A 144,179-nucleotide genomic window follows, 5' to 3' on the forward strand; every position below is an offset into this window, starting at 1 on the left:
GCCCTGAATTCAGCTTGTTGAGGCCGATGTTCACGGTATCCCAGTTGTTGCTCTTGGGGAAGCTCATCCCACCACGCTAGGAATGAACGCTGGGCTTGAATCATCAGGTCTTCGCCGAGAGTGGTACTCCTCGTTGTCGTCTGGCCTCCATCCACTCACGCACCAATCTGTCAACCTCTGGCCAGAGTGCTGAAAGGGAGTGATTTGCTTAACCATATTTCAACGAACCCTAACCCTTGACTCTCCTTGTATGACAAATGAATGAAGCCTTTGCTCACTGCTGCCGCATCTACTTTTTCACCGAAGCCAAGAAGCTAACGGATAAATCATCGAAAAACAGTGATTCTGAGGAACATGCAAAATGGAATGTGGTGACAACTTTGGCAACCCGAACATACCGGGCGGGGAATGAATGGGTTAAAGTAGCACTCACCAATGCCTCTTTGTCTCTGTCGATGCCTCAGTGACTGCCTACTGGTGACTTGATGATGTCTCACGGAGTTATCCTGTTCCAGCAGCCATAGACGCAGAGTAGTCGGGGGAATGCTATGGTCCCTTGCAAACTGAGCCGATGAAATTCCACAAGGGTGCCTTATGTTTTCACTGATGAAGTCATCCAATAGACGGATTTTTTCTTCCAGAGAGTATGATCGGTAAGGGCGAGGAGGTCAGATATCTACATCATCATCTACTCCATTATCTATAGGCAATACGAAACTGTCGAGAATGACGAGGAAGGTGTTCCAATCAATACGACACTGTCCAAAATGATGAGAAAGGTGTTCCAATCATCAGGAATCGTGAAGAGTGATCGTATTATTTTTGATGAATAATGAAGCAATATACGTATGCGGAGTCATATTGGGTCTTCGGACCAGGACTAGCCAGGACTAGTGTAATTTATACGCTATCTCCGGAACTATAGCACCAGATAACTCCACCCCGAACCGGTCAATTAATATTCACCATGACTTACAATTATGGCCTGCTTATTTCTGGTTGGTTGATGCATGAAATAAGACGTAAGTAGGCTGTCGCAATCAACACGGACCAGCCCAGGCCTAGACCTAAACCTCTACTATTTGACCAGGTACGACTGATAGGCCTTGCTCCATTACAGGCTTTTGCTAGGGTCATATATTCACCATTAAAGCTGAACTGCATGCACAAAACCAGAGCACCACATGCGGCAATAGTAAGAAATTCAAGCGACCGAAAGACCCTTCTTAATACGGCCTGAAACATGATATACCTCAATTGCTTCGATGCACTTGATTTCACAAACCAGCAAGCCACAGGACGATGCCGACAGTCTCGGAGAATTATGGAAGAGAAACAAATCAAAATCTTCTCCAGGGATTCGAACCCGGGAACTCGGGCTCAGAATACGAACGCTCTAACCGTCTGAACTGCTGCCAGCAAATATATCATATGTGAATGGTGATTATGCTTTATTTTTGATAGATGAACCAGAAATTCAGGACTCCGATTCAGACGATGAAATCATCAAACGTGTCAAACGTGTCAGAATTCACACAATCTCGCTGAAGACTGTATCCGCTCTGTAGTCGTGTTCTGTACTTCTAAAGAAATGGATGCTCATTCTTTCGAGGAGATTCAAAAGGTTACAAAAACCGATAAACTGCTGCAAAAACTGGTGAAAATTCTGAATGATGGAAAATGGCCAGGTACCGTTCCTGAGGATTTGAAACCCTACTACAAACTTAGAGAGGAACTACCTCTATAGGAATCATGGGTGGAATTCACCAAGGCATTTTATCTGTCGTTTAAGGGTTGTCCGCGTACAAATTTGCCTAAACGCACCATCATCGCAGGCTTGAAGTTAGACAGCAATTCACAACATGTGATCATCTCGCGTGCGGACAACGGGCGTTTTTCCGAACAAAAGAAAACTTAAACGGCCGTGAGGGTATGTTTATCTCCGCGTCTAAGGCATTGGTTGTTGGAATACCTCGGCCATTCGAAGAAAGTTACTGTCAGGAATGGACGGTATTCTCGATTTCTTTGAGCTGGCGCAGGAGGAGGTGGTTAAAGAACAACAGGTGGCCCCTCCTCGTGCGGAGAGAGTTTACGAGCAACGGGTAGACCCTCTAACCAAATATGATGACAGAAAATTCGTAAAGAGGTACAGGATTTCAAAGGCCAGTTTTCGATGGCTTGTTGGTGTTGTCATTATTTGGTTATAAATTTCCCAGCGGACTGGTTGCCTTTGACGGTATTCTCATCTTCGACTCTTGGTTTAGTGTTTGTACTTGAAGATACAACTGCTGATTTCCCGGTGCTCTTGTTACATTCAAATCTTCGTTTCGCGGCTTTGTTAGTGTAGATACAGCTGCAGGTTTCCTAAAATGTGAGATTAGACAGAATAAATGGCTAGTTCAACTGTAATAAAAGTAAAACGTACGTTCCAAATTTCTAATGCGTATTTTGTAACGCTTGTTCTGCAGAGTCGGATTCGGAGAGCAGCAAGTTGTGGTTCCATCAAAACTCGAACAAAATTAGGTTGTAGGCCTACGTGTCGTCATCTAGAAAGCCACAACCTCTCCTATCTGACACTCCAGGTGGCATTGCAGTATCAGACCCGGTGCTCATGGCTCTGTGCGCATTTATTACATAACATCCATCATCATGCGCTAACAACTGTTTCATTTGCGGTATGGTCTTTAAAGATAACAACCTACCGATTTCATCTACTTGGAGAAGAAGGGAATGGAGATGGAAAGCCCCACTCGACATCAGCGAACGACTGTGCATCGCCTTCGAAATCAGATGTATTTTCCAACAAGGAAGTTTCTTCTAATGCGGCGTCGTCATCCCAATCATTATGAAACTGCTTCAGGTCATCAATAATAACGTTCAGAATTGCCAATATCTCGTCGGAAAGATTGCCCGCGACAGCTTTACCTCCTCCTGTTTCATTTATGTCTATTTTGACCTTACGGGCGGCATTCTTGGCTTTCGTCTTCATACGTCTCCATAGTTAGAGAGCCAGCTCAGTTTCAATTACACTATTGAGAACGAAAGGTTTGATGTTCTTATTACATTGAGAGTGTTTGGTGATGGTATAAAAACGATTTCTTGCATGTCACATTCCTGGTCTGAAGGTTGTGTAAACCCTTTAATACCCCCCAAAAAGCATGTTCAATTACACTTTGGAGAACAAAACCTGAAATGTCTTTTTAAACATCTACTTTGACCACTGAATGATAAAATGTCACACAAGAAAAAAAAATCACGGGCGATGGGTACCCAAGAAGGCCCTCAATAAGGGCACAAAAGGGTATCAATTACACTTTTGAGAACAAGTCTGCAACTCACACAAATTATTCCCACTTTATCACTGATTACAAAAATGTAACACAAGAAAATAAATGTACTGGCAGTTTTAGACAAGAAGGGTCCTTAAGGGACAAAAAGGGTCACAATTACAGTTTTAAGAACACATCTGAAATTTACACCAATGAATCCCATGATAACACTGATGATAAATATGTAACCCAAGAAAAGATAAACATTGGCATTTTTTATCAAGAAGGACTGCGGTAAGGGTAAAAAAAGGGTATCAATTACACTTGGAGGAACAACGCTGAAATTCAGAATAATGAATTACACGTGTCCCCTGACAGTGCATTCTCCGCAAACAATAGTGGTATATCTACGATTGGTATTAGTGGCTTATAACGTACATATCCCACGATCCAAATCAGGCTGCCCCACCTTTCAGCTAGGGGTGGAACTAAACAGACATTGCGCTACAGTGGGATAATGATGAACTATAGCAACGAAGTATCTTTTAAGTTATGCGTGACGTCAGAGTGACGTCATTTTGTAAACAAAGGTATCCATCTATTCGCAAAACCAGCCCGTATGAATGTTTTAGATTTGCATTAGGTTTGTAGTAATCATATAGTTTCATGACTCTTCAATTATTCTGATTAATCTTCACGCAAGTTTTCGACAATTTTAAAGTTGTCAATATTTGCGGCAACCCATTTTACTGGGGAACTATATCAGCTCATCCTCGTTTCTCGTGCTACTTTTTTAGCCACTGCCTCTGCCGCTACTAAAACAGCAGCACAGGCACGTGAAACTTAGAGACCCCCCCCCCCCCCCCCCGTTCGGTTGCCCCCTTGACTGACAAACGAACCCAGACTACACCGACAGCAAATCTAAAAACGATATCATTTTACATTTGGGGGGGGGGGGGTGGAGGTAGTTAGTCGAGGTGGCCTGAGCTGAATTGAAGGGGTAGGGGGCCGGGGCAATTGAGCTATTATATAATTTCTCGCGCCTGTGCGCAGTAGTTTCGAGATCTCGCGGGATACAGAACGTGCGACATTCGATTTATCGGATGGTGTTGTAGTATTTCAGTTTTGCTCAATTCCATTGCTATTTACGGTTTGAAGTACCGGTAGGCTATGAAACGTAGACCATGTCATAGTTAGGACCGCATCAAATATCATGACCATGGAATTTGGTGGTAAGTATAGCCAGGTGGTCGCCAAAGGTGTTGTTTTTTTGTCACCTAATTGTCCTAAATCGATCTGAGAAAAAAGCATGGCCGTCGCCGAGCCCCGGCCCAGGCCCAGCAGGGCACGTGCCTAGCTAGGCCTACCACCTGTATTGATAAATGAGATGCATCCCCATGCTGTTGCCGTAAATGTATGTAAATGCTCGATGCGTGGACATCTTCATCATTATTTGTCATCATTCACATATCACATTGATGTAATGGTAGGCCTAGTCCCCCCCCCCCCCCCCCCCCCCCACCATGCCCACCCCCTAGGCCTAGCCTACCCTGTGTGTCACATTCATTGACTTAGACCGGCGTGCCTGCCCTTCTGCCAAAAGAGGTAATTCATGAATTGTGGCCTCAAATATGGTGGCGTTTCAATATTTCCCAGGCCGATTACCTGTCATCGCATTAATTATTTCAATGTGATGTCTTGTCACAAGTCACCTCATGCATGCACAGTGATTGACCAATTCGAAAATAACATAGAACATGTATCACGTGAACGTTCAGGGGTGTAGCCTGATATCGCAGTGGGGGGGGGGGGGGTTCTTCACCTATTTCTTGAGCAACGAAGGCGCTAAGCCCGTGAACATGAGACCGAAATCTGGCAGGTCAGCACTCCCAGTTACGAAGGACTGTATAAGGTCACTCAGGCCTCTCAATTACATGATTCCTACACCGTACAGGATGTCCCCAAATTAGGTGGGTTTTTTTCTTCTTTTTTTTAAATATGACCCCCCTGAAGCGTTTTTTGACCCCTAACATAACCAAATCTCATCCAAATGGCCTCACTTTAAAGTTTTCCCCTAAAATTATGATTTTTCAGGTGTATGTGGTGATATCAGTCACTAACTTTGATTTATGACATCGCTGTTCAGGCAAATTGGCATGATGAAATGTCTCCAAATTAAGCCAAAAAGCAAAAAAAACATGTCCCCCAAAATAGGCTACAAAAATACAGGGTGTAGAGGTCTCCACGTAATTAAAAGGCCTGTCACTCTATCGTACAATGGCCCATTTGGATAGAATCATGGGTGTTACAAAACTCAGTAGAAAAGTATTTTTGACTGTCCTCAGCGGATCCTTTTCTCAAGCTGGGGTTGGTTCGAACCCCCCTGATCCCCCCCCCCCCCGGCTACATCCCTGACGTTAGACATTCCTAAAAATAGCACTGCGATAGACCGTATCTGCATAGTAGTAAGCTTAAACTCGTTGCGCAGGAATTCCCTACCTTTATTGGCACAGATACTCGACTCAATGGCGGATCGGTGCGTAGAACATCGAGAGTATTCAAATGGGCTATCGTTGATTAGGCTCTGCTCATCCCGAGGCCAACCTTGTGTCTTCCTGTTTTGCCACCACATGTAGGTTCATTGGCAAGGATGTGGCCAATCAGGCGCCTCCCCTTTAACTATTGGCATTGTCTGAAGTTGTCTTAAGGCCTTCTAAAGCTTCGTGTTCGTTAAAATCATAAATCGAGTGTAGCCTGCATGGAGGCTGTATTTTGTCTAGGCTAAGTCATAGTTTTGACTATTATTAGTATTTGTCACTTTATGTGTTTGTTTTTCAGCATCATCCAATGGTAATGATGACAATCCTTCTGGTGAGAATGCAGGGCATTATGCACGAATCAAAGAGTTGGCTGCCTCCTATCGCAGGGAAAAGAGGAAAACCTATCCTAAAAAGAACTTAAAGCCATATGTGAAGGCTCCATCCAGGGACATCAATGGTGCTATAGATGGTCCATCAGTTCCCAGAAGAGAAAGAAGAGGGAAGAAAACCTCAACGACAGGTAGATTGTTTTTGGTTGACAAATGCCTTCACCTCGTCTGAGCCAGCAATATTCAATTAGGCTTTATACATGGAAAAATATTGCTGCTAGACTAGGCTTACATTAGTCAATAGTGCAATTAACTGATAATTTCATGTTCTGGACAAATGGTTTATGCCTACAAATCCAACCCTATCACTGCTATACCTCTTTAAAATTTCTCACCAATCTTTAAAATCAAACCAGAAAAATTAGTCTTTTCCACCCTTTTTATGTAAGAAATTCCATGGAAGAAATTGCATCTTTTCTGGCGTAATCTGCATTTGGCCTTAATTTCAAAATTGCTTGTTTTTCCAGAGAAACTAAAGGACTTTCCTGAGGAATTGAAACCAAGTAATCATGAAGTAGAAATCGATGCACCTTTCGATTTCAAGTGTTCCAGCAAGGTTTGTGATTTGTCTTTTTAAGGTCTTTTTATTCATCAGCTAGTTGGCTCTATTCCAAGACACAAATCAAGTTGTGTATTTTATAAGGAGTAAGTTTCCGATTTGACCTACCATACTTTTTACGGCTGCAGAGGTCAAACGACGTGAACCGATTCATCTAAATTTTGAATTTTGTGTTGATCACAAGTAAGGTTATAGTTTGCAAATGATTTATTCTTTTTTAAAGGTTAATTGGGCAACACTGTCTGCTGATTAAGGCAAATAATGGTATTTTCGAATCAACACTTAGGAACTTTTTTTTTCTTTCCCGGTAGTATTTATCAATGCACTTTTAATTTACAGTGAGAGCTGAACTTATGGAGCTTCTGAATGGGATTCGGGCTTCCAATAGTACTGAAGTGCCAGGCACTGAATCTGAATGGAAGAAAAGGCATTTTGTTGCGCATGCTGACTGGAAGCAAAGACAAGAGGAGAGTTGGGAGGAGGTGTGGGAGCCAGTATTGAGGTCAATACTTAGGAAAATGGGAAAACATAGTTCATCATGTGCAGTTTGTGTCTCATGTGCGTCGTCAGCTGTTATCAGGTATGATATATTTATAGGAGATAAATTTGTTTTCAAAGTGTACATGTAACAGGCACTAAAAATAACTGAAGGAACACAGCTCTTTAATCAAAACACAATTTGTTCTCTAGAATGTGATTCAGAGTCTGGAGCTGAAGATAGAAGCTGCAAGAACACCACGGTTTTCCCTTGTGCCATGGTCAACCCAGTTTGTTGACCAGGTTTTCCAGCCTTCTGCCCTATCTTCGGGAGTTTTTCAATTAATTATATACACACTTTCATTCTTTTCAGATTCTTATAAAGTTCATTGGTTTAAATAACATGACATGATTTGAAAGATAGCAATTAACACGACAGTATTAAAGGGGCTTTCTTCATATTAGCAGTTTGTGCAGTTACGATGCATGTCGAGTTCACTGCTATATCGATCAGTTTAAAAGTTTATCATTTTCATTTCAGATGCTTCAAAGAGTCGAAAGCGTCTTGAAAAGGAGAGAAAGCAACTTCAGCATTGTGTTAGTCTGCTGTCATGTTTCTGTGGACGAAGTCACGCAAGAGGACTATTTGTTGCCTTGGCATAATCCTGCAGGTTGGCATTCACTTCATATTCATTTACCCACAAACTTCACTTAGTACATGTAACACAAAGTCCAGGACACAAATAACTCCAAGTGGTAATGTCCTGCAGTCATTTTCGATTGTTCAGAGAAATTGATCCAGCTGTTGTTTATCAAGCAATTTGAGGTTTAAAGCCTGGGTCGGCATTTTGCTCTAGGCTTACTGGTACATTGGTCTTCAAGTGATGTAAAGTACATTCTACCTTGTACATTTAACACAATTTGGTTGCAATGTAGCATTGGTTGCAAGTAAAATGTTAAGTTGCGCCTCAATCTTATAGTCACATTTCTGACATATCCAGCATGTGTTTTTACCAGCGTTTCGTATGTACATGTAGGAGGGATGGAGCAAGAAACTTTTAGCCTGTAGTCCTAATATTTGTTTCTTCAATTCAGGGAACAAGGGAGAAACATTTGCTTTGAAGAAGAAAATAGTTGATATACATGAACACATGACCAGGTACATCGAGGAATTGCCTGTGCTCATTCAAGAGATGGTATCAACTGTTCTTTTCTTCAAGAAAAAAATCAACACCTTGGAAGACAGAATCAACACCGTGAACAATGAGGCCATCAAAAACCAAGGTAGTGGCCATGCAATTATTTTTACCCAACATTTGTGGAGGTTGATGCATACATGCATGCCGTTCTTCTGTCTATCCCAAAGACCAATGTCATGTCAGTCGGTGGTAGAGCATTTTCAATTGGAGCCCCTCAGCTGTGGAACAAACTTCCTTCAACTGTTAGGAACTGCAGCTCTCTGTTATCTTTCAAGGGACAACTCAAACATTTGCTTTTTAAAGAGGCCTATCAAGCGCTTTGAGCGGCCAGTTAATGGTTGGATACTGCGCTATATAAGACTCGTATTATATTATATATATGTACTTGTCTTGCTGTGGCATTAACCTGGGCTGTGGATGCAGATCTGGATCTGATTGCAACTTCGTTCTTTCCCAGCTCAGGTTCAGTTTACTAATACAAATGTACTACGCCCTGCTTTTAATTAATTCAAACCGAATGCCTTTCATTAATCTAACTGGACAGACATAAACTATTGGTTTGCAGATGTATGTGCATTACCTTTGTTGATGACTTCAGAATTTTAATGTCCAGCTCTCCTTCTATTTAAGAAAACCATGGATTGGTGATGTTGCTGCTGGAATCAAAGGAATTCTACACAGACCTTCTCCTAGAAGCAACAGATGTATTTGAATGTATAGACACTGACATAGAGATCGTGGTGTATTTTGAGGAAGGGGAGGTGCAACCTGGTGGTGAAGAATTAAATTCGGAGGAGGATGCGTCCAGCTCTGAGGAGGAGGATTGTGATGACATTGGCATTGAGTACGTGTAATTAACCCTTTGAAGCCGGATTTATTTCAGAAATCCCGATCTTTTTCGACTTGATTTGGTCTAATGTTGTCTAAAAGGGTATAGTGTCCCCAAATGTCACTCGAAGCTAACAAAGTATGCCACGAGATGCTAACGTTTTCGGAACTCTGTGGCATCTCTTAAGGCCCTTGCAGAGGTTCTCAAGAAGCATGTTTGTGAATAAGGTGACTTTTTCTAGTGAAAGTTCGAACTTCCAATGCAGTTTATTGGGAAACTACGCCACAAATCAGGTGTTGTGACGACCCTAAAATGACGTCATATGGCAAAAAGTGTCAACTGAGGCAAAACTGTTCAGTGAGAGTTTTTTTTGCTCGTCTGGCGCTCAGGAATCTGCCAACTGTTCGACGATACAGCGATGTTCCGGCCCTGGGGACAAACTTAGCCATGAGGGGGGTACCTGCTGCTGGTTAATTTTTTTATCTGACCGCAGGGGGCTAGGCTGATGTCCTGCAACTCCCAAAACGACTTAGAATTATTGCCGGACCACTAGGGACCTTGGAAAATGCCTTTTGTTTAATCTGATATATTGTGAATCCACCAATTATGTATAAGCAGATTTGTATTACTGGCTGAATGTGAATTTCAGCAGCAATAAAATGATTCTTGCATCAAATTACATGCACTTGTTTTCATTGTTGCTCACCTTGGGTGAACACAGCTGATACTATCAGGCTGCCTACATGTATAAAGAAACATCAATTTTTGCCGGAAATGAGCAGACAGGTGTCAAAGATGTGTATGGTCAAGTAGCATCTGCCTCATCTTGACTGAGAAAGGTTGTGTATTCAAGTTGCCCTTGTCCTTGTGCCATCCCTGAAGGCCACGCTTTGAAGTGACTGACCATTGTATTGTCCTGCATGTACATGTATACATGTATCGGGCTGTTGGATTACTGAGAAAAATCAAACTACTCTGAATGACATCTTCAAAGACCGTACTTCAGTATGCGGTAGGTGTATTCTGGTTGGATGTGACATTGTCTCAAGTAAATCATCATTCTGAATTACATACCATATGCAGCTGCAGTATTTTGGTTAGAAGTGACATTATATCGTACATGTAGGTAAACCCAACTCTTCTGAATGACATCATCAGAGTCATTATTTCCGTACGATCAGGCGTATTCAGGTTGGATGTGACATTGTGTCGAAAGTAAACCGACCATTCTGGATGACGTCTCAGAGACGGTATTTCCATACGATCAGGCGTATTCAAGTTGGATGTGACATTGTGTCGAAAGTAAACCGACCATTCTGGATGACGTCTTCAGAGACGGTATTTCCATACGGTCAGGCGTATTCAGGTTGGATGTGACATTGTGTCGAAAGTAAACCGACCATTCTGGATAATGTCTTCAGAGACGGTATTTCCATACGGTTCGGCGTATTCATGATCAGGTGGGATGTGACATTTTTTAAAGCATTTTCCATGACATCTTGTGTATATTCTGGGTGGGTGTGACAAATCCTTAAGTAACCCAAACATTCTGAATGACGTCTTCAAAGGCAGTATTTCCGTATGTGGCAGGTGTATTCTTGTTGGACGTGACGTTGTCTAAAGTCAAGTGTTACCTTGCTGTTAGGACACTCCAATATCGTCTGCAATTGAAAGGCGTCCTGGTTGCATTCCACCCAAACCAATTCAGCACCGGTGTCCTTATTAGAGAGGTATCCACAGAGGGAGGCTCCAAGTCCAATGTACATGTAAAGTACGCTGTAATTTGCAATCCTAGCACATGTAGCCAGACTTCTCTATTGATGCCAGTTCAAGAGGAACTCAGTATCAAGTGCCGGTCTGGATATTGTCTCAAGGTATGAATTCAGGGACCATCTCACAGGTACGTTTTTTGAAGCAAAAATGACTCAAGTCACTTAGTCTTGGGTGTGACCACACTCAAAAAGACTAAATGACTTACCCGTAGTCTTTTAGGCTTCAAAATACTTTTGAGATGGTCCCTTATAATACATGTAGTCAAGTCGCTGTGAGGTAGCAAAGATAAAGGCAAGACTATATGTATCTAATAATATGAAAAACGCCACGTTTATTGAATGATACATGTATACAACAGCCACAGATTGTCTGAAAAAACAATAATTCCACAGTACATGTACATGTAACTTACATTTACTTTTAATGAGACCTTTGAAAGATATGATAAGTTTACATTGTTACTATATTTGTGCCAATTCAATATTATCCATTATGTAATCTTTCATCAAAAGTGATCATGTGAGTTTATGTCAGAATGAATAATGCGTGGAGGTGAAGAAGGAATACCGAAATACGTGAATTCCACTGAACAAAAAAACACAGGCGGGAGGATTTGCACAAATTCACATCAATTTTTTCAACAATCGAAAGACATGAGGTGCATCACTTCTTGTGCGTTCCGGAACCTAAAATAGAGGAAATTAAAAGAACCACTATTATGCAGATATTAGTATCACACGACATCATATCATTTTCTTCAAGGGTACACTACCAAAATATATGGAATTAAGGCGAAGAAAACAAGCAAATCTCAATTACACTGCATTCATGCTGCAACCTCATACTAGTTTGAGATGCCTTTGAACCAAAGACTTCCACTGCTTTGAAGTGTTCCCAACAATGTTTTCACCAGCGAAGTGTTTTTATTGAATAGAAACCGTTCTGTAATTGCAATACAAAAGCCTTTTGAATGGACAGGTGAGTTTTATGACATCTTTTAATGTATCATCTGAAGGAATTTCAATAAATTGATTGTCAATCCTTCCTTTTGACTCCACAATTCTGATAAACGATAATTATGTGATAAGCTACAGTTGTTCGAATTGGGCACTACCTCTAAGAAACTGCTGCATCAGCCTGACTCACAACCACTACAACATCAACTGCATAGAGCACACAGCCATAATCCTTTCAATCATGATTTACCTAATTTTTCTTTGTAAGAAGAGATGAGAGGAGAAGTTACATCTTCCGCTTTCACCCATGAGTTGTGGGACGCATCATATCCTTGCCACTTTATGTAATACGTGTTGTTTTTGGGGTCGTAGTTGTCTATTCTCTCAGCTGCGCAATAGTCTCCTGCAAAATAAGTCAATTACATTTCATTCTGATGGCCATGCGACCAAATTGTCCCCCCCCCCCCCCGATTGGATATGAGGATACAGGGGTCAGTTCCTCATTAAACCTTTCAACAACTGAACATTTGGCTAAATGTTTCTTTGTAATCTCATTGCATCATGCACTCCGAGGAGTCCATTATTTCAATGGAAATATCACATAACTGTTTGTTTTTGCTCCGCAAATTAAATTTCTAAATCAGCTTATGGTTGCAAATTTCTATCAAAAATCCTATCCTCCTGATGATGTGATGCAATGATGCCATGAAGACAAGTGCTACATTTTCTATATATCTTATGACCACTGTTATTTCCAACACGGCAACTTGAATCTAATAAAAATTTCTTACCCTTCGCCTTGCTTGCTTTTCCCTTGCTGGCTTTTCTTTTCTGAAAAAAGTGGTACGTGTTTCCATTGATAGTGCTTCTTACATGTACATGTACAATAAGAAAACCGCACGAGTGTCTGATCCGAGTATCCAGATTGCACGAGATGATTTTCTACGGCTTGAAAAGCTCTCGCCCTGCGTAGAAAATCATCGAGTGCAATCTGGATACTCGGATCAGACACTCGTGCAGTTTTCTATTTATCATATACGTCTGCCAGATCACTGCACTTAGGGTATATGATAAAAGTGCTTAACGACAGACAAAGTCAAAGCCAACAATGCTGGACAAGATGAAATCGTAAGGATATAAGCTCACCCATGTGAGCCAAGAATAGAAAATGCCCACAACATTACCATGACAAAAAAGGGAACTATTGACTTTTACACTAGAATTAGAAATTACAATTAGATAATTAGACAACCAAACCATTGGGTACATGCGTACTCGTTATCAAATTGGATATTGGTGGTGCAATAATAACACACACTCAGGTTTGATAAGAAAGTATTTGAAAATACACTATTATTTCTGGAGGCCAAGGCAAAAATTAGAGAGTACAGTCGCGCTCGAAAGTTTACATACAATTCAAAGGATGATATAACCCTGTCTCTTTCTCTGCAACTACAGAACGAATAGTATATAGTTTACAGGAAGTCTATCATCACATCTCGTCATCAACTAAAAAACATACTTCTGTTTCATTAATTTCATTGTTTTATGAGCTCTATTTGAGAACAATGCATATTTCAGAGTGTCATAAGTTTACATACACCTACCTTATCTACTAGTTGTTTGGCCTTGAGGTGGGCAATGCAATTGCAATGGCTTTTCTCTTGTCTCCACTACCTGTTGACCATCATGATTATGTCATAGCTCAGGTGGCGCCACTGTAGCAGTATAAAAGGGACTGGGTTTCTGCTCACGTCATTTGCCAGCTTCGCGCCATCATGGGGAAGTCAAAGGAGTACTCTCAAGATCTGATAGAGTCGCCTGTCCACTTGAACCAGTCTGGTACTTCACTAAGAGCCATTTTCAAGCAGCTTGATATGCCACGGGCGTCAGTTCAGACAATAAAGCAGAAGTACAGGGACCCAGGGACAACAGCAACCTTACCAAGGTCAGGAAGAAAGCGCAAGCTGACAGCCAAAGATGAGCCCACATTGGTTAGAAAGGTGCACATTAACCCTGAGACGACCAAGAAACACCTCTGCCAGGAATTAGAAGCTACAGAGACAAATGTGTCACTGTCCACTGTCCAGAAGGTCTTGCATCGTAGTGGACTACGAGGCTGCAGGGCAAGAAAGAAGCCAGCAGTACGTTTGGCAAAACGGGGGGGGGGGGGGGGGTAATCCAAAGAACACCGTACCGACTGTGAAGCACGGAGGTGGCAGCATTATGCTATGGGGATGTTTTGCTGTGGAACCTTGACAAACATGCCACAGGTTTTCCCATAAAGTCATGATGACAGATTGGACATGACAAGTTAAGTCTGAACAATCTCAAGGTCTAAAAAGAATTCGGTGATGGAAACTTGGTCACACACATACCTTAGCTTTGACTGACTTCCTATTGTTCACAGGTTGAGAAGTTGCCTCAGGCCTACTTGCTGGTGCAGCCTGTAAAAGAGAAGGCAAACACATCTGGGTCAGACGGTCTAGCAAAGAGGTCACATGCCACAATCTGAAGATTATTCATTATTGTCAGTCACTTTTAGTGGCAGTGTATCTGCTCCTCAATCTTTTGGGTATTATTTGTACCTCTGCATACAACCATTGGCAATGAAATCGGAAAAAAGATTTCAAAGATGGCTGCTATGCAGCAAGAATTTTCGCAAAGATGAAGAAGTTAAAATTTAGAATGGCAATTCCCAATGATGCTAACATTGCACGATAATATATCGCCAGGTCTGCTTTGTATCCCCATTTTACTATTTCTGCCATGCAGACATGGCGCTAATTTAATTACCCTTTAAAAAGTGGCAGTACTGTACTGTCATCATAATCATTGTGGGTCCACTTTTAATAACCATTCCTGGTCCTCAGTGGTTCAGTTACAATAACAGCGTGCGTGAGGAAGTCACTCATAATTCAGTAACTAAATCAATGTACCGGTAGGCCTGGCCTGGTGGGCTGCTAAGCTTCTGTAAATGCAGTGCTAGATACCACGGCTATCTACATTTGTACCATACCATCATCTTCTCACGATGTGGCAGTACAATAGACAGTTTCGAGAAAGACCCTGACCAAACTCCTCGCATGCGTGGAGAGTGTCCAGAACAATACGAGAAGGATTAAAACTTTATTCTCTCCATTGTTTGGTTGCAGAGAGAGGGAAACGGGAAAGAGTCACAGTTGCATCCTTTTTTTTCACAATCCAAATGCCAATTTTGTTTGTACATGTACCAAGTTTGAAGGGAACCTTTTCAGAGTAAGCCTATGACTGTAATGTATTTGCTGTAGTAAAAGTCCAGATTTCCAAGATTACGTAACAACTTGGACAAAACTATAGCCTCGCTATACGATACTCGCATTTCATGATTTTTGCATCGACATTATTCAATTGTGATTGTCGTCACACTGTGGGCTTATAATTAATAAACCGTGAGATGCACTTAATGATTACCTACCCATATCGCGATATCACAAGTTTGCATCTCACAGTTTATGTGATTTATAATAAATAGCCCACACTGTCACTGCGTCTGCATAATACCAATACTAGTAATAGGCCTACCCATCTCCTATAGGTGAAACAAGCAAACAAATCAAGATTCCGCTTATTATTAAATGTCAAGGGTCCATAAATAACTTTATACCCCTGTCAGTCTGCACAGCAGCTGCCTGCTGTTCATGCATTTCATTTCAGTAACATTCGATGCATCATGTGCATAGGCCTATGTTATTGACATTGTATGCAGGCTGTACCGAAAGGGGCTGGCTGGTTTGGTTGGCCAAACGCCGCCAATGTCGATTATGTAAAGAAAACTTCACAATAATATTGATACCTGCTAAATCTTCATTAACCATGCTATTACCTGTATCATTATTGTTACTGGTAGAATCCATTTCGTCCCGATGGTAAGCGATATATTACGACAAATGAATTGAGGTCCGACTCTTAAGAAATTCTGCTAACCGGGCATTTCGCAATCTTGAGACCAGAGGCGCTGATTTCGTCACTTTCGCAATCCTCCGTTGGCGTCGTGATTACGTTCGGTTGACTCATCACCCAGCGGAATAGGAAAAAGTAGGCCTATCATCCTGAGCTTGGGGGCATTTCCAATCAAACCTGAGGCGGAGAGAGTAAAAAAATCAATGTGCAGCCAAAGGCGTGGTGGTGGTTGGGGTCCGTGGGCGGGCACGTTTATGGGTGGGGATCAGGGGAGGGTACTCTTCCACTATTTTCCTTGTGCTTGCAAGCTGACTCGGGCTGATATCTTCAGAGGACTACAATAACGATTACACTGGACCGGTGTAGAAGTTTAAAATGTCCTAGGATAGAATGTCCGGGAAACAAAGGATTCTATTATGCGCTTCAATCTCTGAGCTATTGGGTGATATGAATAAAGACTAGCAAATGCTTTTATCTAAAACTCCATGTACATTTACACTAGGCCTTCCTGTACAAAACGGGAGTAAAAGCATTTGCTAGTCTTTATTCATATCACCCATTGCATTGTCAGTCATGGTCTCGATAGACCAGATAATAGGACCATAAAAATATTATTATTATAGCAGAATACAATAGGGCCGGACACTTTTTCCAGGGGACATTTTCTACTTTTACACCGGCAGTTCGTACTGGTCGGGGCGAACGGTCGGAGCGCATAACGGGGACGTCAAAGGCAGATGTTCGGTAATTCAAAGCATTGCCTGCACTAAAAAGGGTAGGGCCTAAATGCGGGGTCTATGGTAGGGTGCAATCGGAGGGGGGGGGCGGGCGGGCGGGCGGGCGGGCGCCCGGGGAGCGGGGACGAGCGGGCATTGACCATATATTAAAACAAAAGATCAACAACCTAACCTCCTTCACTATAACGGACTCCTGATTGGCTGTTCATTAATCGTAGAATGCCCACGATATAAAGGCCAGGTGTCAATCGTACATATACCACGTTTGTTTGGAGGAGACTACGTTGCCCCTGATCATAAAAATCTAGCACAAGAAAAGGAATTTCCTGGCATATCTGAACAAGAAGGGTTCTTAATGGTCAACAAGGGTCTCGCTTACACCTTCCAAAATAACCAAGGATTAATGTTCTTGATAAGGTGAGTATCATAATGAGGGCCATTTACGGGGTGGTAAAAGTCAACTGGGAATCAAGAAGTGCCTTCTCCCTGCTAGAAGGGTCTGAATGATACCAGATATTAGCTGGTTACTTTACTTTTTACATATGCAAAAAGACCAAGTGAAGATAATTGGGTGTGTATAACAAATTTTAATGACTTTTATTACATGTAAGCTTTTCTGAAATGATGAAGAGGTTACTACAATACAAGGCAGATAAGGGATGTAAAAACAGTACTACCATCAGATTCATGATTGTCTACAGATGAAAAGTATCAGAAAGAATAAACTGGTTTAAAAAGCTTTTAAAAGCAATACACAACGGTGTTTTATCATGAACAATTATTCAAGCAAATAGACCAATCTACATGTAAATGAACCTACAAAATACATTTGAATATTTTCATGAAAACGAATAATGAACACTCAAACTTTACCATACATTGTTTTCACAAACACTAGTTTGAACTCAACTAAAAATAGCTACTAAGTAGTACAGATATTAAAAAGAACATGCTGCTACCATGCCCCTCCCCCTCCCCCTCCCCCCCTCCCCCACGTCAAAGTCTTATATTTCTTGATTCACTTACAAATAAAATGATATCCTTCTTATCCATTTTGTCATTCATGGTACTCATTTATAAGTTTATATCTTGCTCGATATCATAATGATATTTATATGATCGTTATCGTATCTATGTGATGAGGGTTGAAACTCGGTTAATTGTTACTAACTTTAGTAATCTAGTCCGAGTCGACGTCATCAGTTTGCTGGACAACCTCACTGTCTGAGTCATCGTCATCATCCACGTCAAAGTCATAGTGCTCAGGCAGCATGTCTCCCTCCTCATCACTGTTGTCCGCCTCCGTCTCATCTGGTAAAGCACTATCGGGCATCTGCTGGCATGTGAACCACACGATCTTGTAGGAGCTCTCATCATCGGGGGCCACTCCCCCATCCTTGATTGGGTTCGTCTGGCACCAAGTTGTCACAGGCTGCATGCCAGATCATAGCAACATAGTTGCTCCTGTAGATTTTCTGCCTGACAACATTCTCGCACGGTGGAATGCAACTTGCATCTAACCCCTTCAGTCCGGCAAACAGATTCTTTCCTTTCTTTGGTCCAAAGGCCTTCTCAAATATCTTGTGTCTATGCTGGTTTAGAGATATTTTCTTGTTTCTTGCTCCATACATCATGGCAGTGTATTCCTCAATGACCTTGCATGTGGCATCGTTGACTGGCCCTGTGGCTAACGCTGGGAATGCTTCCAAGAATCTATCATCTTTTTCAGCAATGGCAAGTGGACGCTTTTTTCCCTTCCTGATGAAAGCCGCAGTGTAATCGCAGCCTGTGAACGAGTGGAATCCTGGTAGAGCCTTGCAAACCTTGGAGCCAACTTGCGTTGCAATTGAGGTGATGTTCACAAAGCGCCTCGTCCCACGACCCGATGAACCAACATCCATCCACACATCCATGGCCATCTTGTGGCATTGATGGAGAAGAATGACAAGAATGCGCGGAAGAGGCACATCTGTTGGAGATTGACCTCTTAGTTTAATCTTAGGCCTAATGCTGTGTCGCCATCTGTGATTGTAGTTTGTAACCAAACCCCCTTTTTGTCTTTCCCGCCACTAAACTTGTTGGAGCTCTCCTATTGTTTTTACATTTTAAAGGTGCTAATAAAAGAGTTAGATTTGTAAAATAGAAACACGAGGGTTTCTTTCCGTTATTTAGCCGGCAAGTTTCGCCAATTTCGGGCTGGTTCCGTGGTCCCCGAAATTGTGGTGCCGTAAACCCGGGAGAGTAAGAACTTAAGAAGGTTTTGAACACTTGTTTGGCGAAAATGCCGGAGAACGAGGCCGGAGTTCCTGAAGGACGTGATGCGGTCCGAAAATCACGCTCAGCGGCGAAAGGCTGGGTGACGCGTGCATCCAATGCACTGAAGCGTGCATGTAAGGATGCACGTCAACCGTTTGGGAAGGATGCCGTAAGTAAAGTGGCAATAGAAAGCTGTATCAATGACTTCGATCGATATTTGGTGTCATTTGAGAAGGCCCAATCGGAAGTTGAAATGACAATCGAAGATGAGCTTGCACAAGAGCAAGACATTGATCAGGCCTTTGCTTTCATATCTGAGGCAAAGCAGTCTAGGCACGAGGCACAGATTATGTTGGAAGAGATTGTGACCCGTATGTCAAAGGGTCCAAAATCGAAAGACAGTAATGACGATTTCGATGACGGGGCAAGTTGTGCCTCGAACAGCTCCATGGCGTCGATGGGAAGGGTACGCCTTCCCAAGTTGGAACTGCCAACCTTTTCAGGGGTGATAACGGAATGGCAGTCATTCTGGGACCAATTCACCGCACTTGTCGATGAAAACGAGAGTATACCGGAGATAAGCAAGTTCTCGTACCTCTCTTCGCTGCTCGAAGGTGAGGCTAAGTGTGTGATAAAGGGTCTCCCAGTGACGGAGGAGAACTATCACATCGCAAGCAAGTTGCTAACGGATCGGTATGGAAGACGTGAAAGGATTATTTTCACACATGTTCAGGCCTTGTTAAATGCGTCTATGCCTGGACACGGACAGGGTGGAAAGATGGTTGGAAATCGAGTTTCAGCACTTTGGCGGTTGCAGGACGAACTATTGCTACACATTCGCAGCCTCCAAGCCCTCGGTATAGAGGGATCGGAATATGGTTTCCTACTGACCCCCCTGATTCTGTCACGCTTGCCTAATGACATACGTATGGAGTGGGCACGGGAGAGTGACGGAAGGGAAGCGGATTTGGAGTTCCTACTAGACTTCATGAAGAGGGAGATAAATCGACGAGAGAGATCGGAAACCTTTAAGGTTTTGACCAAGACTGACAATGTTGGTACCCAGGGACATGGGATTGATGCAACAGCTGACATGGCTGAGGACAAGCAACGTGTGGCGACTGCATCCGCCTTGCAGTCACATAGTGTAGCCTCACATTCTGGTGGTAATTCATGTGGTGTATGTGGGAAAACCCACCAGACTGAGAAATGCTGGGGATTGTTAAACCTCCCAGTTTCAGAGAGACATTCGAAGGTGCAGTCATGTAAGTTGTGTTTCAGGTGCTTGGGTAAGTCACACTTTGCCAAGGGTTGTATTGCACAATGTTCAAAGTGTAAGGGTCGACACCATGCCATTTTGTGCAATGGTGGTAGTGGTAAAGTGAACAAGGCTAGGCAAAGTGGTTCACCCTCTGTTAGCAAAACCCAGAGTGGTGATAGTAAGGGGACAGGTAAATCTAGTAGTAGTGATACTGGGGTCAAGACACCTGAGAAGTCTAAGGGTCAGGATACTGGTACGATGAAAGCTAATATGCATTCTATTTCAGCAGGTAGCAGTGTTAATTCAGGTAGTAGGGTGAACACTGTGCTACAGACAGCCAAGGTAAAGATAGTGGGCAGGCAGGGCTGCACTGAGGCAACATTGATGTTTGACAGTGGGTCAGACAGGTCATACATCACCTCATCAATGGTAAAGAGAGTGAAACCGGAGTGGGTTGGCACAGAACCCATTTCTTATGCAGCCTGTGGGTGCAACACTCCTAGTGTGGAACGCCAGTGTAATATATACAATGTGCATTTGAGTGGCAGCCACACAGGTTCAGGTGAGAACATTTCTCTAAATGTCGCCGAGGTACCAGTCATTTGTAACCCATTGGTGAGGCCCTTGGTCCCGTGCGAACTGCTGAACATTCTCGGCTCTGACATCCAGTTGGCTGACTCAGTCTCAGAGAACAGAGAGATTACAGTGGATATCCTCGTCGGTTTAGATCTTTATTGGAAACTCATGAAGCCACAGAGGTTCAGACAGGTTGGTGGGCTGGTTGCTCAGGAGTCGTGTTTTGGATGGGTCTTATCAGGTTCGTGGTCAGATTCAGGTGGTGGAGTTCAGTCTGTTCAATCAGGTGCTTGTTCAGTCTCCCCTCAGTTGATGTGCTTGGGGAATGTCGGTGACTCTGATCTGCGTAGATTCTGGGACTTGGAGTCCGTTGGGATCTCTCTCACTGAACAGGAAACTTTGAACCCCAAAATTGATCCTGTTTTGAAGCATTTTTCAGAGAACGTCCAGAAGAATGGGAGCCGATACCAGGTGGCGCTGCCTTGGAAATCGGAAACAGCCAAGGGCAGACTGCTGAACAACGAGGCAATGGCTTGGAAAAGGTTGAAGCAGCTGAACCGGCGATTTGATGGAGACCCTGAGCTGAAGCAAAGGTATGACCAAGTATTCCGTGAGTATGAATCTAGTGGTTTCATAGTGGAGGTGCTGGCTCATGAGATGGAAAATCCCAACCCCACATTCTATCTGCCTCATCGGCCAGTCGTCCGTGAAGACAGCCTGACTACCAAGGTTAGGCCGGTGTTTGATGCCTCGGCATCAGGTTATAATGGGGTGTCCTTGAACGACTGTTTGGAGACTGGACCCTCATTGCTTGCTAGTCTGGTAGATATCCTGATTCGCTTCCGGCGATGGCCTGTAGCGATCACAGCAGATGTGACGAAAGCTTTCCTACAGATAGGAGTCCGACCCGAAGATCAAGATGCACATCGTTTCCTATGGGATGATGGTGGTAGGGTACGAGTCATGAAGTTTGTCAGGGTCCCCTTTGGGAACAAAGCAAGCCCATTCCTCCTGAATGCGACGATAAGACATCACTTGGATAGTTATCCCCCCTCTGAAGTTGTACAGGAGTTGAAGGATAATATTTATATGGATGATTTCCTTTCAGGTTGCGATGAGGCTACCAGAGGGTGTGAGGTATTCGATGAGGCACAAGAGGTGATGGGTGAAGCAGAGTTGACCTTTGCTAAGTGCACGTCCAACAACAAGGTGTTGGTGGACAAGTTTCGGAGCGACTTTGGTTCAAAGCATGTGGACAGTGAGTCTGTAAAGGTACTGGGTATGAGTTGGCTTTCCCGTGAGGATTGCTTTGTGTTTGAGGGCATTCCCCTTCCTCCCTCCGCAGAACTCAGTTGTACAAAGCGTGTTGTGTTGAGTTTCACTGCTCGACTCTTCGACCCCCTGGGGCTTCTTAGCCCTTTCATCATGATGGCAAAGATTCTTTTCCAAGAAATCTGGCGCCTTGGGTTGGGTTGGGATGAAGAGTTGCCCCCTGAGTTGAAGCTGCGTTTCATCTCATGGTTGGATGGCATTAGTGTCATCAAACAGTGGAAAATTCCCAGATGTTACACATCAGGTGGGCCTTGGAAGGGCATTGTGGGTCTGGAGCTGCATGCATTTGGAGATTCTTCGACCCTTGGATATGGAGCTTGTGTGTACCTTAGGATTCCCAAGTCTGATGGTACTTATGAAGTATCGCTGGTGTTTGCCAGGGCCAGGGTTGCCCCTGTCAAGCCTGTGTCCTTGCCCCGATTGGAACTCATAGCCAGCCTGTTGTGTGCTCGAATTCTTGTGTTCACTCGCTCAGCCCTGAAGTTGCCAGAAGATACGACGTATCACTGTTATTCAGATTCTCAGGTTGCTCTAGCTTGGATCAAGGGAGACCCCTGTCGATGGAAAAGTTTTGTAGCGAACAGGGTTGGTGAGATTCAACAGCTCACCTCGCCCTCTCACTGGTCACATTGTCCAGGTCCTGAAAACCCATCAGACCTGGTTACGCGAGGGTTATCAGCCAAGAAATTGATCACTTCTGAGTCGTGGTTGCATGGTCCTGTGTGGTTGGCGTCGTCTTCAGACTCGGTTGACTTGATTGAGGAAGATTCGGAATTGGAGAATTGTGATGAATCGGTCTCAAGTCTTCTAGTGCCTGTTGGTGGTGAAGTTGTGAAACAGGAACCGGCAATCTCTCAGTTGTTTGACTTGAACAACTTGAAGTCCTATCCAAGGACAATTCGGCTTGTGGCTTTAGTGATGAGGTTCTGTCACAACCTACGGTCTGCTGCTTGTGATAGAAGGTTAGGACAGCTGTCTCAGGATGAGAGGTCGAAGGCCCAGGTTCAGTTGTTCAGGTTGATGCAGGATGCTTCTTATCACCGTGAGATAGAAGCTCTGAGAAAGGGTAAACCCCTCCCAAGGGATTCTGCTCACAAGGAGTTGGACCCCTTCTTGGATAAGACTGGATTGTTGAGAATGAAGGGACGTCTCCAGTTTTCTGAGCTCAGTTATGATAGTAAACACCCAATCATTCTGCCCAAGGGACGAGTGTCCTACTTGCTGGTCAGATTTCAGCATTTCCTCATGAAACATGCTGGAGTCACCACTCTACTGACTGCCTTGAGGTCCAACTACTGGATAGTAGGCCTGAGACAGTTGGCCAAACATGTCTGTAAGGAATGTGTTCCATGCAGAATAGTTGAGGCGAGGGCATGTAATCAAGTCATGGCCCCCTCCCCGGATTTCGAGTAAAGGATGCTCCTTGCTTCGCGGTCACTGGCCTTGACCATGGTGGCCCATTGTTTTGTATAGATTTTCCCAAGAAGAAATTCTATATCCTGTTGTTCACTTGCGCGGTGGTCCGGGCTGTCCACCTTGAGCTCACAGACTCATTGAACCTACCTGATTGTATCCTGGCGATTCGGAGGTTTGCTGCTCGGAGGGGTCTCCCCTCTGAGTTCCATTCTGATAATGCAGCCACGTTCACTGGGGCAGATACTTTGTTGCAGCAGTATTTTGGTCCCCATAGTCCAAAGTGGAATTTCATCGCCCCAAGGTCCCCATGGTGGGGAGGGTTCTGGGAGCGGCTTGTGGGTTCAGTGAAGCGGTCTCTGAGGAAATCGCTGGGTAAGAAATCACTGACTCGATCAGAGCTTGAGACTACGTTGCATGAGGTAGAGGCAAATGTCAACTCGCGACCTTTGACCTTCGTTGGTGACAGTTTGGATTCCCCAAACCCCTTGACACCTTCACACTTCCTCATTGGTAGGCCCGCTGGATTTCAAGTTGAGATTGCGAAGGATTCTCTCAATAATCCTGAGGTTGTGCTCGCGAAGGATTTGGGTGCTCGAGAAGCAGTCCGTCAAGCTAGGCTGGATGATTTCTGGAAGGTGTGGAGCGATGACTATTTGAGAAACCTTCCCCCTGTGTCTAAGAAATTTCAGGCTTCTTGCAATGTGAAGGTTGGATCAGTAGTGTTGATCAGAGAGGATCATGTCCCTCGGATGTCTTGGCCCCTAGCTGTGGTCACTGAGACCTTTCCTGGTAGGGATGGCATTGTGAGAAGTGTTCGCCTGAAGACTGCCACTGGGTTTCTCACTAGATCTGTTCAGAGATTACATGACCTTGAAATCAGTGCACCCCTGCCTAACCAAGATTCTGATGCTTCTGAAACCAATAATGTTGATTTGAATGAATCCTTCAGTCAGGACCTTGTCGCTGACTTGAGAGGAAATCTTGATACTGATGTTGACACTGAGGCAGTCTCTGTCGTTGAGACAAGCACAGAGACCCCCTCTAGGCCTAGTTGTGAATCTGATGATAGCGTTGCTGTAGCGAAGACTACTAGAACTGGCCGGGTCGTTAGACCACGGGATAGATTGGATCTGTGAAGATATGGTATAGTGTAACTATCTGTCTTGAGGTGCGTTGAGTTTCTAAAGGTGACTTTCTGTAAATTCCGTACTCTTGCTGTTGAACTTGAATTTGTCTGCATTGGTTATCTGTCTGATACACTTTCTTCTACCAGTAATTGTAGGATTTTAGTAGGATGTGCTGAATTTGCCACAATATTGGGTATAGGTACAATCAGAGACAAGCCTATCGGCGTCTGATTCACAATGTGGTTTGTGAGGAGTGTCATAGTCGTCAACAGTGTAGCTTACGTATTTCGAAGACCAGTGGAATTGGCGGCGTCAAATTATTAGTGAAATTTATAATTTACAAATTACAAATTACAAATCGTTTATTGAAACCGTGTAAAAAGTTACATTTTACATAAGATGAAAGTACAATGACCATAAGCATGATGAACTAAATAACTGGTGTGACATTGTTGTGGATTTGGTGGTGTGCAGCTGGAGGAGTGGACAATGTCACAACCAGGGTTCCTACATTATGTACAGTGGAACCTCCGTTAGTAGACACCTCTCTATTAAAGACAACCTTTCCAATAAGGACACTGGTTTTGGTCCCAAATTGGTTGTTTCCATTCAATTTTGACTTCTCTAATCAGTCTTTGGGTGTTCCGAATGCTTGACACATTTCGAACATGTTTTGGTTGGAAACAACCCTACAGTCTTGCACTTATGGCTGAATGAATGACAGTGCATTTTCGTGTAAGCTCGGTGACGAAATGCTGCGACACTATTCGTCACCAACATGCTTGATGGGTGGTGCCATCTGCACAAAGGACGATGAATTAAATAACTGATGTGACATTGTCGCTGCATTTGCAGGTGTCCACATCGAGGAGTAGATGATGTCACTACATGTACCAGGGTTTGTACTTTCATATACAGTGGACCTACTTTTTGTGGACACCTTTCTATTGAGGACAACCTCTTTAATAAGGACAGTAGTTTTTGGTTCCAAATTGGTTGTTTCCATTCAACTCGACTTCTCAGTTTAGGACACCTCTCTGCTAAAACAGCACTTTTCAGTCCCTGGGGCATTTCTGGAAATTTCATGCTATAGAGCAATTGGTTCAGCTAAGTGACAAGAACAGTACTATAAGACGGTTTTAAAAAGTTGAAAATTATTTATTTAAATGACATATGAATGGTTCAGCAGTAATTGGCAGTGTGCATTATGTAATGAAATATGATTTACATAATATAACATTTTTGTGACAAATAGTACAGATGATGGATAAATCGATACAGTGGATAGCTGTTAGAATATGCAATACATGCAATAGCATTTGTTTTTATTGAGATTTTGCGAGAACCAAGTGGTATTTTGACAAGATAATAGAAAGCCAATAACACTACAAGAACATGACTTCAATACATTGACATTGTAGTACTTGGTATACTAAAAATATTCAAAGATGGGTATCTTGAGTTAAAGTACAAGATGTATGAATGAAGGAGGCACTCTGGTAAGAAATGGTGTCGCTAATGAAAGATTAGAATTAAGACATATCTCTGTATTTCATGTGGTGTACTGACAAATGGTGCAGTTTGTTAGCAATTTTGTACATAGTTGGTGTGTCATGTTTATTCATACATCTTGCTATATAAAAGCGAGTGAGAGAGGCATTGTGACATTAGAGTGTTGTATATCTATAGAATATGTGACCCGTCACAGCAAAACCAGGTACATGTCGCACAGAAGATGAGCCTAAATGACACCAGGAGATAATGGAAGAAATTGATGTGCTCATATTTTACAAAAGGCAGACAATAGATAAATGAACAAACAGTCCGTCTCAACCTGCCAAGCTCAGAGCGACATGCGCCTGGTTTTGCTGTGACGGGTCACATATACAAAGTTTACATAAAACAAGATTTGTATGTTTATTTAGGAGGAGTACAAAAGTTGTATATAAAATGCCGACTTCATAATGATTTATAGGACACAAAATTTGACATGACAGCATTTTATAAAATATGAATAATCTATAATGAGAATAGTTTTGTAGCACCAATGATTTGAAAATACTGAATTTATTTATTGCATGAAAAGAACACAAAAAACAGGACGATTACATGATTGTCACATGCTTGTCACATGCGTGAAATATATTGTCATGGATGGGCATTGGGAACAAAAAGAATTGCTGTTATCAGCTGCATTGGTAGCGATTGCTTTAGCTGATTTTCAGAAACTGACAGGAATGAGAATGTTGATATAGTGTTGAAAAAATATTTTTATAACATACATTGCATTCAAATAACACTAAGAAGTAGACGAGTACTAATTTCGCACACTTGAAAATATATGGACATTGACTGTCACTGGTAGTGGTAGTAGAGTAATTACATGCCATCAGCAGCACTAATTCAGACAGTTTTCGCTGTGCTTCAGTAACTGACTGGAATGACTAAGTTTGATTGTGCTGAAATGATACATAATAACGTACATTGCATAAACAAAATGATTACAAGATTTGTACTGTCTTGAAATATATGGACAGGGACAGTCACTGGAAGTTTGACATGCCATCAGTTGCACTGCTCCCGACAGTTTTCACTGTGCTTCAGTAACTGACTGGAATGACTAAGTTTGATTGTTCTGTATTTGCCTCCATTTGGATTTTGTGAACAAAAGTTACTAACCTTGTGTAATTGAAGTGTCGAATTCGCCTTGGTCGAAATGATAATACAGTAAATAAATCTATTGAATGTTGCTGAAAAGAAAACATTTACTACGTTAGAAGCCATGTACATGATAACACCACCACCACCATTATCAATATCATCACAAGTCAACTGGGGAATATGTGTGATATTTGTTCAAAACTTGCGTATATGGTATTTGCAGGTCTATTGTATTGTAACATATTTTTCACTTTCAAAATTAACTTTTTTACTAGAAATTATGAATCAATACTAACCGTAAGAAGCGTATGAAATTACAGAAGGCCTTCGTCGAAAAATGTAATGTACTTGTACTCATTCGTGTCATTAAACCTGAAAGCAGCACAGCATAACAGTGAAATTACCGTGACATCAATGGATGTCAAACTAACGTAGTGACGTAAATTTGAATTCGAAGTGCACAATTTCACAATTAAGGTTTTGAACACATTGAGAACTGAAAAACTTCATACAAATGCTTTCACACCAATGATATGATTGTGGCGCTCCTGATGAGGTATCGCCCTCTGCTAAGCAGCTTTGGTCGTAACTAGGGTAAATGTTTTTTTCAAGTGATATGAGCGATGCAATACCTTAGTTACCACCAGCGCCACGTAGCAGTCAATGAAGTTGTGCTGGTACCCCATTAACGTCATGCTTCAAATTTGAAGAAATTAATATTACCTTCATTAAGTACGTAATTTACACCAGGCCTTTGTCGAAAATGTAGATCTCGAAGTCTAACTGTATTAATGAAAGAAAACATCAATGTGACAATATGGTCTACTATTTATGAGGGGGAGAACGGGTATTTTCGGGACACTGGGATGGGCCGAAAATAACTGTCGGGATTCGGGATAGACACCCTTATTTTAGCGGGATTCGAGACAAGCCGTGTTTTGCGTCACGATTCAGCTAAAATTGCATATTGGGAAACGGGATAAGCCTTTTTCCTAACGGGACGTCGAGACAGTTACCCCCCCCCCTTCCCCGTTCCCACCCTCATGACATGTAGCATTGATTGATTGTATTGTAGGCCTATTGTTACTCACAATCTATTTTTTTGTAATTGATACTGGTAGTATCAATGTGAAATATGCCACACGTTGGGAGCATGCAAGGCCTAGTACAATACACCATCATCACAATCAAATATTTCAATAATACACTGTCAACGAGAGTGAATGTTCAACCATCAATCACGTGCATTGTAGTGTAGCCTACATCCCCCATGACGGCTTGCGCCCCGCTGACACGACGAGCACATGGCTGAGCCAATCCATCGCCTATACACTACTTTACAAAAATCGACACCTACTGAAACTTTCACTAATTATTCTCGGAAATGTACTTTATCGTTACATCAATAAATGCACATTCGAATTTCAAAACTACCACTTATTTTTGCCGTGAAACTGACCTGAGTTATCGAAACACCGTCACTACGAAAAGAGGAAGAAGCAGGTCCGCATTTATCGAAATATTGCTAAATATAATTGTCAAAATGTCGACCAAATTACCAATTAAATCACAATAAACTTATCAAATGTTCACTCATGCCTTTGGGTGAAAAAATACTGATTTTTCAATCATTCTCAATTTTACAAATCACCAATCACAAAAAGAAATAATGATGCAATTACCCAAAATAGATGAGATTTGACCACTGGTATAATTCCGCCATCTTGGATATCGGCATCGTCACCACCACTTCAAATTCTAAAGTCTTATTCAGGCCTAATGTGTCACCTGCTGTGGTAAAATGGCTTGTTTTATCAATAAATAACAAAATATGATCTTTGTAAATAAAATCGGAGATCTTCTGGTGTGTTTTTATGTGAATTTATTACGAACTATCAATGCAGCGCAGGGCAGCCATCGTGTTCTCATGCGTAGTGGCGATGCGATAGCCATCCGCGGCACTGCTTTTCAAGATGGTGGCAATTGCCCAGTGCTAGAGGCGTTGTAAGGAAAATTGAGAACAGGCCCCTAATGAATGAACTCTCAACGATATCGATATATTTTCGTAATTCCAGCACAACTGTTCAACAATGAACGTCCACCGACAATCCCACTTAACGAATATTAATATCAATTCATATCATGTATCTTAAAACGCTTTTATTTCATTTTAAAAAGAGTTATCGAGTGAACGATGACCTCCTACCGTACCCTCGAAATAAACAGCCAAAATGACCACAAAAACACCTTTTTAGAAAAAAACAGCGATTTTTACGAAATAAATGTCATCAGAGACGAAACTAGACACTAATTTAGCTAGGTATGCACAGTAATAGTACCTGAAGTGATCGATTTCAAGGAGAAAATACACTGAAAACAACTTTTCAGGAACAGAAATAAGATCACATTGTGAATAACAGTTTCTATTGGTGAATGTGAAGAATATTTGTGTATTCCATGATAACTGCATGATTATTAGTATGTTTCGCCTGTATGTGTTACATGTACAACACAGAATCAGTGATATTGAGGTGTAATTTTGTATTGTGTACAGTGTTTTACTCAGAAGCGCCATTTGAGCAAGATTTCTTCTGATTGTGATTTGAAATGTTTGATACTGTAAGGTAAACCGTGTACCAGTTGTGCACCCAATTTGGATGTTCCTAGATTTGTATTTGCTGAGGAAATTAGAATGTGACATACATGTAGAGACGTGTTTGATAAGGGACACTGTGTGTAACATTTGTAAGTACCCGGATATTTGTGAGTGTATCTGCTTCTAGGTAATTTGTCTGACTGGGAGAAGTTGTATGCTCATTGGGAGTAGAAGAGTGTGTTAGCTGCTAAGGTCTCTTTACCCCTACATTGTGTTCAAGGGCAGCTGGTAAGATTTGTGCTAAATTAAGGTTGCCATGTTTGAGTATTGTCAATATTTGCTAAGTGGACAGACATGACCTGTTGGAGTTTACAGTAATTTGTATGCAGAGATGAATGTTTAGGTAAACTAGGGTTAATTTCTGAATTGGATGTGTGTCTAAGTTGACTACTAATTAGCAACAGTAAGCCTGTGACTATTGGGTTGTAGTATGTTTCATACTTGTGTAATTTGAGTTGTAGGATTTGTTGACTGTTGGTTGTAATCATACCACTTTTACATGTATGTATGGTAAAGTTAAAATCTTTAGTGTTTATGATTTCTTGTTTTAAGCACCGCTGGTATTTTGGATTTCTCTCAGATAGCTATGTATAATAGAGAAGCAACTTTGTTCCTTACTGTGAAGCTGGTTAAAACTAGACCCCTTTGAACCTTTTCTTTCAGTCTAATAATAGTAGCTCTGGGTGTAGACTTTAATGTAGGCATGATTTATTGATTAGTCTTGAGCTGTTGGTTTTTGGTGCCTTAGTGCGTTTGTCTAATTCTGACGTTGGTTATTTGTTGCTCTTGAGTAATGCTTACATTGAACTCTCACTTGGAAAGTATGATTTTCATGTATAGTATAATATTTTCCCTCTAGGTTAAATTGGAGTGATATTGGATCCCTCCAAGGTGGGGAGAATGTTGGAGATTGACCTCTTAGTTTAATCTTAGGCCTAATGCTGTGTCGCCATCTGTGATTGTAGTTTGTAACCAAACCCCCTTTTTGTCTTTCCCGCCACTAAACTTGTTGGAGCTCTCCTATTGTTTTTACATTTTAAAGGTGCTAATAAAAGAGTTAGATTTGTAAAATAGAAACACGAGGGTTTCTTTCCGTTATTTAGCCGGCAAGTTTCGCCAATTTCGGGCTGGTTCCGTGGTCCCCGAAAACATCTGTAAATGGAATGCTCCGAACATTACGTAGACGTCATCAAATCGTGGCTGTTCAGTGACTTGGATCTTTGTAGCCCTTTTAGCAACATCAAGATCGTAGGAAACAACGCCGTATGGTTGTTCGCACTCCTGAGCACACTTTTGGGTAAGGGACAGCGTTTCCACTACAACATCATCATTCGTCGGTGAGCGATCGATAGTTGGCATGTACAGAACAACCTGCTTTGGGAGATGGTCGACGTAATACCGAGCATTGAAACCTATCCACATTGGGACGTTCTCTATTTCAAATGCATGGGCTGCCATCCATAAGAAGTCAAGCTTTCTTGACTCCTTGGACACATCTAGAAGTTCCCTGAAATCTTTCTTTTCATAGGCAAAGTTGTCCATTCGTGGTTTTTTCCTGTATGGAGGTAGGGCAGTACTTGGAACATCTAATCTGCGGCGCTTCCTTTCTCTACCAATCACCGGCATCTTTTCTACCACTGTTGCTGTTGGTTCATCTACTAGTCTGGGCGTTGGGATGCTCTGATACATGATACCCATGGTATCGTGTAAGGTGTCTGTGCCTGAAAGTGTCTGGGTCAGTTCGTCATAATTGTCGAAGGCTAACCCACAGGGGATACCGGACACCGACCCTGCAGGACAAGTCAAACCGCGGTCTAAAGTGGCATATGCAAGTTCTGTCTCGAGTTCCTCAGCTTTGGTGTAATTCAAGCAATGACCTAATCTATTCAACATTGTCACTGTCTTCCTACTCCCAGTTAGTGACTTCAATGACATTGCTGTTAAGATTTGCTTTCGCGGTTTTAGGGCGCCATGTTTTACTATGAAGAGTGAATCCTGGCTCATGGAATCTGAACGACGCTTGACCGAATCAGAATATGAACCTCGCGCAGGACCTCCCAGCAATGCACTAAAGAACATCTTAACCAAATCAGGAGGAGTTCCCTCTCCTTTTTTCAGTGATTCTATACTGAGTGGGTCAGAAAGGGGCTCGCTCTTTACAGTTTTAAGGGCCTGCCTAAGAAGCAGAGCAGCTTTTGTAACCTGTCCCTCTGGAGATGACTTAAAGTCATACACTGCTCTGATGGATGAATACTCTATGGTAGTACTGTGTACTATCACACCTTGCTGCTTACAGTCTGGAGAATGGAGGGTGATCATGTCTGGGAACTGTTTAGTCAACAGATCTCCTAGATACTGGGATTTGCTGATTGAAGGAACCACCTCTAGTTCAGTACATAGGTCAGTGTATTGCTCATAAATTGAGACAAGACGCTCAGGTCTCTGGTTGCCAATCACATTCTCTTTTACGTAGGAGTAGATACTTTCTAGGGGAATCTTGACATCAACAGGTTCCTCGGCGATAGGGGGAAGAAAACCTTGCATGCGATCAGCTTTGCGAATATGCAGGGAACGACAAGTGTGATGGTACTGGGCTTCCTTCGCTATCAAGTCACCACCGCTGATTTTTACAATTACATGAGTAAGCTTGAGCTGGTTAGCAACCTGAATTATCTTTTGCTCTGCCTGCCTGGTTTCAATTTTTCCGAGAAGCTCTCTCGTTCCATCTGGCCGCCTTCTAGATTTTTTCTCACAAAATAAACATGTATCAGGAAAAATACCAACATTTGATGCACCTTTGATTGAATTGTCATCAACCGAAGCTGTTGTTACAGAGCGCAACACCTTTGTTTTTCGGCCTCAAGTCTCATCAGATCTAGGATGAAACTGAGAGGCAACCGCTGTAAAGTTCTTGTAGCACTTGCTGTGGTACCCATCGGTATTGGCTGGACACTCTGGCAACGCATCAATTACTACCTTAAATTTTGAGGAGTGATAGTTTCTCATGTTCTTCCTTGCCTCCGCAGCACGCTGAACCACGGTCCACTTCTCTGCTTGCCACTTCTGTAACTTCGTAGCTTCGTTGGGTAGAATGTGTATCAGACAATTTGAAGGCACTGACTCAGCAGCAGGTGCGGCTGCTGTAAGGAAAAAAACAACATGCTTGTCAAACTAATTAAATGATGAAACTGGGATGAAAATAAAACGAGCCACAGCTACATTTAGCTTTATTGGTCATATCCAACGGGAAAACCACAGAAACAAATATCCTACAAACCTTGGTCAGACGTAACTGTTGTCATTCTGTTTGTCAAGTTTGAAGGCACTGACTCAGCAGCAGGTGCGGCTGCTGTAAGGAGAAAACAACATACTTGTCAAACTACATGATGAAACTGGGATGAAAATAAAACGACTTGGAAACAAATACATTTAGCTTTATTCGTCATATCCAACGGAAAAGCCACAGAAACAAATATCCTACAAACCTTGGTCAGGCGTAACTGTTGTCATTCTGTTTGTCAAGTGAAGGGGATTTTTTGCATTTCCTGCAAGAAAGAACATATTATTAACGTAGGACAACCCTTCTAATAGCGAGAAATGAAAAATATTCATGAGTGCGACACGGAGCCGGCATCTATGATAATCTTAGTCAATTATCCCTTTTTGATATTATGAAACACTAAAATGGTGTTTGTTCATTGGAATGAATCTTCCATGTTGTCGATGCATGCAGGCAAAAGAATTCGATTTAACTAATCCTTACCTTGTATTTATCTCAGCTTTCAATCAGTGTTGCGAAAAATACATCGTTACGTAACTTTCCATCAGATTCCGATTTACCTCATGCCAAGGAAATTAAATATTGACTTGAACACCATCCCAGTAGCATTTCACCACTGCATTGATGTGGACACGTCCCTTGTGATACGGCCTGACACGTCTGATCTTATGATCAGAAGTAGGACTAAGAGATAGGACAGTAGGACAGTAGGCCTATTACTATTATAGGCATCTGTAGGTCCTGTTGCTATTCCATTAAAGCAGGTTGGTGACTCACAAAATAACTAAAAATGTTTACAGAAAATGAAAATGAAAACTTATCATTTTATCATGAATGGTACTAGGCATTAAAAGAAGCGAGCTTCGTGTTTTACAGTGACCCCTTTGACCATAAAGAACCCTTCTTGTTCAGATATGCCAGGAAATTCCTTTTCTTGTGCTAGATTTTTATGATCAGGGGACACGTGTGATTCATTATTCTGAATTTCAGCGTTGTTCCTCCAAGTGTAATTGATACCCTTTTTTTACCCTTACCGCGGTCCTTCTTGATAAAAAATGCCAATGTTTATCTTTTCTTGGGTTACATATTTATCATCAGTGTTATCATGGGATTCATTGGTGTAAATTTCAGATGTGTTCTTAAAACTGTAATTGTGACCCTTTTTGTCCCTTAAGGACCCTTCTTGTCTAAAACTGCCAGTACATTTATTTTCTTGTGTTACATTTTTGTAATCAGTGATAAAGTGGGATTAATTTGTGTGAGTTGCAGACTTGTTCTCAAAAGTGTAATTGATACCCTTTTGGGCCCTTATTGAGGGCCTTCTTGGGTACCCATCGCCCGTGATTTTTTTTTCTTGTGTGACATTTTATCATTCATTGGTCAAAGTAGATGTTTAAAAAGACATTTCAGGCTTTGTTCTCCAAAGTGTAATTGAACATGCTTCTTGGGGGGTATTAAAGGGTTTACACAACCTTCAGACCAGGAATGTGACATGCAAGAAATCGTTTTTATACCATCACCAAACACTCTCAATGTAATAAGAACATCAAAACTTTCGTTCTCAATAGTGTAATTGAAACTGAGCTGGCTCTCGGTCTAATAGCTCCTTCAAATTTGTTGCAGTCGATCTTGGTCTTCCTGGGAATAAAGCTACCATCTCACGCGCAACAGCATCCCATGCCTTCTTCTTTTTCATTAGTTGTGGCATCTATCTGATCGTTTATCTTCAAGCACATTTTTACTTCTGTTTACACTTTCAATCAGCCCAATACGCTGATCCAGCGTAAAATTATCCGCACGTTTTTTGAACATGTCTGCTCAGTGTCCTGACAGAAAATCAAATGGATGGGGGTTTGAAACTTCAATTTATACAACCCCTTTTGTTCCACATGTTACATGTCCAGGTTACATGATCTCGTGATGAATGGAAATGTGACCACACCGCGTGATCACTTCCAAAGACGGAAAGTTAGACATGGACAGATAATCGTCTGATCAGGCCTTGTTGTGAATAGCGATAATCACGGGAATTTATCAACACGCGTACAAACCTGTTTTAATCATCGTACATATTTTAATCGCGTCTAACCTAATCGGGTGATAATCAGCCTTTATGAATATGGCCCATGGTCTCTCTGGCAGTCTATTGTGCGGAAACACTGAAATATGAGGAACAAAAAACATATTACACCTTGGTCAATAGTTACAATACAAGAACATGTAGTAGGTCACTAGCACACCATTGTAAGCCAGAATCGACTACTTGAACATGTACGTCCTCTCAAGTTGAACTACTTTCTATTGATCGATGGTCATGTGCTATGCAGTTCTAGAGCATTCCTCTCCGATCAGGTGATCTGGTCGAAAGTCTTCAGATACAGCGGACTCGGATACTTACAAAAATGATGGGCCTACTCTCCAAAAAAAATTTTCTTCAACTTCCAATGTTCTTGGCTTTTGCTTTTGGTCAAGTCTACTACCAGCCAGAGCAGATTCATCTTTCTTATGGAGGTTAGTATATTTCGCAGAAATTTTGCTGGGGAGGTTTCAAAAGAATTCAAAAAGTGCAGTGGAAACATCAGCGTGTGTCACCACTACTGAGGTTCCGGGTTCAATTCCCCGTCGCTCCCAGTACGCTCATGTGATGGATGCGACTCGATCTCTTCGATAGCGTAGGTTTCTTCTCGGGTCTCCCGTTGCCTCTTACTTACACTACAATCACCGAGTATATTTTACAGAGCTAACAATGTCCCGGTTGACGCTCTCAAATCAACAAAATTCTACTGAACAACTCGGCTTTTTTTCTTTCCGCTTTTTGAGCTGAAGTTCACTTCCGCGAGTTCACTGCCTCTGCAGGTCGACTCAGGAAATATATCAAGTGATGTTTTCACGCCCCGATTGGTAAGCCGATTTAAAGTTCCAGGTTAATCTGCGAGATTAAATTGACATGCATGCATAAACACCCTGTTTTCTAACTTGGCCCAAGTTAGAAAACACAAACAACCGACCAACAAACAACCAACTGCACTTGAAACAAGATAGGCCCCACTTGGCTCATCTTGGAAATCTTAAGTCAGTCGTATCCTCCACTCGACTACGTAACTGACCCTGGAATAAACTGATGGTTATTCCCGAGACGAGGCGGACAAATAATCTACTCCGCCAAACGAAACGACTCTTACATCTTTCCTAGCAACTCAGTCACTATTGAAATCGATCGGCGCATCGGTGATCTAAAACGCGCTCTGGTGGCTGAAATTTCTAATGCTGATTTTCACGTTATCACACGATTCAATACACGATCTTGTAAGGATCAATCACCCCACCCCGCGGTCGGAGAAAAACGTCGATACATACCACAAAAGAACAATATGATTGTCAATTAAAGTAAGGAATGAATGGAATAATACTTACTGAGTAACTAGAATACAATTTAATTGTATTCATTTAAATCGCGGTTTTGAGACATGGGTAGTATGCATTTATCATCGAACGACGGAGGTGTGGTGATATAAAAGAGTAGACGGTGTAGAAGTTTAAAATGTCCTAGGATAGAATGCCCGGGAAACAAAGGATTCTATTATGCGCTTCAATCTCTAAGCTATTGACGATCAGGGTCGCTATAGAACCATATTGCAGAATACAATAGGGCCGGACACTTTTTCCAGGGGGGCATTTGTTACTGTTACACCGGAAATCCCGCTGGAAGCTTGTGCGTTTATTCAGGGCATAAGCTCAGTCGTCAGTGCCTGGTGTTGGTCTGATTTTCAGGATGCACTTGACTGCACGATCAACAAGTTCGTTGACGAGACATTTTGCAGATAGGCGCTCTCGTTTAAAATAAAAAGCATAATATCCCTCGAGCGGGTTCGAATTCGTGACCTACGGCACTTTGACATCACCGTCTTACACACTATGCATTAACGCTATTATTTTGAGAGTAAAATATTTCTCAATTTTTCCTTTCACATAAAAGCTTGACAGATTGGCGTGTTTTTGGGCCATCCATAACATTTTCAGTTTCAAAGCCGCCTTTTAAAATTTCCCTATTACATGTTAAATATTGACAAATGAATTTAATAAGATATATGATCGGTAGATTAACATGGCACAGCTGTATTTTTTAAGTTTTAGATGCCCTATATACCTCTTACACCTACCCCTACCCTAACCTTTTCCTTACAAAAATTCCTCCCCCCTCTCCTCAGCTCAATCCCTAAAATCGCCTAAACTGTTGTTTGTTACGGTACGGTATATTATAGGTATAGTCACTTTGTTTTAAAATACTTTTGTTTGATAATTTTACCGCCACCTTGTTGAAACCGATTTCACTCTCGGTTTTAGATGCGCCCACAAAGATGGTGTTGACCTGGGTTACCATGGACAACACAACGACCTCGGAGGTTCAGTATGGTATTAAAACCCTTGGTAGTGTGGCTAAAGGAACAATAGACCTTTTTACTGATGGAGGTGCTGCCGCTAGGAAGTTCTACATGCATAGGGTCATTGTAACTGGGCTCACTCCTGGAACAGCATATCGTAAGTTATTGGCATTTATAGCAGAGAGCGCCCAACAGCTCATTAACATACGATCCTACGACAGAATTAATGCTGATCATAACATAGCTATACCACTTGCAATAAATACGAATTTATAATACCTTTTGCCAAGGATACGTTTTTGTATCGGTTTTCTATGCACCAGTGGCCTTAAAATGAGCAATTGTGCTGAATGTAGACATCAGACTGGCCTTCCTGTCTGTATGCTGACCAAGTTTATTGAGGATTTCAGGAAGATGGACCAAACACTTATTCCATTTTCCTGTCTCTGGTTATAAACATGATAACATGATAAAACATCATTTGAACCGGTGCCAGTTAGAGTATATCATTTTGAAATGAGAAACTGTCCATATTTTTGAGTCCGTTTAGTTTAACCTTAACACGTAAGCTTAATCAGTGTGACGGATGCTTTACATGGAGTTATTGAGCGTCTTCCGCTGATACAGTGTAAAGCTGTTAAGTATAAATCGCCTTGGACTTCTTCTAGGTTACCGTGTTGGAAGCACAAACTATGGGTGGAGTTCTCTGTATACGTTTACAGCCATGCCCGGCCAAGGAGCAGCATGGAGTCCGCGGTTTGCTGTTTATGGCGATATGGGCAACAAGAATGCTCAATCTTTGACCAGGTTGCAGACTGAGGCTGAGAATGGAAATTTTGATTTTATTCTTCATGTTGGTAAGTGATATTCAAAAGTTATGTGTGTAAATCAGTCTCTTTTCAAACATTGTTCTCAAACCACATGCTCAATCATAAAGAGGAGTGTGATAAGCGTGGCTAGAATGAAAGCGGAGTGTCAACAGATAGCCTACAGCTAGAGAGGTGTCAAAGTCAATAATGTAAACAGAGAACGGATTTCATGGCTTCATTCAGTAATTCTGCTTATCATTTTCAGGTGACTTTGCCTACAATATGGACACGGTAAGCGGGTTTTCATGTGTTGCATCAAAGGATCACTAGAATCTCAAGAATCTTTAAATATCGGTATAATACAGGCGTCGACTTTATCAAAATTTGTTAAGAATAAAGGCAAAAGATGCCATGTGATCAAAATTGATTCAGATCGCAAATAGGCATTCACATCATTCTGTTGAGAGCTATTATGGCACTGTTCTAAGAAAAAAATAGCAATTGGAGGATAATCGTGACCGCTGCGTGAACCAATGGGTACTAATTATACGGGACTTGTCACTTCTGCCATGGTTCGACCGCAGCGCCACTTATTGCCAACATATCGCGTGCTCGGGACCATCGAACAACCGGGCCAGAATAGCACTGAACCTGATCCTTATCCCTGGTTTCGTCCTATGGACGAGAAACCAGGATACTAAGAAAACCGGCTGAGTGACCGGTCCGAGTCGCCGTATCAGCACGAGATGATTTTCTACGGCATGAAGGTCGAGACCACAGGTCCAGAGCTTTCATGACACTTCAATCAATAATCAGAGGAAAACGTCCCAATTCGCTGACTGCTAGGTTACAGGACTTACAAACTTACAGAAATATAAGTGCGTTCTATCTGAAGGCTCCGCATCAAGCCTATTACCAAATATAACACTGAACATACTTATACTTGACCTTTTTGAAAATATTTTCCGCCTCCCCCCCCCCAAATTTCTGCACCTTACAAACAGATAGGTTTAATAAGTTGATCCAATGATTTTAGAAAAAGTCTTGGGCTGATCGTTAGAATTACCTTTACATGCTTTCAATTTGAATAGGGCCTTTTTCGCTCGGTCTGCAAGATTAGATTTTGACTGAGTGAAGATGCAAGAAGAATAAAATTCGACTCCAAGATATTGTTATTTCTGAACATTGTAAATCAACTGTTCTCCAAAAGAAAAACATGCTTATATTTATGACCATTCCCACTAAACTTAATGGCTTTGGTTTTCTTTATATTAACTTGTAGATGCCACTTTCTACAGCATAAATTGATACAATCAAGAGAGTTTTGTAATCAAGAAGGGGAAAGAGGGAGTAGAACAAGATCATCTGCATACATGCGACATCGTTCGTCTTGTGAATCCAAAAAAGGAGTATCCCCATCTATCGGTATAACATCCGGGATATCATTAGTGAAAAGATTGAAAAGTTTGGAACTTAATATATCACCCTGTTTTACACCTGTAGTAACTGGTATGGGGTCCGTGATGCTATTTCCAACTTTTATGTAGGCTTGACCATGTTTATACATATTTTGGATTACATCAAAAAATTTACATCTTATATTGTACTTTAATGGTTTGAATAGCAGGCCTGTGTGCCAATCACTGTCAAAAGGCTTCTTAAACTCTACAAAACAGGCATATAGTGATGTCTTACTTTTCTTAACATATTTATCAACTAAGGTGCGAATAATGAACATATCATCAGAAGTTCTGGCACGCTTCTAAAAACCGATTTGGTACGGGTTTATGATATTGTTGTCATTTACGTATTTTTCCAACCTTGAATTTAAAATTGAAGTAAACACCTTCAAGAGACAGCTGTTAACACTAATGCCTATGTAGTTATCTGCACCAGACGAACCACCACTTTTGTATTCACAATATGACCCTCACTCCAGGAAGCAGAAAAATCACGACTTCGGAGGATACAGTTGAAAAATTATACGAGACTTGCCTGTGTAAGTTGAAGTGTGATTGTAATTCTATCGAACTATCAATCACGAATAGGGATCACATGAGATGCATGCAGCATATCAGTAGTCAGTCTTTAACGCTACGGAGGCCTCAGGAATCGAAAGGGATCACGAGGAGGGATATAAAGCAAATAAAAACATGATACATCACCAAGAGAGGGCATGTGATTCCTAATCGTGATTGATAGTTCGATAGAATTACAATCACACTTCAACTTACGCAGGTACGTCTTATGTAATTTTCCAATTCCATCTCCTATCAATCACTTCACTGGGTCACATGAGACTTCAACGCCCTGAGGCCGAAGAAATCACAACAAAGCCAAATATTCTCTATAACGAATATAATTCCCCAAATAGTCATGATAAAAATTCTACATGACGTGAACAATCTACACAAATGTGACCAGTCACAGCAAAACCAGGTGCATATCGCACAGAAGATGAGCCTGAATGACACCAGGAGATAGTGGAAGAAATGGATGTGCTCATATTTCACAAAAGGCAGACAACAGAGAAATGAACAAACAGTCCGTCTCAATCTGCCAAGCTCCGAGCGACATGCGCCTGGTTTTGCTCTGACGGGTCACAAATATGAGGCCATATTTGTCCATAATTTCAGTCTTAATGTTCACAGGCCGCAATTGCTTTCTGGCAAAAAAAAGTTCAAAAGCGTCTTCCCAATGTTGTTCTGGTTTCCAACCTTTTTCATATAAAGTCTGGCAAACGTCTCTTCGTTTGACCATCCGATGCGCTGCAATCTATATATTGATACTCAAAGGATGCAGAATAAAGTCCCATTTAGAGACCTCACAATGCTTCGAAATTCGGCGAAAACTTGCAGGACACCATATCCTGATGCAACGTAAGGTTTGTTTCTCGAAAAGTCCTTTGTCGCGGTCTGGTTGAGCATTTTAAGTTTAAAATATCGATATTCTCCGTAACCGCTACCTCTGATTTATTCGTACTTAGCAACATATTGTCCAATGAAGTTGTCGGCTCAACGTGTCGTCACATGCATGCGCCGCGGTAAATGTAATCGGTGGCGCCAATTGGTCAATATGCCTCGACAGTCGGATGGCTACTACCACCTGAAAACAGCGCCATATTCAGCCTATTCCAGGACCCACATCTCGCACCTCCCCTTATGAATTAAAACAAATGGGCAGAGACATGTATTCATCCACTAGCGGAAGTGTGGCACTTGGCACATAGTCCTTACTGAACTGTGAAGCTGTGGTAAATACATGACTGTGATGGGTGAAAGTGGATTTATTCTTCAATCGTTGGTGGATTCCTAATCTACTGAGCCAGGCCATAACAGGGATATACTTTTTGATAATTAATTTAAAGAAATATTGTGTCACTGGCCAGTTTTGAACTTGTATTCTAATAGGCCCATATCAGTCCACGAGTGACGATTCGATGGCAATGCTGTACACAAATCAATTTTTCTCAGCCAATCGATATAATTGGAATGTTTTAAATTTTTACTATTATTTTGATAAAAGCCTCTTCATAACACATATAAAATTTGGTGGGAATCAAAGCACCCTTGGTGTACTTTTTTCACCAACCTATGTTCATTAAAATGTACACAGAATGTACACACTGGCTAATACAGATCTCTGGCCAAATGTAATTTTTTTTGTTCACCCTAAAAAATTATTTTGAAGCAATGACGTCGGCGGATCATGATTCCACATAGTCTGGGGTCCGGACCTAACTCTCGCTGTACTAAAGTGTCCTCTCCGCCTGTATCGAGGGCAGAGGACCAGACAAGATTCCACGTAGGTCACCGACAAGTCGCGGGAATTGTTTCGCCCCAGACCAAGAACTCGCAATTCGCCTTGGCCCCATGCTTTCCGGGCGAGGCTAGATCAAGAGTGAGTCAAGGAGGTTTCATGGCGACATATGCTAAATTTAGAAAAGCACATGGCCAAGTGTCAGATGGTCACGTGAATGTCATGACCGGCGTACATAAGCTGTGCATCGTGTACACAGTGCCTGGGTGTGTGGTGTAAGCGGAAATAATTATAGTCCCTCGAATCATTATTCACAAATGCCTGTGTGTGGTTGTACTGGTAGTATTTTACAGAGTTTGAAGTTGAGTTTAGTGGTGATGTTCGTGTTAGTGGTGCAGTAGACGATCCCATCAAAAAAATATTTCTAAGGCACCAAGAATCACTTAGGCCTCTCGGCCTCTATAAATATTATTGTCAGTTTGCCATATTTGACCCAATCAATAATGTACCGTGAAGACCTGAAAGGGCCTCAATTTCTGAGAAATGAATATTTACCGTTGGAAATCTCCATTTTACAACACGGCACAGGTTAACACGTAAAAACCCACCTTTTTTAGACTCGGCCGTAGGTAGAAGACTCCTCTCATAAACCGACATATTAGCTTATGTTCACCACGGATCTGCCATCCAGCAATATCATTGATGATAAGGCCAACCTGGTGGTATTTCGGGCGCTTTATCCGGCACTTGCTTTGGACAATCCAGTGAGAAATTGCAGCAGGTCACCAGCGAGGTGACGGCTTCGGTAGGAAGAGTCCATAACTCCGACACATTACAGTTATTGAGATGAACAGTATACTGTTTAATGGTTCCTGGTCTTCGATCAACTAGCAGTCATGATTTCGATTGTTTCTGTATCCAGGTCATATTCCTTTAGTGATTGATGAATGTACTTGGAATGTTCGTTACACTTCACATCATCCTGCCTGATACCCGACAAGCCAGCAGGTCCAGCTTCTGATGTAGGGGGTATTTCTTCCTTGGATGATGATACCAGTAGCCTACTCCAAACGCATCTTCTGCAGACACCTCGCCAGAAGGCTGAAAGGGGGACTGGTGTAAAAACTTAGATTTGACCAGTCAAGGCACAATGGTATCAATGGCCTGAGCCCAAGGATCTGTTTCCCAGGCTATACATATCTCTGTGTTTGAGCATTCAACCTAGTTGCAAAGAGGTCGATTTCGACATTGAACTCAAACAAACTGACTAAGGTATCAAATACATTAGGATTCAGCATCCATTCATGATTTTCTCTGAAATGCCGACTTCTAAAGTTTTACCCCAGCAACGTTACCATGTCGATTTAACGGAATCGACGGAATCACCGGAAACTGGTCTGTAACCGATACAACATGGTTCCCATCATGTATCTGTATCGGTGGGGGGGGGGGGGGGGGGGTTATACTGCGGGGATTCCCGTTTGGGGAAATACCCGATTGGTTCAAGGTCTTTACACGAGATAGCAGGACGAATTCGCTGGTGTTGATCATATTGATACAAAAACCTTTTAAAGGTGGGCGGCCAGGAATTTCTTCAAATTTCCTCTCCCCACGAACTCGTGTTCTGGGTTAAGTTTATGGATAGGCCTAGGTTAGTATCGCTCAAAACCCCTTCATTACCTGCTCCCTATAGCGAAATGTACATTACCTCCCTATATATTTTCCCGCCTCTGACTTTTGCCACATATTTTATTATCTCTTGATCATACAAACCTTCTCTACTTACATGAAAATCGTGAAAAATCGATGACCAACACACCGATCTGTTCTGATTGGTCATCCTAAACAGCGTCCACCAGCGTACATCAGCGCCCACTAGCGTCCACCAGGTTTAAAGTCAGGTATATAAAGTCATCAAAATAAAATTTAGTAGTCATAAACGTAATAAGTACACCATAAAACACAATCCCTGAAAATTTCATGACATTCAGGTGTAAGATAAGGGAGATGTTGTCTAAAATCATAGGGCTCCTGTTGTATTGGGAAGCCCTATCATTTCCTCCATGTCAAATCCAACACGGCCGCCGACTGTGTGGTGGATGCGGGTACATTTTAGACAACAACTTGCTAATCTAGCACACAAATCTCATGAAATAATCAGGACATTTGGAAAATGTCCTGATTATTTCGTTTATGGCCATTAGATTTTATTGTGATGACTTGATATGCTTTTAAACCTGATGGACGCTGGTGGACGCTGGTGAACGCTGTTTAGTATGACCCGTTCTGACAGGAGAATGGGGATTCCCAGAATCAACCTCGTATGCAGGTAATATAGACTGATCTCGCGTCCTACCTGTATATCCAACAGTTCAAAATTATAGTTAGGACGGGGAACGAGCCCACGAAAGACTTCGCAGACCTTTTTACAAGCCTCTCCAGGTGGATCAATTTAATTCTCGATAACTATAGCGACTTATAACATTCTAATAGCCTAAGAATGTTGTATTTATTGTTAGTAATAACATTCTTTAATTGTCAAGCGATTTATGGAGTTTTAGTATTGTTTCCGTAGAGTTTCCGTTGATTCCGTTGAATCCGTCGATTCCGTTAAATAGACATGGCCGAGCAACGTGCTGGCCTGATAACCAGATTTGTCTTTCCATGGCCAATTCCCATGTGTCATGGGCTATCCTATTACACTGAAGTGACTTTGAGCCACCCAACTCGCGAATATAACAGATGGCAGTGGTGTTATTAATCATGAGTCTGACATGTATATTACTTTCATTGTGACACAATGACCTCATGCCAAAGAACGCACCTAGCAACTCCAGGCAGTTGATGTGAAGTTTGCACTCATCCGGTGTCCATTTCCCACCACCAGATAAATTATGCTGTTTGTCAGTATAACCATAACGATAAGCTAACCCAGATGCATCGGAGAATAGGGTGATGTCAGGCTGGCCATGAGAAATAGGATTTTTGGCATCTTGGATGTTTTTAGTCCACCATTGCAATTCTGTCCTGGAACATACAGTCAGTTAAGTTTTTCGGCTATGGTCACCGTAGTGTGATTTCAAAGCCTGGCATTTCGTGTCTTCTAGCTGCCCATATAGAACAGTGGCCCATACATGACCCCTGGGAAGCTAGACACCACTGTTCCAATTACTTCAGCCAGCATCCTAATTGTGATTGATTGCTTTTGCAACAGATCTTGACACATGTTTACCAATTTGTCTTTCTAGTGACCAGGAAGCGAAATAGTCGTACTGATTGAGTCAGAAATAACACCTTTAAACTTCTTGACCTGTTCTGGTGGCAAGTCTGATTTCAGTGGGTGTGGTATCATGCCATTGTCTGACAAGGTTGTTCCCGCTATCATGGCACTTCCAAAGCATTCCACCTTTGCATCATGTAGACTCACTTGGCTAAGTGATCTATTAAATCTGTGCAGGCTATTTTTTGCAGATTCGATTTCTCGGCGATGGCGTAATCAATATTCGTGCAAGGGATATCGATGCGTTTGTGGTGATGTCTAGTTGTGTCTTGTTGAATCAGAAATGAACTTCATTGTCCACAAATATGTGTTATTTTTGGAAATGGAACCCAGAGGCAGGGTGAAGCTGTGTACAATGCTGATGTATATGCCTTATACAAAGAGATAATAAAATAGCAACCTGTGGCGAGCATGCAATTTCGTGGTGCAGATTCTCTGAATGTGGTAAGTTATGCATTGGATGTATACGCGCAGAAAAGTGTCTTATAAAGATTGATCGGGTATCAACAGGAAGCATGGCTATAAATAGCATGTGCATTTATAATGTATTTGACCTGACGGAGACTATTAAATTTGGTAGTTGATAAAGCTTGGAATCAGTGAAACCATGTAACCAGTGATAAACCTTGGAATAGTCAGTACTAAACCGTGGAATCACTGTGCAAGTACCGCGTGAAATCGGGCGTGTTCCTTCCACGATTTATTCATTTATACCCTCCCAACTGCCAATCTCGTCCCAGCTGACTTTATTGATAGCAATTTGCCAGTAGTTCCAGAATCAACCTTTTTGTGGAGGATGACGTCATCATTGAATGCATTGGAAATGTGTTGTTTGTCATTAAATAATAAACTTATATTCATGACGGGCCGCCATTTGCAAATGTCTAATTATTGCTCTTTGATGAAAGCAAAAGTAAGCTTTTGTGATTGCTTTGTATTCCATATACTAAAATAAAACGTTTTTATTAGAAGAACCATTTGCATATATAATGCTCTGATAAAGCTCAGTAGATATGACAAACATGCACACGGGAATCACTAAAAAATGTGTCCGCTTAGAACTGGTTACATCACGGAAATATCTCTACATCCCTCGATGTGTACATGAATATGTACGAAATCGCTCACAGCGAAGGAATTTATTCACAATTTTCATCTCCAAACCTGGCCAAAACCTTCGGTAATAAACCTTCATCTACGTTTTTACGGATAAGTACCAGCCGGTACTGCATGATGTAGTCAATCTTCTCTGTATCACCCTGTATGATCACACCGCTCCGTAGTTCAAAAAGGCCCCGTGTGGTGGCGTAGTAAGCGGAGCGCTGATTAGTCCATATTATGGGTGTGTGGTGGGCGTGTCGTGACGTGCATGCCTATATTTGGGAGATCAGTAATGTACACTGGAGGCGAGGTATGACTGGATTGTTCTAAAATATAGATTATTGAATCGGCTATGCGACCGATTTCTAAACTACCGTCAAATTCCGATCTGATCATGTAAAAATAAGCTCCAAATATTGATTCGTAACCACCTTAGGTTCAAATGGCATTATTTCATGTTTTTATGCATTTTAAGGACTGATTCCAAGGTTTATCACTGGTTTCAAGGTTTCACTGGTTCCAAGCTTTATCACCTACCATTAAATTTTCACCTCTACGTCCATTATACTAGTGATGCTTCGGTTACCGCGCTCTAGGGTGACGCACTCTCAGTCTGTGAAATATCTTTTTGCCCTGGTAGGAAAGTGAAGTCCTATGCTGTTTCATGACATTTGAAAATTCCATAGGTGTGATATATCGCCTGGGATACATCATGCAATCAAATTAAAATTTATTTGTGAGTAGCGGATCCAGAAATCTTTAAAATGGGTGGGGATCAGTGAAGGTGCCATCTTTGAAACCAGTTTGGTACGAGGGCCCTGACCAAGAAATAATTCTGATTCATAAGTGTAAAACATGTGGTTTTCGGGCCATCTCTTGGACTAGCTATACTTGGACTTGCACTTTAAATTATTGCTCGGGGGGGGGGGGGGCTAGTACTTATTGCGCAACCCTCAAAATGATCCACCATTGCTAGTTATTGAGCATGACTAATCGACAATGTTAGATCTAGATCTCCCAAAACCACACAAAAAATATTGGCCTTGATCATTCCCAGCCACAGAAAGCAGGCGACTAAATACTAGTGTTGTCAATGTCACCATCTGGAGCAACATTTAACTATCCACTCAAGTGAGTCAATGTCGCCAAATGGCTTGTTTCCTAAATAAGTCGTCAATATAGATGACAGAGGGAATGCCAATTTGCCTGAGATGTGCCATGATAGGCTTCAAAAGTTTGGTCCATACAAGTGGGCATGCATGGACCCGAACCATTTGGGAAACAAGTATACTTGTATGTATAACTTCCCATGTCATTCGAATTTAAGATATTTCTTAAAGGCACTGTGAATGGGTACAGAATAGTATACTATCGTTTATGTCAATGGTACTCATAATGACAACATGGCGTGATCAGGTCTTTGACTGTCTTCAGTCCTTCCATTTTGAAGTGGTGATATTCTAAACGCTCGTGAAGGCACGATAAGTCAGGGATCATTCTTAAGATAGAATCACGTTTCTTGAGACGAATTCACCTTCTTCTTGCAATTTTCTGAGGGTATCTTCTTTTTAAAAGCTTTGTCATTTCTGCTTCAACTGTTTTCTCCTCAGCAGCTGAGAAATTGGTGTATTGGTGATGGTCTTTTTGCCTGTACTGGCGGGTCCTCAGTAAAGGCAAGTTTGTGTGTACCCGTATTGCACAATTTGCACGAGAAATGGATCAGTTGTCATTTTCTTCCAGTTAGCCAGATAGTTCCTGATCCTACCTGCCTCAAAATGTTTTATGTCATGATTTGATTTAGATACCATATCGTTGACAAAAAGGTTGAAACTTTATTCTGTATCTTAACTGGATTGCAATTGGTGTATGTCTACTCACCTCAGTACATGTGAGGCCTTCTGTTCTTTGGTTTTCTTTTTGTAGAAAGGTTTCTTGCTTCCTTTGCAGTGGTAACCTCCCTTTCCGCGGGAGCGGTCCTGGTGTTGACGAAAATTTCCCTGAAGGAAATTTCTGGGCCCTCGCTTCCAGTTTTTTTTAATTCTCCTCTTGTTACCTCGACGACATGCTATCTAAATCAAATCATGACATAGAACATTTTGAGGCAGCGTGTCTGGCATCCTTTATGGCCTTACTGATATCGTCACCAAAAAGCTTATATGTGACGGGCGTGGTGTCATTCTGACACAAGCTCCAGTACTTGGGCTTTAGTCTAGGCCTACGAGCCTCCTTTCTGCGAGCAGGTATTTCCTGGCTTACATGTCCCAAAAGAGCCAGTGCATCAGTTGCCTTGCGGAGAGCATCTTTTTGGTCTTATCCTTTGCAAAGGAGTCTGTGATCTCTGCCACAGCAGTAGCGGCTTTCAGTACTGCTTTTTGTATATAGAACAAGCGAATGTCTCTGGTCTTAGCACCAGCATTCACCTTCGATCTTATCTCCTCATTGAGGACAGGCGTGGTTAATGCCTCGCAATTTTTTGGAACAGGGTATCTCTTTTCTTTGTCTATCAGAACCTGCGATTATCAACAACCTTTGATAATATTTCGGAGATTTCGGGCCCTGTAGGCTCCTGTTCCATCATTTCTGTCATGATTTCATCTAGGAATTGCGATTCAACATCGGAATCTACCTCCATTGCGGAGTTATTGCCATCTTTGGCGCTGACAGATCCATCAGGGCTTCGACATCATTGTCTTCATCTGACAACTCATGACCGGCGGCCACCTTCGTCTTTTTCTCCTGTGGAGAAACTGATGAGGAATACGTGGGAGATGACATTTTCTGGTCAGCAATCATCTTCCAGGCATCCCCATCTCTTGTAGCGCCTTTGCTACCGATGAAAAGGAGAATTCGAGCCTGGTTAGTCTGTCCTGATCAACATTACCGGCCCCTGTGGGACCAGTGTCTGTATTCACCGCTGTGGGGTTCTAATGTGCCACCCCTGTGGGGCGTTGAGGGTTAGGCCGAGGGCCCGAACCAGAGGTCGAGATTTATAATCATTTTCATAATCCAAAAGAAGGTCTTCTTCATATTTAGTATCCATTATCGGCAAACAAAAATATCCAAGCAAAAACAAAGAAAGAATGAGGTCCCAGCCACAAGAAGCGGGAGCATCGACCGAACTGCTTGACAGCTATAAGAGCACGCTGATGCTTCACGCATCTTATGTGACCCAGTGAAGTGATTGATAGGAGATAGAATTGAATAACCTACAGCAAACCTGAACTAAGGCCGGTAAAGAGGCCTTAATCATTTCATTACTTATTCTATCAAGACCAACATCTTTGCCAGTTTTCAAGCTAATAAAAGCAGAATGAATTTCTGTTTTTTTATGCAAAAATCGAGATATGTAAAGAAAGGTTCGAATTTCATTCTGGAAAGTTCCTCAATAATTTCAGGAGGGGCGGGTGGGGGTGATTTTGAAATTAGGCTCTTGTAGTGATCAACCCATTTTTGAACAGGGACGTTACAATCTGGTTCCGACGGAGGATCAAAAGATCGAAGCTTTTCTACCATTTTCTACCATTTTCCAATAAAGCTGACCACACAAAATCCTCGATGCGAGGAATGAATTTATGACATCAGAAAATGTTGCAAAAGAGAAAGGTATTTCAACAATTTCAACTGAACAAGTAAATTTCTCGTGCAATCTGGATATCATTACTGCATGGGCGGACTGCACTCTCAGCCATGCAATATTTCTTTCGTGCATCTTTCGCACATCTTTCTCAAAATACATGCACTCTGCAATGATATCAGGTGAGGCGAGTATACGGTGTAGTCTTATAAATGAAGGTATTTTGTACGCTGTCCTTGATTTTGGTAAAGATTACATGAATATTTCGAGGTATTTTTCTGTTTTTCCGATGTCTTGCACATAGGCCCCAAATATCAGTTAATGTAATACTGAGCTATTACCAGAACCACGTCATTTCCTAGAGTAATTAATGTCGAATGTGTGCATTCAACCTGTCATATTGATTTAAGAACTTTATACAATTATAAGGGGCTACTAAAATCTATCAAAAATGTAAGACCATGCCTTACGCAGTAGAAGTCTTTGGGCCCATTCCCAGAAGTGTATGTAGACCGGCCAACGGACAATCTACCGGACGGCTGCCCTGTTACCCCCTATTCTACATAAGTAGTTTCCATCAACAAATTGCACCAAAAATATATCAAAATGTGACTGAATTATCACGTTTTTCCGATGTTGGCTCCGGTTTGACCCGAGTTAGCTCTCCATGGGTCGATTCTTTCCATGTGGAACGATGCACTATAGGTGCTTCCTAGAGTCATGAATCGGCTTGTGGTATTCGACTCGATGACTCGACGACGCGATGGCTCGATGACGCGATCGTTGCCATGGATTTTGCTAAAATACGGAATCCCATGATCCTGGTCTCCGGGCTACCGCTGCAACAGCAGAGGTTTTAGCTCGGCCTTCCCATACCCAGCTACGGTATGTGGAAGGATGTGCCCCCCCCCCCCCCCAGCCATGGCCACTGAAGATTGGTCCCCGCGATTGATTTTGATATTCAAAGGACTCGCGGTAGTTTCATAGCATGCAAAATGACCGGAGATTTAATTGAACAAGCTTCTAGTGGCCAATGTCAGATGTCATGTGGTAGTCTGTCAACAATCGGAATTTCGCATATGTGCAGTTTTTTAGACTCAGTCACTCAGTCCCTCTTCCGTCCCTTGACATCTGCCCCCCCCCCCCCCCAATACATCAGCCCCTATACATGCTTTCCGAAATTGGTGGCTTGCATTGGAACTAACTTTCCCCCCTTGTCCGTCATTAAAGGCATTCAAGTGTGTTGGTCAACCATGACTATCTCCTTTGTCCCTCCACCACAGGCCTAGTTTCCCCTTATGACACCACTATTTCGGACACTCAGCGCCCCATTTCTGGAAAGGTGTATAGCATGATAGGACATTTACTGCCGTGCTGAACGGATATCCAGAGCCAACCTTGTCTCCAGGAACTCGCGTGTCATTTTAACATTGGAATTTCTGCTCGTAAAGAACCTGGGTAGGAGGTTGATCTGAACCAGCTATATTTAGGTGTATTTAGCTGTATTCACGGTGCGATTTATTTTTTCACACCAGGTGCGGCCATTTTGTTTTCCATATATGGCATAATTTATGCAGCATCGTCATTGCATGTAGAACTCAATGGGGATTTCCAAAACCAAAAACGTCAATTCATTCGTATCAATAAGTGAATAAATTATGACGCATTTGCCATATATGGAAAACAAAATGGCCGCACCTGGTGTGAAAAAATAAATCGCATTGACGGTAAGATACCAGTGGCTTGCATAGCAACATGGCGCATGGTTTTATTAAAAATGCGAACTTGTAGGAAACGAAAAATGGTCGGATTAGATACGGTGAAAACAGCTGGAAAGGGGTTGGTAATGATCGGTTCTTTTTTATTTTCCTCCACTTATGATTCTATGTATAAATTACAGTCCAAGCAGTGATATTCTTTAAAAAGATTCCAACTTGATCGCGTCATCGAGTCATCGCGTCGTCGAGTCATCAAGTCGAACACATGCCTCATGAATCTACCCTGTGACGTCTTCAATGGTGCAGATACCGCTTTTTTCGACGTCACGCTGATTGCGCTTGATTACCAATACCATGCTACTGCGACGATAATGGGACTGACGATGCGTCTAAAATAACGGGGTGACGTGAACTCCGATCTCGGCGAGAAGAAAGGTTTTTCGCGCCATTTCTTGTGCATAATAAAAATAACAAATAACGCGTTTTTCTACTATTCAAGAGCCGAAACAAAATTGGAAAAGCATCAAACACGTTCCGAAAAATAGTTTACTGGTGAACCAGAAGAAGAACAAACATACTGCAGTAAAAAATCCGCCCATTCCTTTACATGTATTTAACCTCAGGCCGAAATTAACGTTTTTTGTCAACGAAAGAAAACCAACAGGAGGTCAAAGAGCTACTACCGTAACGAATGACGTTAACAACACAATGTACTGTACTGGACTCTTTTTTCGATTGTTGAAATTCTACTTGACGTGCTTTTATTGTCGGGATTGTTACAAGCAGTATATAAGGATTTAGACAACCCTCGTCCGCAGTGAAAGGCCTGGTGCTCAGTTTGTCATGGTGGCAGCACGTTGAACTTTTAGATCAAGATGATCATCGCGGGTTCTATTCCCGTTTAATCTGAAATATGTATCTTATTTTTTTCTTTTTATTACTTAAACTACATCAAATGTATGTTGTTTACCAAAAGACTAGGTTATACGTTAGAAATCAGGTGCTGACCGACGGTTATCATACATCACTCCAGTTTTCGACGTTTCGGGACTCGTCACGGCGCAAAATTATAAAATTCATACAGATAAATAAATGATTCGCGCCAAAAATTCATTCTGTTGGATCATGTAAGTGTCCATTATAAGCGGTCAGAAAATCTGTGACCTAGTTCCTTTCGTCAACGATAAGTCGTTTTAAATAGAATCACATAATTGTTTTAATTGATGAATGGTTATATCTTATGTTTATGCGTTACTGTATAGTTTGTGGGGTGTATCTGATGAAAGTAAATGTGGTTTTGAGAGGGGAAATCCGTTGTTCTTCTAGTAAAGCTATTCATGGCTTGTCGGGGAATCCCCAAATTCCAGGACGGTATGATGAACGAAAAATGCGTGTCAGATTCAAATATGTTTTCAAATTCAAAGCAGTTTATTGAGCCAGGTTTAGAAAATACAATAAACTGGTGCGGGATAGAGAGAAGAAGCAGAGGAAAGTAAAACAGGCAGGGATCTGTCTTAGGAAATGTACCCTGACCAACAGCATGCGGAGGTGATGTGACTACAAATGATAATAAAACAGCGTTAGAGTCTACAGAGAAATCATATAACAGCAAATAGAATTATGTGTATTTTTTGGTAACGAATTCAGCTAAATAATTGCAACGAATGATTGTATAGTTTCTGGGTTGTTTTGGAAGATTGCTAAGGCCATTTTAAGGGGGAAGTGCGTCATTTCTGACCCATTCTATTTTTAGCCTTAATCGGTTTCCACAAGCATGTGATTAGACTGGGAAATCCGTCATTGCTGACCCATTCTATTTCTGGCCTTTATCCTTATTTATTGACATCAGTTCACATGTACCAAGAGAAAATAATAAATTGTACTTTTACATTTCATAACTCACACTTTTTCTTCATATTTGTACCATCACCTACCCTATCATAATACGCATAGATTCATTGCTAAATGGTATCTACGTGCCTACAGACCCCTCCTTCCACACCCACAACCAAAGCCCCACCCTACGTGAGTCCAGTCGCCGCCAGGCTTGTCTTCATCAATAAGTGCATGTTCGTGTAATACACTGCGTACATTCGAGCATCGTTCTCTGTTCTCTGGTAAAGTAACTAGTGTCGTTTTGGTATCAGCAGACGACATGAAGGGTAACAGCGCTGCCATCTAGTGTGGGTTATTGATACTCTGGGAGAATGAGGTGTGCCACCACAGAGCTGAGACCGAATCTTTAATCATAGAGTTCTATGTTTGAAATTTACGTTTTATAATATCCGAGTCCGTCATTTATTGTTCTAAGGATGCTAGGAACCCACCAACACAACACTAGCTAGACGTAACTGACGTCAACTCCTGCGATTGAATGAAGTATTGTATGCTATTTCAGATTTTTTAAATGGACAACTTGGGCGTGGGATTTACCAAGCCAGGAGGATAGTATCCCTGCTTGACACCATGCGCCGCCGCTTGACTTGTAGTATCAAACAATTGCTGACCTCTAATAACGATTTTTGCAAGTGTTGCGGGGCAGTTTTTGGGCATGGCTTGTGAATTTCAGGCAGACGCAAGGTTACACCCCGTTATTGTGCATTGTTAATTGCAGTTTAATGGTTTTTCAATTATACTGTTTGGAGAAGTTGTGGTCCTGCTGGAAGCTGTTTTTGTATGGAAAACCCACATATCTTATGCCCAAGTTGGCCCTTTAATGTTTTGCCTATGATTAGTATCTCGAAATTGCTGTGGGCTTGCGCAAGAAATTGACTTTAATAGGAAAACATATCTCCCGAATTGAAGTATACTCCGAATCCAGGCGCGGAGGCGGGTCACCCTCATTAAGAGTGGCTCGAATCGGCGGTTGAAATTGTCGAGGCTTGGTTCAGAACGTTTCAAATGTGACAAAAGTGGTGATCGCTGCAAGCTAGGAGGTTCGAGTAGCGGTAAAATCGATGATAATTTTTAAGTGCTCAGTGCCATGGCTGCGAATATGTAGGCGTGCGATCAGGGTCGCTCAATTGAGGATGACTGCTGCTCATTATGCGGTACCCTGTGTCGAGTGCTAGATCATAATGATCGCAGGTCCGCCAGGAACTAATTCCCAATATTTTTCATACACAAGGAGTAAGGTTTGAAATCGATTGTGGGCCAAACAGGAAGCCAATGAAGGCTCGATATGGTTCATGATACGCGTACGGATGATAAGCTCGCAATCTGGGCGACCAATATAATTCTAATGTACCGAGTAAGCGGAAGGAGGTGTCCTCTTATCTTCTGTCTACACATGAATAATATATTTCGAATCTTCAGGTAAAAGACATTACATATATACTTGTATATATACATTTTAGAATGACGCCACAGTGGGTGATGCATTCATGCGCCAGATATCCAGCATCGCAAGTTACATTCCTTACATGACCTGTGTCGGCAATCATGAAGCTGCGTAGTAAGTAAACAATAGCCTAGAGATAGGTCAATGCATTCTCAGCAACATATACGATGAGTCGTTTGAGTTCAATGTCAAATTATGGCCGAGGAATATGCCTCCCGTCCAAGGACAAGTTAATGCTCTTTAGAGCCTTCTAGATCACCCGAGAGAATCATTTCACCAACTAACCAAGAATCTTATCATAACCTTGTGTATTCAAGACAGGCTTTCTAATTTACCGATCAGCCTGCTGTGAATAGTGCAAGGGAAAATGTGTGCATCACAAGAAGAACAAAATAGTATACCAGTTGGCCAATACAAAGTTTGGTGGAGATCAGTTTACTAGTTTGATGGCAATTGGCGTGTTTGTCTCATTCTGACATGTCGACCTTGACCTTTGTCATTGACCTTTGCCTCCAGTAGTACACTAGTATCAACCTGGATAAACATTCAAAGGTGGCTGGAAATCGGTTCATTTGCCCCTCTGCGTAATGTGGACCAATGACAGTGATGTTTGACCTTATCACCATGACTATTGACCATCCAATGGAAGTTTGCATCAACCTTGGTAAGGGAACCAAGTTTGATGGAATCATGATAACTTGGTTGCAATTTTCCCTCTTGGACCACAAGGCCTTGACCTCTGACCTTTATCCTTAGTTATTTCCTTGACCTTTGACCTCGTCGACCCAATAAAGACAATCTTCGTGTCAAACTACATAATACAAAATTTGTGGAAAACGGGTGAAGAGCTACAAACAACAGACAAACAGACAAACAAAAAGAAAAACGGACCTCAAATTATATTGTCACAACATGCGCCTATCTGTATAATTTGGACATTATGACATCAAATGCACTAAATAAACAGCTGCTTAAAATACTTTCCACTTTCTTCACAGGACAAACGCGTGTTGCATTTTTTCTCTATTATATGTGATGAAAATCATATTTGAAAACCCTTACTTAATACCAAGTGAACATACGTTTCCTTGGAACATTTGAAAACCACAACAACTTAACCCTTCATATAGGACAGGCCAGCTCGGTCAGTTGGAAGGCATTGTTGATTCTCGAGGCGCTGGGGAAATTAATGCTCGAGGGTGATAATAAGTCTACAAGCCAGTTTCGTTCGCTTAAATTAAAACTGGAATTTTGAATTTGAACTTGAGATTTGCCAATTTTCGCGATATTAAAGTCCCTGATATTCATCAAGTAAATGCCATCACGCTGATGCGTGTTTTTGTTGCCATTTTGATACTATCCAGTCGACCACATGTAAACTGTTTGCATGACCTTGATAATAGTGGTCTTTAGGTCTTTTAATGTTGACATTTATTTGTTATTCCTGTTTCACAGTGATTTTTTGAGTCACAAAAATACATGTATATTACTTTTTTGATATTTTTGTTATATTCATTATTTTATTTAAATTTGAAATTAAATGATTATTTTCGATTTCAGCAACTTTTCCAATTATAAGAGTCGCTTTACAATGCCACCAGCTGGTGGAGATGGTCAGAACATGTGGTACAGGTAAGTCGGAAAATTATCCTCACGCTCTCCTTCGCGATCGTGATTATCTGCAACTGGTTTCGTCACCGAGATTTTGTTTTTCGACTTTTTTGACTCGATACTCCTAAAAAAGGGAGCTCCTGACACCATTTCGATAGTTTGTATCCCATTCATAGCTAATATGTGAACATTTATCAGCAATGACATACCTCGTGCGCGATTGTTCTGATTGTAAGAGCTTGCAGTGGCATCCAATTGTTCGGTATAGTGTAAGTAGTGGTGTGTATCTTTCAGTCATGTCTCCTGCCATAATGCATAACGGACACTGAAATATCATTTTTTTTTAATATTATAGGATTAAGTCTAGTAAATCGACCAAATTTGCAAAAACTTCATAAATGATAGTCACTAAGAAGTAAAAATCTTGAGAATATTAATGACAAGTCTGAATGCGGGACATAAATGCCAACATAGCAGATTCAGTGCTTGCACGGCTTCTGCCCGAAAACAATAAGGGGGGAGATTTGCCGAGCAAAGGCGAGCTCATATTGCACAGGTTTGTGGGCCCATCCCTGAAATGCATTTGCTGCATTTTCCAAGCATTTCACCCCTGCTAGCACAGCTAGAAAAAAACCCTAAGGCAAGATTTTTTGAAGAAATCTTGTTTAATTTTTTGAATACGGAGTGAAAAGAATTTAAACTCCGGCTATCGGCTAAGCATGACCAATTTACCAAAACCTTTGCAAACACAGGCTGGGAGGTTGCATGGAGCTACAGCAAAGTAAAAAGTCATTCCATATTACGCTCAACATAGCGAAAACTGTATTTTGAAGTTATGACCACTTGCAATTTTAGTGGTAATACAATTGCTTATGCCGATTGACCCCTTCTTGCTGGAATCAACCTGGTGCAAATTCGATCCATTCGAGTATGGCACTTGCATTGCCATTGGGGAGACGCCGGTAGTATTCGACTCAGGTGATGCGAAAATATTCCCGTGCCAGGAGCTGTGCTTGCTAAAAATGAAGAATAAAAGAGTTCTAATAAAATTAGAAAAATGTAGAGAAAGGAGAAGAACCAACACACGGCCTCGAATTAAACACAATTTTTTTTATTCGTACGCGATATCGCTCATGCATAACTAAGCATGGCGATTACTTTCAAAGTTGTTCAGGTGGGCAGCAGGTGTATCAGCGTTTCGTCTAATCACCTGTCCTCCCTTCCATTTGCCATATTAACTGCGAATACGACAACCAAAGTTAGTTATGCATGAGCGATATTGCATGCCAAAAAATGTTCTGAAATCAGAAAATTTGATCGGACACCGTAACACATTGCAGGGATAATCCACCTACTCGACGTTTAAACTGGTTATGGCATCGAATTGTTTCACTTTCAGCTTCAACGTCGGTCCAATTCATTTCATTGCCTGGGACACTGAAGCCTATTATTACAACGGAGCAGGATATGGTACCGCGCAGATTTTCAACCAGTTTAAATGGTTGGAACAAGATCTCATGGTATGTTGTATTTTTTGTTAAGTTGCTATAAACGATTGCCGAGGCGCGTCGATTCTTCGCGATTGATAACGTCCAATCAATGAAGCGGTAATTACTATCGCATGCATAGTCAGGGAAATACATGACGTCGGTGAACGCTTGTCTTTTTAGTTCTTCTTAACTTTAACAGATATCTCATAACTTTATGTATATTTCTATACTAAGTGAGTTGATTTTCCACATGAAGACGCCTTGCACAAGTAGGTATGATGGTCACATGACTTTAGCCACATCGGCGCATGAGTCATCAATAAAGCGAAGCCTGCTAATCATCAGATCAATTTGTTCAGGAAGAATTTAGAAAGGTAACGGAAGAGGAGATAAAGAAATGACTAATTGCCACAGGTATGAATGCGAACAGAGAGTTCATGATACATCGGGTGGCTCAAAAACCGAGTCCGGTACAAGATGGAATTGGTTGTACATGTACAAATAGTATGCGAGTTTTCGTACCCGACCCGTGCATATTATATTGATTTTTCCACGTTCAGTGGCCATCTGAAGTACATTATTGTGCCAAATATTGTGAAAATAACAGCAGTTTCATAATTGCATGTATAAAGCCCAATCTCAGACAGAGGTCAACACGAAACTATGATTATAATTAATTACCCGATCACAGTGGCTACAATGATGGTGATGCCTCCTATTTGAGCATGTAACACAAATTTACCTTTAGAAAGTACATTTTGAGAGAAAGGAGTGGCCACCATTGACCCATAGATCATGTAGATCATAAACGATCACATGTATTGTCACCACATGTTTTCACTTATTAAACACAATTTTGAAAGCGTTTCCGATGACACATTGATATTTTTTACGGATATTACACATAAAAAGTGAGTGCAAAAATAATTCAATTTGTTGTCTCTATTGTGTGGTGTTGTCGTTATTTAGCAACATACATTTTACTGACCTGTTGGTGCTGCTTTATTTTACTTTTTTACTAGTTAAAAATATTGCCTTATCAACATTATTCAACCTATCGGCCTACGATGAGCACTAAATGTGGCAAACATAATTTATGATACAATTGGTGTAAGATAAACATGCACCAGCAAATTACAAATAAAGTGCAAAACGAGGGAGGTACGTGTTATTTGGCTCATTCATCATGCTCTGCGTCTTCTTATAAATTATGCAGGCAGCAAACACGGCAACCAACCGCACCCTGCAGCCGTGGATCATAACCTTGGGGCACCGTCCCATGTACTGCAGTAACAACGATGACGCTGAACACTGCATCAATCCAGAGAATGTCGTAAGTCAAACGTTTTGTTGATACCATAACATATTTTTCTTCTTCTTGAGATTGATTAAGTATGGTTTTCTTCTATCCTTACGCAGCGTTTGCAACACATTTCACTATCATATCCTGGCCATGGCGACGAAGCGGAATCTGCAAAAACGTGGCGGAAACAGCCTTAAAATTGTATGAGAATATCGATGTTGAATACTTTATAGATATGTGTAATATTCCATAAGTATCGTTTAAACCTTGATATGTATAGAGCATAGAAAACATGAATGAAAAAATGGTCTGCATTTTTTTTTTACTGGGACCAGTTCCACGGTGGGTAAAGGTGTTGGTTTACCATTGTAACACAATAGAAACGAGGCCCTCCGTTTACAGTGATGGAAGAGTACAATCGGATAAAAGCAATAAATGCAGGCCTCACGCCCCTCAAAGGGAACTAATCTTTTGTACGTTTCATCTGTGTCGTCATTTCCTCTCCAGGTAAGCACGTATTTTTCCTAGGCAAACTGATACATTTAGCCACCATAAGTTCCTCGTACATGTACATCGGCCTTGGTGTGGAGAAAAAAAAAAGTGGCGCATATATGCCATATTACGAATTTCAACAGTAAAATATTCATTATCGATATTCTTATACTGTTTTGGGTGTTTCCGACCAGTTTCCGCAGTTTCCTCTGAATCGCCGCCATGGCCTTATTCATCATGTGTGACTTGGCCGAATCGCAAAATCGGTTTTTCAATCAATAATCAATGAAAATAAATTCTTATGATTTGTTTGAACTAAGGTTATATATATTGTAGAGATTAAAGTTCCTTTTGATATAAATTTGATCGGGCTTCCTAAAATAATCGATTTGCTGCAAATTCTAGACGGAACATTCTTTCAGTTCTTTATCAAATTAAACTTTATATTCTAACTGATATGCTTAATTTGAAGGCCCGCATAGGTGACCCGAGCAAAGGGTGGCCAGGCGTAGAGGACCTCTTCTACAAGTATGGTGTAGATTTAGAGTTTGGAGCCCATGAACATTCATACGAGAGATTATGGCCAGTCTACAACCTGAGGGTACGTACAGTCGTTATTAACGACTGTGAAATACGGTCTTTTTTGAAGAAGAATTATTAGCATTATTGGTGTTGGCAGCATGATCTCTAGTCCTTTTGAGTACAGTACCAATAACTTATTACTTCAAGTTAACAAGGTTTTGTACAGAAAACCTCTCTATTAAGGACACCGTTTATAGTGACAGGTAATGTCATTGAGAGAAAGAGAGAGGTGGCCTGATAAGAGAGGTCAAAATAAATAGAAACAACCAATCTTAGACTAAAACTAGTGTCCTTATTTAAGTAGGTGTCGTTATTAGGGAGGTGTCCAGGATAAAAAAACAAAACGTAACCTGGTAAACGTTTCAAGGCTATTTGAAACTGGGAACTACGTACCCAGGCATCTTAACATCATCTGTATCATTCCCATTCTTCCTCAAAATAACTGGAGGTGAGCAGATGATCATGGACTATCTGATTGTGGCTCCAGACAATGAATTGACCGATCAGCACTGATTACGCGACAATAGTAATTAAAGAAATCCAAACGACATACATGATTTTGCATGCGCAGTTCCTCGAGATCTGCTATCATGAATCTAACCTGTTTCTGTCATAATATTTATATGTTTAAGCCTCACTAATTCGTATATGAGCCAGCCAATACGGACGGAATATCTCTCATTTGGATCGTGCCTTTATGGAAGTTGCGATTTGCCATAATCAGATCTCCGATCATATTCCAAGCAACACAATAAGAAAACTTTTTGTTTACTCGTCTGTGATCATCAACAAACTATTAGAAACTTAATTAGGGGCCTGATATATGGCAAACATTCACAGTTTTTCTCAGAAAATATGCCTCGGGGTACTACAACCTGCAACAAGCCGACTATTGCCACAATGGTGGCATTGTCAATGCGATGTGGTTGAAAGGATACATGGCATTTTCAGTGCAAAATGTAATACATGCAACGAAATTAATCAATGAATATTGGCGACGAGAAAACTGTTCAGGATATTTTTGGTAAAATTGATTATTATGTTTTCTCTTCGTCAGGTCTGTAACGGAAGCCTCAAAGCCCCCTACACCAATCCGACTGGTCCAGTCCACATTGTCACAGGCTCCGCGGTAAGTGTAACATAACTGCAGCCAGCTGCTGGTAATATAGGCCTTCAAAATGACAAATATAAAGAAACACATGTTCATCTGCATCATCCTGAGCAGCCACACGGTTCTTAGTGCTCGGAAGACTAACGAGTGGATATGAACGAGTGCAAAAGGACCCTGATCTTTTTACAAGGAGGGTTCATCAGTTAGCTGTTAAAAATGAGACTTTCAATGATGAGTGAAAGTTCAAGTTTGAAATTCTGACGGACTGGATAAGGCAATCGACCTTGAAGCAAATATTGCATATATTGGATATATAGTATGCTCTTTTCACTCTTAACATGCTTAAGGTCAATCAATTTTCGGAATAATTATTCCTTGGTAGACCAGTTTCAACCTCTATAATTGCCTAATTATATCATTAACAAATGTACTCCTTGGGTTAATTCATTTTAAAGGCTGCGGCATGTTATTAGAACAATTAAACAGTAAGGAAATGTGTTGGGCACCTCGAAAATAACAGTCCCAGATCCCATTTACTATTTTCTTTGACAATAAATAAGCCACTGGTAAATTTTGGAATAAAAGCCTCTGGATTTCATAACAAACCAAAGAAAAATCGACACTTAGCCTCAATAATATTAGTTCACATCTGATTGATTGTCTAATATCAGATTTGGCTAGTATGGACGGATACATGATTGGCTGCCATTAATGTGACGTCATCGCCATGTCTGTGCACTCTTGTTTTACAGACAAGTCACACGTAAATATAGAAAATGAGCCATATTTTCCGTATTCATTACTACTACATTCTGTATCTCGCACACCTCAAGTTGTGATGAGCCAATTTGAAAGTGCGGGAAAAACATGTACATGTATATGACTGGTTTAAAAGCAAGTTGTTTGTGATCTCTCAGACGCCTATAGAAAGAAGATAATACATTGGAATCGTTCTATCTCAACAAAGGATCATTTCGCTTGAATATTAGCAGCGGACACGATATATTCTCGGTGAAGATTGAAGTGGAAGCACGGATCTTATTCCCGAACGAAACGTAGCATGCAAACGACGCACACAAAATGTCTTCTAGTTCGCGTTGATAATTACATTTACAATACAATCACAATTTACTTTGCATCATGTCCAGTCAGTCCGTGCAGACTGCTACTGGTCCCTTGTATCGAGTACAACTAGTTCAGGGTCGGACCATCGGCGGTTCAAGCTCTAGGTCTCCAGCTCACCTCATGGCGGGATTGTGAGGTTGGTAGCTAGACACCCAGATGAAACTAACTGCAACACTCGTCTTAAGAGCCGGATGAGCTCAGCGAGCCAAGGGCTATTTTAAACACATGATTCCTTTATTTACTTATAAGTATAAATGGCAGGGTACTACGCCTCCTAGGGCTGCGGTGCATCAATAGTATATGCACGGCCCATTTTGAGGCGACGGGTGCCACTTAACTCATGGCCTACCGATACTACAGGACAGCATTGAGCAGAAGGATTACTGAAGTGGATCGGTCGGGTCGCGGATAACAAAAATCGTTTCTCTTGCCAGCGTGCATCAGGGCAGTTAGTTATCATATCGCCCACTGGTACACAAGACAATGTCAGCCTTCATTAAAAAAACAGTAATTGGAACGTTGCATCTCCGAACGTCAGGCCTAGTCTACGCCACAAAGAAGATCGACAAGTTACCCAGCGTTTGAACGCTATTTCCAGTACATCCTAGGACTATCTAAAGGAAGGTTGGCGAGATTCGGCGAGACTCAGAAAAGAGAAGACACGTGATATCCACTTTACCATTGTGTCCAGCACACTTGAATATATTTCTAGAAAACACCATGCACTGCAAGAGGTTCCGACTGACTCGACGCATCCATCATAATCGACGGGAGGCCGTTCAGCATTCTCCTCTTCGCTGACAACACCGACCTAATGGGAGGAGACGGAAACACGAGTCAAGACCCGACCACCCGAGTTGAAACAAGCAGAGGTGACCAGGGTTTCAATCGGTATTACCAACATCCCATGGCAAGACATCAGAACAAAACGGCGGCAGTAGTGACAATAGTGAGGTTTCGCAACCGCCCGGTTAGGCCCTTCGACGACGTTTATCTATTGTTCAGGTAAACTCACACAATAGATAAACGTCGTCGTAGGGCCTAAACGGGTGGTTGCGAAACCTCACTAATGTGTGGCGAACTACTACTCGAAGACGCGGAACATTTCAAGTGCATCGGGCCTTTCCACAGCGAGACGATACTTTAACACTAGAGTTACACGCTAGAATTGCCCACAACTGGCTTGTGACACGGAACAATTCAAGATCGGGTCTTTACAAGGTAGTGCAGCAGAAAAAGAGGAAACAAGGAAGACCAAGGGAGATATGCCTGGTGAGAGCGGATCAGCCTCAAAAGCACTGCCCTCATTAAATTGATGGTTCTGATGGATCTTATTTCTGAATATAGACGATTAAGCACACAGCCGAAATGTGTAGTTTATGACTGAGTCGGCCGACTGCATGATTAAATCAAATCGTTGGAAATAAAATCGAACCCAATCAATACATAATATGTTATTGATAAAAGGAAGTGATACATGTTCGCGCAACTTCTAGCCCCGCTACAATTCTAGCCTCTCTGATCATGATTTGTGCATTAATGCTTACCAGCTGTTTCCTCGCGCTGCAACGTAAGGGCGTTGATTGTACCAGTGCTATAATTGTACCACTTAACCTTACAAATTCAAAACCAACTTTTAAACTCGGGTTTAAAGATACAAATATATTTGGGATGCACTGTGTCAGAAACCTATATGATTGAATGCATGGGTTCCGCCTAATTCATTCGTAAATGTTAAGTCTGATTCGTCTGGGGCTCTGGAGGGCGAACTACTGGTCGGATATCTTTGAAGTTTAATTTTTACCGATCCTTGCCTAAAAACCAAACAGGATCTTTATATTTTAGTTACCATGGTAATGATATAATCTTTATTGATTTGTGTACATTGACGTAGAGCATTAAATTCGGACATTTTCCGCTCTGTACAGTTTATTTTTCGACCGATCTGAATGAAACGTTCAGGTTATCACTTGTTTGTGTCCATATAGCTACCCATGTGCCAAAAATGAATGAAAAAAACAAAATATGGCCTATCCTGGGACCCCCCCCAAATGACTGAACATTAGACATCCCTGAAGAACTTTTTAAATTTCTGCCTTAAGAATGCTGAACCCCTAAAATCATGTTTGGTTTTGAGGCAAGGATAAAAAGAAAACTTCAAAGAAATCCGAACAAAAGATGCGGAGATTACGTTTATGAATGGACTATAATGTAGCCAACGCAAAACACATACACCTTTGGAGCGTTTTCGGGAACGTATGTTATACTACCCATTATGAAATAAATTTTCTTAGCATTTAAGGTCATAGTCAGACAACCCACCTCTTGTTTTCTTTTTCAATTTGACAAAATATGGAGGATTGATTGTAATTTTGAACAAAAGGTAATTACATCTGACCTCGTGTGGTATAGTATCATGTAGCATCCTGGCGCCGTGTGTCCAGACTATGACTACAATGTCACAAACCTCGGGGTGAAGATGACATTGATTAAAAGTTGCTATTGATAATCAAAATAGTATCAGTTCTCCATCATTTCAATAGTATACAAACATGCTTTCTCCAAAAGTATCACAATTTTAACAAAATATGTTTGTTTGAACGACAGGGCTGTCAAGAAGGTGAGGACCCTTTCTACACCATTCCTTGGCCCTGGAGTGCCACCAGAACTGACGATTATGGCTACAACCGCTTTCAGGTTTTTAATGCTACTCATCTCTACATGGAGTACGTCTCTGACGATAAGGTATGTAAGGCCGTTATGTCGCACAACTAGTTTAAGATAAGTTGTCATGATATTTTTCTTTTCCATTTAAATGACATACGCCACTACCGTGATGGCACTGGAGAAAACCTGCCGTATATGGCAGTTTTGCGATGATTAAAACAATCAACTAACCTCTGCGTTAATTTCGTGCTGACATTGTTTGTCAGCCCTCAAGTCTCCTTCTTCCCCGCCCATCAGATCCTCAAGATTAGCGTAAGAATATAGTAACAGCCGGCATGACGGCTGTTACTATATTTCAGGTTGTCCCCCACGTCCAGGTCAACAGAAGAACCACATTAATTTTCGTTTAGTCCCTCCCTTTTCACGCGAATCCGCATCTTGATGACAGCACCACGTGTAATTCCCTATCTCATGGGTGACGCAGAGACCGGCACTTTTGAGCCTATTAAAACCTACCAGTCTCAGGTATGTCATAATCAGGTCAGATGCAACCAATATCGAAACTTTTTCATCGACGCATAATCAAACTTTCATCTGTGTTCAAAACAACCGACAATGTCAAAACAATTGCTGGAGACGCGTGATATCGAAACTTTTCCCCAACGCATACATTTGTAATGTTCAAACTTTTTAACGCATAATGTCCATACATTTCCTAACGTCACTTGTTCCAGGGGGGACATTTTCTACAGCTATAAAGCGGGTCTCATTGGCTGTGAAGGAGGAGACTTCAGCAGTGGCAAACACGCCGATAAATAGGCATGGCTAATCAAGCAATGAAACATATCCGCTGAGTACGTGTCACTTTGTTTATGAATTAGTGACTATAGAAGCTTCGATCAGACACATTTCCGCTGTCCTCGATGGTCCAAGTTATTATCATAACTTAACTTGCTTTGACAATTCAGGATGGGAAAGTCATTGACCAGATGTGGTACATAAAAGACATACACGGAGCAGGACTCTTCACTTGCCATCTCCCTTAGAAGCAACCACCAATACAATAGAGCGATAAGTGGAGACGACGAGAAAGGACAATATGCCAATATAGCAATCATAACCTATAAGAACTTATTGCGCACTCGCAATCTTGAAGAATTCCAGTGCAAATCCGCCATTAGTGACCTCATTGGCGCAAATAACAATTTATCTTGACCTCGATTCAAAAGGCTTTTCAAGGATTGTGATTCAAACGATAATATCAGCCACAAACATTCTTTATCAACTTATTGAACTTAATAAAGATGATATATGGAGAAAGGAGTGCACAAATATCATATTGAAGATTATTTTGAGAACTATTTAGGCCGATTCACTCAACTACTTGCGCGATCTCGTCACAATCGTCTTGTGGTGACGACTCGGACTGATTTTTCATGATGGCGACATCGAATGGCAATTAGAGGGACTGCGTCCGTCCCCTAACCTTGGCGTTCCCACTAGCCCCTCCAATGTTAGAGTATAATTGCGTACTAAGAATTGTATTGGCAAAAACATTAGTAAACCCGATACATGTATATCACCTTGACATTATTCCACTGATGTCCGCCTAACGTTCAATATATGAACTGAACATCCGCGAAATGATTTGACGTTGAGTACTGCCAGACATCCGAAGATTATGTGTGTTGTATAGGCCACCTTTGGATGAGGAGGAAATTGTCAAAACGCCTTTCAAAAAATGCCTGAAGGTACACTATAGGCAAGGACCAGGTAGATCAGATTTTCAAATCACACGAAGTCGACAAAGAGGGATATTCCGTCCTATAAATAACAGTACATCAAAATTATTCATGCTTCTACAATGTATATAAGAAATAAAATCATAATGCCGAATCAAACAAAACCACGCCTCCTTATCTTGCATACTCTAATGACTTAATCACAGCCATTTCAACCCCCTAGTTCTTGCCTATATAGCACCCTGTCCTATAAAAGGAACTAAAATGCTACTACAATTTCATGTCATTAAATATTGTATAACTGATAGACTTTCATTTATCCAAACCCACTTAATTCCGGCATTTGTCAAAAGCACTGACGCAGACGCTAGCAGACATCAGGCAAGGATCCTCGTTTTGTGAGTTGTCGCCAATTAAGGGAGTTTCCCCTCTCGCACCTGCAGGATCGATTGTGCCCCTCATGCCAAAGTTATGTGCGACGTCACTAGATTTACGAGTCACCAGCAGTGTATTATCTAAAACATAGATTTGCGCAAAGGCGCATATCTGTGCTTGCCTTTTTGATCTCAGCGTCGTATTCCAAATGTTTTCTGTCAATTGGTTGAACTTACTTGACAATCGGTAAGATTTATAATGTGCGATATCTTCATCGCACTTTCTTTTTAACTGTGTAAAATGATATATGCCGCCACGTTTCAGCGCAGCTAGCTGAGGTGTTTTCCCGTGTCACACCCCGATCAATAGGCATTAATTGCCGTGTCTCCATTTCTCCATGCGGGCAAAGTCGAATGGAGTTTCGTGGGCCTTGTCGCCCAAATAAGCGACACCTCCCAGAATTGGCGACAACTTGCAAAATGAGGGTCTGCCTGATTTGTCAAGTTGATATCTGCAAGGTTCACACCAAGTCTTGCAGGATCTTAAATGGACGTTACGGACCCTGGAGGTCGGCATGTCGCCCCGGGTTCCTAAAAACATCTTGTACAAAAGCCTGACTGCTCGTGAAATTCTGAAATTGCGAATTTTCAGGATGTAGGCCCCTATACGAGACAAGTTTGCAAAATAAGTCCCTGGCTGCCTTAAATCTCATTTACATAATAAAAATAATAAACTGTGTACTTCAGCAATGTAAGTCTGATGATGTCCCGCAACCGTAATCTGTCATTTGCGTCTATCTTTGACCATTCATATCACAGCCGGGGGGGGGATACTTTCATCTTGTAGTTTTTTCAAATCATCCACTCATTGTCGACCTTTAGACGACAACTGAAAGGAAGGAGGAGAAAGAGAACATGTATGTTTGTAAAAAGAGTCATAGGTCTGGCGCGCATCAGTGCCAAACTTCAGAAGCATGTGGTTCAAAAAGAATTATATACATCGCACGAAAAATATTTCTATACAGATTTTTTGCTAGTTCCGGCTGGTGAAAACCGCATGTCATTCCGACCTCCTCATTCCGATTACGCTGGTGATTCAAACCTTGGTGTACGCCGAGGGGTATGTCAATTCATTCAGGCAGAGGATAATTTTAAGGTGGTTACAAATTCCAATATATATGTACCTGTACTAGTAAATGGCAAGGCGGACTTGATTATCTTCCAATGAATGTGTAACGCCTAAAACATGTAATGTTCTCCTAGGGCTTTAAAATAAATTGAATGAATGCAAGAATGAATATCACTTTATCATTGCGTGAGCTATATTTTGACTCCTATTCGTGTGGGCACTAGACTAGACCAGTCCTTCTTGAAACAATAAAGGGTCATTATAGGCATTGACAAACCATGCCGTATCATCCCGTACTTCTGAGGCAAAGGATTAAAATGGTCGGTCATTTACCATCGTTTTCGCCAGGGATTAGACCAGCAATCACAATGGAATTAACTGTTTCGATTTTCTTCGCAACTTTCCGAGTTCTTGCCCAGCATGGCTCGCCAAGGCCGAGTGATTCCGAGACCGATGCAGATTCCGGGAGTTTTCCAACAGAAAAACGAGAGTTGCTGTTCGTAGTGAGACATGCCAGACGATACCAGTCTTTCTTGAAACAATAAAGGGTCATTTTAGGCATTGACAAACCATGCCGTAACATCCCGTAGCCCGGCAAGTTAGACGCCAGATGTCGCTCCTTCCAACAAACCCATTTAAAATCTCAGCGACCTCTTACGCAGCGGGGGCCGGTTCTGAAGCAATGCTAATGCTCCCATGTACAGAATAAAACATTATTGTCCGAGGTTACATCACTATCTACGTGCTGGAGCCACGTAGCAGTGTAGACGTGGCAGGGCCTGTCGCCTATGGTACACTCTAAGAATTTTGAGGGAGATAACACTTGAATTGAGTCCACCATTTCCAAAGTGTTGAGTTCATAACATTTAAGAAAGTGTTGAATCCATCTTAATAAACTGTTGAAACCTTACTGAAGTAACACTTTGAAGTGTTGAAAAATCCATCCTGAGGAAAACAGGGGCTAATGTTCGCTTCTCCGGCCCTGCACACAAGCCCCGGAGATTTTTGCCCTCACTTGATGAAGTACCAGCGTAGAAGTAAGTGCGCCTATGCGCCCAATCAGAGCGTCGCTTACAATATACATTTGAGTAAACGATATCCTAACTCGCGTTCATTCTCTGGTGTGCAGGGCCGGAGAAGCGAACATTAACCCCTGATTTCCTCAGGATGTGGATCGGCGTAGAGAAAGTGTTGAAATAACTGACATAAAAAGTGGCCAACGGCCACAGGCCGACCTGTTGTCAAAGAAAGGAATATGGAATGGAACGGAACGGAGCAAAGGATAATCTCAACCTGCTGCGGCTGGTCAAAGAAAGGAATACGGTGACCGCTTATATGGTTACACTGAGTTTGAATTGACCGATGTCAGTCTGTGGCCTTGGAGTTTGGTCAAGGTCAAAATGACGTAACCATGTTAGGCTTGATAAGATTAATCAATGACATGTATCTGACGAATCACACATTGAAAATGAATCACATAGGAATGACCTTTGTCATCAGTACACCTCTCTATCAAAGACATCATATAATTCCGTCTCGGGGGTGTCATTGAAGACAGCACAAGACAGTCCCAGGGGGTGTCCAGGCATCCCCAATAGAGAGGTCTCCTCATATAAAGATGTCACGTCCATAAAAAGTGTTCAGTTCAACTGCATATTGAAAATATGATGGCTCTTAAACATCATATCCCCTGAAACTAATCCACCCAACACGAGGGTATCAATCTCTGATGAGCAAAACTCGTTCGTATTTATTTTCCGAAACCACGAGTCACTAAAGGTAGAAGAGCTTGGTAAGTACACTTCTTATAGATGAGTTTTATGAGTAAGGGCCTGGCCTAACGGCCTGCGGTAATTGTAAGACGCTGGATACGGCATGGATACATGTTTGTATGTATCATGATATGCTACCATACACATAAAACATCTGTCTATATAAGATACATGCCCACAAGAAGTGTAGTGAAGCAGAGAATAGATACGAACGAGTTTTGCTCATCAGAGATTGATACCCTCGTGTTGGGTGGATCCTTGGCGGCCATGATAGTCACTATGACTTTAATACCGACCTCTGGCTTTACCTATGTAAAACACATTCGATTGGTCGATTTTGTCGAAGTGAGTTTTGTTGAAGTGAGAAAAAATTTACTTCCGACCAGAAAATACTCCGTGCAGTGTTATATATATGTACATCTGTGTGTGCGGAGATTAGGGTATGGAAAAGTCCATTTTTTCAACAGGTAGGCTACGTTATATTAAGTGTCAATCATAATCGGTCAGAAAATCTGTAACCTAGTTCCTTTCGTCAACGACAAGTCGTTTTAAATAGAATCACATAATTGTTTTAATTGATGAATGGTTATATCTTATGTTTATGCGTTACTGTATAGTTTGTGGGGCGTATCTGATGAATCTGATGAATGTAAATGTGGTTTTAAGAGGGGAAATCCGTTGTTCTGCTAGCAAATCTATTTTTGGCTTGTCGGGGAATCCCAAAATTCCAGGACGGTATGATGAACGAAAAATGCGTGTCAGATAGAATTATATGCGAATTGTATGTATTTTTCGGTAACGAATTCAGCTAAATAATTGTAACGAATGATTGTATAGTTTCTGGGCTGTTTTTGAAGAATGCTAAGGCCATTTTAAGGGGGAAATCCGTCATTTCTGACCCATTCTATTTTTAGCCTTTGCCAGGCATGTGATTAGACTGGTTCTCGTATTTTCCGCTATACGGCACTAACCGTTTCGACTACAAAATGTGATGAGTGCGTTGTGTTACAACTTGCGTAAACATGCCTACAGACCCCTCCTTCCACACCCACAACCAAAGCCACACTCCCACGTGATCCGAGTCGCCGCCAGGCTTGTTTTATACTTTTTTCAGATATTGTTCATCTTGATCGACACGACGCGCCCCTTCCTATATTTTTATGCCATAAAAACAAGGCATTGTTTATTCAAACGCTTTTGAAGGCCATTTCGGCTGTAAGAAATGTTTAATCTGGTGCAGTAGCGGCGCTCTTCAACGGGACCTGACGAACAACTAATTCCCGCGATTTCCAGCGGGTGCGTCCTGGCATGGCGGTATTGTTAACAGTCCTAATAATACTCCATGGTACTGGCTTTAAGGGTCGACTATAGGCACCACCAGTTTGGCTAGACCTTGAAATCCTAAAGCATGTAAAACTCTTTCGAAATGGAGTGATTGTCCACTTAACATAAAAGGCTGTTCTGTGGAAAACAAAGTATTTGACTGTAAGCTTCATGTATGGCTTTGACACTAATTTTGTTCTCATGAATTTGATAAAAACAGTACTGACGAATCGAAAATTTGGCAGGCGTTTTATTTTCGCGAATAGTGTCGATTCGCAAAAATGAAAATAGCAAAATAATTTATTTTTATTCGAAAAAGGAAGGAAATCACGAAATCCACCTAAATAATTGTAGTGAACTATCTTTTCACAAATTTTCATTAAGTGCCAAATTATAAGGCGCGGATATTTTGAGGTATAGAGTTTATACCTAAAAAAGAGCTGACAAAGTACTCTTCATTTGTGCACACTATGATATGCACACGTGAGGTTGTTAAGCATTGGCTTGATTTTCCTTTAATATTATGCCTAGTATCCCGGTTTAGTGTTCGGCCGCTTTCGGTGAAAAGATCGCTCCATATGATGCATAACATTAACAATGCTAGTTGCGTTGTGTATATTTGAGTATTTCAGGAGTCCCTAATTCAAGTCCCTATGTGCTCCCAAAACAACACCATGTTCCCTTTATCCCTTAATCCCCGCTTTTTTTCTGCATGGCCACCAGAACGCCTGTAATTTAAATTCCGAAGGCCTAGCCACCCACTGCAATCCGTCACAACCTTGCCCATGCATGTGGGCCTATGAACAAATTAACTGGAAAGGTAACAACACAACAAAATAGACTTTCCCTCCGCTTTTGTTGTGTTTACATTGGATAAGAAGTCCGAATGAATAATACCACCGCATTGTTTCATGGACTTCGTGATTAATCGGTAATTACTCAAAATTAATCAATTACCGAAGGTAATAGTTCGTGTTTAGGCAGCTGATGTCGAGGTTAGCCCGAAGTTACCAAGTCTTGGAGGTATAATTGGTGATCTGGATCTTGCGGCACGTGTATTGGGAAAATACCAAAACATTCATCATGGCACTTAGTATTGAAAATGGCACATTTGCTACGGAATTGCCACTGGACCAGATGGTAAGTCATTTTGAATTTATTCCCTGGTTTGTCCCAGGACGGAATGGGACAATGCATTTCTGTCTAGCTAATTACTTCAATGCTTGTCCAACAAAACGATATTATCTATGGCACCAGGGAGGTAGTAGACAGATACAGATATTTTCATTAGAAGGGACACTGGGAGAGTGACATTGGTAATATGGAGAAGGGAGTTATAAATAAATTGCGGTAATACTGTTCATTCAGTCATTTTTTTTAAATATTTTTTTATCTAAATCATTCAAAATGTCATGAACAATGAAATAAAAGGACAACTTCAAGTAAACTGCTTGTCGACCAAGCTTGTCTATTATACATAGTTAGCTTTAGCCATGGTAAACTTCAGTTGCCAGTTAAAAAGGGAGAAAAAGTGACCGAAAATTATTCGTAAACGGCCATCTATTAATTAAGACAACCCTCTGTGTCAAGGGAGTTAATTAGCTCGAAAACTGTTGATTCCGTGACATCGACTCAGCTCACGGCGAAAAAAACTATTGTCGTGTTTATTAAAATCTATTTAACAAACATTAAAATCGGTGTTCACAGAACCCGGGGTTGCAGCGGTCTAAAATGTCCACCCGGATAAAGTGTACGTCCCTATTGTATGGCGAAGATGACGGGTTAAATACGCACTCGTGATAAAAGGGGTTTACTGTTAGCAGTTGATGAATATAACTCCGTACAGCTCATGCAATAATATGTGGCTGTATTGTGTTGTCACAATTAATTGGTACAGATAACCCATGGACAACCGGAGGTTTCTTCTGACTTCATTTGCCTGGCAAACCAGGAAGGGATCTCTGTGCTTATTGTGGGGAGATCAATCCGAATAGTGATCAGGGGTAGTAGAAACGTAATGGTCCGCATGGTAGGGTAAACTTCGAGTGGAAGCGTCCACAGGTCACTTAAAACAAAACACGGTGGCGATTCAAATGTCACTGTACGTAGTGTTTTGTCGTTCTAAGCAGACAATCTTTTTCAAAGTGGTTGAAATCTTAATATACTGTACCAGTAATAAATAGGAAGTCGACCTTGATCATTTTCCAATGAATGTGTAATGCCTAAAACATGTGATGTACGCATTACAGCTATACGGCTTTAAAGTGAACATACACATGGGAACGTACCACTTCGTTCATTAGTCGAAATCCATTCGATTTGGAGAAATAACATTGTTGATGATATTTGGTGTACGAGTGGTCTAAAAGCAGTCAACTCTCTTACTGTACAAATGGTAAAGCCCCTATGCCTTTACCTGGCAATTTTCAATTTTTGATGTATCAAATAAGCCATTTTTAAAAATAAAACATGCTGCTATTTATAATAAATTTGGCAGTTGATGCTTTGCAATTGGTCGAAATCTTAAGGGGGACTGTCTTGACTTATTAGGTATTCGCTATAACGTGTATAAGGCATTCGTTCTTGAGACATTGACCGACAATAAACCTCAGAGATTATCAGTACCCAATAAAATCAATTGTCTTCCAGTTGACATTTAATCCTAGGACATTCAGACTTAAACACCTGTCTATATGAGCTGGGCCATCCAGTGAGATGTTGGTTCATCTCATCGTAGGTTTCGGTCACCTCCTGGAAACTGCTTGTTCATTATTATATCACAATCATCTAAAGGCACCTGTGTCGACTAATTCTGTAAATTCTGCAGTGCCACATTAAGCAGGATTATTCACGAGTTCAAGCTCTTCAGAATTTCAAAACAATGTTTTCGTACTTTTTGTGGCGTTTCAAAGTAAATGTTTCACCTGTTTTCGAGGTTGCCCATCGACTTTGGTTATTTTAGGTAACTTTACCTCGAAAATCAAGCGTCGTTCGAGCTGAGAATGAGCAAAAATTGAGGTTAAATTTCGCAGGATTCTGTCGGTGAAGAAGCAGAAAATGTTCCCTGGAAAAAGTGTCCGGCCCTTTTGTTATGAGATCCGATATTCAGTATCGGACTCAACCAATCAGAACACTTTAATGAACGCACGTGATTCATGATCACAGAATCAGTAATGGCGGAGCTATAGCAGTGACGATCACTCATGTGGCCAGCAAACATTAGTTTTTGTTTTGAAATACATATCATATATAGAGAGGAGCTCGAATGAAATCTTTACAAATTGACTCTGATTGACTCTGTTGAGGGGTACTACATTTTGCGTATGTTTCAACCCAATATAGAGCCTGACAAATGAAAAAATATGTGTCGGACGGAACGATAGATTTTGCCAAAAACTTACAAACTCAACTATTATTTTAACAAGAGCATTATAGACCATCTCTCTCATATGATTAAATTTGATGTTAAGAATGCGTTTCTATTCATTATTTCAAAACATATATAAGTTACGTTTCTTCAATATCATTAAACATTTAAAAGCTTGCTGTGTTGGTCATGATGATGACTTTTGAAAGACGCCGGGGTACAAAAAAAAAATTAAAAAGTTTTTCCCAAAGGATGTTCTTTTTCAATTTCTTCATATTGTTTTATTTAAAAAATAACAAAATAGGATAAAGTCACGTCTCATTTCTTGAAATCAAATTCGTTTCTTTAAAATAACACACACATTCGCTGTAATTACAACGGTACCGAAAACCGCCCTCTTGGTCAGGCACCTATATAAACCCAAAAACAGTGGTTTCAGCATATGTATAAAACCAGAAGTTAAATTGATATTTCCAGAATATCTGGTCTTCTTAAATTGTGAATTAGGAATGTTAAAAATGAAGAAAAGAACGAAGTTTCAGTTCAATAGGCTTAGGCTACTTATATGTGATGTGATTTATGGGGTCAAATTAATCCGGCATGGTATAAAAGCTGATTCGCGGGCTAAACGGCGTCAAAATGACCTCCCCAGCCTAAGACCAATAAAAACCCTCAAATTATCATCACTTATCATAACATAAAACGAAAATTTAATGGTTTTACAGGCTGGGACACTGTCTTACTACCTGAGGGGAACTCGAAACTGCTAATATTTATCAATGGAAGGTTATTTCCGCCTTAGGTTTTAACCGGGCCGTTCAAAACTCGCCATTTTTATAAGCGTTTCGTTATAGGTTTCTTGCGACGGTGGCGGAGAAAACTAACATTAGGTTCGGTTTGGTAGCATGCAAATGGCCCTTACGTCACGGGTTCTAACCTTGAGTAAGACCCTCATGAAAATTTCATGCCTGTTTTTACATCTGTTTAATGTATAAACTGGCAGCACAATAACTGTACCAAGTTCCTTGATGTATACTCAATCGATTCTAAGAAAATGCATAGCAAATAACGCATAACTGGCTTGACTATCAATACAGTTGCTCAAAGTACCAAACTTTGTGTCTTTCCGAATTCAGGCAGAGGGCTTACTAGTCGTGCCTGGACGTGTTCGCTAAAGCAAAACTTTGGATTATAATATACGTGACGAACTTCGTTGCAGTTTTTGTGTCACTTCGATTTAGACTCTGTGAGCAACACAATGGTAATTATAATTATACTAACTTTTCGTCTCTTTCCTGGTCAGCGCCTCTTCTGATAAATAAGTACTGTTTTTTGGGCAAATCGAGATAATTTGATACCCTACTCTCTGAAAGGACCATTTTACGGGTCAGTGAAGACGGAAATTACGCTGGTTAGGTAAGGGTTGACCACAGGCGCCACCATTTTGGCTACAATCTGAACTCCTAAAGTATTGAGAACTCCTTCAACATGAGGTGAATGCACATTTGAATGATCGAGAGGCTGTTTTCCGGAAAACGAAGAACAGGCTCCCACTCTTAAAATTGGCATTCACTTCGTTTTGAAAGAGTTCTAATTGTTTTCGAATTTCAAGTTCGAGCCAAAATGGTGATGCCTATGGTCAACCTTTTTAAAAACTACGTGCACAATCGAGTCTAAATGAGTGAGCGACCTTTTACTTTCTATACGTTATTTTATTATTGTGCTTTTTAAAGAAACTATCTTTCTTTAAGTGTCTGCATGACATTTTCTTTGAACTCTTAGATTAGTAGAAAAGCCATTTTGGTACGTATCTTTTTACCATACGTTAGATTTTTCGACTGTTGTCAGTCGCCGTTTATACTTCAATTTTGTCACTATAGACCTGTTGGCTCCTATCATAAAGATTTTGATGAGTTTCTATTATGGTACTTTAATGGAAGGATTTAAGTCAACGTTAATGCCACGTCATTAAATTCTTTCATATAGCGTTTTTATCGTGTCATTCCATCAACTAAAGCAGCCCTTCGATTCTAAGGTGTACCATTATGAGAATTTATAACGATCTGTTCAAACGTGGGTTGGGATTTTGTGCTTGTACCGTAATTAGCGGATCTGGATGTAGGAAAATGAATAAACTATTGTTGGTAAAATGCTGCAGCTTGATAGAATGATTCCTCTGTATAAAATCGACTGATTAAGACCACCATGGCGGTAGGCATGTAGCAAGCGTTTTGATACTTAACATGTACCCGTCTACCACGATATTTTGACGTGAAATTACTACCCTCTATTGGTTTTAACCGAAGCAACCGATAGATGAAAAATCTCAGCGCGACAGAAATTTGGTGACATATATTTTGATACTGAGTGGTGCTTTGAGTCCTGTCTCAGATAAGGATAGCTAAGCACAGACGGCTATGGATCATTTTTAGAATAGACATGCAAGCACTGAGTTATATATCATTAACCAAATACAAACTAACTTTGAACAAGATGTTATTTGAGGGCATAGACTGCAAATAAATTGAAAATAGCAAAGGAAAAGAAATCATCCTGATGTTGTGGGCAACGCTAAACTGTAGTTTAATTATATTCCTTCTAGAATGTCAATAATGAAACTAATAAACGGACCAATGAAATGTTTTGGCCAATTTAATTACTAGTAAATTTAATTTAAAAAAGTATATTTTAGAATGAGTAAGGTAACGACTTAATCAATTGATTGGAAACAACTAAAATTTATTCAGTTATATCATCAGGTGTATTTTGTAAATTCGTCCCTGTCCCGTCTATAACTGACCACGATAAATACTTTTAAATATTCTACCCGAGTAATGACAACAGGCCTACCTTTGCCTGTCCCGACTCACCCCACACCAAAATACACTCAGATGGCCGCTTTTTACGTCTTTTAGCAGTACAACTGCGCGCTGTTATAATAATATGTAAACCGTTTCTCAGGCGTCCACGATAGTCTCCACGTTACAAATGCTGACCCTCGCATCGAAAATCCAGTCTTTGGGTCGGCTAGGAACCCCCACATTCCATTAGATTTAAGACTGCCCTATTGGTACAAGACAGTCTGAGGATAAAAACGCTATACCTGAAACGCCGCTTAATGTTACCATTAACCTAGATACTTTAAGGGTACCTTCTTGATATGCCATGCTCTTAAAGTGACCGTCATAAAGATGCCATTAGCACTAATGGAACTACAGAGTGGCTCAATGAAAATGTTACACTTACAAAATGGTTAATATCTTTTATAATTTAGGTATTTACCCTCAAACATACTTGAAGAGCAAGCTCTATCGATTAATTTGACGCCAGCAGGATCATAATCCTTCCATGGTTGACTGCATATAGGACACATTTTATTGACTAACGTGAAATCTCACTTGCGCCAACTTGTCAGTGGTTAAACAGGACAAAGGACAAAGAGGAAGCATTCCCAACATTTAAAGCTGAACTGCAGGAACAAAAACAGAAGCGTCCATGTTTTTAAAAAAGAGGGAAATGCAAACGTCCGAAACATCCTTCAGAAGTCTGCCAGAAACATGATAGTCTATAGCGAAACAGTGGCGCTGCCGTCAGTCTGTAACAGAACACCGGAAGTGCTGGATCATGAGTGTAAGTACATGTACAAATGCACGTAGGCCATGTCCAAGCATGCGGGCGGCCTAAAATGTACATGCATGTGCGTGCGTGTGTCCTGATGATAACCTGCAAAAAACAAACGATACAAGTTAGAATTATAGAAATAGAAATAAATGAAAACAACCCCCTACCATGCCACATCAGTACATAAACTTGCGCCGCTCTTTGCGGGGAAGACGTGGTTAAATAAATTGCTTGGCACCGGTTCCAACGCAATGGTCGTCCAAAAATAGATAAGAGGCCAAGTTGGTAATTGCACGACACATCTGACAATCCTAATGAAGGGATTTGCGTAATTTTGATCAATAAAGGTGAGTTTAGGCCTACGTGGAAAAAACATGGCCGTATTAATTATGGCGAGTGGGATTTCAGGACGAAATAGCAGAATTTCTCTGACTTTACGCTAATATTCTTCGGATAGTACACGATGGAGTATAGGTGAATATTCTTTCTATGAGAACGTGTGCTTTTACTGGTTATATTTCAGCACTTCGCAAATTTTTATGCCGTTTTGGCCCTTTTTCTTCGTCGGCGTGCAATTACCAACTAGACCTCGTATCTATTTCTGGACGACCATTGCGTTGGAACCGGTGCCGAGCAATTTATCTACCACGTCTTCCCCGCAAATAGCAAATTGGTAGGGGATTGTCTTCATTTATTTCTATTATAATTCTAACTTGTATCGTTTGTTTTTTTCAGACTTCTGAAGGGTGTTTCGGACGTTTGCATTTCCCTCGGCCACGGGGCGCGGTGGTTCTTTTTTTAAAACATGGACGCTTCTGTTTTTGTTCATGCAGTTCAGCTTTGATTTTATTCACAGTTGACCGCAAATAGGAAAATTACAAAATGAATATGTTAAAAGTCAATCTTTAACTGTGAATGAAATTTAAAATGTTAAAAATTGCTTCCTCTTTGTCCTTAATTTGCCCTGTTCAACCAGTGAAAGATTGGCGCAAGTCAGATTTCACACGAGTCAATAAAATCTGTCCTGCGCAGTCAACCGTGGAAGGATTTTGAATCTGCTGGTGTCAAATTAATCGAGAGTGCTTGCTCTTTGAGGACAATGTATGTTTGAGGAAAATGCCAAAATTATAATAGATATAAAACATTTTGTAAGTGTTACATTTTTATTGAGCCACTCTGTATATCATGCTTTATGATATTGGCGCCTGGCTCGTTGATATCGGGTCAAATCGTGGAATTTTTGAGATGCCAACAAAACAGCCCCTAAAGTCTTTGATGGCATAAAAATGTACATGTACCAACATCGTTTTTATATTCAATAAGTACGTGTAGATCGTAATTCAATGATTTCATATATTGTATATGAAATATTGTGATTAAGTGGACCCTCTCTGGATTAGGATCAATCTAATTTAATTTTTTTATGTGTTCGTCGAGACGTTGATGTGACGGACGTAATTTCAGTATGACATCTAGCGTGTGTTCATCATGCAAGTGGGACGTCAAAGAGACATTTAAATCAAGTGACAATGAAGAAGCAACGTCCCTTACAAACTGTTCTAGCACGTCACCTAAGTTGTAACAATTTTTTTGTGTAAAAGACGTAGAAAACTTGTTGTTTTTGAAGTGTTCAAAATTGTGTAGAACGGCCGTGTAGGCTACTGACTGTGCGTGTACATTTGTCGCCCCAAAATATAGTTTCATGAATGAAACACTGTTCCCCTCTGTACTTTTTGGATCTAGAATGTTAAAATGTTAAAAATTGCTTCCTCTTTGTCCTTAATTTGCCCTGTTCAACCAGTGAAAGATTGGCGCAAGTCAGATTTCACACGAGTCAATAAAATCTGTCCTGCGCAGTCAACCGTGGAAGGATTTTGAATCTGCTGGTGTCAAATTAATCGAGAGTGCTTGCTCTTTGAGGACAATGTATGTTTGAGGAAAATGCCAAAATTATAATAGATATAAAACATTTTGTAAGTGTTACATTTTTATTGAGCCACTCTGTATATCATGCTTTATGATATTGGCGCCTGGCTCGTTGATATCGGGTCAAATCGTGGAATTTTTGAGATGCCAACAAAACAGCCCCTAAAGTCTTTGATGGCATAAAAATGTACATGTACCAACATCGTTTTTATATTCAATAAGTACGTGTAGATCGTAATTCAATGATTTCATATATTGTATATGAAATATTGTGATTAAGTGGACCCTCTCTGGATTAGGATCAATCTAATTTAATTTTTTTATGTGTTCGTCGAGACGTTGATGTGACGGACGTAATTTCAGTATGACATCTAGCGTGTGTTCATCATGCAAGTGGGACGTCAAAGAGACATTTAAATCAAGTGACAATGAAGAAGCAACGTCCCTTACAAACTGTTCTAGCACGTCACCTAAGTTGTAACAATTTTTTTGTGTAAAAGACGTAGAAAACTTGTTGTTTTTGAAGTGTTCAAAATTCTGTAGAACGGCCGTGTAGGCTACTGACTGTGCGTGTACATTTGTCGCCCCAAAATATAGTTTCATGAATGAAACACTGTTCCCCTCTGTACTTTTTGGATCTAGTTATCTTAGGACTGAAGTAATTCGTAGTTTTACAATAGAAATACGCACATGTTACAGAGGAAACGGCTTTTTACTAGCTGTAAATCACCAAAATTGTAGAATATTTCGTCTGCTTTATTTACTTTTGTTCTCGTACGTCGTTAATTTGTTTGATTTCCAGTTTGGCCGTGTGACTCGCAGGCTGGCCGAATGACGTCTCCCAACTCGGTTCCCGTTGGTGCGCGCAACCTACTTTTCGACGTCACGAGTTCCGAGAACGACTCGAGTTGAACTCGGAGTGGGAGTGGGAGTCGGGACGGTTCGCAACCTCTCTAGTCTCTCACTGCATCACGACGTCTTAGGTCTCACTAGCCGCTTGGTACGATGTCCGTTTTGTCCTCCCCCCAAAATATAGTTCTTCAGTCGCATGCCGTTTCCATGTAAATTCTACTTACTTTAGCGTCACGATCTTAGTTTCGATGTACAAAGGATGCTTTGGTGACTTTATGAGGCTATCTTTTGTGAGTTCGGGACCAAGTCTCATGCATTGGGCCTCACACGCGATGATACGTCCAAACCGCGGGGCATGATTTGAACAAGTTCACCGAGGGCGAATTTCCTTGGTTTGTGTTCTCGGCCATATAACGAGAACAAAGCTGTGATGGGGCAAATTTTTCGCAATGTGGCTATCGTATGGAGGTCAGGTCATGTGCCTGAAAAATCTCCTTTACAAAGTACATGCATTATTAATATGTAAAGAGCAATCTCTAGTGAACTCACACAACTGTTTGACATGGGGGAGCCCCCCCCCCCAAACCCCCGTCCTTCTGACATATATAGCCAGTACATTGGGGGATGAGTCCCCCAAACCCCCTCCCCCGTTCTCTGAAAGTGACAGGTTTTAGTCAGTACATTGGGGGGAAGGTCACCCCCCAACCCCCCCCCCCCCATTGGACTCTAAAAATAAAATTCCTTGGAGACGCTGAACAATAAGGCCCCATAAAGAAATAGTCCCCGCCCCGGTAGCTGTCTCATATCTGCTGACAGAAGCAGCTCTTTGTGGTGAAATAATAATTGAATGCATGCCATGACACCCAGGAGCTTTTTCTCATTTCTGAAACAGTTGCATGGTTGGAATGAATTTCCAAATCAGTCCGTCAAATCTCTATGCAATGAAAATTGAAATGTCACAACTGTCTCCACCGACGTTGTCCTGTATGTCCTATAGCAGACGATTTTTAAATAAATGATGTGATTGATATACTTGTAGATTGGAATGAATTATTTCTTCAATGATATGAAAGTTGAAAACCCTATGACATGTCTGAGTACAAAAATGCAGAGGCAAGACGCATCATGCATGTCATGACACCCAGGAGCTTTTTCTCATTTCTGGTGCATGGTTGGAATGAATTTCCAAATCAGACCGTCAAATCTCTATCCAAATGGAACTTTAAGACCACTCTATATTTGTGCAGTAGTGTTAAAACTGACTTTTTTGAAGTAAAGTACGTAAATCGAGAAGAAGAGCACATTTTGTTTGTCTAAGAATTATTCAGGACGAAATGTATAATATTTGGGGTTTTTCGTGATTGTCCGGCCCAATTGGCAATATTGCCATTTGGGATGGTGAACAGAGCAAGGAGCAAATGCGACCTTATGATTTATTTCAAGAAATAAAATGCCCGATTTAACATCCTGCAGAATCAGGGGAATCGGGCGTTTCTAGTGATATACGACACAAATGGGTTGTCCTCATGCATTCACTTTGGAAACGCATTTTAAAATAGATGTTACATCCTGTTAATGGGGCACGTCATCATCGCGTACATTTGGGAAAAACTCCCTAACGAGACCCTAGCAGACGATTTTTAAAAACATGATGTCCCACACCCGCACTTGAGTGGCGCCGGTGTGAATAAATCTACTTGTGTGAATGGTCAATGGCTCATGACGTCATGAAATGATTGCGTCACGAGGAAGGAAACAATGGGAATCACGTCCGACGTGGTAACTGTGGTCTCATTAGGGAGTTTTTTTTGTTATTCATGCACGGCAAACCCTAACCGTAGTTCCTAAAATCATTGATTTCTCGGTCCTTACAGTATGTCAGCGTTGATTCAGCAGTTGTTTTGGCAAAGACATGTTTTTTTGGAGTTTCTGAAACCTAGAGCGCTACTCAATAGGCGACTAACAAGAAACTACGCATTTATACTGTTGTTGCCGACGTATGTGTACACTGAACTTGGGATGTGCGTCGGCCCCGTGTTGAAATGCCGTCCAGTGCCAGTTGGTGAGTTTTTCGCTGGTTTTTGCAAAATTCAACATATCTCAAAAGTTCAATGGTTGACCCTCGATTTTTTTTGGATTTTTGTGTAGCGTAAGCAACTGTCTTTCATGGGAGAATGGTCTCTGTAAGAATTATTCAGGAAGAAATGTATAATATTTGAGGTTTTTCGTGATTGTCCGGCCCAATTGGCAATATTGCAATTTGGGATGGTGAACAGAGCTAGGAGCAAATGCAACGCTTATGATTTATTTAAAGAAATAAAATGCCCGATTTAACATCCTGCAGAATCAGGGGAGTCAGGCGTTTCCAGTGATATACGACACAAATGGGTTGTCCTCATGCATTCACTTTGGAAACGCATTTTAAAATAGATGTTACGTCCTGTTAATGGGGCACGTCATCATCGCGTACATTTGGGAAAAACTCCCTAACGAGACCTTAAGACGTAATGACGACATTTTCATGAGCTCATAAACTATTAATTTCAACTTAACCACGTAGCTATGAATAATTTGAATAATTTCCAACAGAAATCTATATGAAATATGCAATATTGGTGAACAGAGCGCCGTTTGAAACAACAGTGCGTCATCGTTTTCTTCAACGCATTTTCAGTATGCCCGAGGTGAAACTCGGCCCTTTTCATCAAATTTGGTATCTCATGACAACGGAGGTGTCCTCTTAGAGAATCCAGTCCGACTTTTTGCACATATTACAAAGAAATGCCTTGACTACCTGAAAATACGATCTGTTCGGCATTCCCAAGGTCAGTTTTGCTTGCAGCGCGAATGCAAAAAGACCAGTTGCGCTTAAAGGGGTACCTGTTTTAAGTGCTGTTTCCGCCAAATGTGAACACTGCGGTGGCACAAGGCATGAATTGCCTTGCCCAAGGACTAAACAAATATGCTTCTATATGATATATGTTGAATATATGAATAGCTTGATTCTTTCCGGATAAGAATATGCATGTTTTGCAGTATGTGATTGACGCTGAACGTGATTATTTTGCACAATTGAGGCGTTCTATATATTTCGACGTATGGGATGCTAAGTATGACACAATTTGAGCAGATTGTCATAGAACATATGATATTTCTAGATGGTCGTTCCAGCTTTTCCTTTTGAGGAAACCAGTGTTGTCGGGTATCAGGAGACTTGTAGGAGGCTGCAGTTTTATCATATGTTAAAAAAAGGCTGTCAGGGTAATGTCAACCTTACCTTAAGGTCTCATTAGGGAGTTTTTTTTGTTATTCATGCGCGGCCAACCCCTAACCGTAGTTCCTAAAATCATTGATTTCTCGGTCCTTACAGTATGTCAGCGTTGATTCAGCAGTTGTTTTGGCAAAGACATGTTTTTTAGAGTTTCTGAAACCTAGAGCGCTACTCAATAGGCGACTAACAAGAAACTACGCATTTATACTGTTGTTGCCGACGTATGTGTACACTGAACTTGGGATGTGCGTCGGCCCCGTGTTGAAATGCCGTCCAGTGCCAGTTGGTGCGTTTTTCGCTGATTTGTGCAAAATTCAACATATCTCAAAAGTTCAATGGTTGACCCTCGATTTTTTTTTGATTTTTGTGTAGCGTAAGCAACTGTCTTTCATGGGAGAATGGTCTCTGTAAGAATTATTCAGGAAGAAATGTATAATATTTGAGGTTTTTCGTGATTGTCCGGCCCAATTGGCAATATAGCCATTTGGGATGATGAACAGAGCTAGGAGCGAATGCAACGCTTATGATTTATTTAAAGAAATAAAATGCCCGATTTAACATCCTGCAGAATCAAGGGAATCGGGCGTTTCCAGTGATATACGACACAAATGGGTTGTCCTCATGCATTTACTTTGGAAACGCGTTTTAAAATAGATGTTGCGTCCTGTTAATGGGGCACGTCATCATCGCGTACATTTGGGAAAAACTCCCTAACGAGACCTGTGGTTGCGGTGCGTCGTAAATGCAGGATCGGCCAACACGCGGCCCGTATAGAATGCGACAATCTGTACCGGAACCAGAATTGTCATGGGTCTGCCCAAATTTTTTCAGATTCGATGGACATGATGGATATATGAATTTTGTTTTCACTTTATACATACGTAACCATTACACTCACTACGTTGTGTGAGTTATGATCATGAGCCCGCTCCTGGGGCCCCAGTTGGCCAAATATAGTGGTGTCGAAGGTGGCGCCAATTAGCTGCCTCGAATGTGCCATAAAGACCAGTCCTTTCTTGGTCCTTCCCTAGGTCTCTACCTACCCAAAAATGTGTGGGTTCTTGTATTTGATGTCATCAATATGGTGTCTGGGTCAACCCGGGACGCGAATTTTTTTTGCGCGCTGTTTTCCACGTGTGCTTTTTCCTTTGACCAACCAGCGCTTTGTTTATGTTCTAATTTTATCACTGACCGAATCCACGTGAGTTTATTGATGTCATCACATGCTCTCGGGAATCTTATCCAGGAACCTGAAATTAACAAGGTTTGCTGAGTATTGATTGAACCTACATCTAAAACGTATATATTTTGCTCTTGTTTGGGACAGTGCGAGCAAGTACCGTGTCCGCCATTGTTTCTAGCTCATAACCATTTTATGCGGTCATCAATATCAATAAAGCGCTGCTTGGTCAAAGGAAAAAGCACGTGTGGAAAACAGCGTGCAAAAAAATCGCATCCGGGACATGCCATGCATCCCGCGGCAGGGGCACGTCTGACGTCACGCCCCGAGGGCTCCACCGCACTGGCTAGTGAGACCTTTGACGTCAAGTGACGTCACTCTTGAGCACTCAGCTTTGTTGAAAATGACAGGGTTTACGCCAAACATTTGGTCGTGGTTCCAAACGACGCCACTCGTTGTGCCCTTTGCCGTGATCTGTGTAGCCCCTTACCTTTCTTCATTTTTGAAGGCGTTTCTCATTGTGCTCCGTTGTTTACAGTCAGAATTTGGCATGGAAATTAACGACGATGCGCTCACCCTTTCTGGTGTTAGTGTCCTTCAAGGACGCCCGATGTCTGGCACAACTTTCGCTAGGGTGCCAAGTGGTATGCATTTGGAAGTAACGACAGCCAGACTTCGAAGAGAATCCGGGAACAACTTAAGCGCGACTGACGCAGAAGATACTCAAAGGTGAGTTGTGGCGGAGATGGAATGTAGCCATTGAAGGACATGTTTAACAATATAATATGTCGTTATGAGATTGAGAAGGAACCAATCCGAGAAACCGAGCAAATTACTGACAAAAGTCTTGCTGACAGTGACAAAGAAGTTATTTTAAAATCGCAGCTCCGTGCTATAGATCCATGCACTTGATTGGGACCAACGTTTACGAAAACGTCGCTTCTCGTCACGTTACAGTAATGTAAAATGCATGGTGACGTGGCGACGGCCAACACTACGTCATGTAAACGTTGTTCCCAATCAAGTGCATGAATCTGTAGTATACACATGCACGACACAAAGGATTTAGGGCCTGTAATCAAACTCTACGATGTTCACCTGGCTGTAGTGTAGGCCTAATGTCTATAGGCCTACATTGTTTGATTGTAGGCCTATTGGGCTTAGAAAACAAAAACTAATATATGAATACTTCTTTCAATGCAGCTGGCCTGATTCAGAAGAAGAAGCCACAGATGACATCGTGCCTGATGTGATTAAAAAGTTCGATAACGACAGTGGATGGGACACCGACCTTGACGAAGACGACGGTCAGTATTTTTATGCGTCAACACTAATGTATTGTTTATTTTCGAGGTCCTGTTTCGTGTCCTTCTTTCCATCGCGAAGCCACATTCTTACAACCTCGATTGTCGACTTGTGCACGTATATTTTACGTCAGTGGTCTCAATTATCCGATTGCGATCGAGATAAGGACTTTGCGATCGGATTGAAGTCTTAGTGCTTCGTTCATAGATTCCACGGAACGGAGTCACGGTCAAAGAGTTTTCAGCATGTTATATTTTCTCTGCAGACATCTCGCTTGAATTTAGCTGCGATTAAATCAAAATGAATACCGCGCTATTTGGTTTCTTTACTATCTATAATATAATCAAAACTATAAGGAAATACCCTTAGGCGAACTATAAGAAATACCCTTAGGCGAAATCTCACTCCGGCACCCTCTGCTGATCTGTAGTGATCATGTGTTCAAACTAGCCCGAAAGGGATATCACCCATGCAGTGTCTAGAACCTTCCCGTTTCAGCAGGAAACAATTGGCCGAATACTAAGGGTACCTACATGAGTAAATTGCGTGATCTATTCTTAGACTGAAGTTTACCTTTATCCATATTTTGGTGGACTCAACAATTTTCCGAACAGCGTATTACACATTTCGCCCCACATACTGCAATGCCCGCTAGCTTGCAGGACACTAGCCGCCAACTTTGGCGACAAAAAGCGTTCGGCTGACGCCACTCGACGCCAAAGTTGGCGGCCAATGGATCCCTGTCAGGGCACACCCGCCCAGAATTGGCGTCCAGTAGCGTCTTTTCCGCCACTTTAACCCATCATGGGCCATGCAGCGCGACACTCACGTTGCATCTAACTATAGATCCATGCACTTGATTGGGAACAACGTTTACATAGCGTAGTGTTGGCCGTCGTCACGTCACCATGCATGCGGTAATGCGCATGACAGATCTTGGCGGCAATAATGGCGGCGATAAGGTCTCGTTCGAGAATTTTCCCCAAATGTACGCGATGATGACATGCCTCATTAACAGGACGTCGTAACATCTATTCTAAAATTCGTTTCCAAAGTGAATGCATGAGGACAACCCATTTGTGTCGTATATCACTGGAAACGCCCGATTCCCCTGATTCTGCAGGATGTTTAATCGGGCATTTTATTTCTTGAAATAAATCATAAGGTCGCATAGCTCTGTTCACCATCCCAAATGGCAATATCGCCAATTGGGCCGGACAATCACGGAAAACACCAAATATTATACATTTCTTCCTGAATAATTCTTACAGTGACCATTCTCCCATGAAGACAGTTGCCTACGCTACACAAAAGTCCAAAAAAATCGAGGGTCAATCATTGAACTCTTGAGATATGTTGAATTTTGCACAAATCAGCGAAAAACGCACCAACTGGCACTGGACGGCATTTCAACACGGGGCCGACGCACATATCAAGTTCAGTGTACACATACGTCGGCAACACCAGTAAATGCGTAGTTTCTTGTTAGCCGCCTATTGAGTAGCGCTCTAGGTTACAGAAACTCCAAAAAAACATGTCTTTGCCAAAACAACTGCTAAATCAACACTGACATACTGTGAGGACCGAGAAATCAGTGATTTTAGGTGCTACGGTTGGCCGCGCATGAATAAAAAAAGTCCCTAATGAGACCTAAACAGACGACAGAAAATTTTATAGGGCTTGCTGCCCATATTTCTATGAACTTGTCCTCTTTTTCCGAGTCCATTCGTATTAATCGTAAATCATGGGGCTGTTATTTTAATATCATGTGACATCAAGACGCAAACTGATTGGCCATAGCCTCGCCTCCGACGCCAAGTCAGGCGGCCATCCGTAGTACACCTGACCTGGCTTCTTCTTGGTTCAAGCGCGGCGACACGCGTCAAAAATCAAACATGACCGATATTTGGCGTTTAGATGCAAGTGGCGTCAAGTCGCGTTCGCCGACGCCATTCGTAGCAGACTAGGGAGTTTCAGGCGTTCAGGACTATTGCGGCAAAAAACGCCTGTGAACGCCGAAGTTGGCGGCTAGTGTGCTGCAAGTGCAAGCTTTATCGCTGCAACAGCCACCGCAGCGTGGTATGATGGCGATCTTGGTTTTACTTTGAAACACAAAGTTCGTGCCTGGATAAGATTAGAAACTCCATTGGTATCTATTTGCTTGAATTGAACTTTACTGGATTGTACCAAAGGCATGCATTCAAGTAAAATGCATAATGGTGTGTGTGTGTGTGGGGGGGGGGGGGGGGGGGGGGGGCGGTAGGGAAACCTATAAAAAAAACCGCTCCAAGACAAACAGCAGTAACCATGTTATATTATATATACATGTATATAAATGATGCTTATATAGCGCAGTATCCAGACAATTGTCCGCTCAATGCGCTTTACAATGGAAACCCCAACTCATCCAAAGGCCTCCCGAAAGAGGTGGGTTTTCAGAAGGACTCTGAATGAGTTAAGGTTGTCGCACAATCTCAGTCGTTCATTTTCGACAGGTATAGATTGTTCCATGTGAGAAGATGTTCATCTTAAAATGACCGCGCTCATCGAAAATATTGAAATTTGTCAAGTGCTTTGGACGCCAGCGCCCCTTCTTTTTGAGTGGTGAAGAAACTACCGATCACATGATTATGTCGGCGTGCCTTTAAGTTCTCTTCTGGATAAAGGAAGTTGGATTAACTGCAGATGGTCGGACACTTCTATTTCTCAACGGTTGTGCCCAGCGCAAGCCTTGCAGTGCGACGGGCATGTGGTAGCCCAGTCCGGCATACCCCGGGTTCTGTGAACACCGATTTTAATGTTTGTTAAATAGATTTTAATAAACACGACAATAGTTTTTTTCGCCGTGAGCTGAGTCGATGTCACGGAATCAACGGGGTTGCAGCGGTCTAAAATGTCCACCCGGATAAAGTGTACGTCCCTATTGTATGGCGAAGATGACGGGTTAAATACGCACTCGTGATAAAAGGGGTTTACTGTTAGCAGTTGATGAATATAACTCCGTACAGCTAATGCAATAATATGTGGCTGTATTGTGTTGTCACAATTAATTGGTACAGATAACCCATGGACAACCGGAGGTTTCTTCTTACTTCATTTGCCTGGCAAACCAGGAAAGGATCTCTGTGCTTATTGTGGGGAGTTGTGTTTAATTTTATAGCGGTAAGTTGATTGACACCTGCAGTTAGATCAGCCCTCTGCGGACCATGATGTAAAATGTGTAGGCTATAGGTAGCTTCTGGTAACCTCGAGACTGGTTTTCTGTAATTCCCTGCTTGTTGGTCTCCCCGCAATCACAGTGGGGCCATTGCAGAAAGTGCAGAACGCTGCTGCTCGTTCGGTAGTCAGTCGTTCGGGTAGAGCATTCCAGAGTTGTGGGGCTGCGAGAGAGAACGCCCGGTCACCGTATGATGGTACAACCGGCTTTGGACTCAGCCGCAGCCTGACACACCCCTGCGATCGCAGGTCAAACGAGAGAGACTGCGCGACAATAAGCTCGGAAATATAAGATGGAACGAGTCTATAGATTGCTTTAAAAGCAAATATGTAGTGTATTGAATTCTCTGTGCTACCGGCATCTGACTACCAGACGAGCAGCAGCGTTCTGCACTTTCTGCAATGGCCCCACTGTGATTGCGGGGAGACCAACAAGCAGGGAATTACAGAAAACCAGTCTCGAGGTTACCAGAAGCTACCTATAGCCTACACATTTTACATCATGGTCCGCAGAGGGCTGATCCAACTGCAGGTGTCAATCAACTTACCGCTATAAAATTAAACACAACTCCATGGTTAATAATGGCACGAATTTCGACAGGTATAGATTGTTCCATGTGAGAAGATGTTCATCTTAAAATGACCGCGCTCATCGAAAATATTGAAATTTGTCAAGTGCTTTGGACGCCAGCGCCCATTCTTTTTGAGTGGTGAAGAAACTACCGATCACATGATTATGTCGGCGTGCCTTTAAGTTCTCTTCTGGATAAAGGAAGTTGGATTAACCGCAGATGGTCGGACACTTCTATTTCTCAACGGTTGTGCCCAGCGCAAGCCTTGCAGTGCGACGGGCATGTGGTAGCCCAGTCCGGCAGGGCGGGCCGGTTAATGGTACATTGTAATTTAGTCCGTAAATACTGATATGATTGATCATTTTTGATCGCTGTAGTGTGACATAGAAATCATGTTTGTTCGCAAAATTGGATTAAAAAAAACCCACAACACCTCATTTATATTTGTTGTATCTAAACCTACTGACCTAGATGAAATTGGCCACAAAGTCTCTCACACAGCGGCCCAAAAGGACAGTGACATTGACAATATTTACATGAAGAGTACAAATTAGTGTGGGAGCTAGTTTGCTAATTTTCATAAGAAATGCGAATGTCCGTCACAAATGGACCGCCTCATGAAAACAGATCAGCAGGGCTGTTGGGAAAACCACGTGCAGCTGCTGGACTTGATCGTGAATGGCGCAGATTCCGAGATTCACATCAGTTCACTTACTCCTTACTGTAATACTGGAGAAGAATCTATACTTGAGAGGAGATATAGACCAATCAGGGTTGACTTGTGATTGTTATCGGGTCTACATTTTTGCTTCAACCAAAGTTTCGATTTTAGTTAAGCGACCACCAGTTAATACCTTTACCAATTCCTTCTGAGTTGACATCGTAAGCATTTATCTTTTTCAGAAGGAAAATTAAATTTTGATGTCACTGGTAAAAACATCTACCTAGAAACTTGTAACGAGATGGGGGTAGTTCCTGCTTCCTACTTCATACGCCATATGAACGACACCACTCTTGTCATGAAACATCATGGACTTGGAGCTCATGGGGCAAAGGCTATCGCCGTACCTTTATGTGTAAGTATGCGCGGTAGTTTTATTATTTACATGTGTACGGGGCATCACGCCTTTTTTTAGTTCTCTGAGTTGGTTGGTAAAACTGATACACTCTTCATGAACAAATGCATTCACATGCATATGAAGGACGTTCTCTAACCATAGGGTAAAGGTGATCACAAGGAATAGTTTCAGGGTAGTGGTGGAGCATTCATGAGTGTGGTCACTGCGCATGCATTTAAACATAAAATGTGAATACCTGGTGCACCGAGTTTAAGCAAACTAGTCCGTTCACAAGTTGAGTAATGGCTGGCACATATCAGTCTGCACATATCGTTCAAGCCGTTAAAATGTCGTCAGATTGATCCAGAAGTATTAAGGTAGTAGGAAGGGGTGGGCGTTGGTAGTTTCTGAGTGTGAGGGGGTATACACCACCAGAAATGGGGCGCTGAGTGTCCGAAATAGTGATGTCATAAGGGAAAACTAGGCCTTATGGTGGAGGGACAAAGGAGATAGTCATGGTTGACCAACACACTTGAATGCCTTTAATGACGGACAAGGGGGAAAAAGTTAGTTCCAATGCAAGCCACCAATTTCGGGAAGCATGTATATTGGTGTCTGTTGACTGTGCTTTATGAGAGACTAGGCATGATGCCAGTCTCTTAAAGCAGTCAACAGACATGTGGTTTCAGTATTAGGTCTTTCATTGTAGCAATGCGAAAATGTAAGCAATTTTGGTTAGGTCCGTCATTTGTTATCACCAAGTAGCTTCTTGAGTGACCCAACCACTCTCTTGATTACAGCGGCCGCCTCAGCGCCCCCACGCGGGGCCTAATGGTATTAGGCTAAGTAGCTTCGTGCGATATGCACCATGACCATTCTGGGAAAACTCAATGAGGAAGTATGCTCCTCGAGTCATTAGCATAATCTAAGCGGTAATCTTGCGCAGTGTTTCTTCGGCCCAGTGGTGGAAAACGTCTAGTACAAAGAACACCTGGTTTGCGCCAAACTAATAAGTGAAGAAGGTCTGACTGCGCGAGACTACTGTGATAAAATGACCATTGAAGAGACTCTATGACGTAGGCATATACTTTTTACAATTAAAAATGCTCTCAAAAGACGATATGGAATGATTATTTATTGACATTTCCTGAACTATATACCCCTACTTTACATAAATAGGTTGGCGTTAGGTCGCGTGCTTTTCTTTCCTCGTGACAATATACAGCAAAATAGTTACAACCCCATAATCGCGCTATAAGTCCATAATGAGATCACGATGACCCGTTATAAATGTTTCGCCAGCTTCACTATTTTGCCGCTACGCGGCGCGTTTGGTCCTTGCGTCGAGCTGTTTCAGTTGGTAGAAAGTGGAAGTAATTTTAGGATAATGATAATGATATTGAGTTCTTATATATTTGATAGCGCATTTTCAGTTTTCCCTGCTCCGCTTTTTGGGATACCATATTATTATCCCGGTCTTCACATTAATCAGGAGTTTCAAGGATTAATTGAAAAGGCGCTCACTTGAACTCGATCAGTATTCAGTAAGATGACGGTATACTTTTTCCCAAACGTACCGACATAATAAACGACTCATAGGAGGTACATGTGCGATAAACAACCGTTCCACTTGTCGTCCAAACTACACACACTGATGACGTCGTACGCAAAATTGAAAGGAATACCTTTGGGCAGGAGATTAGACGGTGTCTCTATTGGAATCCAGGTACCATTAGACTCCACCAGATAATGCACGCTATATATGATGACAATAAGGTGAATGAACGCCCAAGTTACGTAGAGCCTATAGATTATTTGCAAGACATTTGTGACGATCAGTGGAAGTACAAATACTTGTGAGATATACCTCTGTATCCCTAAAAAGTATGCAGTGTTCATCTAATAGCTAATGGAGCATGCTTCAAATCGCACGAATAGAAACAAAAATCTGCCAACTTCACCTTCACTTTTTTAGCTCCATATTTGTTTCGTCTGCTCTGCAAGGTCAAGGTTCAGTTGACTGCAGTTTGTTGATACGGGGTGCAAGATAGGATAAAATCATTTGTGTATAGGGCCATTCACAAAATTCATTTTTGTCGGTCTGTGCAAGATACATGTAGCAATGATAAAGACGATGTCTTTCTTTTGCAAAATGTGATGGGTTATGGGTAGCTGTCGGCTTGGCTATAATCCTATTGCAATTTAATTGAACTTTGAAGATGATCAAGTTGCAGAAAATGTAAACTGTTATGGGTTGCTCCTGGCGACATTGCCACTACAGGCAAGTTCGTGAACTTTCTTGAAAATATCATCACAGCACACGTGCAACAACTATGCTTTTGCTCCAAACACTTCATATATTTCACTGAGAATCAATACAGCCTGTTTGTTACAGGCTTTATGGATACCGGTACTTCAATTCATCCTTAGAGAAATTCACATCGACTAAGATGCGCTGAATCGGTACAGCCTACTTTGTGAAGTGGACCAAAGGGGTTATGATACGAGCTACACGAGAAAATCATCCCCATCATTATGCATACAATATAGTGACCCCTTTCAACCAGCGTTCTTTCCCAATCGAATAGCTCAGGGTGAAACCCATTTAAAAGCACTTTATGAACCAATGTGGATGTTCAAGCTGTGGTAACCCGTGCGCTTCACGAATGAGGCTTCATAATTTGGCACCCTTTCTTGTGGCTGTGGCAGTGGCTGTGCATTTGGTATGATGAGCGTTGGTGGTTCATGGTCATCTGCAGCTTCTTCTGCCTCTTGTGGGGGAACTTCAACTGTGAGGGTCATTGCTCTCCCACTGACTTATTCGATGTCCTCTCTCAGTAATTCGCATATAAAAAGAATCTCATCTGCGTCAAAACGATATCTGAAAACCATATACTGTTATGTTGTCTTATAGCTTAAGTTTGTCGTGCATGAAGTGGAAAAATTGCCATGTTGGATTCGCCGCTATTATTATCAACCAGCGCCGGAAATATCCTATCGCTGGGTTTAACTTGGGCTGATGAGGAGGCACTTTAAATTTAACGTTAGAGTTAACGCCGATCTGTGCCTACATGTAACGCTAATTGAGCAACCCAAAACAATAAAGACCACGTAAAGTGAGATTTAACGTCGGCGTTACTGCTAACGCCGATTGAGCAACCGGACACACCGTGATCAGTAAATATTTTGGTTCTGTTTTTTTCAAGCTTTGGCTCATAAAACATCATTCACATATAGCTAATCTTATATCACAGGGTGTAACTCCAAATGCAATACTATAATTCATCATAAACTCCTGACCAATGGCCGAACCAGGTGGACTTGCAGTCATTACAAAATGACAATTAAAGAAGGATTACACAGTCACTCAGTTGAGTAAGTCAATTTATTGGCATTATTGACATAATCGATAAAAGGAATATCCTTGCCCTTGTCTATAAGAAATCAGGTGATCGAGTATTTTGTATTGACAATCACCCGCGTGGTTGAGGGGTTTACCGTTATCAAAATAACTCTATGCATGTTGGGTACCAAATTTGCGTTGAGAAGTAATGATTCATGCTCAACCGTAAAGGTTTTTGATTACAGGTCTTCACTTTTCTATCAAGTTTCGGCATTTTGTCAAAAAAGCGACGTGTTTCATTATCAAAAAAGTCCACGATTTAAATTACTTGTCTTATCATCACTCTAATGACATGAATGATTCCTTTGCAGACGAATACCACAGTTTTATCTCTCGATCTAGAAGACAACAGTTTAGAAGCGGAAGGTGCTCATTGTATTGCTGATATGCTCAGAGATAATTGTTATATTACCGAATTGGTAGGTGATCAATTAAAGTAGTCTTGGTTTTATTTCAAAAAGCTAAGAAGATTCGTTCGTTCCAAATGTGAAATTCTTAATCTTATTTTGCCATGAGGTGTTTTAAAATCGAACGCATTGACAGTACATTTAAAGCTGAACTGCATACACAAAACCAGAGCATCCCATGCGGCAATAGTAAGAAATTCTAAAGATCGAAAGGTCCTTCTCAATACGGCCAGAAACACGATAGACCTCCAATGCTTCGATGCGCTTGATTTCACAAACCAGCAAGCACAGAACGATGCGGACAGTCTCGGAGAATTATGGAAGAGAAAAAAATCAAAGTCTTCGCCAGGGACTCGAACCCGGGAACTCGGGCTCAGAATACGAACGCTCTAACCGTCTGAGCCAAGGGGGCTTCCTTGTGAACTGCTGCAGGCTAATATATCTTATATGAATGGCGATTATGCTTTATTTTTGAGAGATGAACCAGAAATTTTCTCAAGTACATGTAATAGAAGAAGATACCAAGACAATGGTGAACATTTCTAAGAGAAACGTAGACTCCGCATACATAATCACGCACAGCAAAGAAATAAATGACTTTCTTCCTGCAGTTGCCCACTAGAAGCCACTCAAAGATGTTGAACAAAGATTACACACACATGTTTGCACATTCTATAAAGGCGTATAAAATGACAGTCATTTCAAGCAGCCAAGTGGCCTTGAGGATAAGAGTGTTGGAAAATGAAACCAGAGGTCTCGAGTTCGAGTCCCGGTGAGAGGACCTTTTAATTTTTTTCCTTCCAGAATTCTCTGCGAAGGTCCGCATCGTCCCAAGGCTTGCTGGTTTGTTAAATCAAGCACATCGAAGCATTGGAGGTCTATCATGTTTCAGGCCGTATTGAGAAGGGCCTTTTGGTCGTTTGAATTTCTTACTATTGGCGCATGGGGTGCTCTGGTTTTGTGCATGCAGTTCAGCTTTAAGCATTGCTATCGCGGAGACACTTGGCCATGTAAGAGAAACATATTACATGGTTATACTTTTTTAGACTTTGATTGAAGCACAAAAGAATAAGACCAGAATTACGTATAATTCAACAGCCACAAGGTTATCCAAAATGTCACAACTATTGGCATACTATAGCCAAACCAAGGCTCAATGAAATTCGTACAGAATGTATGTATTGCAAGCAGACCGTTACAGAAATTACTTTCATATAAATGTTCCTGTTTTTCTTCAGAATGTCTCCCGGAACTACATAGCATCAGACGGAGCCCGTGCAATCTGTGATATGTTACCCACAAATAGAACGCTGGCAAAATTAAATATGTCTTGTAAGTTCGAAATGTGCCTAAATTTGTATTTTTTTTTAGGGGATTTTTAACTCGTTCGGGGGAGGGGGCGCCTATTTTAAAGCTGACTGCACTTAATTTTGTTAACTTCCGGTGTTAATTGGGCTCTGGTGATGTGCATTACACCACAAAGAAATATTCAATTCAAATTCACCACTGTATGTCATATAAACCATGTTAACGTTAAAAACAAAAGCGAGGGTTTATTAGGGACATTCCCCCTCAGAGCGTATACACCTAAAATGACGAGGCTTAAGATCGGACCGACTTCATACGGCCCGAAATCGCCCGCCGTGGTTTTGGGAGATTTGTAGCAACCCGACGTTTGAGGTGAAATATTTGAGAAATAATTAACGATATGAATATGTTTTATCACATCATGCTATCTAATAATGATAATAATAATAATAATAATAATTTATTATATTAAAAGTGCTTTTGAATGAAAATCATTTGCAAAGCACTGTACAATTTAAAAAACAACACAAAGTAAAGGAGAAAATTGTACATAGAGATTAAAACATTCTTAGAGATTAAAACATTTAGGTGCTGGTGTCGAAGTGTTCAATAAAAAGGTGAGTTTTAAGATGTTTTTTGAAGGCGCTGGTGCCAATGGGATCACGCATCCAGGCTGGAAGTGAGTTCCACAGACTGGGTGCCAAGTTCCCCAGGCAACGGTCTCTGAAGACGCCCCTTGTCCGTGGTATGGAAAGGAGCCATTGGTCCTCGGAAGACCGAAGCCTGCGGTCCGGGGCACGAAGACTGAGGAACTCCTTGAGGTACTCCGGGCTTTGGTCATTATGTAAGACTAGATTTTGCTGATGCAGATACTCTAACGCCAACGGGACTGATACAGTTTTGCTAATATCATGTGACATCTACTAAAGTATTTGATAAAAAGTAGTGCTTGATAGAGATATATCATGACATCGTATTTTGTCTAGATATCTGCGCAATGAATGCTTCTTGGCTCAACTTGGCCCAGTTCAACATTTCTATGAGTATGATGATAATGATATTTTGAGAATTTTTAGAAGGTCATGCCCGCCTATAGTTAAAAAAATTACCACTTTTGATAAACAATATTATCAAAAATTTGAGAACTTCCAAAGTTCAAGACAACCCGTCCTTCTGCTAATGAAGAGATTTTTTAAAAAATTTAACAATGGTTTTTAATTGAATATGAATGATCCCTCATTTATTCATCATTTGGCTTTGATATGAGAACCTTTCTTTTGTAATCTTTAACTGAATGTCATTTGTAAATCTAAACAGGCTTAGCATTATAAGAGTTTTTAATTAAAAATGACTGTCTGATTTTGTCTATAGATTAGCAAAGCCGATCGATGAGATCGAAATGTACAATAATCGCTTGATGATTTTGCATTTGGCTATCAATCGAAAGGTTGGTGGTACAAGTCCACCCAAGGCTGCTACACTTGATATCATCATCATCATCATTAAAAAGCCTCGTGGGCCAGACTTGGGCCTTTGCCATGTATATTTGCTGACGGGTGCCTGGGGTCAGAAGGAAGCCGAAAAATAAGGAAACACTAAATATACCGTAAAACAAGAGATAGTGGTCATGTAGATGCAAAATGCGATTATAAAAACCAGGAAATGACTATTTGGCAAGCCCGGCTTACCAATTAAAACAACAACTTTTTTGGGTTATGAATGGAGAGTCGAACTCATTAATATTTATAGCTGTCGTAGAGCTCATTATCATTCAATGGGAAAGCGGTTAATGACACTACTGGAGTTATGGCGAAGACCTTAGCAATGTACCCAATAAATTTATCACGCTTATCAGTTAATCACATACTCTTGTACATTCCTCTCCATCGCTTTGTTACAAGAATAGTAAATACGAGTTTAGTAAAAGAAAATGTATCGAGAGCGAGAAATCGGTCTTTGTTAATTATGCCCATATCAATTCAGATATGACGCCACTGCTCTCCGATTGGCTAATATGTCGTAAAGGAGTCCGGCTCGCCAAACACGGTAGAACTTTTTACCTGTTTGGCTCAAGCCGGGCTTGCCAAACTTGGTCGATTTTCAGTGCTGTTCGGAAAAATGATGCCTGTACCAAATAAACCTGGCCTGAAAAGTAATAAAGGTACAGTACTTGATCATGTTTTATTCTCTTCTATCTATTTTAGGGAATGGGCTTAAAGATAAAGACGCTGAATTTTTATCAACCTTCATACTGGTAAGTTACGGACACACTGCGAAATGACAGTGGCAGTGTGAAAGGGATCCTAGCCTCAGGGGAGAAATATCCATGCATATTCACAATAATTATGCCATAAGAAGGTCAATTTGTTTTTTGTCATATCATCAGTATCGTTTATTGTCTTCGTGGCGCTGGAAAAAATGCCGCCCTGAGATTTTCGAAACTACTTGAAAAGAGGCTTAACACAATTGATGTAGCCTCCTGATTCGTGTAGAGGGAGAGACCCCTGTTGGAATCGCTGTCAAATGCAGTAGATGGCACTAAGGGTGGCCACATAATATTTGTATTCAACAATACATTGGCTAAAAAATATCACTGTGGCTGTGTTTCATCAAGGACGTTTTCTGAATACTAACTGACATTGTGCAAGAAATATTTTTGCCCTGGCCTACATACTTTCCAAGGTTACAGCGGTCTTACTCTAAATAGTCCCGGAGCTGAGCGACTTTTATTCAACATGCAAGCTACAAATGATTTTTTAAATGTGTTGTAGGATAGATCGAGTACGCCTAGCTACCTGACCATAGAAATCCAATTCTTAAGTTTTTCCAGTGTTGGGTGTAGGAGATAGAGGCGTTAGAATGTTTGACTTCATCATTGGGCAACGAGTGGATCTCTGTACAGCAGCACAAGCGTCATTGTACACGTAAATCTTGAACAGTTGGATGTAAACCCTATAAATGCATTACCAGACACACGGTGCTTCTGAAGGAGATTAGCATGTTTTCAAAAGCCTCCTTTTTATATGTTATAGGAAATAAAATTTTAAATTGGTTTCTATTGAAATCAAGGCAAAATCTATAAAGATAAACAAGTCATTTCCAACCACTGTGCCACTTAAAAACGTGCTTATCTCACTCATCAGAGGCACCATCCCATGTTTCTGTTGGTAAATTACATTTATAGGGTCTAAGGTGGTGGAAAAGTTCACCGAAAATTGACATTGTGTTATCTCGAAAACTCCGTGTGTTGAGATTATTATTTCATAATGATTAGGGAACAATTAGGGAACACTGAAATATGGAAAACACTGAAAATTACCACACTGACATAACTGACTCGATTTTCTTTCAATTAACAACTAGCGGAAGAACCTGATCTCTTAAAATCTTTTATTTCATTTTATTTTAGGAAAACAATCGAGTCAAGGAACTGAATTTGAGCCACAACGAGTTTTCGGACGTTGGCGGCGATTTGCTTGGACCAGCAATAGGTAAGTGATCGGTTACTTAGTGAATAGGTAGGGGAAATGAGCTCCATTCATGGAAAACCCTACTTTATCATTGCAGTGGTATTGCTAATTCATGCGACCATCGAAAAAAGAGGAAAATAAGGGAAAGAGTGATCTATAGTTTTGAAATGGGGATACATTCGTTTCCAATAATAAGCTTCATTTCCAAACTATTATTCCAGCTGAAAACGAAACATTAGATAAACTCGATTTGAGTTGGAATCATTTGCGGCGGTCCGGAGGTGTAGCAGTGGTTGATGGAATCAAGGTATGATATCAGTGCTACCAGGCATATTGTTTTATTACACGACCATCCCAAATTCTCAAGTGCAATTACATGTAGTTAATTGTACAAGCCATACTTTGGTGGAGGTAACGTCACGTTGATGATCTTCTGAAAGAAAAAGTATCGTCACCGGTGTAAGTATAAGTACTGCGCATGTAGTGGTTCAATCAACTTTTTGTACTTCTTTGAGATTGATGCTGATCAATACTTATCACTCAGATTGCCCCTATGGTTCTACGCTGGTTCTTACCGTTCGTTCCTAGCACCAACCTTTGGTCAATATCTTTCTCGAGTAATAATGACTAAAATTGAGGTAACTCCGCGCGTGCACACAATGACCGGTATAATAATGTATTGTATGTAATTTAGGGTTTTTTGAGAGCAACTCCGAAGTGCATCTGAACGATGCATGGCAGAGAATGACCACACTTCGGGTTGTATATCATCTTGGGGCGTATTGCTGTACTCAGTGGAACATCCTGATGCAGAGTACTAGGGCTATCATGCGAACAGAACCGAATAATCTGTTCGTCTTGCCTCACGTTCGACAAACCATCAGGTGGTGACCCGAGTCCGTCACGGCCGAGAAAGAACCCATTCCTGCGTATGACGTCATCAGTTTTCGTGAAAGATTTCCTGATCACGAGACGTTCTCCGTGAACCAAGCGCTGCATCTCGGCCGCTATTTCCGTTTGGGATCGGAATCTCGGGAAATGGCGGACTGCTTAATCAAAATGCATGGTTTTCTGTGTTAGGTCAGACGCGACGCAATGACGCCATACATACATGCAAATGAGTGATGTATATGTGGGCGGATTCTAGGGCATTTGCCCCCCGGACATCTGCCCCCCGGATCTTTCCCCCCGGACTTTTGCCTCCCGGACATTAGCCCCCCTAGGACTTCTGCCCCCCTAGGACATCTGCCCCCCGGACATTTGCCCCCCGGACATTAGCCCCCCTAGGACTTCTGCCCCCCTAGGACATCTGCCCCCCGGACATTTTCCCCCCGGACATTAGCCCCCCTAGGACTTCTGCCCCCCTAGGACGTCTGCCCCCCGGACATTTACCACCGGGGACAGTCAAAGAGAACTTGGATGAGTCGGTCAGTCCAAGAGTAGCAGGATGATCAGCTTTGGTCTGTATTAATAGATTTAAGAGCATACTTATGTGCATTACTCCAGGGCAATCCATAGGTCAAATGTAAGAATGGTAAGGATTGCTGTATTTCTTTTAAATGAAAATTACTGAAGGTAGCAGAATTACTGAAGGTAGCAGGTAGGCCACCCTTCAGTAATTTTCAGCACAAAATAATTTAAATAATGATTACCTTCTTTGACCTGTACTATAACTTCATTTCTTGATTGGTTGTGATGGTGGAAGGAGACGGAGGTGTCATGTGAAGTTTTCTATTTTAATCAAACAACAAACACGTTTCAAAACATCAGATATACATGTACATGTACTAAAAATAGATTTACAGAAACATTGTATGACAGAGGCATTTCTCAGAAAAGGAGTATCATTAGGCCACTTTAAAAAAAAGCTGGTTAGCGTCCTTACTTCTGGGAGGAGGTGGGTAGGGGGAAGTGTTTTTGTTTTTTTTAATTCATTTTAAGGCTGAAAATATAGCTGCTGAGCAAATAAAAAAAATCTGAATCATGATAAAATCCGGGTAGGTGTACATTCTAGTGTAAAATGCACTATACATTTTTTTTGGCTCTCGAGCACTTTGTCGGGTAGGAAGGGGGACGCCAACTAACTTTCTTTTTATTCGGGCTTAGCTACGCAAGCCTATCCCTTCACAAGCATCGGAATAGCATTCCGCGACGTTACTATATATAGAATTATCGTTACTATAAATAGAAAAGATGTATTCAGAAATCCTATGGGGGCTAATGTCCGGGGGGCAAATGTCCGGGGGGCAAATGTCCGGGGGGCAAATGTCCGGGGGGCAGATGTCCTAGGGGGCAGAAGTCATAGGGGGGCTAATGTCCGGGGGGCAAAAATCCGGGGGCAGATGTCCTAGGGAGGCAGAAGTCCTAGGGGGGCTAATGTCCGGGGGGCAAAAATCCGGGGGGCAGATGTCCTAGGGGGGCAGAAGTCCGGGGGCAGAAGTCCGGGGGGCAAATGTCCAGGGGGGAAGTGTCCTGATACCATGTGGGCGAACGGTGCATTCAGCCTGTTTCTCGGCGTGAGCAAGTCAACGGGATTGCGAAAACCTCTTCTTGTTCGGTCGGGAACGGGACCGTGATCGAGAAAATCTCGGTGAATCGGTTCTCGGAACGGAATAGCAAAACCTCACTATTCCGCCGACGAGCTGCTCGAATATTTTCCCTGGAGTCAAGACAATGGGTGATATGAATAAAGACTAGCAAATGCTTTTACTCCGGTTTTGTACAGGAAGGCCTAGTGTAAATGTACATGGAGATTTAGATAAAAGCATTTGCTAGTCTTTATTCATATCACCCAGTGTGTCTGAAGCCATTTTCAGGCGTATTTTTGAACATGAATACCTACATACATGTATCTCAGAGCCACATTGCCATTGTGGAGTAGGGATTATTGTTACAATTAAACTTACATTCGATTGAATTAAAGGGCATGTTATCCGCAACCATACTAAATTGTAAAAGTTTCCACTGACTGAGTCTTGTCATGATCATTCCCATTGATTTCTCACTCCTGATTTCTTTTGTATTTCAACAGTTCAATGTAATCGACTAAGGTGCTCAGCATGACATTTACATATTTGTATACTTTTGTAGCAAAATATCACTCCTGGCTCATACTGCGAATCCCCCAAGTCTCCGGAGATATGCAACTCATTTTAAAAGCAACATTTCCTCCTAAAGAAGCGTACACATTCGATTCTGTGCAGTACTCGAGTACACCAAACTGCTGTTTGAGTACGTAAACAATACAGAGAAAAGAAATTCATAAGCAATGAAATATGGCCAAAAAAGTGTCATCCGAGGAAACCAGATGGCCTCCAATAGTTGAGTATTGCTTTCTTAATGTTATTAAACTGTAGAGTTCGTGCTGGCCAATAATTTTTTTCATCTCCAGTTTAATTGCTTCCAGAACAACGCCAGATTAAAGGTGTGCAACTTAGCTTTTAATGGTCTTGGTACTGAGGGTGCCGCAGCAGTAGCAGATCTTCTTAAACAAAACAACGTCCTGCTGGATCTGGATATCAGCAATAATCGAATCACAGCAGAAGGTGCATTGCTAGTATCAAGAGGTCTAGATGCCAACGAAACACTCAAGTCGTTCAAGGTAGGAATCGAAAACTGCAAAGTCCAAAATTGTCCCCGAGACGATGCCGCCAGGTGTTCAAGGTGGTACATGTCAATCAAGTGCCATTGACTCAATGAGCACCTGTATGGTTATTTTTGGATCAGCCAATCAGTCTATGGAATTCCCATGTCCAGGTCATAACCCAGTAGCAAGCCTGATGTTAAAAAACAGTGAATGGCAGAGACTTTATGAAATCTGCAGGCAAACTTATAGAGATATAATGACATGCATGTCCCTATTGCATATACTGATATACATTACATGACATTGTACATTTTCTTTCTTTTCAATATAATTATTCGTTTCAGATGGGAAGTAATCCAATTTGCACGACTGGTGCCCTGTTCATTCTCAAGGCCATTCATAATGAACGAAGTGTGCTGACGAACTTGGATCTCTCGGTAAGGACGACACTTTCGATAAAAGATATTTCCGATGACAAATCTTAGTTTTCAGAAAACCACTCAGATTTTTACACGAGGATAAACGATAATCCCAAAGAAACCCAAAACCTGACTTCCCTCCGAAAGTTAATTATACCTTGAGTTAACCTGGCCAGAGTTTGGTAACTGGTATATTGTACTCAAATTATACCCCAGTGTTAAGTAAACCTGAGTATTGTGGCTCACAACTTAATCAAGCTGGACTGTGGACAGGATTGAACACTTGACACCTGATGGTACTCCTCATTGGCGCCCTTTATTCCTGATAATGGTCTTACAATGACGGTTTAACTGGAAATACAAAATAAAGGAACCCAAAGTAAACAAACTTGACATACAAATTATAACCCTCGATAAACACAACTGTCTCCACAGTCCACGTCACAACTGAAGACAACATATTTCACACTGTACGGTAGTGACACCTACGAGAAGGACGACAAACTAAACATGGTATCTACTGGTTTCAAATGACCAAATAAACCACAATAAATTGCACTAGCTGGCATTGTCTATATACTAAGCGTTCATAAAGATTGTCTGCACCCTCCAAAGGGGTAATTGATAGATCAACATTACAAATAGCAGAGAAATACTAGCTTTAAGTTGGTGGCGGGAAAACCCAAGACCACCTCCAGATAACTGAGGCCCTGCTGCCTAAACACCTCTTACACAGCCAAACTATGGCGTACAATAGACATATTTTACCTTTACGTTGACACTTACATCACGGTTGTCCCTTCAACTGCCTAACTCGAACAAGGCGGCACAACTTGTGCCAAAAACCCCAACTTTATAGGACAATTCTTCAATACTTCTTGACAAACTCATGATATTGGTGGTTGCGTCGTTTCCTCCATGAGCACACCGATTCCACCTCGGACACGGTGCATCCGAGTACAAAAAAGGGGAAGGAGAAACGACACTGAGCACAGCAACCATCTTTGTTAAAAATAAAAAGAGCAAATGCATGAGTGTAATCTTCCACCGGTGTCCCTGAGTCAAGTATGGGGTTAAATTTTGGAGGCAGGAAAGAAGATGTCAGACATTTTTAAGCCAGTCTGTATTCATGCTCTTGCCCAACAAAGGCATTAATTACTTCAGGGGGCCAGCATAGTGAAGCAGCTGTGCATTAGCATCGGCGACTAACATAGAAATTTGATGAAATATATGCTAGGAATCCCATGTCTGGAGATAACAAGATGGAGGAAACAGGAGGTACCGAAATTATTCTGTGAGAAGATAATGAATACATTTTTACTAAAAAACATTTACTCAGAGTTGAATTAGACTTAGAGCTTGCGTTCACATATCTGGGGTAAAAAGAGCTCAGGTTATAACTCATTGTAAAACTCCTATCTAACTCAATCAATCTTTACTCAAAACTTGACCACACTCGTTGTCTCAGCTGGCTCAGAGTCTTGACTCTGGGTAATCCAAGAACGAACTTTGTGTGCCGTGATCATTTTAATCGGATTGGTATCTGTTGCACAGGAGCTTATCTGTAAACCTTCTTCGGGAATAATGGATGGGCGATTTCAAAGTGAGTTTTTAGATTTAGTTTTAAAACTAAATGGAACACTAAAACCCTTGATTAAACCAGCATTGAAATGAGGTGGGTTTTAGTTTCATCCTATTTCAAAGTCGGTTTTAGCATTATGTCCGGTTTTAGCTTAAAACTAAGGAATGGTTTTAGTGTCAAAAACTAACACCGGGGCTAAAACTAAAATTCTCCAAAACACCAGAAATGAAATCAGTTCTGGTGTTAGTTTTGACACTCAGTTTAAGTATTATCCTATTTCAAATTAGGTTTAAGTTTCACACTGAAACCAATTGGAACACCAAGGTCTGATTTTAATCCCAGCTCGGTGTTATAATTTGGAAGATTTGTAGTGCATTTTGTATTACCAATTCCAATAAAACTAACACCTTAGGCATTAACACCGAGTGGATTTCAAAGTTGGTGTCGGTGTTGAGAAGGGAAAAAAATCATGTTGTTCGTACCATTTCAAGAAGTAGTTGCATGTACTTTGAACGCTGATGGGAATGATGATGGATGTGAAAGAAGACGACCAAATGTCGTTCGACGACCAGCAATGGAAGCGGTAACAATAGGGAAACAACAGTAACAACGACAACAACAACATGCATGTTTGGTTTTTCCAAGGTTTTATCTCTGCCCATCTTGATGTTAGTTTTACCTGCAGAATAAAACCTCTTCTTAGTTTCAGCCCAGGTTTTAGGTGTTTGGGTAAAAGCAGGTGTTGGTGTTAAACTAAAACCTCGAATTGGTCTTATCCAGACATAGGTTTTTAGGGGTAGAAATTAAGAATAAAAATGACACTGACACCCAACACTAAAACCAAAACCCAACTTTGAAATCACCCAATGTGTTTTATTTGTTTTTTCACCGGTACACGGACCATTTCTCCAGAATATTGTTTTTGGATATAGAACATGAAGTCTACCTTGTTCAGCTCATTTTTTTCGCAAGTATTATTGCTTTTAAAATCTGGAGAAGCCGCGTTCTCTGGAGAATGTCAACAATCTGATAATCATAGGTCATGACCGTCATGTCGTGAAGTATACCTATATAGGCGACTCTTGTGATCCCTAATTAGGAGTTCTTAAGTGCAGGTGGTCATAAAGGGCAATTTCGCCTATATTTTTGTGCCTGTTCGAAGGCGAAATACAGATATAGTGACGGCCGTCTTTGTTGAGAAAATTAGTATCATTGTCGGCTCTCTTTGACTTTATTCAACATTTCAACTCAAAAACTAAAATCAAAATGTCCCCTCCGCAAATTTTCAAAGTAACATGAACATTTCAGATAATCGATATTATACGCTCCTCATTTGACCAGTCCAGTTGTTTGGTTGTTAAAACAAATTTATGATTGCAAAAACTTTGTAATTTCTCCCAGTAAGATTTGGCAGGTTCTAAACCAAAATTGACTGGAAATCTATGCAAGGTTTTTAAACTGAACCGTTGTTCAAAACGAGTCGGACAGAATCAACACATATCTGCATAAACAACATTCAAGTGCTTCTAGACCTCTATCTTATTACTGAGTTAATATCGTATAGTAATCCTGTCTGCCCTTGGTTTCGTACGAGGCGAGAGGCAGCGACGCGACTTCCTTGGATAGGTTTTGTATGATCTCTTTGTTTCAGAATACACAAGTGGATAAGGAGTTCATTGAAATGAAGAAGGAGATTCAATCTTCCCGTGTTATACAGATCCTCCATGGGAAGGTTGTAGGCGATTTTGAGGTAAAAGGCTCAGCTCGGCGTAAGTACTTATATAATGAAGTGGGTGCAAAATAAATTTGACAAATCCATTGGCCTAATATATAGCGAGCTAGACCAAGCTTAAAGCAACCGGGGCTGAAAGTAACCAACCTCGCCACAAAATGTCGATTAGCTGAACACGATTTACGAAACGTTTTGTTGCAGCCTTTTTTACCGTCCTGTCATTAGGCTTACTGTATGCATGTATGGTAATTATTGGGCATTACTCAGTCGAGTCCATGATTAAACGGTGTTGATGGGCTCAGTACACAATTAAATATGCCATAGGGCCCGTGTACATTTTGTGTACATACAGGTGATTCAAAAAAAATTCAGTGCTGGGATTTTCATCAAATTGCAGAAGTGTAGTCCTATATCTTGTCAATGTCATAAGTGAATTGGAATAAGTTCCGCTGAAAGGGTGGATGTCGTCCTGGGTGCCGACAAATGGTACCCAGGTTCGAGATCGACTGGACAATAAGCACCCTGGGTGCCATTACGCTAGACAAATAGCACCCAGCTTCTTTTTGCCTGGCTTACGGATCTTAGGGACGAGGACGTTTCTTGCAATCTCGTTTTATCTCGCGCCGTGGTACTTGTGGCATTAGCAGTGCGCGAAATAAAAAGAACAGATGAACAGAAAAAAACGCGTCTAAAGGTCTTTGAAAGCACATTTTGGATGATTTATTCAGAAAAGGTGTATAGGAGGGATATATCCGAAATGTGTTTTCAATGACCTATAGGCCTAAAAGCGTTTTTTCTGTTATCTGTTCTTTTTATTTCGAGCACTGCTAATGCCGCAAGTACCACGGCGCGAGATAAAACGAGATTGCAAGAAACGTCGTCCCTAAGATCCATAAGCCAGGCAAAAAGAAGCTGGGTGCTGTTTGTCTAGTGTAATGGCATCCAGGGTGCTTATTGTCCAGTCGATCTCGAACCTGGGTACCATTTGTCGGCACCCAGGACGACATCCACCCTTTAAGCATAAGTTCCAATGATTCTAAACTGTTTTAGTAACGTTTTCGTGAGACATGTGAGAATATTACACGATGTGGGGCCGTGTTTACTGCCTGTGCGAGAATATCTTTCCGACCCCGTAAAATCTAGAAAAGGAGTTTCCATTTCAAAGGCGACCTGAATCATGTTAGTTGATATTATTGAAAATCAAAAAAGCCTAAAATGATGTTTGCATACATATAACTAACATTCCAGGCAGTATTGAGGCGCTGACAGGGCTTTTAACCATTTTATCATATTTGTCCACGATACCGCTGAACAGTTAATAGTGATCTCAGCCCTGTTGGATAGAGGTTCGAATACACATTACATGGCCATGTAGCATTATCCATTTACTCTTTCTTCTTTTACAGCACTTGTCCCAGGTACCCATGTTTATTGTAGTGATAGTGTCCATTGTGCGTCCACCACCCAAATGCCACCGATAACAACTTCAAACATGTTATACCACGTTACTCTCTTGATAACATTTGCTCGAATGCTTCTCCTGATTCACATTAACACACCCTGCTAATCATCAGCCATGGGAATGATTTCCGATGAACAGTGATTGCATCGCAGACATAAAGCATACACTGAACGAGAAAAACACAAATTATCGGTTTTGAGCTATCACAGCACATTTATAAGCATCCTTCGACAAGTGTTTGCTTTCTGTCATAACCACCTTGAATACCCTTTTTTGCCATTGCTTGCTAGGCATTTAAATATCACACTTAATGCTCCCATGATTTGAGAAAATAAAAATCATATTTTGATCTATTTTAAGCTATACAGGGTGAGTCAATAAAAAGGTAATCAAAAGGTAAAAGGTTTTACAGCTAACATTTTACCCAAAAAACAATTATCCTGGATGAATTAAAATTCATCCAGGATAATTGTTTTAAAATTCATCCAGGATAATTGTTTTTTTGGGTAAAATATTTGCTGTACTACGAAGTAGATGCAATGATTTATTCACTGATATATTGAGTATAATCTTCCGACAAATGTCCATCATGGAGCGCATCGCTGACATGGCCTGGCTGAGCACCATTGTTTTGAAAGTGGAATGGCCCCTCGTGGCTCAAATTTGGCTAACACAAGTATTCCAAGCATAAGGGGCTAAGTCAACAAACGTTTCAGTATCATTCATTCAACTATGTTGCTATCGAAAAGCAGCGATACTGAGCTTTTTTAGATGATCATCCCCGAATTCGTGTATTCTGTAAAACCGGCGAGAACTATCGCTGTGAAATTAGCTGTAACCACTGTTTTTGAAGAGCCATGGCGTTTTTTAAAAGCGATGTAGACACAAAATGCTTTGGCTTCAGTGTTTGGAGGTGATGGTGTTCTGTGATGCAAGGCCGCAAAATTTAAGTGAAGATACCAACTGAAAGTTAGGAATCTCTATATCTTTCCCTATATCTTTATACCATACACAAATTACACTAAAAAAACACTGATACCTTTGTCGGATTAGCCCCTTACCACCGGACTACTTGCAATTTTCTGTGTACAAAGTGTGAGCCAAAACAATGCCATGGCGCCCAGTGATGCACGATCGAAGGATAAAATCGGTACGTCCGTGGATCAGACGGAGCTCCAATTTCTTGGTACAACTATAATTGTATTAAAAGATTAATTATCCAAGACGTATTATTAACCCTTTACTTCTGGATTACCTTTTTATTGACTCACCCTGTACCATATGTACATGTGTATCTGACGAACTATTTCCGCAAATCTACGTTCTGTGGTAATCGAGGGTCATCCCCCACTTTATTGCCACCTTTACATGGTATGCTGCAAGCCAAGACACATGGTTCGGTTGTCTTTTTTTTAACATGTATCTTTTTCGGTGATCTATTATTTTGGCAAGAAAATTGGTACAGCACAGTTTAAATGTTGATATAGTTGGCGTTTTCGGGAGGCATCGGGGCGCTTTTGCAGCATGTTGCACTGACAAAATATTTGTGGATGTTGCAGCCTGCTGCAAAAGCGATGTCTCGCCGCAATATATTCAACCTTTTAAAAATATATAAAAATTTTTCAGCTTTTTGTATCAGGCTAATATAAGCTTGGAGAAACAATGCAATGTAGCCATTTAGGCGGCCCAGTACATTCGACCAAGCTATGACATGCTCTTCTTTCTTCTACAAGGTGAATCACGTCTCCGGTCTTTCGTCCGAGTGCAGCTTCTCCTACATCCTCTTCAGTCGACCACCGTTTCGTTTCCCTGCCACTGTACCCTACATGATGGTGTGTTCGCTAGGGTTCCCTCTGGCCATTGTCAAGTTACCTTAGCCTCCTCTTCTTGTCAGCTGCCAGCTGGCGACCGTCGGCTGGTGCCCGACAACCCTTTTTTAAGATGATGGTTTGAGGAGTAGTCTTTTGTAACAGTTGAGCTCGAAAGCATTACCATGCAGTGATTGATCTTGCTGCACTTCTCGATATTGCCTTCATTTCCCAGAGCTCTGTTGCGTACAGGAACTGATTTCACTAGAGAGTGTACTTTGAAAGTTGTTAGCACGGAGATTGCGGTTACACCATCCTCCTCAATTTGGCAGGGGTCGCTGCAACTCTCGCAGGTCTTGTCTTCACATGCATGCAGCTGCCTAGGGCCAATTTTATTCTTGTTCTAAGTTTCGCGACTCCATCACGTGATATCCCGACATCTACCTGATGCGCATGGATATTCTGATGATAATCAGTTATATCTGTCTTTTCGCCCACTTTCGACTTCAGTTGAATGCGATGCGGTGAAGGAGACTGAGAACTGCGTTCGTGATGTGAGGGCTTGGCTTATCACCAACCAACTGTTGATTAACGATGTGAAACAGAATTTATCATCATTGGTTCCCGCCAACAATTGCTCAAAGTTAACATTGACTCAATTAAAGTTGGTGTGACTGATGTGAACCCTGTCAAATGTGTGAGAAACCTCTGCGTATGGTTTGATTCCAATATGAATATGGAAACCCATGTAGGCAAAGTGTGCTGAAAGGCCTTTCGCAGACTTTATAACATCAGACAAATTCGGAAATTTCTATACCATATCATCCCGTTACTTGTGCATCTACACTGGCTTCCTGTTAAGTACAGGATCATTTTCAAGGTCTTACTTCTAGTGTTTAAGGCCATCCAGGGTAATGCTCCTCAGTACCTGGTTGATATGGTCAAGGTCAGGCAACCATTGTCTCATCATGGATTGCGTGTGGTGCCGGTTACGCGCTGCGTAACTTTTGGGAACCGGGCTTTTTGCTCGGCTGCCCCCAAGCTTTGTAACAATCTCCCTAGGAGTATTAGGTTTGCAGGAAACATAAGCCAGTTCAAATCACTCCTTAAGCGTCATCTTTTTAGGAGGTGCTTTGCTTTGTAAAGCGCTCGAGATTATGCTTCACATAATCGAGCGCTATATAAATCCTCTAATATTATTATCATTTATATTATGCTTGAGAGATGTACCATGCCGTCCTCTGTTTGGTTTTAACCAATGCAAACGAACTCAGTCACTTGCTTGAGTTGCTTGGCTTTGGTGAACACACTTATCTATTCTGCCCGGAATTGCCCGACACCATGGTCTTCATTTCGAGAGGCTAATATCCATGCCATAGCGTTCGTCCATTATGTGCGTGTTTGGCCCCCGGTCTCCTGGCATTTGCCTGGCGAGCCACACAGGCGGTTAATATCATTGGGCAACCTCACCTCTGAGATTGTCCAATAACGACTCCAGTTCAACGAGTGACTCTGTCTTTTAGATGTTCTCAGTGTTGATGTTGGAAAGGATTAGTGATAGGAGGCAAAATGTACATTGCCTTAATCCCAAGGTAGAGAAACACCCACTGATGAAATCGTCTCCAACGTAGATGTACATGTATACTCGAGTCATGTTACTTGACGCTGCTTACAATTCCTCTGTGGCATTGATGATATCTGGTCTGAAGTTTAACTTCCCCAGGTCTTCCCACAGACCCTCCGGTTAGATGCAATCAAAACACTTACTGTAGTGTTCAAAATCGTGAGTTCACACAGCACCCTGAGGTTTAAATTTACTCTGTTGTGGAATTCAGCTTGTTCCTAAAAGAAGTATGACCTCGACTTGTGGTGGTAGCAACTTTAGGATCACCTTCAGCAGATATTGCACAATGGATAGATTGTCAATCTAATGGTGGTAGTTGTTACATTTGCGCATGTTCCATTTCTTATCTCAATCTACAAAACTCAGCGTTGTCCAGTCCTTTAGCCAATTGCCCAGATTGAACAGATGGTCGTAAATTCGGTATTATGCATTTACCACGGACTCCCCGCCCCTTGCTAAGCGTACTTAGGAATGTTGTGGAATTTGAGGTACTCTTGTCACCTCTTCACAATTTTTGGCTTGTCGGGGAGAAATTTACCAAATTTTAGAAATTTGGCGTCTTCATTGCAGTGCAGGTCAGCCGGCTCGACTTCTGCTAGGCGAGTTCTTTCCAATATTCAAATGTGACGTTGCCTCGATTATATTCCATCATCACCTAATAATGATCTGTGTCTTTTAAACACATACTCTCCCAACTTCTTTCCAGAATTAAGTATCAGCACCGACGAAGACCTGAGTAATTTTCTTGGCACACCACTAGATGTGTTCCTCAAGACGGATCCTATGGCCATATTGAGAGCGTACGTGGACAAGAAAAATCTCAGGCTCATTGACTTCTTTAATACAGTCGACAAGGATAAGAATTATAAGATTTCCGCAGAAGAATTCAAGAAAGGTGTTCAGGTATTTGTAATGGACATGCTTAGTCTACCCTCTCACATCAGTCCCATTGAATTCAACCACTGTAATCAGAACACATCCAATTTATAAGGACAGAATTCGTCATTCTCGAGGGTGTAGAGTATCAACTGTAATGCATTGTCGATCTCATCAAGAACTTATGAAGACTAAGAACTTGGAACTTCAGAAATTAAATAGATTCAAGTTTTATTCAAAAGGGTGGGTAAAAGATTTCTGAACACAGATACTAAATGTTATCGATTCGTTGTAAACATATAGATGGATATCCGCTGCGGCTAATTTGTTAACATCATACGCGCGCACTCTCGTATCTCTTCAACATTGCTTTCATGAAGAAAAATTACGACAAACCGTCGTCCTGTTGAGATTTCTCTTGATAACATTATGATGCTCAACCGATGATGTACGGCTGTTATTATGACAAAATCGTATCCAAGTTATATTCTAAAATATGCAAGTCACGAGATAGGCGAGAAAAACTCCTTGTATCCAAGTGTAATCAACAACGTTCGTGAACCCTGACAGTGTTACGTCACGCCATCCCCTCTGTTGAGATACGAGTATACGCGTGCAGCCAACGGTAATGACGCAAGAATGACGTCATTTTGTAAACAATGATATCCATGTTTTACAAAGACAAACAAAATGATACCATATTTAGCTCTGAACTCTTACAGATATAGGAGATACAGAGCATTTTGTCGAGACAAAATTGATTATTTAATTTCCCGTGCTATGGCGTGATAATAATCAGAACAAATACAAAATAAAGCAACAACCAGACAATAGCAGTGATAGCAATTGAATAAAAGACGAATTATCTTGCAAAAGCACCCTATTGTCAAAATTTGGAACCTATGGCTATAAGGGCCGTTTAGACGACAGGCGAAAAGACCGCATTCGGATCGAATCTGGATGAATCCGGATTAAAACCACTCAAGGCGATGGTACCTTTTTAGTCCGGATGCAACCACATTAGGGCCGTTTAGACGACGCGAAAAAATCCGGATGCGTCCCGAATCCGGATTAATTTTTCGTCGTGTAAACGCAAAAAGATCCGGATCAATGTGGTTGCATCCGGACTAAAAAGGTACCATCGCCTTGGGTGGTTTTAATCCGGATTCATCCAGATTCGATCCGAATGCGGTCTTTTCGCCTGTCGTCTAAACGGCCCTATTGATCCGGATCTTTTTGCGTTTACACGACGAAAAATTAATCCGGATTCGGGACGCATCCGGATTTTTTCGCGTCGTCTAAACGGCCCTATGGATTCATGCACTTGATTGGGAACAACGTTTACATGACGTAGTGTTGGCCGTCGTCACGTCACCATGCATTTTACATTACTGTAACGTGACGAGAAGCGACGTTTTCGTAAACGTTGGTCCCAATCAAGTGCATGGATCTATAGTGAAGATGTTGTAGTATTAGAGCCGTTTGACGTCAGAAAAAAAGCCACATGCAAAATGATCCGGATCAATGTGGTTCCATCCGGATTAAAAAAAAATAGATCGAGTGCGTCCAGATGAGACCGGATTGCGCTGATTGTCTTAAGCTTGCAGCACACTGGACGCCAACTCCGGCGGCAAGGCGCGTTTTTTGCCGCAAGAGTCCTGAACGCCTGAAAAATCCGTAGTGTGCTACGGACGGCGTCAGGCAAACGCCACTTGCCGCCACTTGACGCCACTTGCCGCCAGATATCTAGCATGTTTGATTTTTGACGCCTGTAGCGGCGTCTGAACGCCAGTGAACGCAAGAAGGATCCAGGTGTGCTACGGATCGCCGCCAGAATTGGCGTCAACCAGCGTCAACGGCGAGGCTTTGGCCAATCAGCTTGCGTCTTGACGTCACATGATATCAAAATGGCAGCCCCAACGATTCTTGGAAGTGGGAGACAAGACCACTAATGAATATTCATAGGTTGGAGGGTCGAGGCCTATCAAGTAGACGAGTGCATGTTTTTTACTCTCAAGTACATATTTGGAGAGGTATTGAAAAAATATTTGCTGTGGCAAGTCTACAGATATAAATAAATTGTTTGGTAAAAAAAATAATTTTGATTTTTGACAACCTGGCCATAAGGGGGGGGGGTGGTTCAAATTTGGAGTGAAAATGGCCGAAATGGGTAAAAATGTCCACTTGTGTCAAACTTGTCAATTTAAAAAAAAATTTCCGTGGTCAATCACCAATTTAAATCGCACCAGTTACTCGCAAGACTAACCCGTATATCATATCCGAATTTCAGTTTCACAGCGCCACGCATTCTTTGATGGCGGGCATTTGAAATAACTGGAAATGGCTTGGAAAATCAATTGTGGTCTTGTCTCGTGGCGGAAAAGACGCTACTGGACGCCAATTCTGAGTAGGTGTGCTATGAGCGCGATCCACTGCCGCCAACTCTGGCGTCGAGCGGCGTTCAGTCGCGTTCAGTCTGACGCGCCTTGCCGCCGAAGTTGGCGTCCAGTGTGCTGCAAGCTTAAAGGCGCGCAATTTTTGAGACCTGAATGTGGTTCGATCGGATCACATCCGGATCCGATCCGAAGGTGTTTTTTTTCGCCTGCCGTCTTAATAGCCCTATCGGTTCCAAATTCTTAGTCTTTATTCATTCTTGATCTCATTTATCGCCCACATACAGTCATAAAACCATGCCGAAGAAAATATATGTTATTTAACGTTCGTCACAACATTTAATTTCGACATTGCCGCCTCTACAGGGTATCCCAATAAACAAAAGTAATAATCTTATAGCTGAGAAGAGCACATTATTTGTTTTCAATTGTTAAGGATATATCGCATACAATTTGACCCCCATGCAGGCTTAAGTTGTTTAAATTAAAAGTCATGCATAGACTCGAATTTTATGATTATATCGATCTGGAGGTGAAATCTGACAGTGAATTTCTCACACTCTGATGCAATTTATAGGTTGTTTTGTAACCGTTGGTACGTCTCATTCACAACAATATTCCAGTACGGATAAAGACTGCATTACATTTATCATGAGTATGGTTCTGAACGATTATTTCATTATATGTAGATACCACTTGTGCATCTAAAACTACTTGTTTTTAGATGGCAAACATAGGCCTGACGGATGACCAGATTGATAGGTTAGTGCGGAGGCTAGACAGTGTGGAGACAGACGGCATGATTGACTACAGGTGAGCACAACCGCAAGACTTAAGGGTTATTTTCTTTATTTGTGCGTGGTTTTTATGTTGTCCAGTGTGTTTTCAATACAAGATTTTAATCATTGACTGTCCTCTCGATCGATGGCGAATCGGGTTCAGTTACCATATGAAAACCGATAATGACAGTACCATCATCTGCATACACGTCTAGCGGTCAGCTGAACGATCAGATATACGCGCTTCTAATCTGTGAGGTTTTGAATATGTTAGGCTCTATAGAACCGGCACCATGAATTCAATAGCTAAGGACACTTTTACGGGGAGGGAAGGGGGGGGGGGCACTCCAAACTACTTCTCCGGTCCGTATGAATGTGTCTTCCTTAAACGATTCCGAGTCGGATTCTAACGAATTAACCGCAGTTCCCAAGGATTTCTATGCTTTCGAGTTTTCCATTTGAAATGTTCTTTCGGTAATACTAACAGCATGCAAGACGACATTTACTCTATGTTCACCAATCTGAAGTCGGTCTGGACGTTCGACCTTGGAGAGGGGAGGGGGGGCATTTTTATGAATCAGTTCCACATACCATGTGTATAGTACACAGATTACCCTGAAATAAACAAATCACAAGAACCTTCCAACGGAAAGTATAGACGATTCTTTTGCCTGATCTTCCAATTTCTTATACTACATAAAATTACAAAGAGTTTCGTTTTAGTGCACCTTATGGATTGTTATGCAGAACTGAAAATCTAGTTCTTTCTGAAATGTGCGTGCAATAGTTACACAAATTATCATTCTCAGCTAATTGTAAGGCAATTGTTTTCCAATGTTTATATCCACAGCTTGCTGGCGTAACAAAGGCCAAAACAGGAGAGAAGGAGAGAGCTTCTGAATGCTTAATGCCAGTTCAACGCTTTGCTTGCTTTTGAATATTGAAAATATGCAGCTGATGAAACCCAACGAGCAAATCAATTCGGACACTATAAATTACATCACTAACTAAAACATATGTTTTAAATGATATGCATCATTCAAGGCTTTTCAACAGTTTAAACAGTGAACTAACAGATAATGTCGCATTTTGGTGATAACGTATATTTGATTACAATCAGGTATATTTTATCATCAAACCTGCATATTATATACATGTATGCATACGATCTCAGTCAAACGTTAGCGAACACCTGAAATTTCCGGATGTCTTCTACAGTGTTCTTCATTAAAGTACACTTTTTCGTATATCATTCTTACTGTTGTGTTTTTTCATGATTGATCTGAGGTGATTGCTGCAGCAATCAAAAATTAAAAAGCTTATTCTTCTGTGAATTTCTGAAAAAAAACAGTATTTTTCAAAATCGTCGTTTTGCATGACGCCGTCCTCTTTCGAATGTAATAGTCATATGATAACATTGCTTTCCCGTTTAAATGGTCAAAATATAATTTACGGTAGAGAAGTAAAAAAAACTACTTTGGAAAAAATGTTCTTTGCGAACCTCTGCGAATTCCCCGTTTTACTCTTTGTGATCAAGTCATAAAGGTAAGGTTGCAGGGGCGTAAAGTTAATTCACTGGCAGCTATGCCCAATCGGTTTTGATGAGCGATAGGGACATTCAGTCATTGACGAAGGGCATTTCGACAAATTTTAATTGAAAGGCAATAAAGGTCGCATCAGAAATGCGAATGATGTTTTCCTCTGAAGTCTTTTTTATACAATGTTTTTTTCTACAAAGAGATAATGGGACCGTTTTGATCGGAAAACATGAATTTATGAAAGCATTTTTTTTTCGAAATGCAGCAACCACCTAAATCATTGTAAAACGCATGTTAGAAATCACAACCTAATCAACGAAATGATAAATACTTTGAGAAATTTCGATATTTCAATTTTTTTTATTTACCCTTGACCGAAAGAAAGTGCACATCACCCGCTTGCAATAATCATAAAACTAATTGTTTGTTTTTGTGTCTTTCTCCCTCACCATTCTTACAACTCTTCATTTACTGCTGTTTTTTGTTTTGTTTTTTTGCTCTTTTAAATGATGAATAGAGAGTTAGCGACTGGCAATAAAGAATATCAAATAAAGAGGCGTGACCTGGAGAAATTAGCGTTTGAAAGTACGTCTGGGTGAAGAGAATATCCTTAACTCGTGTGAAAAAGACGGCAGCCTTGCGATTTTCGACTAAAACTTAGTTTGATTAGTTTCTTGCTAAAAGCACTTCCAGTTATATTTTCAACTAACATGTCTATTGACCAAAACAAACTCTCATCATCAAACGGTTGACCTTTTTGATGAAAGGGCTGACGCGAGATTAAAAGATAATAGAATGTAAATCTCTAAGCTAAAACGGGCAAAGAAATGGTAATTTGATTTACAAAAACATATTCATCTATATTTCTCCGAGAACTCACTGGTTAGTCGACTGTGAATTCCGTTATATTTGATATCGTCCTTCACGCTGGTAAAATACATATTGACCTCATTAATTTAATCAGTTGCTAGCAATTGGATTTAGTTTGACAGTTGCTTTTATCTAATGCTTTCTTTCTGTTTTTTTCCTGTTTCCATCTGACTTTTTCTCTGTGCTTCTTGTCTATGCGCACCTTTGTCTGCCTGCTTGCTTGCTTCTTGCATCTCTTTCCTCTCGTGCTCTCGCCTCCTTCAACACCTGTCACAGGGAACTCTGCGAAGGCAACGTCGCCTACATCAAGGAAAGGAGGAGGGTTACCAAGCTCACTCAAGACCTGCTGAAGAAAAAGGTTGAAGAACGACCAGATGATAAACTATTAATGGGACTAAGAACAGACGGAAGCAGGTCGCCATTTATTACTCCTCTGGGAAGTCCAAAGAGCGGTCGGAGTCCTCGAGCGTCACCCACACTGGATGTAGGTGCAGGTGGGCCATTGGGTTCATTATCCAATATGCTGGATGTACCGGAAATCCGGTAGCACGTTGATTTCATGATCAACTGGGCAATAATCGAAAAGCCTGAAATTCAAATAAAAAAACAACACCTTGAGAATCATGACTGTGTTGGCTATGTATAAGATATCAAGAATAGATAAAAACTAAGTGTGTGTAAGGCCAAAAGCGTCCAATCTTTTCTGCGCACGGAAAATAACATGCATTTTGAATGATTTACTGGAAGGACATACCCAAATGAACAAAATGAGATCTAACTATGATATTATATAATTAAGGAAATCTCTCCTTTTCATATGCCTTTGCTAGAGAGAGAGAGTGATATTTGAGAAATGATACTCGCATATTTCAGATGGGTTGTAGGATGACTTCATTAATAGACACCTTTCTTTTTAGCTGAACAGCACTACCTCAGTCGTGAAATTGTAAGCAGTGTTTGATCGAGGCATGTATTTTGTGACGAAAATGAAGCCGCAGCTAGTCCGGAGAAGATATTTTATGTAAAAGCTTTCCGTTGTCGGAATTAGAGCCTAGTACTAGATGCAGTATTTCTTCACATACATGACTTGGTCTTTATTCGATCATACTTGATGATAAGCATGTATCTTGTAAATGGAATCCTGGTATATGATGATGTTGGCAGTCAGAAGTGCCTGGTGCGGTAGAATTGTAAATAAAATAAGTACACCTGTAATTAGAATGGATGTCCCCATCTAGGCAATTTATGAATAGAATCTGACACGTACCAGCCTTGATCAAATCCTCTAGACTCACCGATCTAAGACCGGTTTATAATTTGGAGGCATTATGAGCCAGTATGATATGCATTGAACAGGCCACGATCCTTTCATCTTGATTGGCTCACACTTGTTGGTATTCAGGTTGTCATCCTGAACTCTTACTATGAAATTGATGAAAAGGCGAAAGGCATATAACCCAACTATTGTCTATCCCAATAAAAACAAAGTTGAATGTCATCCAACAATGTCCAACGATAATGCGCATAGTATCTAAGGGGGCTTGGCTTGCATAATATCCAGAAACGGTCTTAGATCGGTGAGTTTAGAGTATTTACATGTATACTACAATAAGAATATCAAGAGTATAGCGTATGCAGCTATTGCTAGGACCATGAAAACTACCGTTTCTTGTGTTCGATTTACCTCCCGCAGCCCTTTCCTGGATCGCGGAGTCCGTGTTTACTAAATTCTACGTATAGCAGATTCGCTGTATAGTAGATCGGGGTTACGATTTTGAATACAAGGTTTTGGTGTTTGTTTAAGGTGTGGTAAAAACTAACCAAGAAAACAAACCGTGCTGTTGTAGCGACTTACATCTGCTCCTCAACAACACTTGTCACTAATACATGATCGTACTTCCATTTCTTCCAGTAAGCATCAAATCACGGCGAAAAAGCCGACTTCGGACACGTTGGAATTGTTTTTCTGACATATCAAATCGCATCTTCTGTAATTACTATGGTTAGCCGATCCTGAGACCGCACTCGTACTGTCAGATTATGTTTGACGTCAAATCAGCTCAGCTGAGTTATAAGTCGATGCCGCTTCTCAATTCAACATTTAGTTAATACTCGAAGCTGTGTAGATTACGTACCAGCAAAATATGCAATTTGGACGTAATGTTTTCGTCATTGACTCAGGTGGTTCATGTTGTAGACGCAACACTTGCAGTCATAACGTTTCTCGACGTAAACAACCACATTGATATGCAGATTAACAACAAATTTACAAATTGATGTCAAAGCATTGTATCTGTTGTACAATGTACATTATATATCAATAATGGCTGTGATATTATAAACACGACAATTCGGAACTTCGGTTTCCAACGCACATCTCCTTCAAAGAAAACAACACCGCGTTGCGCTCAATTGCCAACATCATGCCAACCCGATTATGCATGATTTGTAGTTGAGTGCAATGCAGTGCTTTCTTTGAAGGAGAGATGCGTTAGAGGTCATGTCAGTTACGCGCAATCCGTACCATCGTCATATCCGAGACCGACGTTCCGAAGTGTCATTGCATTTTGTAGACATAAATTTCATATTTGTCACTGTTTGTTCGAATAAATGATCACTCTCACTAAACGAACACATGACTTCGCCTTATTGTGTTTCTGGCCGATATTTGTGAAATAACGTTGTCACCCGGTGTATTTATTGTCAAAAAAATGTCAACGACCAACAGAGCTCGCTATAGAGCGATCTGGATCGGTATAGACTCGTCTCCCGTGTAAACGTGCATGAATGTGATCTAGTCGGTTGGATCTAAATACTATCGTAGTGTATACCTATGGTCAACTAAAACTGCAAACAGGTGACATTTATCTGGCCTCCGTATTTTGTAAATTTTACACGTCTTGTTTTCTTTCGCATGTAGCTGTCGCAAAGTTAGCAGCCAGTCAGGGCTCATTTCTACAACAAATCAATACACAGTCACATGAAACTCGCATGATTCCTGTTTCACCTAATTCTTGTTCCGCCTATTCCTGTTCCGCCTAAATATATTGCTAGCCTCCCCACAGATGTAGGAATATGGACCATCCCATACTATAGTGTTTCCATGATATTTTGTCTATTTCTTAAGAATAACTTCAAACCGTTTTAGTTTTGATCCTATGTCTACGGGTTTTACATGCAGCTAAATCAATTATTTTAGGATTATTCGGAATAACTTTGAAGAATTATACATAACAAGGCTTATGTTTTAGCTAATCAATGATTTTAGAAAGGAAGAAATATGGTAAGAAAGTTTTACCCTTTCATTAGATTTGAGATTTACTGATTGTCAGTTTGGTCTTTAGATGGTCAAATAAGTCCCGGACCGTCGCCACTTTCTAGGTCATGGCATTTGATTGGTCAAATTGCCATCACATGTCAAACTGATGCATGCCATCTGTACAAAAACTCACATTCATTTGTTTCCCGAATACAATGATTCTGGTCATACAACATGCCATTCTTTGTCAAGTGAGTAGTGCAGAGGAAGATGTACGGAAAAACTGTGGCTGAAATAAATCTTAATCCTGTTGCACGTCTCTAGTCGACTGTAAGATTGAGAAATGGACGGCTTTTTAGTAGATCAGAGCTGCACTGCTCTTAAATGAAACGACCAGGGGCCATTGTGCTCACCGATAGATAGTTGGTGGTTAGAAATTCATCCTGGTTAAGGAACATGCTGCATGTATAGTATATATATAGGTCAAACCAAAGTCGGTATGACATGTGATATATCGTTGCTTGGAGCACCTACCATAAAAATATCATCGAAAACAATTCACTAATAAGCGAGATATTGCACTTTTCACCTTTTTAGCTCACCTCTTAGCAGAGGTGAGCTTATCCCATACCGTGGCGTCCGTCGTCCGTCGTCGTCGTCGTCATCGTCGTCGTCGTCGTCGTCGTCGTCCGTCGTCCGTTAGCAGGGCACGTTTCGTAACTGTTAGAGCTATTGAGTTGAAACTTGGTACACATGTACCCTTATGTAATGACACTTTGGAGACCAAGTTTCGGTCCGATTCGTTTCATGATTTGGCCACCAGGGGGCCAAACGTTAAAAGTGAAAATATGCAATATCTCCCTTAATAGTAGTCGGGAAATTTTGAAAAAAATATGGTAGGTACTTCTAGCAAAGGTGCATCATATATCCTCCTGGTTTTTGATTTGACCTCCTTTTCAAGGTCACAGAGGTCAAAGTTTGCTGATTCACTGAACAGTAGCATGTTTCCTATCTATTTGGCTAGAAGGTTTTAAACCAGTGTGGACATGTATCTGGGAATTCTCTATTCCACCCCTAAAATTTCGGTCGTTCGGACATCAAATATGGCCGCCAGGCAGCCATCTTGAAAAATAAACACAGTACTATTACTCCGAAACTAATGATCGGATTGCAACCAAATTTGATCTGGATGTATATCTATGTACTCTCTACTAAATCCTTGATTTTTTATCAAATGTGATAGCCAATATGGGTGCCAGGCGGGCATCTTGAAAAATTCTTAGTTTGGCCACCCGGGGGCCAAATTTAATGTCCAAAGTTAAAATGTTTGATTGCTCGTAGTGGTCTGATTTTCATAACATGATTTTTATGGTAGGTACTCCTGGCAAGGATACATTTCATAAATGTGGGTTTTTGATTTGACCTACTTCTCAAGGTCACAGAGGTCAAAGTTTTCCTATGGCACCGCCATTTTACAATGACGGCACGTTTTGTCACTGCTTTAGCTACAGATCCCTAACTTGGTACGAATGTACCCCTATACTCTTAGACTAAACTGCAGTCTTTTTCTGATTCTCAGTTTGGCCAGCAGGGCCCCAAATGTTAATAGTGGACTCTCCCCTAAGGGTGCCTTGAAATGCTGCTAAGTGGGATGTCATAGTCTAAGCCTATGCAAATGCAGGATTGATTAACCTCTACAGAGCCCTAGGAATTTCAGATGATGGTTGTTTTTTGAACTAGACACAAGCAAACAACATAATTATCCTATTCCTAAGCATTTCCATGATGGGTCATCTGTAAACCAAAGGACTTTTTTTAAAAAGGTGTGTTAATGCTGATGACTTTTTGCATGGAATTGCTTATTTGTTCTTTTGGTAGGCATGCCTTGCATGTTTTGCTGCTTCAAGCTTTTGTTCTGCTGCTGTTTTAACGATTGCACTAACCTGCAAATTTCTGTTTTTTGTTACTTGTTCATTTTGTAAAACATTACTTCATTTCTTTCTTACATTTAAAACCATGCTAATGCTTCATCCATCTTCCCTTCACAAGAGGTGAGCACAATGGCCCTGGCCATTTCATTTAGTTAGGCCTCCTTGTGGCCAAGTCGAGAATCAGGTCGGATCGAAATTCGGTGTCCGAGGTTACATGACGTAGGGAGTCATGAGTACCAAATTTCAAGTTCAGGGCCCAGTTGTTCAAAGCACCGATAAGGTTATCGGTCGATAAGTGTTGTCGGTGGACAAAAATCAGTTGTCGGCCGATAGGTAAGCCACCGACAAGTATGAGTTACTCAAAGCCAATCTTTAGGCCCTTTTAGTTGTCCGTGGATTATCCCACAATGCACCTTGTCATCTCACTTCCTGTATCGAAAAAAATGTCTGACCAAGAGCTGTCTGCTGCAGAAGAGAATGGAAAAATTGTTAGGAAGAAGAACTTCACTGATAAAGAGGTGGCTCTGCTGCTCGACTTAGCAGAGCCACACATAAAGCTCTTGACGTCAAAGTTGGCAAACACCGTCACCAACAAGTTGAAGAAGAGCGTTTGGCATAATAATTCAAGGCAAATTAATGCCCAGACATCAGCGTCAGTATTGTCTATTTTCTGTAGGCCTAGAATATTCCAGTAAGATCACTAATGACTTTCTGCTATGCAGTCTTCCCTTAAGGGACTCTCTAGGCAGTGGCTTGGTAGGCAAGACAAAGTTACACACAGTGGCCAATAGGGTCTCTCCCATCTCACAGTACGTCAAACCTATTCACCCTTGTATGAGGAATATATTTAGTGCTGAATCAAACATGACCCAGTGCCCTTAATGTGTTAGTCTCCTGAAGGTGGCCAATTTAACAGCTTCCTGCTCTTGCCTATAGTCCCCCTGATTGAGCATTAGAATGATAAGCATCGCAGGAGCTATTCATAGATCAAGCTTTCATTATATTTTTATTTTAGACAAATACTTTACAGAAATTAATAAAAAAATCTTTTTTTTTAATCACACTGTAGTTACGATTTTGAAAGAATTAATGTCATCCCATATGCCAGAAAATTTGTGCTATCACACACTGGACCTTTTAGTGCTTTAGGCCTACTTTCACTACAAGTACAACATCTCAGCCATCAAAACAGTTGAGAATGATATTAATGTCCACCAGCATCATAAACATCCCCTTCATCATTTGCAAACATTTTTTTAAATTTGATTGGATAGAAGTGACTGTATCCAAGGCTGAAATTGGCTGCTTGGGAGTTAATTAGCAATCAATTTTTCTTTTTAATAAGGCTAATTTACCAACTTTTTTTTGGGTGGAAAGACCCACGAAACATTATTTATACATATTAAAGAAATTGTTTTATGTAAAGATCTCCAAAAAAATATTTTTTGAACAAAATCCATATTTTAGGAGTGTATACCTACCTTAAGAAACGTACCATAGTTACACTCAAACGGCCAATTTACGCCATCGCCTATCCGCCATAGTTTTGAAACGTGCCTGCTTAACGGACAGACAGACAGACAGACAGACAGACAGACAGACAGACGGACATTCATTCTACCATTTACTCATATGAATATAAGCTAAAAATATGAAGTGTGTTTGTCCACAGCCAGAACGCAACTGATTTTTATACACTGTTCAATGTACATGGAGGTAGTTTATTTTGATAAGGACAGGAGGAGCCACCAGACGGTGTAGAAGAAAATATATTAGCGATGTTTAGAAAAAATAATAAAAAACTTGGTCGCCAACATCCCCAACCATTGACAGGGTCTAATCAGTAAAACAGGTATGTACAAACTAACTTTAACAAGATTCCAAACTCAGTTATAAGGATTGGAAGAACAATAAAAGGCACCGAAAAATAGACCGAGCCGTGAGCGAGAAATTTTATAAATTGAAATATAACTGAGTGTCCTGGAATCTCATGTAGAACATAACTTTCAGTATAAGGTCGATTTATTCAATTCACTGATTAAAACAGACTCCTCACGATTCTCTGAAAGACTGAACCGTGATGGGGACCATCAAAGACAAGTTCAGAGTCTACAACTGGCAAAATAACCAAAAACTGGTTGAGCTGCCGAGATGTAGGTCATCAGGATTTTAGCAGCTCAAGCAAATTTAGATTGGCCTAGGCCATATGGCTCTAAACTATTTTAGAGCCGGTGTAACATCTGTGGTTGTTTCCCATGTGTCAGTGTTTCAAAACAATAGGCAGCTAGAGAGACCATGACTTTTCAATAGGGGGAAACACAGAAAAACTTGTCAATCTATCTTTTAGCGTTCCCAAACAATGAGGGGAAACACTCAAAAATAGAAACACTCAAAAACATTACACCGGTCTAGAAGTTTAAAATGTCCTAGGATAGAATGCCCGGGAAACAAAGGATTCTATTATGCGCTTTAATCTCTGAGCTATTGGCGCTCAGGGTCTCTATAGAACCATATTGCAGAATACAATAGGGCCGGCCACTCTTTCCATTGGGGTATTTGTTACTGTTACACCGCCACTGAAAAGAGCCGTAATAATGGTTCTTAAACTATAAGCAATTCAGCGAATTATGCAGCAGGAATCTGATGTCATCACATTCATATTACGGTCATTGTCATTGGCCTGCACCTGTTTACGTGCAACATTATTCAAAATGTCAATGTCTTTGAGTCCTGATTGACTCGATGGACTGCACAGAAATGTGTTGTGACTACACGATTGAACCCTACCATCAAGTAGCAAGCAGAACCAAAGATGGAACACACATACATTTTTAGAAATTTGGTGCGCGCACACTAAATTTGTGCCAATCATTAAGTTCACCAAGCCAACAAAATAGGAGCATTCACCATACGGCCTCTTCTCTCTTCCAGCCATTGTCAGTCAAAATCAATCACTTGAATTGTCACTCGTGCGCAGGCCTAAGTTTCAAAACAACATGGTTGAAGAAGGGTGTGATAGAACTTAAGTCAATAGCAGCAATAGATTTTGAGAAGTCCTTTATAATGGATTGAGGAATACTTTGAACACTTCAATTCAACCCTGTGATATTCAACCACAAAACTCTGAATTATGAAGTAAGCGCTAATATTATCAGTGCAGTGCCCTAGTAAGCGCGCAGCGCCTTTAGGTTGGGGGGAAACCCCCCCCCCCCCCAAACCCCCTGGTTGGGAACCTGCTATAGTTCCTTCCGCCAATGTTTTTGTTTTGATAGACAGTTTTCTCCGTGTATCTCTTTAGGCAGCAGTAACTCAACTTCATCATCATTAATAGCCGGCAAAGAAATGGAAAATGTCCCCCCCCCCGAAAGGTGTCCGGACTAGATAGTCTGGCACTCTGGCAGATTCTAATGTAAAGTGCAAGCTCTATTGAACTCACGCAACTGTCGACATGGGGGGCCCCCCCCCCCCCCCCCATCCTTCTGACATGTTTTAGCTAGTGCATTGGGGGAAAGGCCCCTCAACCCCCCTATTGGCCTCTCAATAAGTCCTTCTGAGCTGCTTACCCTGGGGCGCTTGAGTGGATGGAACCTCCAAACCTTCATGATGGTGCAGTCCTTTGACACGTTTAACCCAGAGCGAGGAAGAGGTACTCCTTCGATGGTACCCTAACTGCAACCCTCAACCATCATTACCCTTCCTTTTCACTGGCATGATATTGGCAAGACTACCAAGAGGTCGTACTGGTGGCTTCCTTGAGACAATTGCTTGTTGTCGTACCTGGGCAACCAATTCAAGGGGTCAGGGATCAGGTTTTTCCCCCACCAACATGTTGCCGAATGGTTAATGCATACAAAAATTGGTTGGAAAGGGTTTTTGCAGGCCAAGAGACTTGAAGACACTTGACTCTTGAGGAACACCAGACTGATGAACAAAGAACCTGAGGAACATAGAACCCTCTTCATACGTGGGAGCATAAAAAGCCTGCTAGTGAATATTGTTTATTCTTTGGAAAAAAACAGAAGATCTGCAAATCCAATGGTACCCCATAAAAACATACATTCCTCCTTAAGGTGTCTTTGGATCCCACCACGGCCCATGTGGAATTCGTTCAAAAGGTTTATTGAAATCTCAAAATCGTCTTTTGCTTCATTATTTCTGGATTATATCCATTTAAGCATCTTTTGGATATTATCACTAAAGTATCAAAAATCAAAACACATATGTTGGGGGGGGGGGGGTAAACCCCCAGAAATTGAAGTTTGATTAAAAAACAGTGAGAATAATCGTGTGGTTCTCTCTCGGAGCTCAGAATAGTCGAGTTGCTTCATTCGCGCGTTTATCTCTTCTGGCAGCCATTTTAAGTCAAATTTAAGCCATTTGAAACGAATCCATGGACTTGAGAAACATTGTTTACATTGGATACGTCGTATGCACGTTAACCATAGTGGCGCTTTTCTGCTGCGCGCTTATAATTTATCACAAACACACATCCAGAGCTACATGTAGTTCAATATTCCAGCCATGAATACTAATATGTTGATGAATCGTCGCAGATCCTTTAGATTAATCATCATTGCATAACAATAGAGAGGTCACCATTCCTCCACCCTGTGCGCTAGTTTTGAATATAGCACATTTTCTGAATCATTCATATTTTTGAATCGAATCCCAAGGTAACTGCATCGCTGAGAGAGAAGTTTAAACTTGTAAGGGAGGTTGGTGACTTATTATTTGAGTTGTGAACTCAAATCAAACTGAACATCCAAAATTTAAAAACAAGACTCTCAATGACACAACTCCATCAGAAATCGATACCTATAATCACACATATCCGTCTTTAGTTCAGCAATTACAATCCCGAGTTTGTTGACTTCTATGGCAAGCGGAGTGTCCAGTAATTAAAAAAACCTAGATTTATTCGAAAAAACCTGGAGTAGTTTATTTGGAAAAAATATTGTTTTTTTAAAAACAACCTTGTTTATTTCCTAATAAACCGAGTTTATTTAATAAAACCGAGTTTTTTTACTTTCTTTCCTAATACAGTAGGTTTTTTAACAGAAACTAACATTTTATGCTAAAAAACCTGGTTTTTTAACCACATAATCGTATAAAATATAAGTTTCTGTACAGAAATGTCCATTTAACGTGATGCATTCTCTTCGAGAACACAGATTTTCGACACTGGACGAACGTATCGTGATTTTGACGTCTTGATGAGTACTGATCGTATTCTTCCTTCGTCCCAAGGGTTTGTTTCTTCGACTCGGTCGAGTTCCCAATGTCCGCTAGATTGGTTATCATCGCCGATCAGCACCAAAGATCCTGGGTTAATGTTAGGTTCTTCAAGTCCTTTCTCCATTTACCCCTTACGGTTAGTGCTGGTTAATACTCTTGGAGCCATCTTGTTCAAACACGGTTGGCGATGACCTGGACCTGCCGCCACCTCTTTCTGCAGTTGATTTCTCGCTCCACCACGTTGTCGGGCGCCACGGCACTGACAGGAAGTGGTTAGGGGTCAACATCGTGAAATCTGTGGGGTCACGGATATTGTGACTGAGTGGAGGGCTGTTGATGACAGCTTCAACCTCCACTAGTGAAGTTCTGAGGACGGATTCTTTGATGTTTGACTTTGGAAGCACCATCATCAGGGCTGTCCTCTGTGATCTCCGGATCCACATCAGTGCGGCATCTTCATACTCTGATGACGTGAGGATCTCTGCCATGACTACTTTGGACCTCAATCTAAAAACTGCTGCTGCCAAGTTCAAAGCAGCCCTCTTCAACCATGCTGCTTTTCGGACCAATCTTGACCAGAATGACGGATGTGTCGGCTCCAACAATGAGGAAGTATCAAATTTGTGGGATTTTGATTCCTCTTACGACTTGGTAGTGGTGATGTTGACCTTTTGGCTTCAGGGTCACCATCAGCTACTGTGACTGTGGCCAGTCTGTTTCTGGCTAAATCCTGTTTTTTTATTGGTTGTAGCCGGCCTTTAAGCTTTGTAGATGACTCCACCTATTTTTCTCCTCATGTTATCGTTTTTTGCCGCCATTGTTAAGATCCAGAATCTTCCCTATTTTTTGGTCCATCAAATGAGTGACTTTGCCTCATCCCTGAAAGTTGTATAGAGAATATGTCTAGAATAGAAATAATTTCCTTTATTGTGATGACAAGAACTTTGGAGAACCTAGTGGCTTGTTTTTTAGATTAAGTATAGATTTAATATTCCCGGTGACATTTCTTTCGTTACACCATTTCGGACATCTCAACCTGGCTAGTACTTGATTATATCGTTATGTTTTCAATCTATCGTCTCTGTGTGGTAGCTCGGTAATTGGAGCTCTTCATCTTGATAATATTGTTTGTAGTTAACATCAAGTTTTAGGGCAGCAATGTGGACTTTTAGCAGCATAATCGCAGTCCACTTTATGAATATTTGGTTCGATATTCAATCGTCAGGTGTCTTCACTTCCTTGAGGACAGTGTTGTAACAGGTTTTCCAGTCCTCCTGATTGTCTTCCATGATTGTCTCTTTGTTGTTACGAATATGTACTTAGTTGTTGTTCAATTATTGTATCTTTCAGTTTATAACGTGGTGAATAGATGTGAAAGGAAATCAAGCTTGTTGGTGTTGTCTTCCGTTAGTTTAGAGAAGAAATAGGACTTGAGAAAGGACTTGAATCTTCTGTTCATTCTTCAGGTAGCATAGAACTGTTGTGGAGTCTGACCAGTAATAGAAACAGGCAATCTGTAGTTCCTGCAGCTCATTCATCAATTCTCCGGTCGCTAGCGCATTCCATAAACAAGCTTCAATTTTACCTACTTTGGCTAAAAGCTGGTCATCAAAGTTACAAAGCTGTTAGAAATACATCTAAACAACATATATATACAGTTGAAAGTGCATAAAAATCCCGATTCAACCTCTGGGCGCTACCTTTTTTTCTCCGGGCCCTACCGGTCGTTATCAGGCCCTACCGGGCGTTAATTAGTACGACCCCTGAAGGAGTCTTTGTTGTCGATTGCTACCCTTTTCAGCGCATAATTTGAGCAAGTCGGCAAATTTGTGGCTCGAAAGATGTGAACAACCATTTTGTACGTGTCTGGTGGCCCGGGCTGGTCGATGTCTTCTTACCAGAGAAACGTCAAGGAGTCGGAGCAGGACCATCACTTGATGAAAAAATGCCTCGATGTCAGCTGATATGGCTACCTTGTACAGTCTAAATCTTTGTTGTACGCCAAATGTGCTATTGATAAGATCTGGGCCGTGCATCAGTTGGCTGTTAAGTGATGTTCCCTTGCAGGTAGCTGCTGCATAAAATACCACTTTAAGTTTTCCAGGCTTTTTCGGGTTGGTCACTCCGCGGTGAGAGATGTACCAGGTGTTTGGTGATGTGCTACTGGCTTCCTCTGGTGTAAGCTTTTCTGGCATAGTCTTTCTCGACGTAACCATTTATAGTTGATTCATACAGATCCCTATAACCTCAGCTTTTGATTGAAGGCGTTTCTCAAGCAGATGATCGAAAGCGTCTGGTCGCGATGTATAGACTGTCTGGTAGATGAGTCGGATCAGAGTAGCTCCTCCACAACATTCCCACCTCGTAGTGACCGTTGACGACTCGAGTTGTCTCCTCTAAGATCTTCATTGCTTTCCTATCCTCTCTTGATAGGCTGGCCCTGTCATTGCACGCAACTCCATAGGCAAGGTCTTCCGATAAGATAAGATAAGCTCTTCCTGTAATGTGGTCGTATTCATCTGCAGTACGCCCATCAGTGCCCATCCTAGTGTGGTTTTCACGGCTATTGACTTCTCAGGACGACTTCTTCTGATGTCTAACTGTATACGAGCTTCTGGCGCAGGAAATGGGAGGAACCCCTGAAGTCTGCGCAAGTACGCGAATGGCCGTTAATTATATTAGGGAATCACTGGCCAGAACCCATGAGATAAAGTACTTCAGATGGTTAGCATTTGAACCAGGTAAACAATTAGACTAGATCGTGTTTTGTGATGCATGTCATAATAAAGCCATAGGTTGTGTGGTGTATGGTAAACAAGGTCACTCTCTGACCATTCCTATGTAACCATGCTGCCCGCTACCCTGCAGATATGACTGAGGCTAGCAAGTTTGGTACTTACCATAAGCTGCTGAGCAAGAATACGAAGATGTCTTTGACGACTTAGGCGCAGAAAAATCAAACCGCGTGCCGCTACAAACGGCCACCCATTGTTAATCAATTGGGGCTCATACTAGATGAAGATGGTTTCGTTCGCTGTGTGGGGGGGGGGGGGGGGGGGAGGATTCACCAAGCAAATGTCGAGTTCAATAGGAAATGTCCTATCATCTTACCACGCAGGAACTACCTGACAACACTAATTATCAGGGATACACATCAGTGTGTAGTACATTATGGCATTGGCACTAAGGTGTGTGAATCACACACCAAATTTTGGATCACCAGTATGAGGTATACAGCAAAGAAGGTGCTCGGCCGATGCGTCGTATGAAAAATAGTTGCAGGTCGACCGTACCTCATCACGCAATTGCATGAAGAGTTGCCAGATTTCACACCCTTCACTTCCACAGGGGTTGATTTCACATCTCATATCTACGTCAAAAACAGCGCGATTCGGATTCAGAAGGTTTACATTGCGCAATACGTGTTGCACAACGCGTGCCGTTGAGCTAAAAGTCGTACCTGACATGACGGTCGAATCTTTCCTGCGTGCATTCCGACGATTTACATCTGCGTGCTAGGTTCCTAGATTAATATACTGCGACAACGCTAAGACGCTTAAGGGGTCCGAGACAGAAATCAAGCGCCTCCTGACAAATGCCAGTTAGTTTCCAACCACAAAATCATTTCGCTAGCCGCGAGATACGTTTCAAATACACACCAGTTGGGGTAGCTCGATTGGAGGGGTGACCGAGAGAATGATTGGGGTGATAAAAATGCGATTACCCTCTATCCCCTACACCCACCACTCGAAAAACTGGGTTTCTATGGTCAAGTAGGCGTACTCTATCCTACAACACATTTAAAAAATCATTTGTAGCTTGCATGTTAAACAAATGTCGCTCAGCTCCCGGACTATTAAGCGATTATATTAAAGGGTAACTCGTGTCAAATTTCACCATATAATGTTTTAGCTGTTTTTGACAAATGACTACATCACCTTGTCATAAATCGGTAAGGTTTTCGAATCGAAATGCACATTTTCTAGAAATTGATGGTTTTAATCCCGCCCGGACGACTCTCTTCGATGCCGTTGAAATCGCGCTACGCCGACGACGTTTTCGTTAATGACGTCACAACATGAACATTTTCGCGATCGCGGTGGTTTACATTCCCGCGAAAAAAAAATCTCATTTGTTTATTTACAACTGCCATTGACCATTGACATTCCATCCTGTCCTTACACAATATATACACGATAAGAACTGAAGATTATGGTGAAGAAGAAGAAAAAGGTTGTCGGGTGGCATTGTGCTGCGATGTTTTGCGGCAACACCAGCAAAACTGAAGGTGTTGGGGTTTTCCGCTGGCCTGACACTATCAAAGAACCGGGCCGTCACCATGAAGTTCGAGTTAAGAGGTCTCCAGCCGGTGGTTCATCTTCTCCTCCTGATGCTCCGCCAAAACACAACTTCGAGAACCAACTCCAAATTCGTCTGCCGTTGGGGGTCTTCCAGCACATTTGGAAAAAATCTCGAAGTAACGAAGTAAGGGAAGGGACGGCCCCTCCCCCAAGTCCACAGTCCTAGTCATTTCATCTTTACTTTTCCTAAGTCCAACCAGGAAATTCCATCGCTGACGTCATAATAATAATGGTATTCCTAAAACTATTTTTAACTCACACAACGTAGTGAGTGTAATGGTTACGTGTATGTATAAAGTGTAAACAAAATTCATATATCCATCATGTCCATCGAATCTGAAAAAATTTGTGCAGACCCATGACAGTTCCGGTTCCGGTACAGTTTGTTGCATTCCATACGGGCCGCGCTTGCCGATCCTAGTGCTTTCACGACGCACCGCAACCACAGTTACCATGATTCCCATTGTTTCCTTCCTCGTGACGCAATTATTTCATGACGTCATGAGCCATTGACCATTCACGCAAGTAGATTTATTCACACCGGCGCCACTGAAGTGCGGGTGTGGGACATCATGATTTTAAAAATCGTCTGCTAGGACATATGTACAGGACAACGTCGGCGGAGACAGATGTGACATTTTATTGCAGACCAAAGCAAACGTCCTCTTCTTCTCGATTTACGTACTTTACTTCAAAAAAGTCAGTTTTAACACTACTGCACAATTATAGAGTGGTCTTAAAGTTCCATTTGGATAGAGATTTGACGGACTGATTTGGAAATTCATTCCAACCATGCAACTGTTTCAGAAATGAGAAAAAGCTCCTGGGTGTCATGACATGCATGATGTGTCTTGCCTCTGCATTTTTGTACTCAGACATGTCAGAGGGTTTTCAACTTTCATATCATTGAAGAAATAATTCATTCCAATGGTATATCAATCACATCATTTATTTAAAAATCGTCTGCTAGGACATACAGGACAACGTCGGTGGAGACAGTTGTGACATTCCAATTTTCATTGCATAGAGATTTGACGGACTGATTTGGCAATTCATTCCAACCATGCAACTGTTTCAGAAATGAGAAAAAGCTCCTGGGTGTCATGACATGCATTCAATTATTATTTCACCACAAAGAGCTGCTTCTTTCAGCAGATATGAGACAGCTACCGGGGCGGGGACTATTTCTTTATGGGGCCTTATTGTTCAGCGTCTCCAAGGAATTCTATTTTTAGAGTCCAATGGGGGGGGGGTTGGGGGGGGGGGGGCCTTCCCCCCAATGTACTGACTAAAACCTGTCACTTTCAGAGAACGGGGAGGGGGTTTGGGGGACTCATCCCCCAATGTACTGGCTATGTCAGAAGGACGGGGGTTTGGGGGCTCCCCCATGTCAAACAGTTGTGTGAGTTCACTAGAGATTGCTCTTTACATATTAGACCTCATTTAATATTCATTAGATTTTCCTGAGCGTACGCGAACTACTGCGGATATAGCTTCTTCCTGGAGCGAATAGGAAAATATTCGACGTCTGACGTGTTCATGTTGTGACGTCATGAGGTCACGTGACCTAGTGCGGGTTTTTCAAAACGTCTTCGGCAGTTGGCCAGTCTGACGCGATTAAAACAGCGATTTTATAATAAATCTAATCAAAAATGGAAATTTTGAGCTTACATTTGTGATCAACAATTAAAAACGGACGTATTTCCGCAAAGTTGTAAATCACATCATAGTATCACTTTAAGTATATGATAAATGAATGAATGAATGAAAAGCATTTATAGGCGGCGCCTTTCCATGAGCCTGATCAAGGTACCACCCCGTTCAAAACCGAAAACATCATTCAGAGAAGTGCTTCTTAAAAAGCCACGTCTTTAGCTGAAGTTTGAAACTGGTGATATTTTGGCATGCCTTGACGTGGCCAGGGAGGGCGTTCCAAAGAACAGGTGCACAAGACGAGAGACTCCGGTCGCCTAGCCGAGTTCGGGTTCTTTTGACGGAGACCCGATCAAGCCCAGAATACCGCGTCTCTCGTCGGCCAGGTGCAGCACTCAAAAACCCATCGAAATATTGTGGTGCAAGACCGCTATAGATCTTATAAGCAGTCAGCGAGATCTTGTACTCGATCCTTGACCTAACAGGGAGCCAGTGCAATTGCCGAAGGGCAGGGGTTATGTGCGCAGATTTCCTAAGACGGAGGACAATCCTGGCAGCCCAGTTCTGAATACGCTGGAGTGGAGCAATGGTACTTTCATGGAGACCATGCAGAATGCCATTATTGCAATCTAACCGGGAGCTGACCAATGCACAAACCAAACGCTCTGCGCTAGCTTGATCGAGGTACTTTCTTACACGACCGATGTTGTAAAGGCTTGCACTAGCTGCCCTGCAGATGGAGGAGACCTGTTTCTTCATGGTCATATTTTTATCCAGCCAAACGCCCAAGTCCTTCACACAATCCGATTCATGAATGTCCTGACCGTCAACCACAATGGACGAAATAGAGCCAGTCCTTCTGGAGGACACAAAGTTTGCCATGTCGGTCTTAGGTGCGTTTAGAGCAAGTAATAGTCGCCACGTTTTGTCTTAACTCCACCACGGTTGATGTGGAAATGGTCTGAGAAAAAAGCAGACCATTATTTGGCCTAAATGCGTTATAAAATATCGCGGTATACTTCCATATATGAAATATTATTAATATTTATCATAACCGGCTATTGATATTTGTCATATTTTTGTTATCGCTATTTTCATACTGGTTTTAGGCTGTTTCCACCCAGTTTCCGCTGATTCCGCTTGGTAGCCCTGGCCGCCCACGAGCGATCTCCTTCATCTATCTACTTTTTAACTTTAAAGTGGGACTGTAGGCAGGAGCAGAGGGGCTAGCTCGGCCATCTTCAGGTGATTAATTAACACAGTAATTGCCCTGGGTCATGTCAGATTCAGCACTAAAAGTATTCCTCGTACAAGCGTGAATCATTTCGATGTGCTGTGAGAGGTGAGAGAACCCTATTGGCGACTTTGTGTAACTTTATCTTGACTGCCTAGCCACTGCCTATATTGTCCCTTTAATGCCATGGTTGGCAAATTGTTGAAACGGCTAATTGGACAAAGAGGGAGAATGGTTAACATTAACTTACGTTTTTTTTCCTCTTAACTCGTGTACGCCGCTCACTGGATACAGGATGTTGGTTCTAATATGGTGGGATAAAACCATCAGCCGATACCCAGTTTAACGTTAGGTTAGTCCCTCCAGAGGCTGTAAATCTTGACCTGGCAGTTTATAAGAATAGTGACTGCCGGTCGTCAACAGAGAGGTCCGAAAGAACCAACTAAACAACTTGATATAGATTTCATACTTTTCATCAGGCAATTTACAACTATAGGATAAGAGGGATAGAGAGAAGAGTTCCAAATTAGGCCTAGGAGAAGATAGAAGAGGAGACGGGAGATGTCCTACCTTTGCCATGGAGTCCCAGGGACGGGCACACACATGACCGGTTTTTAAGAGCTCATAGCTCAGAAACGCTGCTGGGGAATTCGGGGGAATTCAGTTACTTTTAGAAATCAGCCGCGTCCCATGGCATGCGTCCATCGCCCAGGTCGGTCGAAGGGAAAAAGCCGCGATCTCTAGTTCATGGTCGATATGTTACATATCGGGAGTTAAACGTGTCATCAGACCATAATATTATCAGTGCAGTGCCCTAGTAAGCGCGCAGCGCCTTTAGGTTGGGGGAAACCCCCCAAACCCCCTGGTTTGGAACCTGCTATAGTTCCTTCCGCCAATTTTTTGTTTTGATAGACAGTTTTCTCCGTGTATCGCTTTAGCAGTAACTCAACTTCATCATCATTAATAGCCGGCAAAGAAATGGAAAATGTCCCCCCCCCCGAAAGGTGTCCGGACTAGATAGTCTGGCACTCTGGCAGATTCTAATGTAAAGTGCAAGCTCTATTGAACTCACGCAACTGTCGACATGGAGAGCCCCCAACCCCCCCCCCCCCCACCTCCGTCCTTCTGACATGTTTTAGCTAGTGCATTGGGGAAAGGCCCCTCAACCCCCCTATTGGCCTCTCAATCAGACAATAAGTCCTTCTGAGCTGCTTACCCCGGGGCGCTTGAGTGGAACCTCCAAACCTTCATGATGGTGCAGTCCTTTGACACGTTTAACCCAGAGCGAGGAAGAGGTACTCCTTTGATGGTACCCTTACTGCAACCCTCAACCATCATTACCCTTCCTTTTCACTGGCATGATATTGGCAAGACTACCAAGAGGTCGTACTGGTGGCTTCCTTGAGACAATTGCTTGTGGTCGTATTGAAATCTCAAAATATTTTTTTTTCTCGAAACGCCTACCCGTCTTTTGCTTCATTATTTCGGGATTATATCCATTTTAAGCATCTTTTGGATATTATTACTAAAGTATCAAAAACCAAAACACATATGTCGGGGGGGGGGGGGTAAACCCCCTGAAATTGAAGTGTGATTAAAAAACAGTGTGAATATTCACGTGGTTCTCTCTCGGAGCTCAGAATAGTCGAGTTGCTTAATTCGCGCGTTTATCTCTTCTGGCTGCCATTTTAAGTCAAATTTAAGCCATTTGAAACGAATCCATGGACTTGAGAAACATTGTTTACATTGGATTCGTCGTATGCACGTTAACCATAGTAGCGCTTCGCAGAAAAGCCTTCGGCTTTTCTGCTGCACGCTTATTAAATGACCAATCAGAAAGTGCAAACGCATTAAGTTAAATACTTGAATGATACACTCGTGATAAACGCATGTTGTTATTACCTGAATCACTATTGGCCAACCTTGATAGATATCAGATTGGCTATCGCAATTAAATATCAAACCACCTGTCTGATTCCCAAATGTATGTTTAAAGGCCTAGCACTATCAAGTCCAAATATATAATTATAGAGTGTTTCTGGATACTGTAACATGACCTCCCTTCGAAGAAGAAGAAGACGCGTCCCCGCATCTAGGCGCGTCCTCGCGTCCTGGAAGACGGCATTGCATGCACAATACCGAATGAGATGAAGCAATTACCAACCAAACGGGAGTTGCGAGTATGGGTGCAGTATATCTCGTTGAACGCAGTTCTGTTATAACGGCGTCCCTCTGCATGTCAGCACATCCAAGAGCATAGGCTAAATAACGAAGTTCAAGGAGTCAGGTTGCAGAAAATACACTGGCTATTACGTCAAAACGCACTGTTGATCACGTACTCATATGTCCGAGTATTTACGACGGAGTAATGTCATTTCGAACGTCGTTGATTCCACGACAGCCGCAAGACTATATTAGACAATGCCTGTTAAAATGTTGTATCGTCGTCTTGATCGATGAGAGTATAACTGTCGGCTGCAGGGCAGATTGATGAAAAGTTCGAGATGAACATGACCTGACGGTTCGATTTGGAATACACTCCACTCATTCGCATTGGTGCAAGCAACAGCGTCCTTCCCAGAGTTGATGACTTGTCGTCGAAACAAAAGGCCAGGTGGTTCTGAAACTAAGCTTAATAAATTTAAGACACTGGGTTACATAATTTGACAGGAGTACTCTCAAAAGTTCAATGAACGGTAGAAAAATGACAAAGTCGCACAGTCCTTACGCGTGCCTCATTCCGAGTACTGATTGAACTAATTCTCAAATACAGCAATGTTCCCCTTTTAAACTAAACTTATATCACGCCTGATGACCAATGCTGATTAACGGCACTAATACACGCCTCACTTACATATATCTAGACAATCTTACAACCGAAACGGTGTATTCCTGTTTCGCCTACTCCTGTTCCGCCTATTCCTGTTCCGCATATTCCTGTTTTGCCTAATTCTTTATTCGCCTATTCCTGATTCGCCTACTTCCTGTTTCGCCTAATTCCTGTCTGAAATAATGGATTTAGCGACATTATTTCAGTATTATTCGGAATAACTTTGGGAAATTATACATAGCTTACATCGGCTTATGTTTAAGCATATTTTAAAAGGCAAGAACTAAAAGAGTAAGAAAGTTTTACCCTCTCATTAGATTTGAGAAAGATTTCTTAGGCCTGCATTTTATATTGTGGACTCTTTCTTTTGTCTTAGTCAGTACCTGACTTCGTAATAGAAAGAATACCTATAGCTACATTGTTCTTTACTATGACATGGGTTTTACAGCTGATTTTAATCAAATGATTATGAGAATGTACAGTACATGTATTATGTATTTTTATCAAAAACTCATGAATTCCTGTTTTTATAAAATAAGCGACTGCTTTACTCTACTTAATCTATTAGTTTTTACTGTGTGTCAGTATGGTCATATGGTCAAATAAGTCCCGGACTGTCCCCGCTTTCAAGGTGACTCTTTCAAAACGGTCATGGCATGGTTTGTTAACAAAATTGATGGCATTTGATTAGACAAATTGTCATCACATCGTTAACATCATCCAATTGTCCCCTCACATTTTCCCCATAAAATGGACATGCATGCCTAAGGTTCCCCCTGGGAGAGTCGATTTACTGTAGGGGTACTGGAAAGTAGGCGAAACAGGAAGTAGGCGAAACCGGAATAGGCGAAACAGGAAATAGGCCAAACAGGAATAGGCGAAACAGGAATAGGCGAAACATGAATTTTGTAGGCGAAACAGGAATAGGCGAAACAGGCATAAACCAAATCATTCTTTCCCAGGCATTAGCAGGGTTCAATAACTAGTCTGTTGATAGTTTTCAGTTGCTCTTCAGAAAGGTTCTGACTAGAGATGAGAAGACTAGAGTTACGGGAGTTATCTCAATCTATAATACATCCTCTCGTGAAATTCTTCAATACCCGCCTAGTGTCGTAAAATGAGAATGAACAGGATCGCCGACATGTTGTTCACTGATTGTACGATGTGTAACGGTATGCATAGTATGCAATTTCAGTGGTAAAATACCTTCGCTCTTGCTACTAGCGCAACAGGGTCTTACATCCCTTACACACCAGTCATAAACATTATGTCATTTTATGGCCAAGGTTACCACAATTCGGCATTAAATAATCTATACATTCATTTGTTTGATATTGACAAACATGACAAAACATTGCAAAAACGGAAAATTCTGAAATCCCAGTGAGATTCCCCCCCCCCCCTTCCCCATAAGATAATTTATAATTGCAACATTTCTAAATATAGAATCGGTCAAAGAGAAATAATGTTCCATTGATGAATACAATCGCAAGAATGGCACATTATTTGTGTCTGTGACTGATCAAAACAATCCTGAGAATATAAACCCTGATTTAAACGTATCAGATACATCAATGATATTTTGAAAATAAAAGTTCACCACCACTTTAGTAAGTTTATGTATACATCAAATACAGTATACAACTGATTCTGTTCAATTGTAAATAGAGCACCCAGTCCTACAAGCCTTAAGTATTCACCACATGATGAACTTCGGACTTATACACTTACATGAACATTGTGGGCCGTATTCAATATGGTGTTTTAGCGACTGTTTAAGGGTTACGCGCGTACAAATTTCTTGATCGCCCGATCATCGCCTGTCTAAAGTTATACGCCAATTCAGAATAAGCTATTATCCAACATGCGGTTAGCCGACGTCTAAGCAACAAAAGAAAATTTAATCGCCGGGCTGGGCATGTTTATGTCCGCGTTTAGGTGGAACGCAAGTACATGCAGCACAGGTTTAGACATCATGGAGGCGGTTTTACAAATTCTTGAGTTTGCACAAGAGGAGGAGGAGGAGGAGGTACTGTTGGGCCGTCCTCGTGTCGAAAGAGTATTTGAGGTCCGAGTGGATGCGCTCCGAAAGTATAGCGACAGTAAATTTATCCGCAGATTCCGGGTTTCCAAGGACACATTTCGTTGGCTAGTAGATTTCTTAGCCCCGGATTTGATGCCACTAAAGGAGAGTAATCATGCTCTGAACCCGGAGCAGCAGGTGCTGGTTGCCATGCGCTTTTATGCCAGGGCATCATTCCAAATGGACATTGGTGATATGTGTGGCGTATCCCAGGCAACTGTCTGCAGGGTGGTTCATCGCGTTTCCTCTGCTATTTGTGCCAGACGTCAGCAATTCATTCACTTTCCAACCACACCGGAAGAAAGGAGAACTATTGCCGAAGGCTTCTATGAGATTGCCCAATTCCCTGGGGTCGTTGGTGCTATAGACGGTTCCCATGTTGCTATAGTTAATCCTGGTGGGGAGCGTGCGGCCCATTTTATCAATCGTAAAGGTTGGTATAGTATCAACTGCCAGGGTGTTGTGGACCATCAACTTCTTTTCACTAACATTGTTGCCAGATGGTACGGTTCGGCACATGACTCGCGGATATTTCAAGAATCACAACTATTCCGTAAATTTCAAGCAGGGGAATACAGAGGCATTTTGCTAGGGGATCCGGCCTACACTTGCAGCACGTTCATGCTTACCCCGGTTCGCAACCCAACAACACCAGAGGAGAACCGTTACAACAATGCCCAACGACGTACCCGGGGAGTGGTTGAACGAGCATTCGGGATTTGGAAAAAGAGATTTCCCTGCGTCTCTAAGGGAATGCATCTGAGGTGTTCAGTGAGTATCATAAACGGTTCACTGGTGATGGAAACGGTTTACTCCCCCTTGTGTTGTACGCTTTGCCAAAAAAACACGTTAACACAGATAAACTGACTCTGATATTAAATTTCATTTTTCAGTTGGATCACAACATGGCAATAATAGTTGCGACCACCTGCTTACATAATCTCGCCACACGAATGAATGATCCTGTACCGGAGCCAGAAGCTGACCTTCCTCGACGTGAAATCGGTGAACCAGAACGACCCATCAACCCGGCTGAAGTAAATTTCAGAGGAAACTTATTCCGACAACGATTCATCATGCAGCATTTTAATCAGTAAGAGCAACATAAATGGATGAATTAATAAGTGGATTTGTCCCTTCAGAATTCAAAGGTCGATTCGCTTCTGTTTAAGTTTTTCTTTGGAATATTCAGTTTTTGCTTCATAGGCCTTTCGTTTACATATAGCTGCCTGTTTCTGAAGTTCCAATAATTCCATCTTCATGTCGTGTTCCTCTTTCAGATAAGACAAGGCTTCGGTCGTCTTCTGTAATGCTGAACTTGTCGGCTGTCTCGGAGCGACGGCTCTCTGCTGATGTGTGGCAACGAGTGTCTGCTGACGTGAACTGGTGTGGGTTGTCTGCTCACGGCAGACTGTCGAGGACGGCGACAGCCTTCCACGAGTTGAGGACTTGTTATTCCCGCTGAAAAAGGAGTGGCATTTTAACAAATCAGAAAGTACAGGACTATCGTGTTCAAAAGATGAAATGAAATTTTTCATTTTAATGACTGTTGAAAGGAAAATTAGGGCAACAATTTTCATCCACCATTTTCAACGATTCTCTTACCAAACTGACAATTGATCCTCGTTGCTTCTCACTTCTTCTAACTCGACATCTGGTTCGGTGTCATCATCGTATTCAGTGGGCAAATGATATGCACTGTAAAAGAACATTGGTTAATCAAGTGCTTGTAAATTTTCGTAACTTGCTTTGCAGTTCATTACATCACGAGAACCATCCCAGATATTTTTGTTTTATACTGATGCCACTCTGTATCTTGTAATGACAGTAAAATACACGCACTTCCTGCAACTCAGAAATGTGTATTTTTCATAATAATCATCAGAAGGCATACTTGCCTCTTATTTGTATTTCCGCTTGAACTGGTGCCTGCAGTAACATCCTCATCGCGAGTGTCGGTGACCGCTCCAGTGCAATCATCGTCGTAAGTGTTCTTAATCTGCTCCAAATCTTTTGCTATAATGGACAAAATTGCGACTGTTTCTTCGT

General features: G+C 41.4%; 6 protein-coding genes and 1 long non-coding RNA gene across 9 annotated transcripts in view; 5 read left to right on the plus strand and 2 right to left on the minus strand.

Moving 5' to 3' along the window:
• The first annotated feature begins 4,325 nt into the window (after positions 1 to 4,325).
• On the plus strand, positions 4,326 to 9,338 carry LOC135485737 (uncharacterized). Its single transcript, XM_064768133.1, has 7 exons — positions 4,326 to 4,501; positions 6,108 to 6,329; positions 6,666 to 6,754; positions 7,097 to 7,337; positions 7,776 to 7,905; positions 8,330 to 8,518; positions 9,064 to 9,338. The coding sequence occupies exons 4-7, from the start codon at positions 7,296 to 7,298 to the stop codon at positions 9,285 to 9,287; spliced, it is 585 nt and encodes a 194-aa protein (XP_064624203.1). The 5' UTR covers positions 4,326 to 4,501; positions 6,108 to 6,329; positions 6,666 to 6,754; positions 7,097 to 7,295; the 3' UTR covers positions 9,288 to 9,338.
• Positions 9,339 to 18,951: 9,613 nt separating this feature from the next.
• On the plus strand, positions 18,952 to 24,647 carry LOC135484783 (uncharacterized). Its single transcript, XM_064766464.1, has 2 exons — positions 18,952 to 23,428; positions 23,569 to 24,647. Exons 1-2 carry the CDS (start codon positions 18,952 to 18,954, stop codon positions 24,645 to 24,647), a joined length of 5,556 nt encoding a protein of 1,851 aa, XP_064622534.1.
• A 1,140-nt stretch (positions 24,648 to 25,787) lies between these two features.
• LOC135485738 (uncharacterized) lies at positions 25,788 to 29,933 on the minus strand. Of its 2 annotated transcripts, XR_010446617.1 has the most exons (5): positions 28,759 to 29,933; positions 28,023 to 28,082; positions 27,596 to 27,671; positions 27,318 to 27,388; positions 25,789 to 27,097 (listed from the first exon to the last, which is right to left on the minus strand). It is a non-coding gene; the product is annotated as an uncharacterized LOC135485738 (long non-coding RNA). The 2 variants fall into 2 exon arrangements; XR_010446616.1 differs by having other exon boundaries at positions 25,788 to 27,388.
• Positions 29,934 to 35,553: 5,620 nt separating this feature from the next.
• On the plus strand, positions 35,554 to 68,978 carry LOC135485732 (acid phosphatase type 7-like). 2 transcript variants are annotated; one of them, XM_064768122.1, is made up of 12 exons: positions 35,555 to 35,746; positions 37,580 to 37,774; positions 38,286 to 38,474; positions 38,692 to 38,717; positions 55,215 to 55,312; positions 56,759 to 56,830; positions 58,209 to 58,329; positions 59,516 to 59,632; positions 60,567 to 60,695; positions 61,734 to 61,805; positions 65,520 to 65,657; positions 66,548 to 68,978. In XM_064768122.1, exons 1-12 carry the CDS (start codon positions 35,638 to 35,640, stop codon positions 66,623 to 66,625), a joined length of 1,344 nt encoding a protein of 447 aa, XP_064624192.1. In that variant the 5' UTR covers positions 35,555 to 35,637; the 3' UTR covers positions 66,626 to 68,978. The 2 variants fall into 2 exon arrangements, with proteins under 2 accessions (XP_064624193.1, XP_064624192.1); XM_064768123.1 differs by lacking the exons at positions 65,520 to 65,657; positions 66,548 to 68,978 and adding an exon at positions 63,625 to 63,702 and having other exon boundaries at positions 35,554 to 35,746.
• Positions 68,979 to 87,364: 18,386 nt separating this feature from the next.
• On the plus strand, positions 87,365 to 120,505 carry LOC135484784 (leucine-rich repeat-containing protein 74A-like; the record flags this gene model as incomplete). Its single annotated transcript, XM_064766465.1, has 14 exons — positions 87,365 to 87,443; positions 92,133 to 92,305; positions 96,002 to 96,109; positions 97,336 to 97,429; positions 99,610 to 99,659; positions 100,815 to 100,896; positions 101,097 to 101,182; positions 104,282 to 104,476; positions 104,806 to 104,898; positions 108,114 to 108,231; positions 113,795 to 113,991; positions 117,082 to 117,170; positions 119,821 to 120,038; positions 120,462 to 120,505. Coding segments are annotated over 14 exons (1,626 nt in total), but the record flags the coding sequence as incomplete, so codon positions are not given.
• A 21,316-nt stretch (positions 120,506 to 141,821) lies between these two features.
• Positions 141,822 to 143,532, plus strand: LOC135485736 (putative nuclease HARBI1). Its single transcript, XM_064768132.1, has 2 exons — positions 141,822 to 143,223; positions 143,411 to 143,532. The coding sequence occupies exon 1, from the start codon at positions 141,966 to 141,968 to the stop codon at positions 142,995 to 142,997; it is 1,032 nt and encodes a 343-aa protein (XP_064624202.1). The 5' UTR covers positions 141,822 to 141,965; the 3' UTR covers positions 142,998 to 143,223; positions 143,411 to 143,532.
• Positions 143,533 to 143,982: 450 nt separating this feature from the next.
• Positions 143,983 to 144,179, minus strand: part of LOC135484785 (fibrinogen silencer-binding protein-like) — a 504-nt gene continuing 307 nt past the window's right edge. Inside the window, exon 1 of the mRNA XM_064766466.1 lies at positions 143,983 to 144,179. This exon is cut by the window's right edge and continues 307 nt beyond it. Within this exon, the coding sequence (XP_064622536.1) occupies positions 143,983 to 144,179 (197 nt within the window).

Source organism: Lineus longissimus, chromosome 3 (assembly GCF_910592395.1).
Source record: "Lineus longissimus chromosome 3, tnLinLong1.2, whole genome shotgun sequence".
NCBI classification, from domain to species: Eukaryota; Metazoa; Nemertea; class Pilidiophora; order Heteronemertea; family Lineidae; genus Lineus; species Lineus longissimus.

Excerpts from the sequence above, each read along its gene's own strand:
- LOC135485737 (XM_064768133.1), top strand. The coding sequence starts at position 7,296 with ATGTGCAGTTTGTGTCTCATGTGCGTCGTCAGCTGTTATCAG. Across the intron at positions 7,338-7,775 it reads GCGTCGTCAGCTGTTATCAG|ATGCTTCAAAGAGTCGAAAG; the intron begins GTATGATATATT and ends TTTTCATTTCAG. Across the intron at positions 7,906-8,329 it reads GCCTTGGCATAATCCTGCAG|GGAACAAGGGAGAAACATTT; the intron begins GTTGGCATTCAC and ends TCTTCAATTCAG.
- LOC135484783 (XM_064766464.1), top strand. The coding sequence starts at position 18,952 with ATGCCGGAGAACGAGGCCGGAGTTCCTGAAGGACGTGATGCGGTCCGA. Across the intron at positions 23,429-23,568 it reads ACAGTTGGCCAAACATGTCT|ATTTTCCCAAGAAGAAATTC; the intron begins GTAAGGAATGTG and ends TGTTTTGTATAG.
- LOC135485732 (XM_064768122.1), top strand. The coding sequence starts at position 35,638 with ATGATGGGCCTACTCTCCAAAAAAAATTTTCTTCAACTTCCAATGTTC. Across the intron at positions 37,775-38,285 it reads CACTCCTGGAACAGCATATC|GTTACCGTGTTGGAAGCACA; the intron begins GTAAGTTATTGG and ends GACTTCTTCTAG. Across the intron at positions 59,633-60,566 it reads GCATCAATCCAGAGAATGTC|GCCCGCATAGGTGACCCGAG; the intron begins GTAAGTCAAACG and ends CTTAATTTGAAG.
- LOC135485736 (XM_064768132.1), top strand. The coding sequence starts at position 141,966 with ATGTTTATGTCCGCGTTTAGGTGGAACGCAAGTACATGCAGCACAGGT.